The sequence below is a fragment of the Cervus canadensis genome, chromosome 33 (genome assembly GCF_019320065.1).
Source record: "Cervus canadensis isolate Bull #8, Minnesota chromosome 33, ASM1932006v1, whole genome shotgun sequence".
In the NCBI taxonomy this organism is placed as follows: Eukaryota; Metazoa; Chordata; class Mammalia; order Artiodactyla; family Cervidae; genus Cervus; species Cervus canadensis.
The window spans coordinates 30,560,714-30,669,069 of NC_057418.1; the positions used below are offsets into that span (position 1 = coordinate 30,560,714).

The following is a 108,356-nucleotide window of genomic DNA, read 5'->3' on the forward strand; positions in this document are numbered from 1 at the left end:
AAGTCACGCAAGCACACGCCTTGCCGTCTTATCATCATCTGCCGTGAGCCCTGAGCTTCACGCTCTTGCTTCTCACAGGCGGTGAAACTGAAGCCGGGGAGGCCCCTGGACAAGTGTTGGCTGAGTCCGTAGAAGACCCCAGGATGCTCAGAAACACGGTCAAGAACGTGTGCTTGGAGCCAGTTCCTACAACTCTTATTCCACAACCAGAAAGTGCTGTGTGGTTTTTTCCTTGGAAAACAAAATCAGCATCTCTCACTTTTTGCTCCCTTTTGCCAAACATGCAGGTTTCTTTGGAGCATGTTTCATCTGACCCAACCTCGGTTAATCCTGTTCAAAGTTTTAGATCAAGCTGAGCAGAGATTCGCTGTTCACCAAGAAGAAGCAATAGCAGGCAAGTGAGAGGAGGGTGGAAAGGAGGCATGAATGCATAAGAGCCCAGGATGGACTGAAGGACAGAGGTCCAGAGGCTGCCCACTGCCAGGGGTCCACGGCTGGAAAGCAGAGACCATGATAAGCAAATGGAAACCCCCAGTGGACGCCTTTCCCAAACCTCAGCTAATCACCAGTTTCAACTCGTGCTTTAGGTTGTTCGTGTTCTCATTATTATAAAAGATGAGTGAAGAAAGCTTCCATCCTTGACTCCTGTTAATTCTACCCTCTGCGGTCACAGTTTTTCCATCCAAGAATAGACGCAAACAGCCCAGTGCCTGCCTCTGAGAGTGCATAGAGATGTCTGTGTTTAACTAGGAAGAGTCGTATAGTGTGATTTTTCTCATGTCGTTACATAGAATTATGAAAACTTTGGCACTAAGGAAACTCAGTTTTTGGTGAAAGTCCAAGAGAAAAAAAGATAGCAAAATGTAAAAGTTCCATTTTCCCTTCACTCTCCCATTTTATGAGGTCGCTTGTTTTTCCTTCTATTCATCATTCTTCAGTGATTGTTTATTTAATCACCATGTCTCCCAGTGGTGAAGCCAGGAGACCTCAGGCTCCATAATGACGGTGGGAATTGACATATAATTTCCAGATACCCATACTGGACCAAAAGAGCCACTGGGATGCCTAATATCCCCATAAGTCACATAACTGAAGGCCCAAATCCTTATTTCCTGGATCGGTAAAGTGAATTCGCTCAAGAAATTCTTTCCAACACCAAAGTGAAGTCCCTTCTCCAGTTCAGCCAAACAGTAGGTTCACAAGGCAAAAGACTGAACCTCAGGGCCTGGAGGGAATGGAAGGGAAGAAGTTGAAAATTGGCAGAAATCGAACATTCTTATTGGCCCTGGGCTCTCAGGCCCACAGACATTAAGTCACAAGTTCATGGTCAAAGGGCAGAGCAGAGGAAATGAAAGTCAAGAAGCCAAAGTGTTATCACTTTATTCTGTTCCATCAAGCTTAAAGCGATATGCTTTATTTCCTGATTTCGCTAAACAAATTGCTTTTAGAGCTCAAGTTGTATTTGCTTTCTTCATTTCCAATTTCCCGTGGACATTTCAATTCTCCCGATTAACTTGATGGTGCCAGACCAACACTATGAAACCAAATAGGCGTGTATAGTGATTGGCTCCCAGAAAAGTGAAACAGTAGCTCCCATCCTCATCAATATTAGCATCCTAATATTAAAATAGGAGAGGTAGAGAAGGAGAAAGTTTGCCTGAGAGCGGGAGCTCCAGGGAGAAATTCAGGGATGAGAGATAGCTGGGTGGGGGATGAAGCGCTAGGACCTTTTGTTTGCCCTGAATCCCCCCCCTTCCTGAGTGGCTCTGTGGTAAAGAATCTGCCTGCAAAGCAGGAGACGCAAGAGACACAGGTTTGATCCCTGGGTCGGGAAGATCCTCTGGAGGAGGAAATGGCAACCCCCACTCCAATATTCTTGCCTGGAACATCCCATGGACAGAGGAGGCTGATGGGCTACACTCCATGGGATTGCAAAAAGTCAGGCGTGACTGAGGACACACACACACACACACACACACACACACGCAGGCTTGTTCCAGGGCAAGCAGCCAACTACTCATGCAATGGGGTTGGCATTTTATCTGCTCAGGCAGGGTCGGTGCATTTTGTCTCGAATAGCATCTTCTCTAAGGAACAATGTTTCAGTGCAAAAAAAAAAAAAAAAAACAAAACAAATGAACAAGGACTGTTTATCCTTTCAAAATATGGACAAAGAGAAATAGAGTGTGGAGTTGAAGGCTTTGTAAGTGAAAGCCAGGTTTCTGCATTTTTTGTTAAGAGTTTTTAAAAGATACTACAATCTCAATATTATGTATTATCTAGCAGGTGACAATCAGTATTATTTCCATTCTCATAGTATACGGACACCCCCAGATCTGTGAGCTTCTGATCCCAGTGGAGTTGTGGAGTTGTTACCCTCAGGCAGGAAAGCATCATGTCTATGGACTAAATGATGAATAAATAAAGTCATATATATATATATATATATATATATATATATATATATATACACCCCTTTTTTCATGTTTGTCCATGCTTTATAAATAATAAAATGTAAGTTTGTAGAAACATTACTGAATTCATATCAACTTTTATAGTTATATTTGTTTCCATGATTTGAGATAAAAAATTACAACTGCCATAAAACTGATTAACTGGAAATGTCAGATTTCTTTCTTTTCTTTTAATCAACTTGATTGCAATTCTGAGTTCCCATCCCTCTGGATCGGCAGGAAATTCAAGCCGTTCTTCTCTAGGTTCTCCTCACCCACAAGCAGTGCTAATGTTATATCTTCAGTTCTTATCCATTCTCCCCAGTGATTTTGTTAAGTGTGGAAATCTTCAGTGAGTTTAGGTCCATCAGGTGCTGGGGACCAAGTCCCACTGGGAGCAAGTTTCTGAGGGCTGACACCTGTCAGGACCAAGACCCTAGAACTCCTTCTATGCTAGGCCTCAAACAAGAAGGAAGTAAGATATACAGAGGAACAAACTTAATATTTCTATCAATTATTCTACAATCATCTTGTATCAGGGTCTAACTAGAAAACAGAAACCACACAATAACTTTAACAGAAAATCTTTAACATGAAGAATTATTGACTATAACAGGAGATTAAAGGGATAAATAGAACTCTAAACTATAAAGAGATAAAGAGAACTTCATCCATGGGATGAAGAATGTCTAATGAAAAAACAAACTTGAATAGAAGACCACCCCATTCCTGAAAGCTGGAGTTCAGATGTCATTGGAAGAAGTGTACTTGCAGCCCACAGGATGGTGGAGAGGTTCTCTGGGCTCACCTGAGTCAGAGCTGACCACAGTGGTGGGACAAAGGTTACAAGACAGGGTAACATGGCCTGGGATTGGCAAGCTGAGGGCGTCCCACAGGGGTGCTGGGGGACCACACTACGGGCCAGGAACTGCAGCTGGACTGGCAAGCAGGGAACCCTCCACCGGATGCAGGAACCTCAAGGCTGAGAAGCCAGCCACTGGGGTGTCTGTTAGACCCACCAGCAGGGATGTCTCTGAAATGCAATGTCTAGCAAGGTGAGCATCACTAGACTTTCCTACCCTTGTGTCATCTTGCTGCCACAGTATGATTCAAAAAAAAAAAAAAAGAATCACACCAAAAAAAAAAAAAATTCATACAAGTACAAGGAAGTGATATTCATCCTGCTTTACTATCAGCCTATCATTCTACTGACAGAGCATTAGCCATGTGCCAGCTGCTAAGCGGAGATGCTCACAAAGCCCAACTCCACGATCCCAGAGCAAGCAATGAAGGGTAGGTCTAGGGCCAGGCAGAAATAAAGAGACAATGGGCACATATATAAAGAATCCTGAAAAGGTCTGTGTTCAACAACACCTCCTGTTCACAGCGTTTGGGAACTCATGATCAACACTAAACGATAGTAAGCTGCCTTCCCTTCTGTTATCTGCTGGTCAGGCCAGGATTCCATCTTGGGTGGGTGTCATCTCTATGGACCACAGTTCCCCCATCTTCCAGAAGGACCTAGTGCACAGACTCCTCTTTACTTTCCCAGGACCCAGTCCATCCTGCCCTCAGAGTCTAGCCTTGTCACCTAATGCCCAAGAGCCCGACACATTTAACAAATTCTCAATGGGACGATTAAACTTTCTACAAAGTCTATTTGAGGCTTAAAAGGCAAAGACTATAAAAGTTCATATGCATATACCACTTAATCAAATTTTCAGTGAAACTTTTATTAAGCCTCTTTTTTGGTAAAGTTGTGTATATAAACATAGCTTCCAAAAGTATTTCACATGCTGGAATATATGCTTCTCTGACAAGAAATAAAATTTAATTTTGTTGAACCACTGCAGCCGTCCACAAAGAACACATTTCATGATTACATACTATTACCTACCTACACATATATATCAGATTAGTTCTGATGGAAGTAAAGTAAATGTTGGCACATTTAATCATTTGGGGAAAAAAGTCTTCAGTGAGTTACAAAATGCTTATGAATTTTATTGAGAGAAATAAATATTATAAATAACAAGGACAAATCATTGTTTGCAAACAACACAATCCTGTACTATGAGAAGTAAAATTTCAGATTAAAAAATTAGGATTAATGAAGGTTTCCAATGAAGTGATCAGAAGTGAGAAAATGTTTAAATAATTTTCCCATGCATCAGCAAAAATGTATATAATGCAAGGGGAAAAGACATTCCACTAGGAAAATATAAACAATGGCATTTTAGAATAAAGAATTTCTATACCTTTCTGAAGAATAACTAGTGTCTAAGAACATAATCAAAGATCTTTTTGTAAGCTGACAGCATTTAAGTCAGTGTCTGACCCATAGCTGACTCTCAGATATACTTACTGATTTGACCGGAGTTGAAACCCTAACACATTTTGGTAAACTGATTGGTTTACCCAATCTTATTTGGAGATACACACAGTTACATGTCAAGTCTGCTGAGCTTTGTCCAAAGAGCTCTATGCTTGTTGATTTTGGTATCTAATGGCTCTGCTTGGTTCAAGAAAACCACCCAGGGCGTGGATTGGAACAGCACATTTGTGTGACAGCAGTTGTGCCCCCAAGGCCCAGCCAGGCTGGGGTAATTGCCTGGCAGAGTGGTATGAGTTGGTGAGGAGGAGGAGGGAAGGCCAAGTAGCAAAGAGAACCAAGCTTGGTGAGTATTATGGGAAGCTGATTGAAAGCCCATCTAATCAATGCCTACACACACTCACGTGCAGCAGAGTGAGGTGCAGGGGCTGACCACTGTCTGGACCGAAAATGCATCTAGGACTTCCCTGGCGGTCCAGTGGTTAAGACTCTGCCTGCCAATGGACATGAGTTCAATCCCTGATCTGGGAAGATCCCACATGCCAAGGGGCGATTACGTCCATGAGTCACAACTACCGAGTCTGCGCCCTGGAGCCCGTGACCCACAACGACTAAAGCCCTGCACCCCTGGAGCTGGTGCCCTGCAGCAAGGGAGGCCGCCACAATGAGACGCCCGAGCACTGCAACAAAGAGCAGCCCCCGGTCGCTGCAACTAGAGAAAGCCCGCGCAGCAACCAAGACCCGGCACAGCCAAAAATAAAAATAAATATTTCTTTAAAATGCATCTAGACATAGAGTGTGAGAGTGTTAGTCACTCAGTCGTGTCCGACTCTTCATGACCCCATGGACTGTAGCCCTCCAGGCGCCTCTGTCCCTGGGATTCTCCAGGCAAGAAGCCTGGAGTGGGTTGCCATTCCCTTCTCCAGGGGATCTTCCCGACCCAGGGATCGAACCCGCGCCTCCTGTGTCTCCTGCATTGGCAAGCAGATTCTTTGCCGTCTGAGCCAGCAGAGAAGTCCGGACATGAGTGTATAGTGGGCAATAGTTAGAATATGGTTGAAACTCTGGATTCCTCAGAGCTTCCCCATCTATGGGGACAGATCGAGGTCACATCAGTTGTAATAAATGCTGCCCTGCTTGTGGCCTGCCTTTGTCAATCTGAGACTCCTGGTCCTCCAGCCCTGCTCCATGCCTGCTGCATGCTTACTCCCCCTCACTCCCAGCCCTGATATTTCCACCACCCCCTCCATCTCTGCCATGGGCTGTGGGACCCTGCCCAGAGTATTGGGGCTCTCCTGGTGTCCCAGGAAAGGAAACAGCATGCCTCACCACCCACTTGAGCTGCATATGGGTGAAACTACTAGACAGATTTCAGGGTTCTCCACGCCTTACAGAGATTGTTAACAACACAGCTTCCAGGACCAGATCAGCTAACCAAGGAGACGAATCCCAGCATCCATGGTGAAACCCGGAAGCATCTCTCCCCTCCAGTGACGATGTTCCCACCCTGCCTGGCCCCTCTGTAGACTTGGGCAAACACCTCAGACTCTTGTCAATGTGCCAACAAGCCCAAACTCCAGCATGGTCTCCACCCAAATTCTATCTCAGGAGGCTCCTCATGGGTGGGGGTTCCAAGAAGAAGCTGAAAGGATTGGCCTTCGTTCCCCATCCCAACCCACAGTCAGCAGCAGCAGCCCTTTCTTATATTCTTTGATAAGCAAAACAAATAACATCTCGATCTTGTATACAGTACTATGCAGCTGGAAGGCAGGTCCCAGCCTTACACCCTTTTATTAGCTTATGGCTATCTTCATCCTACATGAAATCCCGGCATCTCTGCCTCCAAGGATTTCCTCCACCAGACAAGGTCCAGTGGGTCTTGTCCAATTCTAGTGATAGATTTAGGGGAATACCTCAAAGCTACGGTTTTTCCAGTTCAATTCAGAGTTCAGTCATGTCTGACTCTCTGCGACCCCATGGACTGCAGCACACCACGCTTCCCTGTCCATCACCAACTCCCAGAGCTTGCTCAAACTCTTGTCCATCGAGTCAGTGATGCCATCCAACCATCTCATCCTCTGTCATCCCCTTCTCCTCCCACCTTCAACCTTTCCCAGCATCAGGATCTTTTCCAATGAGTTAGTTCTTCGCATCAGGTAGCCAAAGTACTGGAGCTTCAGCTTTAGCATCAGTTGAGTTGGACCATAAAGAAAGCTGAGTGACAATTGATTCTTTTGAACTGTGGTGTTGGAGAAGACTCTTGAGAGCCCCTTGGACAGCCAGGAGATCAAACCAGTCCATCCTAAAGGAAATCAATCCTGAATATTCATTGGAAGGACAGATGCTGAAGCTGAAGCTCCAATACTTTGGCCACCCGATGTGAAGAGCCAACTCATTGGAAAAGACCCTGATGCTGGGAAAGATTGAAGGTGGGAGGAGAAAGGGACAAAAGAGGATGAGATGGTTGGATGGCATCACCGACTCAATGGACATGAGTTTGAGCAAACTCCGGGAGCTGGTGACAGGGAAGCCTGGCGTGCTGCAGTCCATGGGGTCACAAAGAGTCGGACATGACTGAGTGACTAAACAGCAACAATGCAATTCCTCAGAGTCACACCAGCACCCCCAGTTCCTCCAGCCTGGTCCCCACCATCCACACCACATCCTTCCTGAGCAGCAGGGAGGCGGGAAGGCAGTGGCCTCCCAAGCACTCTTCTTCACGCTGCTTCCAAGGTGAACTTTCTAATAAGAAGAATTTGATGTAATAAAAAGCTGGAGAACAATGGATATTTACAGAAAAAGAATTTTGAAAGAGTTGCTTGTATCTGAATTTCCATCTGGCATTTAGAGCCAGACCAATTAGGAAAATGGGTTGTCTGACTTTTATCCAAAAGGAGGACATGAATTATTTGGAGAGGTTTTTGGTTAGATTTGCGGGGGTTGGGTGTTGTTCATTTGAAGGGGAGTGAGTTAGCTGGCTCAGGGGTTGATTGGCATTTTAAATGATGGAGACTAATTCAGCTTTGACAGAGCAAATTCACCCATATGTGCTGATTTGAAGGAAAAAAAAACAACAAGCAAACAAATGCAATGATTCAGGACTTAAGAGTCTAGAAGAGAATATAAAAATATCCAGGTATATCTCTGTCTCCTTGCACAGACATTAAGGGATTATTTTCCCTTGAAGTATTCTAAAACACAAAAAAGGAAAGGAAGGGAGGGAGGGAGGGAGTAAAAAGGAAGGGAAGGAGGAGAAAAGAAGGAAATAAGGAAAAAAATGACTTGCGAGATTTCTTTTTGGACAAGGGTGTGGGGACGTCTTCAAAAAACATTACTGAAATATATGTAGGTTCCAAAAACATAGGTAGATGTTGGAGGAGGATAAAGAATTTTTAGTTATTTGCTGTTTTGAAACTTGATCTGTGTTTAGAAATAAACATAGACAGAAAGAAGGAAGGAATTGGATCTAAATTTGGAATAGATAACTGCGTGATATGGCCGGAGCATAAAGGTGAAGGTAAAATTTTTTTTCTAAACATAGAGAAAAGCCTAAGAATTATAGAATTACACTCAACAAAAATAAATAAATAACAGCAAAGTTACTAACATTCAGATTTGAAACACTGCTTAAGGATTTACTTTTTTGTTCAGTTCAGTTTAGTAGCTCAGTCATGTCTGACTCTTTTCGACCCCATGGACTGCAGCACGCCAGGCCTCCCTGTCCATCACCAACTCCCGAAGCTTGCTCAAACTCATGTCCATTGAGTTGGTGATGCCATCCCACCATCTCATCCTCTGTCGTCCCCTTCTCCTCCTGCCTTCAATCTTTCCCAGCATCAGAATCTTTTCCCTGATGTTCTTCACATCAGATGGCCAAAGGATTGGAGTTTCAGCTTCAGCATCAGTCCTTCCAATGAGTATTCAGGACTGATTTCCTTTAGGATGGACTGGTTGGATCTCCTTGCAGTCCAAGGGACTCTCAAGAGTCTTCTCCAACACCACAGTTCAAAAGCATCAATTCTTTGGCACTCCGTTTTCTTTATAGTCCAACTCTCACATCCATACATGACTACTGGAAAAAACCATAGCTTTGACTAGACGGACCTTTGTTGGCAAAGTAATGTCTCTGCTTTTTAATATGCTGTCTGGGTTGGTCATAACCTAGACATCTGGGTCTTACCTGCATTCAGTGAGGGAGGCTGATGATGACTGAGGAATCGAGCATTCCATGTGGACAACCAACAAGATCTCCAGGAGTCTGCTTCAGTAAGAGCACGGGAAAGACAGCTCTGAGAAAGGGGCATTTGATCGGACATTTGATCTGACCCCACGGCGACAGGCACCAGGCAATGTGACAAGCCCTTTTCACAGGTCAAGTTAATTTTGTTTCCAGCTCTACACCAGCTTTTCCTATTTCCTCCTAGTGTGCGTGGATCACAGGTATTAATGGCAGTGGCAGTGCCCCCAAGATGGTTTTGTCAGGAAACAGAATGAATACAGATGAAGAGGAAAACGTTCCCATTGCACATTTGGGAATACCAAGGTGGGGTGGAATTATCACCTCCAAGGAGAGGCTTCTGAGTGTGACTTTCGTCACCGACAAGGTCATTATGATCCTTTACAGTCCTTGGTTTGGAGACAGTAAATGAAGTCTGCACCCGGAGGACAGACAGGCGCTTGTGGGACTTAGCAACCACAGTCCTTTCCCTGAGCAGCTTTTGAGCTCATGTCTATGCTGGAACTGGCCTGAGGGGCGGTTGTCAGAACCCATAATATCCCCAGCATCATAGTCTCCATTGGCCACCAACCCCTGACCCATTCATTCTTGTGGTTGGGTTATTCCTGGTGTCCAATATCTATCCGCCGTGCTGCCAGTGTCTTATTCCACTTTTCTGGACTAATTAGAATAATCGAATCCTCTCTCTTCCAAACACGAGCCACAGATCATTAAATCAGCATCAAGCTGGTCTGGGTGCTTATCATCAGCTTTCCTCATTCCTCTTTTTTCCAAACTTCAGGTCGATATTGCTGCGCTCCTTTCAGCAACATGTGATTTTTGGAAATGTGACAAAAAAGGAAGTCTAAATAGGCTTCCTTAGCTGCAGCCCAGGAGAGCCCAGAAGGAAATGGAATAATGAACCATGTGCTGTTAAGTCAGCCTGGGTTTGTTACCAAGTCCAAATATAGCTTTTGCCTTTTATGGTATTTAAATCATATCAGCCACTCAAGTTCAACAGCCTAGTCCAGCCCCACTTTCTTTCTTTCTGGGAATCTTCTACCCAAAGGCAGTTTTCTATTAATACAATGGGGCATGTTATTGCACCATTGTTCACAGATAATGTACCCAATTGTTCCTTATTAACTCTCCTTAGATTGCTTTCTAATGTCTTCTATTTGCCAACATAGGTAATATATATTTCATTCCTCTTCTACATATTAAAATATTATTATTTGCCATATAATTTGGATCCTATGTAGTTTTTTTCCCAAGTATTATTATCACTTAACACTCAAAGAATACCCCATAATAATAGCAAATCTTAAAACAGCAGTTGTTATATGTTCTGGTCACTGTTCTAAGAACTTCCCATTTATTAACTCATCAAATCCCCTGACACCTCTCTAAGTTAGGTATTATTATAGTATTTTACAGATGGAGAAACTGAAGCACAGAGGAGTTAAGGAATTTGCCCAGGGTCACACAGCTCACAGGGCTGGGCCCATAATGGGTCTAATGCACTTGTTCCTTGGCACTTAGACTTAATCACAAGATTTCCCATTCTTTTTGTCCACGTTTAATGATAATCATATTCGCTACTTCTCTCTTCTCTGAAACAGGAGAAATAGGTCATCCCCTCAAAATCATAAACATAGTCAAAATGTCATCCCCTTCAGATTCACTGCTTAAATGGGGATTGGTTGTACCTCAACTCTTCCAAGAGAACGGGTAGTTCCCTTACACAGAAATGACTCAGATGCATTAGCTTTTCCAGGCCACTGGGCTACTATTTAACTCATTAACATTCAGGCGATTTTTTATCTGAATTTTCTAGCTTAGTACACCAAATCTTTAAGGCTGCCTGTAGCTTCCCTTTCTTTTCTCATCCTTATTCTTCCCCACCGTGTCACCAACCTCCTGCAGCCTCCTTCCCACGCTTGTGTTCATGCCTTTAGCCCAGAATACCCTCCCCCACCCAACTTTTCTTTCTTTTTTATTTAATTTTTACTTTTCTCCAAGTTAGACATGTATATAACTTTAAAAGAAAAAATTTAAAAAAAGAAAAAGAAAAAATAGTTCTAAAAGCTTACAATAAAGGAAACCAGCTGCTCCCTACCCCATCTTTCCCCATCCCCGAGTCTTAGGGACTTTCAACTCTTTTAACTGTGTCTTCTCCATATTTCTAAGTAGCATGTGTGTTAAAGGGATTAGGATTATATTCCTTTTCACTTAAATAGAAAACTTTTCTGCTTTGACTTAAGTAAGGCATTTAATTCACACAAAAAGAAGCTCAAGGACTTCCTTGGTGGTCCAGTGGCTAAGACTCCACACTCCCAATTTGGGGGGCTCAAGTTTGATCCCCGGTCAAGGAACTAGATCCCACATGCCACAACTAAAGATCCCACATGCTGCAAGGAAAATCAAAGATCCTAGGTACTGTAACTAAGACCAGAGCAGCCAAGTAAATTAATTAAATAAATATATTTTTAAAAAGAAGCTCAGACATAGACATTCCAAGGCAAGAATAATTTCAATAGGTTCTTCAGAAACCAGGCTCCTTCCACCTTTCTGTTTCAGCATCCTTGCTGGTGACATTCATCTGCATGGTCCAAAGATGGCCGCTATACCTCCAACCATTATGTCTACATTCCAGGAAAAAAGAATGGGGAAGGACAAAGATCTCTCTCCTAGTAAGCTTTCACCTTTTTTTATTTTATTTGAAAAATAATATACTCTGCAAGAACTTCTGCCTATGTCTTCAGTGTTTTCAAAGTTATTATTTAAAAAGGTGTGGGCAAGGGGGGAGTTTTCTGCCCTTCTTATAGTATCTCTATTCCCCCAAGTTCTTTTTTCTGTTCATGTCTTTGTCATTTGTTTGTTACCGATCTGTCTTTAACATTGGGAACTTTCCCCTGCATCTTGTAATCTTTGCCTGCTCTTCCTAGTTAAGAGCAAATCTCAAATGAAGCGGTTGAAATAGCTATATGTGAGCAGGACCCGTGGGACAGGGGACTCCAACGCAGGCAAGCTGGTGTGTAGTTCTCATCTGACACACGTGATTGTCAGTATCTGAAGGTCTTTTCTTTTGAGCTGCTCAGTTTCCCCAGAGAGAACTCCTTCAATATGCTGTTTAGGGCGCATAAGCTTGGTTGCCAGCATTCGAAACATGGGTAGAGAAGGTTCTAGGGCATCTCACTATGCAGCATATAGCCCCCAGCCTTAACTGTGCCTGGCGTCCCTGAGTCCAGAGCACGTGTGATGAAACATCTGGGGGACTGTGGCCATCATACTGCTCAGCTGTCAGACGCCCAGCAGTCTGAGCACAAGACGGTAAGCGGCCTGGGCGTCACGGCTGATCAGGTGAAACGAGGGGAGAGAGTTTCCATGCTCACCAGCAGAACTAAACGGCCTTCCCGCAAGAAAATAAACAATCCAACTTTTTCCATTTGTAGAAAAGAGCAAAGACGGCTTTGTCAGTCTGCGGTATCGAGCATGCCGGTCTCCTGTGAAAATTACCTCACTGACCCACCCTCGGTACAGCTGAAGGTTGGAGACGTGCCCTGATGGGGAGCAGGCCAGCGCCGGCGAACCCACACCCGTACCCCCACCCCAGCCCCTGGTGTGGTTTGATGTGGGTGTGGGGGGAACAGAGCCCTCGATCCTGGCCTCACCCATGCCCACCACAGCCCCTGGAGCCCACCAGTTCAGGCAGAGCACGGTTTCAAGGAGAGAGAGATCAACACATGGTCACCCTGTGACTACAAGACCAGGATCCAAATGCAAATCCCTGGGCACCCACCACTGTCAAACAGATTGTCTCTAAGTGCTGGTTTGACACATTTATTGAGGCCAACATTGAGTGATTTTCTAGTATCGTAAGTGTATATGTAAACTGGCTCATGGCTAGTTCATTTCCATAGACCAACACAGCGTCAGTGTTTTGCAGGGAGGAACTTGGCAAGTTTCTAACTTTTCTGCAGTTCTTTTTTTTCTTTAATTTTTTTGGGGTGACTTTCAGAATTACATGATTGCAGAGGCAAATAAAAGGGGCTTTGATTTAGGATAACATAACCAATTCTCAGGGCTTCCCAGGTGGCACTAGTGGTAAAGAATCCGTCTGCCAGTGCAGGAGATGCAGAAGACTCGGGTTTGGTCCCTGGGTCAGGAAGATCCCTGGAGTAAATGGCAACCCACTCTAGTATCCTTGCCTGGAAAATTCCATGGACAGAGAAGCCTGGTGGGCTACAGTCCAGGGGGCTGCAGTATCGGACACGACTGAACACAGTGCTCAACCAATTCTCAGTACGTAGAACAATGTGTGTGGCAGTTTCTGCTGGCCTTGTCTTCCAGCTGATAACCTCGAGGGCACCCCCAGATCACAAAAACATGGGGACGGTCGCTGTCATGGTGGTGTTGCTGCCATCCCACCTCACCCCCTCATCCCAGGGCACCCCCACCTGGGGAAGCAGGGCCAACGTGAGTCCAGTGATGGAAGGACTCACAGGTCCTCACGATGACGTCCATTGCTGATTTCACCCAGCGATGGTGCAGGGCCCTCTGTGAATCAGATTCTTGTCTGGCTGACTTACTCATAAATCAACTTATTTTATATTTTTCCAGGGTTTTTTTGGCCACGCCATGTGGCCTGCAGAATCCTAGTTCCCCAACCGGAGATTGAACCTGCACCCCCAGAATTGGAAGCATGGAATCCTAACCACCGGACTGCCAGGGAAATCCCTCAACTCTTATTTCAGTCTGCACCTTCCAACCTCACCAACTCAGTGTCAACCTCACCCAGCAGGATGGCTGGAACGAGGACTTCGGGGAGCACAGAAGTCACCGTGTGCCAAGTTAAAAGGTGGGTGTGCAAGGCTTAGGATCAGACCCTCTGAGAGGCTGACCTCAGTCTGGCTTCCCCCCTGAACTGGACACCTTTGGTCCATGCAGAAAAGGTCACCATTTTCCAGGGTGTCTCTGGCCAGAATCCCCCTTCCTTGGCTTCAAGATCATCTATTAATTAGCCCAGTTTTTCTTAACCTTCTTATCATTACCATCCTTCTCCCAAGAAGCCTTTTTAGACTTTTCCCCCCTTAATCACCCCCTCCTATAACATTTTCATACTGCAGATATACTGTCCATCTATGTCCTTCCTTTATGGAAGGCCATAAACCATTGTAACAATCTAAGGTGCTTTGCTTCCTGAGAACAAATTTCTGTGATTTCTCTGCATTGAGAATACATGTACTAACTGTTACTGCCATAAATTTTGTCTTCTATCATCAGAGGAATCCACCTGCCCACAGGGAGGGCAGAACCAACTCACCAATATCACCAAGATGATGGGCTCCTCACACTAGTCCCAAGGACACTCCCTGCCAGGCTGTGCTGGACAGGGCCTTGGCCCCCAGACCCATGCCCACTTCCCAAGTCCCTTCTGCCCTCACTAACTTCCTCTCTTCCCCTGGTTTCTTCTTCCTCCCCAGACTGTTTCCTGGTATGCAAGAGAGATTCAGCTTACAAGGAAATCTCATAAACTTTGAACACTTCATGAAACAAAACCTCATAAGTCTCTACATTAGCAAGTTGATTAAGTCGTATATTTATTCATTTATTTATTAACTGGTTCGGTTAATCAACCAACAAACATAAGAAGATGATTCTGGGACTTCCCTGATGGTCCAGTGGCTAAGACTCTGCACTCCCAGCACAGGGACCCAGGTTCAATTCCTGGTCAGGGAACTAGATCCCACATGCCACAAATAAAAGATCTCACAAGCCACAACAAAGACCCAGCACGGCCAAATAAATCAATAAATATGTTTAAAAAGAAGATCAGTCTGTGAGCAGGAGGAGCGAGATGTAGCCTTTAAGCACAGGACATGGGGTTTGAAGGGTGTAGAGTGACCTCCACCCAGAGCTGGTGTTTGACCAGGTCTCAAGGAGCAAACAAGACCTGCTTTAGAAAGTTGAAGAGACATCTGTGGGAAGACCAGGGAGATAGATGGACAGTGACCACTGGTTTTGGGAAACTGCACCAGAGTCCAGCATGCTGAGTGCAGGGTGAGTGCAAGACAGTTGGGGCCCCTCTTTGTCTTTTATTAGAGACTTTGTTTTAGAGTCTACTTTGCATGATATGAGTATTGCTACCCCAGCTTTCTCATTTGTATTTGCATAGAATATCTTTTTCCATTCTCTCGCTTTCAGTCAATGTGTGTCTTTAGCTCTGAAGTGACTCACTTGTAGACAGCAAATAGGTGAGTCTTGTCTTTTTACCCAATCAGCCACCCTAATTTTTTGATTGGAGCACAGAGTCCATTCACTTTCAAAGTAGTTATTGATAGATATATACCTATTGCCATTTTATTACTTATTTTCCAGTTGTTTTTGTAGTTCTTCCCTGTTATTTTCTTCTTCTTTTAGTCTTCTTCCTTGTGATTTATTTCCTTTAGTACTATGTTTGGGTCCTTTCTCCTTAATTTCTGTGAATCTAAAGTAGATTTTTTCTTTACGGTTACTGTGAAATTTATATATGTTGACCCACACTATATCTAGTTGTTTTAAACTGATAGTCATTTAAGTTCTAACACATTCTAAAAGATCTACATTTTTACTTTCCTCTCTCCCATGTTTTGTGGTTATGATGTCATATTTTACATCTTCATGTCTATCCTTAAATGCTTACTGTAGTTATTGATTTTGCAATGTTTGTGTTTTACTCTTAATACTTATTTGAGTGGTTGATCCACTGCCTTTACTATATATTTGCTTTTACCATTGAGATTTTTTTCCCTTTGTATATTTTCTTATTTTTTGTTATGTTGCTGTTCAGTCGCTCAGTCATGACTGACTCTTTGCAACCCCATGGACTGCAGCACGCCAGGCTTTCCTGTCCTTCACCATCTCCCAGAGTTTGCTCAAACTCATGTCCATTGAGTTGATGCTGTCATCCAACTATCTCATCTTCTGTCCTCCCCTTCTCACCTTGCCTTCAATCTTACCCAGGATCAGGGTCTTTTCCAATGAGTCAGGTCCTCACATCAGATGGTCCAAGTATTGAAGCTTTAGCTTCAGCATCAGTCCTTCCAGTGAATATCAGGGTTGATTTCCCTTGGGAATGACTGGTTTGATCTCCTTGCTGTCCAAGGGACTCTCAAGAGTCTTCTCCAGCACTATGGTTCAAAGGCATCATTTCTTCAGCACTCAGCCTTCTTTATGGCCCAACTCTCACATCCATACTTGACTACAGGGAAAACCATAGCTTTGACTATATGGACTTTTGTTGGCAAAATAATGTTTCTGCTTTTTAAAACACTGTCTAGGCTTGTCATAGTCATAAGGGATTTGATTTATGTCATATCTGAATGGTCTAGTGGTTTTCCCTACTTTCTTCAGTTTAACTCTGAATTTGGCAATAAGGAGTTCATGATCTGAGCCACAGTCAGCTCCCGATCTTGTTTTTGCTGACTGTATAGAGCTTCTCCATCTTTGGCTGCAAAAAATATAATCAATCTGATTTTGGTGTTGACCATCCGGTGATGTCCATGTGTAGAGTCTTCTCTTGTGTTGTTGGAAGAGGGTGTTTGCTATGACCAATGCGTTCTCTTGACAAAACTCTATTAGCCTTTGCCCTGCTTCATTAGCCTTTGCCCTGCTGGATCATCAAAAAAGCAAGAGAGTTCCAGAAAAACATCTATTTCTGCTTTATTGACTATGCCAAAGCCTTAGACTGTGTGGATTACAATAAACTGTGGAAAATTCTGAAAGAGATGGGAATACCAGACCACCTGACCTGCCTCTTGAGAAACCTATATGCAGGTCAGGAAGCAACAGTTAGAACTGGACATGGAACAACAGACTGGTTCCAAATAGGAAAAGGAGTACATCAAGGCTGTATATTGTCACCCTGATTATTTAACTTATATGCAGAGTACATCATGAGAAATTCTGGACTGGAAGAAGCACAAGCTGGAATCAGGATTGCCGGGAGAAATATCAATAACCTCAGATATGCAGATGACACCACCCTTATGGCAGAAAGTGAAGAGGAACTAAAAAACCTCTTGATGAAACTGAAAGAGGAGAGTGAAAAAGTTGGCTTAAAGCTTAACATTCAGAAAACTAAGATCATGGCATCTGGTCCCATCACTTCATGGGAAATAGATGGGGAGACACTGGAAACAGTGGCTGACTTTATTTTGGGGGGCTCCAAAATCACTGCAGATGGTGATTGCAGCCATGAAATTAAAAGACGCTTACTCCTTAGAAGGAAAGTTATGACCAACGTAGACAGCATATTAAAAAGCAGAGACATTACTTTGCCAACAGAGGTCTGTCTGGTCAAGGCTATGGTTTTTCCAGTGGTCATGTATGGATGTGAGAGTTGGATTGTGAAGAAAGCTGAGCACCAAAAAAATTGATGCTTTTGAACTGTGGTGTTGGAGAAGACTCTTGAGAGTCCCTTGGACTGCAAGGAGATCCAACCAGTCCATCCTAAAGGAGATCAGTCCTGGGTGTTCATTGGAAGGACTGATGCTGAAGCTGAAACTCCAATGCTTTGGCCACCTCATGCAAGCAGTTGACTCATTGGAAAAGACCCTGATGCTGAGAGGGATTGGGGGCAGGAGGAGAAGGGGACGACAGAGGATGAAATGGTTGGATGGCATCACCGACTCGATGGACATGGGTTTGAGTGGACTCAGGGAGTCGATGATGAACAGGGAGGCCTGGCGTGCTGCGATTCATGGCGTCACAAAGAGTCGGACACGACTGAGCAACTGAACTGAACTGAGGCTTGTCATAGGTTTTCTTCCAAGGAGCAAGCGTCTTTCAATTTCACGGCTGCAGTCACCATCTGCAGTGATTTTGGAGCCCAAGAAAATAAAGTCTGTCACTGTTTCCATTGTTTCCCCATCTATTTGCCATGAAGTGATGGGACCAGATGCCATGATCTTTGTTTTTGAATGTTGAGTGTCGAGCTAGCTTTTTCACTCTCCTCTTTCAGTTTCATCAAGAGGTTCTTTAATTCCTCTTTATTTTCTGCCTTTAGGGTGGTATCATCTGCATATCTGAAGTTATTGATATTTCTCCCCTCGATCTTGATTCCATCTTGTTCTTCATCCAGCTGGGCATTTCGCATGATGTACTCTGCATATAATTTAAAAAAGCAGAGTGACAATATGTAGCCTTGATGTACTTCTTTCCCAATTTGGAACCAGTCTGTTGTTCCATGTCTGGTTCTAACTGTTGCTTCTTAACCTGCATACATGTTTCACAGGAGGCAGGTAAGGTGGCCTGGTATTCCCATCTCTTTCAGAATTTTCCACTGTTTGTTGTGATCCACATAGTCAAAGGCTTTAACGTAGTCAAAGAAGCAGGTGCTTTTCTGGAATTCCCTTGCTTTTTCTATGATCCAACAGATGTTGGCAATTTCACCTCTGGTTCCTCTGCCTTCTCTAAATCCAGCTTGTATTTCTAGAAGTTCATGTACTGTTGAAGTCTAGCTTGAAGGATTTTGAGCATTACCTTGCTAGCATGTGAAATGAGCACAATTATGCAGTAGTTTGAACATTCTTTGGCATTGCCCTTCTTTGGGATTGAAATGAAAACTGACCTTTTCCAGTCCTGTTTTCCAAATTTGCTTGCATATCGAGTGCAACACTTTCACAGCATCATCTTTTAAGATTTGAAATAGTTCTTTTTCACTTAAAGCAGACTTTCTAACATTTTCTGTAAGGTTGGTTTAATGGTGATGAACTCTCAGTTTTTGCTTGTCTGGGAAACTCTTTATCTCTCCTTCAATTCTGCATGATAATCTTGCTGGGCAGAGTATCCTAGGTTATAGGTTTTCCCTTCCAGCACTTTAAATATATCATGCCACTCCCTTCTGGCCTGCAAAGCTTCTGCCGAGAAATCTGTTGATAACCTGATAGGAGTTTCTTGGTATGTGACTCTTTGTCTCTCGCTACCTTCAAATTTTTCTTTTTATCTTTAACTTTCGCCATTTTAATTATGATTAAAATGTCTTGGTGTGGGTCACTTTGAGTTCTTCTTGTTTGATGTGCTTTCTGGACCTAGACATCTGCTTCCTTCTTCAGATTAGGGATGTTGTCAGCCATAGTGTGTTAGTCACTCAGTTGTGTCTGACTCTTTGACACCATGGTCTGCAGCCCACCAGAGTCCTCTGTCCATGGGATTCTCCAGGCAAGAATACTAGAGTGATTGCCATTCCCTTCTCCAGGGGATCGTCCCGACCCAGGGACGAAACCCGGGTCTCCTGCATTGCAGGCAGATTCTTTACCATCTGAGCCACCAAATACACTTTCTGTGTCTCTCCCTCTTTTTTATCCTTTTGGGATCCCCAAAAATGCAGTTAGTACACTTGATATTGTCCTAGACTCTAGGACCTCTAATAGAGGTTCCTTAAACTATTCTCATTTTTTAAAATTTGCTTTTCTGTTTACTGTTCTGATTGTGTGATTTCCACTAATCTATCTTACAAGTCATTGTGCATTTTTCTGAACCACCTAATCCGGTCTTAATTCCTTCTAGTGTCGTTTTCATTCCAGTTACTGTATTCTTCAGCCTTTGTTGGAAACATAGTCTTTTGCTTGAAACATAGTCCTCTGTCTTCTCATTTCGTTTAAGTTTCTGCATCCCTCTCTGTGAAATCAGACTAAACAGTGGCATATCTTGGTCTTGAAGATGTGTCCTTGTGTGAGAGCATCCCTATGCAGTCTATGTGTGTCCAGTGGCTTTGATGGGAGGGCTGGAGCTGGAATGAGCACAGGCGCTGTCTTCTGCCTGGGTGCGCGGGCAGCTTCCACCCTGAAGCAGGGCACGGGCTGGAGTTGCAGGGGCTTAAAACTGGAGCCAGGGGTAAGCGGGGGCCTTCCCTATTGGGGGGTGGTCCAGGGCCCCAGGAGCTCGAGCAGGAGCCCTGAGGGAGCTGGGCTTCTCCCTGGTGGGCTGCAGGCTCCGCCCTGGTGCGGGGCCTGGCTGGGGCGCACGCCTGTTGGCAACGGCGGTGTCTGCCTCAGCGGAGGGCAGAGGGGCTGGGAGACATGCTGGGACAGACTGGGCAAGCTGGCCAGAGCACCGGGCAGCTTCCAAGCCGCTGCCTCCATGCCGGGACTGGGAGCCAAGACGTCTGTGCACACTCTTTTTTGTTTTTTTAGTTTATTTATTTTAATTGGAGGCTAATTACTTTACAATATTGTAGTGGTTTGTGCCATACACTGACATGAATCAGCCATGGGTGTACAAGTGTAACCCATCCTGAACCCACCTCCCACCTCCCTCCCCATCCCACCCCTCAGGGTCATCCCAGTGCACCAGCCCTGAGCACTTGTCTCATGCACCGAACCTGGACTGGCGATCTGCTTCATATATGATAATATGCATGTTTCAGTGCTATTCTCTCAGATCATCCCACCCTCGCCTTCTCTTTAAGAGAAGGCTTTTCATTTCTCACAGCCCTCTGGGGACTCCCACTGGTTTGCAAACCAAATAAGGGGGCTCAGCTTCCTGGTGTCAGACCCTAGGGCTGGGGCGCCTAACACGGAGTGAGACCCTCACCCCTTAGGGAGGACCCCCCCGAGCCTGTCGTGTCCCCCTCCTCTTCTGGGTCTCCCACTAGGGGTGAGGGTCCTGACTAGACTACCTCTCCTCCCCTCGACCAGACTCCACCTGGTTCCCCCTGTCCAGCCTCGGTTGTAGGAGACCCACCTGCTGGTCCTCAGGGGGTTCTCAGGAAGAGCTGCTCTATATGTAGCTGTGGTTTTGAGGTGTTCGTGGGGGTCGTGAGCTCAGGGTCTTCCTAGTCCTCCATTTTGATCTTTCTCAAATAACATAATATTGTGAGTTTGTATTTTTGTACTCTACAGTATGTCAATCAATTAAATAGTGATATTCACAATAAACATTGTATAACTGCAAATACACACACACAAGCACACAGAGACCACCTACTTACCATAATTTTAACCACCAGGGAAAAAGATCAGTGTTTGGGGAACGATGCATGTGTGTTCAGTTGCTAAGTTGTGTCTGACTCTTCTGGGACCCCCCATGGACTGTAGCCCACCAGGCTCCTCTGTCCATGAAATTCTCCAGGCAAGAATACTAGAGTGGGTAGCCGTTTCCTTCTCCAGGGGATCTTCCCAACCCAGGGATCAAACCCAAGTCTCCTATATTGGCAGGCAGATTCTTTATCACTGAGCCACCAGGGAAGGTTGTGAAATGATGACACGTTACCAAAATTACTTTAACAGCATCTCCCTGTAGCAGTGAAATTTAAATGCTTTGGGGTTAAATTTTAGGATGAGATTTTAGACCATTGTAATAGCTGTTAGGCCCTAATAAAAATAATGAGCAAAACTTGTGATAAACACAGACATTACACTGAGGATATCACATGGCAAACACTCCATATGAATAAATATGTCTATTAGCTATGCTGCTCTACAGCTAGGCATACATAATACCAAACATCTGGTTGAAAACTAAAAGTAATCAAATAATAATGGGTGTCTCCAAATAGTCATGAAGGATTTCATATGTTAAGGTTTTTACTCCATGGCTTTTCTGTAATACAGTTTTTCTCTTTATCAAAGTCAGAATTAAATTAAAAGCTAAAATTTAACATCCATGTATTTAGCTAATTAAAAGCTAACATATTTTATTTGTAAACCACTAGAATTGCTCTATAAGTAGAACTAGAAAATAAAACACAAAATTGAATTTGAAGTCCCTACGCTTTTGTTAATATGGGCATCGAAATATTGAGGCTGTCATACATTTTCAAGATGTAGATTCCATGTTAGTTTCAAAATTTGATTTTGAAACATAAATGCATTTCAAATGTTCACAGATGTGAGAGTTCAAAAACTCAAATTTAAGACATACATATTCTCTGGCAGTAGTAAAGTATATACTGTATTTTTGAAGAATTCACAGAACCCTTCAGAAAATGTATGTGTAAAGTCAAGAAAAAAAGTTAATTTGACACTGTAACTGAAGTCTGCCTCATGATAATCACAAAAGACTAAAACCAGATAATGATCCTGTTTATTATAATGTAAATAAACACCAGTAAGTCTTAGATATACTGTCTGATGAATAGTCCAGAATATAACAAAATGATAAACACCATCTCTAAACAAAATTTCAAAATATTTGACATTAATGGAAAATAAAAGACAATAGTCCTGGTGTTTGCCCAGGACATGCATTCTGAAATTCTTGTATTTGTTTACTAGCACTATAGAGTAACTTTCATCTCAAGAATTCCAATGTATATGTTAAAAATCTTGAAAATAACCAGAGGTAAACATTCTGCCTGATTCTCTTCAAATATCTCTGTAAGAGGTTATGTACCCATCAATATTTAAAAACCAGCTTAAACAATTATACTTAAAAAATAAATCTCCTCAAACTTCGCAGGTAGTCCACTGGTTAAGACTCTGAGCTTCCACTAAAGGCGGTGCAGTTTCGATCGCTGGTCAGGGAAGTTCTGCATACTGGGAAGTATGGGCCCCCCCCAAAAAAAACTTCTATCTCTTTTTTCACACACACACACACACACACAACACACACACCTCCCCACCCAACACACACAAATAAAGAAAAAACACCAAATCAATTTTGGGGTCTAAATAAATAGGCAGTATGCAACTAATTAGCCTAAAGTTCTTAAGCTCTAGTCCTGTGATACAGTTTTAGATGTGCTCAAAGTTTTTTTCATTTCAGTAGTAATGTAAAATTTTTAATGTAAGCATGCTTTCTGGGCCGTTTGGACATCTGCTTTATGTCTGAGGATGCAAGGATGGCATTGTGTCTATCGATCACATGGTCACCAGGGACCAGCACCAGTTTGGTGAGCTTAGCAGAAATGGACTTAAGAGATAAAAGAGACATTTTTAAGCCAGTAAAGGTAAAAGGCAAATTGCATGGCAGATGGCAGAAGGAATATATATTTTTGCAGTACTGTGAGTAAAGGAGAGTGTTGGTAGAATTGCATTACCTCAGGGAATGGTGTGGAAGTTGTGAAAGGAAACAAAGGAGTGGGAAGCAGGCAATGAGATGTTCACACAAGGAGCTGTGACCCAGAATCACTGATGCTGTCCACTGGAATCGCGTTAGCCTCATAATTGTGTTCGGAGAAGGAAATGGCAACCACTCCAGTACTCTTGCCTGAAAATTCCCATGGACAGAGGAGCCTGGTAGGCTACTGTCCATGGGGTCTCAAAGAGTTGGACACGACTGAGCGACTTCACTTTCTTTCTTTCCTTCATAATTGTGTTGATACTAAATGATATATTTATTTGATTTTAAAGCTGTATACGATCTGTAAAAAAATGGGCTGTTTATAAAGATTTATATTTTTATATAAACATATTAAATATAAAAATTTTTGATGCAAAAACTTAACTGAGTTTCCTGAATTCTTTCATTAACACACAGAAAAATGGGTTTTCTTATCAAACCTTACCATTCCTCTGAAATGTCCTCATCTCACTTCTACGGCCCTACCACCCTGAACGCGCCCGATCTCGTCTGAAATGTTCTCATCTGATTTTCCAATAAATTGTCAGAGTGGGAACATTTCTGACAAGTGCTAAATTATGGGCAGAGCTGGGCCCCAAGGTTCACATCGTGCTGGCAGAAAATGCAGTCTTGCAATGTGTTCTTAAATAGATGGATTTTTATCCGACAACATAACAGCCTATGGCTCTCTGAGCAGAGGTTTCACAACGTTTGGCTCCGGCATCATAGCAGTAGAGAAAATAAAATTATCATACTGATTTCATGTATTCATTCATTCAACTATTTATTAAGTCTATCTACAGGGCAGTGTCGTGGGTTCTAGGGACTCCATGCTGAATTTTAAAGCAGCACCATGGCCTCTGTCTTCGTGGAGCTTATGGTCTATTGGAGAAAATCATTGGTAACTTAACAATTCTGCAGCCTAGGAAGTAATAACCAACGATGGTATGTGTTCTCAAGTCACCCACCACCGTGAGGATGTTATACAGATGACCAAGTCGGGTCTCAACCCAATACTCTATTGTCAAAAGGGGGCTTTGATCGGAAAATTGATGTGCTTTCTGGCTGTCAACACAAACAGCACAACCTAAAAAGTCACACTTTCCCTAATCATTCTGAAAACCCACCAGCTGCTCAGGGACAGAGTTGACCTGCTACTGCAAGTGGAACAGAAGTTTTCTGTTGATCCATCAGAAGGAAGAGGAAGAAGAGGAAAGAGAAGAAGGGAAAAAAGAGGAAGAGGGGATGGGAGAGAGGGAGGGAGGGATGAAGAAAGAGAGCAGAAAACCGTGAGATACGGCTGAACAGCACCTTCCACGCCCACACCCTCCATTTGCTCCCATCTCATTCAAAGCAAAAGCCAGTGTCCCCCCAGAGGCCACAGGCCTCAGTGAGTACCCCCTCCCAGCTCCCAACCCCCGCCTTCCAGCCACACAGGTCCCCTTGACCACTGAGCCTCCAGGGAAGCCCACTAGGAGTCAGGCACTGTGCTAAATGCAGCACCTGCATTATTTAATTGGTGCCACACCTTGTCAAGGGTATTCTCACCCTTTGTTACAGATGGGGAAATGGATTCTTAGAAAGATCAAATAAAGATCAGCAGTCACACAGGTGGCAAGGGGAATGGCCAGGATTAGGACAGGATTCAAATCAAGAACGTCTGTTTCCGAAGGTCAGGCTCTCAGCCACCGTCTTATACCTGTTCAGGAAAGAGAGGTCTGCAAAACGCCAAGTGAATGCGGTGTGGGTGGATGGCACTCCAGTGGCCCACCTAGTCCAAGAATGATTGCCAGAGGATCTAGCAAAATCTAGAGAAGAAGTGGATTGCATCAGCTCTACCATAATAACAAGGAGGAGGAAGCAGATGAGAAGGACGGCAAGAAAGCAAAACCTATCACTTATGCACGATTTCCATGAGATGTGCCGAGCAGGTATGGTCAAACAAATGTCTATCAGTATTATTTATTGGTTTTTATAAATATTGATCAGCAGAGAGTTTGGGGGTTTATTCTGACAACTATCTGAACTACAGATTATATATCACAAATTACAGGCAGGCCCATACACTTCATGGGCTTCCCGGGTGGTTCAGTGGTAAAGAATCCACCTGCCAAGCAGGTGATGTGGGTTTGATCCCTTGGTTGGGAAGATATCCCCTGGAGGAGGAAATGGCAACCCACTCCAGTATTCTTGCCTGGAGAATCCCATGGACAGAGGAGCCTGGCGGGCTACAGTCGATTGGGTAGGAAAGAGTCAGACGTGACTTAGCGACTAAGCAACAACCTTCACCCTGTCAGTTGAGTTGAGGGGAAAGGGCTGCAGAATAAACTATAATGTGCATGAACAGAAGGCGGTTTGCTCCACAGGGAGGCAGCCCAGGAGGCACGGTCTCCCCAGAGGACGGCTCTGAGCTGGCTTCAGCACACAGACAAATGGACTCTTGAAGGCAGGTGTAGGCAAGGGACACCCTCGATTACTCTCGCTGGGCAAGTGTTTAATGAAACTTACCAAACGTTATTTATAGCTATTTTGTTTAACCTCAGTAAAAAGCCAGAAATGTCTTGAAACACTTTAACTCTAGAAAAGTTTAAAGCAATTGAGCTACCTGGAGTGGTTAGCAACAAGCCTTTAAAATGAGGTTTAGATTTTCAGAGACTAACAATATTCTTTGACAATAATTTTACATCAGTTCAGACAGCTCCTAGATATTGATAATAAAACTATGTTATCTGTCTGCAGGATAATGCTTTCTATTCCACTTTCTAGAACTAAGAACATATGCCATCTGGGGCTTCCCTGGTGGTCCAGCGGCTAAGACTCCAAACTACCAATGCAGGGGGCCCAGGTTCAATCTTGGTCAGGGAGCTAGATCCCAAATGTCACAACGAAGACCCAAGACAGCCAAGTAAATAAATACATTAAATTATATGTGTGTGTGTGTGTGTGTGTGTGTGTGTATGTACATATATATATATGTCATCTAAATTGAGAAAAATGTTGGACTAAAGTCTGAGAAGAAATGTCTAAAGGAAGGAGCCGGGGACTTCTCTGGTAGTCTAGTGGCTAAGACTCTGCACTCCCAATGCAGGGGGCCGGAGTTCAATCCCTGCTCAAGGAACTAGATCCCACATGTTGCAACTAAAGATCCACATGCCACTAGGAAAATTGAAGATCCCATGTACCACAGTTAAGACCAAATAAATGGATAAAAACATTTTTTTAAGTGTTGAAAAGTAAAAGTAAAGAGCAGTTGAAGTTGATGGCCGCCCCGTGTGAAGCCCTGTTGTAAGTGTTAGGGATACAAAATGAATAGAGACCCATCCCCACCAGGGATAAACCCCAAGCTCATAGAGAGCAGAAATCCACAAACAAATTGTTACAACGTGAACCAGTGAGTCCCAGCACAGGGAGAGGTGCAGCGGGCGGGGAAGGGACCCGTCTGGCCTAAGGTGCCCAAAGTAGGCAAATCTCAGAGAGCAGTGGATTTTCCCTAAGAAGAGAAATAGATAGAGGGAAGGAGTGAAATATTTCAGGAAATGAGAATCTAGACACAGAACCTACACAAATCGGATGACACGAATCGATTACACGAATGAGAATTACCTTCTCATGGAAAGAAACTCCGTGGCAGGAAGTGGAGGCCATCAGATCTGAAAAGCCACAGCGTGATTGACAGCCCTATTCGGTGGCCCTCGACTGGGGTTGGTAAAAATGCCTGAAAACGGAATATGGCATCTCAGTAACCGAAGTAAATCTGAACACAGAACTTGGGCAGGGGGAGAAGGAAGATAAGGAACATGAAACCTGAGCTCTTGCCTAAAGGGAACAATTTTTTAGGTGAATAAGAAAGAGAACTGCTAATAGTGATCGAAATTGGCAAACCGCAGAAATTCGCCTCTGGCAAATTTAGAAGCTTCCTGTTTGGAGCCCTTACAAGACTCTGCGTGTAGCTAAATACTCTATCCAGATGGATCAGATGCACAAAACAAAGAGAGGAGTGTTTTCCCCCAGTCACATTTCCGCAGGGTCCTCAATGCAGGGAACTTCTAGCTACACCCGTGGCAGCTTCTAAGGCAGGAAACAGGATTACTAACTACAGTGGTGACTCTGGACTGGATCCTTTTGCTACAAAGGGCATTACTGGGACACCAAGTGAAACTCAAATGGTATCTGAGGATGACGGGGTAGGAAAGGACAACTGTTAATGTTCTGACTTTGAAGGCTGTCTAGTGGCTTTGGAAGAGAATGCCCTGTTTGCAGGAAATGCAGACGAAGAACTTGGTGGTGATAGAGCCTCCCATCAGCAACGGCCTCTCAGAATATTCTGAAAAACCCAAGGTTCTTATGCTGTAATTGCAACTTTTATGTAAATTTGAGATGGCTTAAAAATAAAAAGAATTTAAAGGTTTAAAATTTTGCAAAGTAAAAGATGATCTGTTATCAAATGACCAAAACTGACAAGCTTATGTACTCCTTTGGCAGGGTTAGGGGACCTTCTTTAATACTGTTCCAAACCACTCTTCTTTCAGTAAAGCACTTTTTAAGCAGAAAATGCAGGGGAGAAAAGTGTAGCAATACTGCCACCTACTGGTATAGGACAAAAGTATTTAGGGGAAAATTAAGTGAAAGTCTCAATCCCTACGACCTTCTGCAAGCCAAACTCTCCAGTTCCAAGGACTGAAGTCCATGGAACTCTCCAGGCCAGAATACTGGAGTGGGTAGCCGTTCCCTTCTCCAGGGGACCTTCCCAACCCAGGGATGGAACCCAGGTCTCCTGCATTGCAGGCGGATTCTTTACCAACTGAGCCGCAAGGGAAGCCCCGGACGTTCCCTCCAGTCAATGAAAGAATAAAGCTTTTTATGAGGATTGACTTTTATAGGCTGTTGGAGAGCGAGGCAAACAGGCCCTTTAACCTTCAGACCAGTGTTAGATTTAAATCGAGACTCAGAGCAGATGGCACATGGCTTTTTGGGTTTCAGATGAGTCCAGGTCAAATGGGGAGCTGAGAGATACATTTAAGGGGTCCAATAGAGACACTAGCCTTCCCCGGTGGCTTAGATGGTAAAGAATCTGCCTGCAGTGCAGGAGACCTGGGTTCAATCCCTGGGTTGGGAAGATCACCTGGAGAAGGAAATGTCAACCCACTCCAGTATTCTTGCCTGGAGAATCCCATGGACAGAGGAGACTGGCAGGCTACAGTCCATGGGGTTGCAAAGAGCCGGACACGACTAAAGCGACTGAACACGCATGCATAGAGACACAAAATTTTCTTTCCTCATCCCACCCCCACCAACTTTGGAGAAGATGCATCCTCTAAGAGGAAAGAGAAGGAATTCCTGGCTCTAGGAATAGGATATCAGGCCAGTCCCCAAGGAGGGAAAAAAAAGAAAAGAAAAACCACTAACAAGATCATAACCAGCTCACGGGGCAGCTTTGTGAGAACTGAACAGATACAGCTTCTCCAAGAGCAGAAGGAAGGCTGGATTTCATCCCAGTTTGCACCTCCTGGTCTGATACCCTAGTAGACACACCTTCTGGTGGGTGAACATTTAACTATCCAAAAGCTATTTGTTAATTTTTCTTTTTAGTTTTAATTTTTTAGTTGAAGGATAATTGCTTTACAGAATTTTGTTGTTTTCTGTCAAACATCAACATGAATCAATGTGAATTTAACCCCATTCCTACAAAACTAAAATATACTCTGACGGTATGATCCAGCCATCACTCCCCTTGTTATTTACCTAATGAGTTAAAAATCCACAAAGAAAACTGCACGAAGTTGTTCATAGCAGCTCTATTCGCAATAGCCGAAACTCAGAAGCATTCAGTTGGTGAAGAAATGAGTAAACTGTGGTACATCCAGGCAGGAATATTATTCAGTGCTATAAAGATATGAGCTATGAAAAGACATGGAGGAAGCTTAAACGCATTTTACTAAGTGAAAGAAGCTAATCTGAAAAGTCTAAACACTCATGATTCCAGCTCTATGACATTCTGGAAAAGGCAAAACCATGGAGACAATTGAAAAAAAAAATCAGTGGTTGCCAGCAATTTGGAGGAAGGGGATAAATAAGTAGAGCAAAGAGGATGTTTAGGGTAGTGATTCTATTTTGAATGATTCTGTAACGGTAAGTTCATGGCATATGTTTGTCCAAACACATAGATCATATAAAACCGAGTGAACCCTAATGTAAGCTATGGACTTCCAGTGATGATTTGTCAATGTAGGTTCATCAATTGCAGTAAGTTCAGTTCAGTTCAGTCACTCAGTCATGTCCGACTCTTTGCGACCCCATGAACCACCTTTCTAATCAGGAAATACACAAATCTTATATTCAGTATTTTTAAAAAAATAGAAAAACAAGTAATGTTTGTGCTTAGTTTAAAACCTCAAAAAGTTGGAAATTTTCCTTAAAATTTTCTCTAAGTGCAAATGTTCCTTAAACAGAGACCAGGTGTTTGAGTACATGAGAAGGTTTTGTACAGTTGTCTTACTGATGTAAATTTATTTCTCTTGTCAGATTTCTTGAATCATTAGGACTTGACCTGTTTAAAGTAATTCTATGATTTACACAAAGATCCATTACTCATGTGTAATACTTAGGTACTGAAAAAAAAATGAGTGAGAGAAGTGCTTAAGGAGATTATGGACTGCTATGAACTGAACTGGGTTCCCTCGGGAGTAATAGTGGCCTTTGAGCCAAGTCTTGTCATTGCTCAGTTGCCAAGTGGTGTCCGACTCTTTTCGACTCTTTTTGACCCCTTTGCAACCCCACAGACTGCAGCACTCCAGGCTTCCCTGTCCTTCACCATCTCCGAGACTTTGCTCAAACTCATGTCCATTGAGTTGGTGATGCCATCCAATCATCTCATCCTCTGTTACCCCCTTCTCCTCCTGCCTTCAATCTTTCCCAGCATCAGGGTCTTTTCCAACAAGTTGGCTTTTTGCATCATGCGGCCAAAGTATTGAAGCTTCAGTTTTAGCATCAGGCCTTCCAGTGAGTAGTCAGGGCTGATTTCCTTTAGGATTGATGGTTTGATCTCCTTGCAGTCCAAGAGCCAAGTCTAGGGTATTTTGTTAAGTCAGCCAAACAGAGTGTTAACTTCCTAGGGGAAAATTTATTCCATGAAGACAGCTACAACACTAAATTACCTGGCTCTGTGTCCCTATGTCACTCCAACCTAATAAACATTCATCAAGGTATTATATTTGAGGAACTTCCCTGGTGGGCCAGCGGTTAAGACTCTGCACTTCCACTGCAAGGGGCTCAGGTTCCATCCCTGGTCAGGGAACTAAGATACTAAGATCCCACATGTCTTGAAGTGTGGCAAAAAAAAAAAAAAAAAAAAAAAAAAAAAAAAAAACAAAAAAAACAAGAGAAATCCCTTGAAAGAACAAAAAATGAACAGAGCTCATCAATCTACTAGAACCGGAGTTCCAAAAAAATTGACAAACTTCTAGCCAAAAGAAGAACTTTCTAAACAAATAAAAACTAAAAGTTAAAAATAAAGTGAGAAAAAGATCAACATAATATCTCCAAATTAAACAAAAGCTGTTAAATAACAGCAACAACAAAAACAAAAAGGATACTGGCATCCCAGTTAGCACTGGTGGTAAAGAACCCACCCGCCATTGCAGGAGATGTAAGGGACTTGGGTTCGATCCCTGGGTGGGAAGACCCCCTGGAGAAGGGAATGGCACCCCACCCCAGTATTCTTGCCTGGAGGATCCCATGGACAGAGGAGCCTGGCCGGGCTGCAGTCCATGAGGTCTCAAAGATTCAGATACACTGAAGCAGTTTGGCATGCACACACACACGGAAGGACCACAAACTCTGGAACCAATAGGAACCCCTGGGAATTTCTACTCTGAGGGGGGGTTTCAAATTGCATATTGAAGACCCCCTTAGGGCCTGCTGCAGGAACAGGAGAGTTGTTCATTGATCACCAACTGTACGCTAGACTCAGGCCCCGAGATTCATCTATGAAGGGCCTTGAGGATGCTTACATGCTAATGGGAAAGCGCAAGTCATAAACAAGCGAAGGAATAAATCGTCAAAGAGAATAATCGTAGACTGTCCTAGGAAGGAAATACTGAGGTTTACTGCGGATGGCCTGGGAGGGCCCAGTGAGGAAGGGTACCCTTAGGAAGAAGAGAAGAGTGGCTTCCCAGGGGGTGGGAACAGCAGGGGCAAAGGTATAAAGGAACTAAGAGGGGCCTTGGAAATGCAGAGTCCGGGCCCCTGGGGTCTGAGGAGTGAGGAGGACGTGATGGGAGATGAGATAAAAGCAGGGAAGAAACAGACCATGCGAGACCTTGAAGGTCTTGGGAAAGAATTCTAGGGACTTTGCTGCTGGTCCAGTGGCTAAGACTCTGAGCTCCCAATGCAGGGGGCTGGGTTTGATCCCTGGTCAGGGAACTAGATCTCACACGCCACAGCTAAAGATCCCTAGGGCCGCAACTAAGACCCAGGGCAGCCAAATAAGTATAAAAAAAAAAATAACAATAAATATACATTTTTTTTTTTTAAGGAATTCCAGACTTTTTTCTAAGAGTAAAGAAAGGTCGCTGGTGAGTTTTCAGCAGAAGCAGACACTTCTTGGATTATTCCAGTTGCTACAGAAAGATATTCTAGGGAGGCAAGATGGAAGCTGCAAACCCATTTAGGGGGCTTTTGGGATGAAATACAGGTAAGAGATTACAGGGGTGAGAAAGTTATATTTTGAAAGTAGAAGTGGCAAAAGAGTTGCTGCTAAATTGGATATAAAAGTGAGAGAAAGAGAAGACAAGAGTAACTTGGGCTCTGGGTTCAAGCTATTAGGTGCTACCATTTACTGAGACGGAAAAGAAATGAGCAGACTCGGGAGTAGGCATAATCCAGAGTTCCGTTTGGAGCAAGTTGGTTGAGTTTTTTTTATCAAAGTACAGCTGATTTACAACATTGTGTTCGTTTCAGGCAGACAGCAAAGTGATTCAGTTACATATACATACATACATATTTATATATACACACGTATGTTTATATGTGTTCTTTTTTATTCTCTCCCATTATAGTTTATTATAAGATGTTGAATATAGTTCCCAGAGCTATCCATAAATCTATGTTGTTTATCTATTTTATTTACAATAGTGTGCATCTGCAAATCTCAGTTCAGTTCAGTTCAGTCACTCAGTCGTGTCCGACTCTTTGCAACCCCAGGGACTGCAGCACGCCAGGCCTCCTTGTCCATCACCAACTCCCGGAGTTTACTCAAACTCATGTCCATTGAGTTGGTGATGCCATCCAACCATGTCATCCTCTGTCGTCCCCTTCTCCTCCCATCTTCAATCTTTCCCAGCCTCAGAGTCTTCTCAAATGAATCAGTTTACCGGCCCCCTCAGCTACCCCTTTGTTTACCATAAGTTTGTTTTCTATGCCTGTGAGTCTCTTTCTGTTTTGCAAATAAATTCATTTGTACTGTTTTTTCAATTACACACATAAAGGGACACGACTGAGCGACTAAGCACCCAAGGACACACAAATGACATTACAGAATATTTATCTTTCTCTGTCTGGCTGACTTTACTTAGTATGATAATCTCTAGGTCCATCCATATTGCTACAAACAGCATTACTTCATTCAAAAAAAGAATGGCCGAGTCATATTCCATTGTGTGTGTGTGTGTGTATATATATATACACACACTTCTTCATCCATTCATCTGTCGATGAACATCTAGGCTGCTTCCATGTCCTGGCTGTTACAAATAGTGCTGCAATGGGACACGGGTTCAACTTCTGGTCCAGGAAAATCCCACACGCCTTGGAACAACTAATCCTAAGAGCTACAACTATTGAGTCTGTGCTCTAGAGCCTGGAAGCCACAACTACCAAAACCTGTGTGCCTAGAGCCCATGCTCTGCAACCGCAGAGCAAGAGAAGCCACCGCAGTGAGGAACCTACGCACCCCAACGAGAGAGTAGCCCCCACTCACCACAACTAGAGAAAAGCTCGGGCAGCAATGAAGACCCAGCACAGCCAATAAATAAATAAATATATATATAAAATGTTTAATTATTAAAAATAAAACTCCTCCCAGGGAGCAGAATCGAGGTCTCATCACGGGACTTCTCTCGTCATTCCCCAGGCCAGCGAGTGCTGAGCATCTCTTCTCTGATAACAGGACTGTTTATCTCAGCAGACACCTTGACTTTTTGGCTCACAGGTCACCCAACCACACAGGGCCACAAATAAATCTGATGGAAAGGACTGTGCCTTATTTGGGGTGGGGACTTTGGGCTGTCTCTCTTGGAGAACGGGAAGTGTTCCCAGGATGAGAATGAAACAGATGCTGTGTCCAGGAAGGCACGCCGTACTGAGCCTAGAGACCTGCTTAGTAACTCCGGGTTCTCTGTCCTGAGCATACACGCTTCTCTTTCCAGCAGCACCCCTGGCTTGGGGTTGCTGCATGGCTAACTTCTAGCCAGCGACGTGGGAGCAGAGTGATGTGTGCCAGGCCATAAAGCTTCCCGTGAGCAACTCTCCCTGCCTTCTCCCCAGATGCCAGCTTGCTCCTCACGTGCCCAGGAACCGTGGAAGCCATGCGGTGAAATTGGCGGGCCCTCAGTCGAAGCCTGGTATGTGAATTACTGGTAAGAGAGCAGACCGTCAACCAGATCAAATGCTTGGAGCTTAATATAGGAGAGAGAAACAACGTCTAGAATTTCTTCATTCAGAGGCTCTCAGTATAGCAACTAGCATCTGCCTCAAAAATACAGTGATGGCACAAAGACACACCCAGGCAGCCTGGCTCCACACCTGTGCTATGCCGCTCCCTACAAACATGAGGTGTGATCATGAACCACGGCTTTTGACATGCTGATGAGGGCTGGGAGCTAAAGACTCGGTTTTCTTTCTCCTGGTTTTCTCCTTGAGCCCCAGTGAAAGTTGGAAGACAGTACTACCAGCAAATATGCGATTGGTTGGAGAATCTTTGTTTAAAGGATATAAACTGAATAGCTTTTTAAATGACATGACCATTCGGCATCATCAGTATGCACTTGGCTACAATGATTTTAGTTAATCCACAAATAAATCCATAAAATGCTGGAGTCGGCACCTAAGATCATCTTTCCAAATCCACCATTTTACATGAAAGGGAAAGGACCAGAATCAGGCATGCTGACCCATATCACACAAGTACTGAAAGCATCAGGACCGGGGCCCAGGCCTCCCAGTACCACCCATTGCTCTTCTGAGTCATGTGCAAAGGCCCTGTGGTCACAGACACTCTGTGGGGCTGCTTTGTGGGCTTTAGTAACTTCTGAGCCTGGAGGATACATGTATTTACAATATAATGTTGCTGTTGTCAGTCACTGTCATATCCGACTCTGTGACCCCATGGCCTGCAGCACACCAGGCCTCCCTGTCCCTATCTCCCAAAGTTTGTCCAAGTTCCTGTCCACTGAGTTGGTGATGCCACCCAACCATCTCATCCTCTGCCACCCTCTTCTCCTGCCCTCAATCTTTCCCAGCATCAGTGCATTAGTCGCTTAGTTGTATCCGACTCTTTGTGACCCCATGGACTGTAGCCCACCAGGCTGTCCACGGAATTCTCCAGGCAAGAATACTGGACTGGGCTGCCATTCCCTTCTCCAGGGGATCTTTCTGACACAGGGTCTTTTCCCCTGAGTCAGTTCTTCCTATCAGGTGGCCAAAGTATTGGAGCTTCAGCTTCAGCATCCGTCCTTCCAATGAGTATTTGGGGTTGATTTCCATGATGTTCTATCAAATCACATCATTTAATAAAAAATGTTAATGTGGGCCCAGAATTGTGTGCTCCATACCAGAGACACACGAATGATAAGGGACGTTCTGCCCTGGGCCTTCCTGGAGCTCATGTTTTCATGGGAGCCGAGGAAACATGACATGCCAGCCACACTCTGCGTGGAGGTGCGGGGTGCAGCCACGGGACACTCGGGGGACAACCGTGAGCAGACCGAAGAGACGAGGCCTTTGTTCTTTCCCTTTCAGACTAAAGTTGAGATGCCTTATTTTTTCCAAGTGTCTTCCAGAAGCTGCTCAAGAGAAGCGTACATTACTAATATAAGCACGCTATATTAGTGTGCTGACACGTGGCTTCCCCAAACATGGGCAAACCTCACGTTGCTTCCCAAGAGTATATAGCTGACCCATGTTTGAACTGCACAGGTCCGCTGACACGCAGATCTTTTTCAATAAACACACAAAGTACACGATCCGAAGTTGGTCAGAGGCCAACTCTATATTATAGGCGGATTTTTGACTGTGAAGTGTCTGCGCTCCTAAGGACCTGAGTTGCTCAAGAGTCAGGTGGACTAACAGCCCGGGGAGAGCTTCACTAATCTCATACTTTCCAACACCCAAGTGAATAAAATATAATCACTCAAGATGTGATATGATGTTAGTCGCTCAGTCATGTCCGACTCTTTGCGACCCCATGGCCTGCAGCCTGCCAGGCTCCTCTGTCCTTGTGGTAAAAATCTTTTTTCCTAGAGTTAAGACAAGATTCTGTGTTTGGGTAATGTTCTAAGATGTTATGATTGGGACTTCCCTGGTGTCCAGGGGTTAAGACCACACTCCCAATGCAGGGGGCATAGGTTCAATCTCTGGTCAGGAAACAGATCCCACATGCCACACAACATGACCAAACAAAAGATGTTTTAACATTATAATTTATCATATAAAACGCTCTAATACTGGAGATAGAATTCATATGTCTTCAGGGTTTTTAGAGTAAAATTTCAACTACCTATCATTTATTATTCCTTTCCTACAGTAAAAATGATAAAGCACTGTAGGATTATAAATATTCTGGCGCATGTATTTAATAAAGACCTCTTTTGATGGCGAACAGATTCTTTTATTGGCAATCAAAACACTTCACACTTACATTATGAAAATAAATGCTTCTCTAATGAATAGCTAAATGAAAACTTTACAGGACCTTACAGGATTTTTAGCAGGTACCACATCTACCTTAGAACACAGAACGTTAGCTTGATGGGATTGTGAGAGCGTGACTGAAAATGAGATGTCATTTATAAAACAGCTACCTCACAGCTTTCCCAAAGAGTAGTTACTCTGCAATTAAAACAAGAAACAAAATGCATACTTCTACCTTGTTTTAAGATGTGACTGATAGCATATGTCAGTCTTAAATTTTATGATTTCAATGTTACTTTTTCAAGGCACTCAACAGAAACTCAAATCTCATTTTAGAATCATGAATCGGAGATTTGCAGTGAAGCTGTAATTTCTCAGTATCAAAAGTTTCATTATTACACAACAGTTCTGTTTCACAAACACCCTTTGTCCTTCGTCCTGTTCACCTGCAGCCCTGATCACGCTAAGGAAGGTTCCTGCAGCTCATCTGAGACTACAGCGGGCTCTGCTGCTTCGGTCACAAAACCCTTCCTCGCTGTTTCCAGAAGAAATGCTGTTTTACCTTTTCTGTTTCTTTTCTACCATGAAAAACAGGGCTAATCAGAATCTTAGAATCTTATTTTCTGCTGGATGATTAAAATCTGTATTGCGTATGTCATCTGAAGTCTCTTAAAATCCAAAACTTTAGTGGAGGACAGTATGCTTTCCCTTGTTGTCACTTAATACAAGCAAAGCAAAAATAGAGCCCCATAGAAATTTCAACATTGAATTTTTTGTTAGTCGTAAAGCTTAGTAAGAGTCCAACAGCTTGATATGTCAGTAGTCTCTGCATTATCTTTGATAGTTCATGATCTAGAAGACTACTTGTAGTCAAAAGCCCATCTTTCAAAAAGGTCCTATTTCCTCCATAGTCTGTTTACAGAGTTCACTGCCTTGTTTATATATATAGGCATGTATATCTGTATACAAGATACACATAACCAGTGGTCACACAACTGCCTTTAGATACACAGGCACATATGTGTGTATGTAAGATATATGTTAGCTGCGGTCACTCAGCTCTTAGCTGTGCTCCATGAAAGCCACTCTACTTGATATATAAAGGATGGCAATCATAGTCTCCGAGTCATTTTCAATCCACAAGCACACACACACACACACAGTTAACACTAGTCTCATAAATGCGGTTGACAATTCAGAAAGACTGCTTTTCTAATTGAACTCTGAAAGAAAAGTGCCTTGAATTTAAATTTTTTAAAATACTTCAGTCTTCAATATTGAAACTGCTAAGTCACTCCATTTTTCCATGAAAAAAAAAAAAAACCCCACAGATAATAGAGTTGGGGGGAAACTTTTTAAATGAAAAAATAAATTTGAGAAAACACCGTTACTAAATAGTTTAAGAAAGGAAACCTACAGAGAGAAAATATTCCAACAGAAAGGTAAAAGCTATGTGGACTGCCACAAATAATAGCATTATTTGTAACAAAATAAATGAAATCTTCAGTAACAGGACTGTAAAATATATTAGGAAGTGTCCAATTGATAAAGTATTATACACCCGTTAACGATGAGGAGGGATATGATGAAGAACATGGAACAGCTGACAAGGTGAAGCCAAATACAAAAAAGACCCTGCTGCACGGAACAGCTCCAGTGGAAAAAACTAAGCAGGAATGTAATTTGCTGTGTCCCTGAATTAGGGGTAATCTTCCTTTTATTGCAAAAACCAATAAAGCAATATAAAGCTTCTATATTGATTGTATCTTTTCTAAAAGAAAAGCAAAAAAAAAAACTCAAAATGGATGAAATTACTGAAAAACATATCTTTGCAAATAAATGTTCCAGAGGGGGGCATGAATCTGACTCCATCCAGAAACCAACGTGTCTTTCATCACTTGGGAGGCAGGACCTGACCCAGCCTGGTTCTCTCGAGAGGGAGGCGTCGTGAACAGACCCGGAAGAGGGGTGAGTGCCCAGCCAGAAGTTCTGTGGCCACAGCCCTGTCATTGTTAACTAGGCCATAATTTGTCCCTTTTGAGCGCTTAGACAACACACACTTTTGTGTTTCAAGACAAAATTTCACAAAAGTCTTTATTTTTCTTGCTACAGAAAAATTCAGAGGCGCTACTATTTCCTTCTCATAATAAAGCAATTCTCAGCAATCAAGTCATATATATTCTTAATGACAAAATGGTTAGTGTTAACCCTATGTAACATGTGATCAGAAAATAATTAAAGACCACGGGGTGGCAACTATCAGAAAAAATACTGGACAGAGGATTACTAATAGAGCAATTTTCAATAGAAAACTAAGCATTTCCCTTGGGAAATAAATTTAATATTTTATTATTAAGCAACTGGGGCAAAAAAGATTAGATTTTCTGTAACTGCGATTGAACGGGATTAGAAAGGCTTCATGGGGATGAAGTTTTTTTGATGGTTTTATGATGACAATTACCACCTCCTAGCTAGTTTAGCTCTCCAAAGAAAATGTTCAATCAAAAGGCTAAATCATACAAAGCACTTAACATTTTCAAACAGTTGCCTAATAACAAACTTTTAAAAGAGATTATCCATAGCAGTAGATTATGTTTATCAAATATTTGAACAAGCCACACTCAGAAACACTACAATGGAGCAGCTTACTGGTTTATGTGGTTCTCTGAAAAAATAGTCAGAAAGAGCTTGGCATACTCAGTGTAAGGCTGACGGTTTACTTGCTGCAAGCCGTGTACCTTGCAGTTACATTCTCCCAGTTGATCACATTCCAAATGGCCTTCAGATAATCAGGCCTGACATTTTTATACTGAAGGTAATAAGCATGCTCCCACACGTCAATCCCCAGCAGGGGGATAAGACCTGTTGGAAAGAAGGAGAAAGAAACGAAAACCATGAGATTCACTCTGAAATGCCGCATCTCGCTTTAACCGTCCTACACACACAGAATTACCCTTGGCCACATTCTCGACCTCTTCTCAGTTTCTTATATATGATATATATAGGAAATCTGCATAAGAATAAATATCCTAAAAGATTTTAAGCTTTACTCTTTGGAAGAAGAAAATGTGATAAATAGGAAAAATAACTGAAACAGACTTGGGAAAAATCAACTAACCACAGTATTTAACAGGTATTCTTAAAATCAACAAATTTATCCAAGAGCCAGTTCTCAGTGGTCCTTACTAGGAGTCTCAAAAAGGGTGTGATTCGTTTGCAGTCGTGGCCATGTGTACGCTAAGTCACTCAGTTGTGTCTGACTCTCTGCGACCCCATGGACTGCAGCCTGCCAGGCTCCTCTGTCCATGGGGATTCTCCCAGCAAGATTACTAGAGTGGGTTGCCATGCCCTCCTCCAGAGGATCTTCCCAACCCAGGGATCAAACTCAGGTCTCCAGCGTGCCTGAGTACCTTCTAAAGCTGCTGTGCATTCGTGGGGGGCTATGAAAAACCTGCTCTGCTCCCCTGGGCTAATGCTAGTCACAGAGAGCACAAAGCATTTATGATGTGTATGTGTGATAATTAATAAAAGTGAGTCACTTTCCTGTACAACAGAAATTAACACAACACTGTAAACCAACTATAGTTCAATAAAATAAATAAATGAAGCAAAGTGTTTATATGCGATATTAATATAAGTTAACAAGGAAAACTGAATAAGACTTAAGGAAAAGATGCACATTTCAGAAATTAAGTAATTTAAATGAAGTGAAATGAAATGAAGTGAAGTCGCTCAGTCGTGTCTGGCTCTTTGTGACCCCATGGACTGTAGCCTGCCAGGCTCCTCTGTCCATGGGATTTTCCAGGCAAGAATACTGGAATGGGTTGCCATTTCCTTCTCCAGTATTCTTGCCTGGAATTAGCTAAATCTACAAAACATTCATTTAAGAAACCTCTCTAGGGACTTCCCTGGAGGTCCAATGGTTAAGAATCCACACTTCCACTGCAGAGGGCATGGGTTTGATTTCTGGTCAGCAAACTAAAATCCCACACCACACAGTACAGCCAAAAAAAAAAAGAAACCTCTCCAATGGTTAAGTCCTCCTCTAAGAAAACAGTCATCAAACAATGTGTCTAAATCCGTCTTGAGGTGTGCCACTAATCATTTATAATTAAGGCAACAAAATTCATACAAGACTTTTCCCATAAATAAACTGCCATGACTTTCATTTATCTTTATTCCTATTGGCTTTCTTCAAGCGGGGAGAAGGCAGTGTTGCTAAGATTCACCAATCACAGCTTTCTGGGTCAGGTACCTGACTCTAGAACACTCAGGGCTCACAAATCTTTGTTCTTCCCAATTCTGTGGCTCCAAAGAGATCGGCTTAGATTCTGGCTAAATCTGGACAGACCTGGGGCAGTGAGTCACGTAAGGAAGTCTCCTGACACGTGCAGAGGAGGAAAATGAGGACGAGACCAACTGCTGACTGATGCGATCACCTTTCATCAGAGTTCCAGCTGACTGCTGGATCCTTAGGCCTACTCCCTAAAGAGCTGCTACTTCCATCTGGCTCAACATGAAAAAGGATTTCGTGAGCCCAGCCTGTAGCTTCGAAGCCCAGTCTCTTCCTGCGCCAAAGCCCTAGGCAAGGCAGACTCTGGAAACCCGAGCTCTGGTCCCAGTTTAGCCACAGGTGCTCAGCAGAGGGGAGGAGAGTCCAAGGTTTGAAGTCAGACCCAGCCTGTGTCTCTTTTCCTCCTTCATGTTGTTTATCTAACCTTAGATTTTTATTCCAGTGCATGTAATTATTCTGTACAAATTATCTATCAAATGAAGCAGAGCTTATGTTTAAAATCTTTTTTGTTAATGTATCTCTAAAATTACATGTGCTAATTTTATAAAATATCAAGGACCTGGAAAGCATTTTTGCTCACACAAGACTCTGGGTATCGGCTCCAAAGATCTGCTCAAAACGTATTCAGGAAGGTTTAAACACTGCTAGTCTTCAATTCACAGTTAATGCTTTATAACAAACCATCTCTCCAGAATAAAGAATTCTAACCTGTTGTTCCTTGCAGGGGATCCTGGTTAGAACAAGCAGCAATCTGCAAGCGTCCCTGCTCCTTATTGAAGCCGAGCCAACCCCAACCGGAGCCTTGGACACCAACAGATACAGCAGTCAACTTTTCCTTAAATTTGGCAAAGGAACCAAAGTCACGTTTGATGGCTTCCAGCAATTCCCCTATTAAAAACAGAAACAAAAAAAAAAGGTTACAAAAACCACCCATGAATGAAGAGATTACAACAACTACAATAAAATATTTTAGTACATATATCAAATATTATTGTCTTATGGCCCAAGACACAACTAGACAACACAGAAAACCCTACGTAACCCAGCGAGCCTACAAAACACAGCGTCACTCCTCCTGACACGACAGTCAGCAGGTCTCAGAATTGTAATTCACGTGTGTGTTACTGAAACATGTTAGAGGGACTTTTTTCACTCACAGTGCTAGTTCCACAAGGAAAGAAAACAGTATTTTCCATTAGCTTTCTTTTTTCCCTTCAACAGAAGATTTTACTTTGAATCCTACCCTACCTACTCTGTCTCAATTTGGGAATTAAATGTTATGGCTGAGATTTGCTTCTCCAAGGCAGCCAAGATCTTTCCTATCTTAATTACTACATCATTTTAAAAAGAGTGATGTTGCCTCTTAAGTGAACGAAGGGTACACTTTAAGGGTTATCACCCTTTTTATTCTGTAGTAATACAGAATACAATTCTAGACTGAGCACATCAACTAAATCAACTAGGCCAAAAATATTACTTATTTTAATGGTCTAAAAGTAATCATCGAGGGACTTCCCTGGTGGTCCAGTGGCTAAGACTCTGTGCTCACAATGCCCCAAGGCCAAGGTTTGCTGCCTGGCAGGGAACTAGATCCCACATGCCACAACTAAGACCCGGCACGGCCGAAAAAATAAATATTCAATTTCTTTTTAATTTTTAAAGTAATCATCTATTATAAGCACAAGTGATGAGATAAAGGGGCATGGATAACACAAAAATGGCAGAGTGCCAAAACCTGCTGGATGAACATAGGTGTACGTTCACATACGAACACAGATATTCTGGTAACTCTCAACACCTCAGAAGTATTAAGTCACGGTCTGAAGATCTACCTCAGAAAAAAATTCTCCAGCTCCCTATACTTACTCCTCCAGTCATCTTTACTTTCAAATGAAATTTCTTATTTCAAATGCATAAGGTGCCTTCTAGAATATGATTAAAAATGCCTCAGAAACTAAAGGTAGATGCCAGAAGACCAGAGACAAAGGTGGAGAGCTCTGTTTATGCCCCATACCTTCCCTGGGATGGGAAGGATAAAGTTACAGGACTCCACGCACCATACAGGAAGTCAAGTGAACAAGCAGAGCAAACAAGCCCAGCAGCTCTGGACTCCTTGGTTACCTGCAACTGTCCTGGCAAACCTATTCTTCTGGGACAATTTACTTTTTTATCAGTTAGAAAGAGTAGTAAAATAATAGCAAAAGGCACTATTCTATAATGACATAATTTTTAAAACAACTCTATAATTATCCCCATATCATACAGATGAAGAAAAGTAAGATATGGAATGGTTAACATCTTATCCCAGGGCCTAGAGCCAGTAAATGAAAATTCATCTTTCCTAAAAACTCAGTCTTCCCCTGATGCACAGTGCATTCTGACCAGGAGACACCACTACATGTGGTATTATGTGTGTGCGTGTGTGCATAATTCCCTGGATGTATTCTGCACTCTCGCACGTGCCCCTCTGAAAGTTACAACTCTGCCGTACTCTCTGCTGTGAGATGCCATCATGATACCTCAGGGAGAATGAAGGTAACTTAAGAAAATCAAGTCATTCCTACTGTGCACAAAATGAAGCCAAGATTGCCCCAGTTTAAACCAACCTTTGGGTTCTCCACCACCGTTAGGGCTCAGATTTGTCCAGAAGATGCTGTGATTGATGTGGCCCCCACCGTTGAACTTTAACGCAGGCTGCAGAGCTACCTGAGCTGTAACATCACCTGAAAGGTTAAAATACGAACATATTTTCTTTAAATTCTTGCTCTTTATGGCAACCCACTCCAGTATTCCTGCCTGGAGAATCCCATGGACAAAGGAGCCTGGTGGGCTACAATCCATGGGGTCGCAAAGTCGGACATGACTGAGTGACAGAACAACTGGTCCCAAAACTTCACCATTTCAGTATTTTACCAAAAAAAACCCAAAAAGCCTTCCCCAAATTATGTGTCCCAGTGAATTTTCAGTTCAATCAATAACGTGGCAAACAGCTAGTGGCCAAGAGTGGCAAAGCTAGTAGAAAATTCACTCCTGGGCTTCAAAGAACTCGGTTTTCTCAAACAGAAAAGATTTCAGTAAATGACCTAACAAAGAAAATAGTGGAGTGCTATAAAATAGATGGTTCCATATACAGGCTATATGGAAAATGTTCAACTCTCATGCTCTAGATAGACAACCACCTACTAGCGTGGTTATACTACCAAAAAACTCAACTTACTCAAAACTGAACCGCTGACCTTCAACCTCAAACTCTTTTGTCCAAAGGCCTCCCCCATCTCAGTGAGTGCCAGGTGTTTGCTCAGGGCATTTCTGATGACACGGTGATTTGTAACTCCTTTCCTCTCACAGCCCTCATCCAACCCAGCAGCAAAGCCAGAGAACATCCAGAACCTCATCCCTTCCTCCAACCTCCGTGTCCCCATCTCCCACTGTCTCCTGCTTCCACACCCGCCCTATGGTCTATTCTCAACACAGCGGTCAGAGGGCTTCTCTAAACCTCAAACTGGTCATGGCACAGCTGGGGTCAAACCCCTCTGCAGGCTGCTCTTCTCAGAGTGAACCCCAAGTCCTTACAATTGCTACAGGGGTGCGTGTCACAGAGCCCTCTGCATCTCCCTGCTGGCCCAGCTCAGGCCACAGCGGCCTCTCCCGGCACTTAGATAGCCGGCCTGGCATGCGGCCAGCTTAGGGCTTCCACTGACCGCTGCAGCCTTTGCTGGAACACTCTTCCTGACAACCTCCGGGTTCACCCCCCATTCCCTCTCAAGTCTCCACTGAAGCATCAACCACATCAGAAGGCTTCTCTAACCACAATATTAAATGGGAATGCCCACCCGCCTCCAGACCACTTCCCCTACTCTGCTTTCCTCGATAGGACTTCAGCCCAACACACTGCACATTTTCTTATTCACGTCTCTCCATGGAAGGAGCGCCCCAGCGAAGAAATGGACTTCCGTGCACTGCTGTGTCTCTGAGGCTCAACATATCGCCTTACAACATAGCAGGCACTCACGATACTACATGGAGTTTCTACAGAAAAAGAACTCTGACCTCTGTACTTTAAAAATAATGGCATACTTGCAGCTGTTTTTTCTACCTTGCCAAACATGGAGGCAGAATAAGATATTTTTTTCTACGCCTTGAAGAAGGTACAGACTAACAAAACTATTAGGAAAGATGGGAATTTCCTTATTCAGTACTAAGTTCCTATGACTCACAAGATCCCAAAGTGAAGAACACACAACCAAGCAGAACTCTGCCCTTGGGGAGCTTACGTAACAAAAGAAGTTTTCTATTTCTGTTGTTAGGGTGCATGCTAAGAACATACATAAGAAATGGTGCTAAAAAAAAAAAAAGAAAAAGAAATGGTGCTGTCTGAAACAATAAAGCCTCCAGTTTTTAGCAGTTCAGAAAGAAGGCCAATGATATCTAAACACACAGATAATCTTTTGAGAGTTCTCTTGAAGATACCAACTTTTGTTGCTATGCTTACAAAATAATTTCCTGACAGATCAGTGTTTCCCTTACTAATTTTTCTTGGAGGATCACTCTAAAAATAAATACAGAATTTATATTGTTTTTTTAACGCCAACAGTAACTATTTCTAATGGAAAAGAAACTTACTTACTGAGAATTAGTTTCATTACAATCTCCTAAAGTTTACATAAACATTTTTTAAATTTTAATAGAAATTTGGGGGGATTAATGTCTGCTTTTAAGAACATTTTCCTGAAGCTCAACGTTTTCTTTGGCTTCACAGTAGTTCTTTTTCCCTCTGTTGAATACAATAAAAGTCAAGTATATACATTTGTTTGAAAAATATTTATGATACTCACCTCTGATAAAATTGACGATGTTCTTTTCCTTACACCTTTTTTCCCAAATTTTCAAACATGAAAATGTAACTCCTTAATGGTTTTTAAAATATAATTGTTTAAATAAACAAAAGTGCCACTGATACTTATAGGCAACACAGTAGAATATATTGTGATAAAGTAAAGCTTTTTTCCCAGGGCCTTTCATTAAATAAGCAAAGCTTCTATTGCACAAGGACTGACATTTAAGATGTTTTTAAAATATCGAAGAGGCATTCATAGGTGTCATGTGTTGTCTTGCAGTTAATAAGTTTCACAACTGGGATTTACCCCAGCCTCTCCCCATTACCACATTCTTCCCGAAGTTGTTTTTTCCCTAAATCATAGAACCTCTTCCCGTACTCAGAACCTTTTTCTTTCCTCAGACCATCCCTTTGATGGTCACAAGTGAATCTTCCAGAATGTGGTAACTTCCTCTTCTTTTTGTTTACCTAATAACCTCACACACGACCAGACTGAAATGCTGCCTTTTTCCACTAGATGTCCCCAGTCAACAAGCAGTCACTGCCTAAAATGCAATCAACCAGTTCCTCAGGACTGAAATTCAATTCGCAGATATATGAAATCTAGAAAACTGGTACTGATGAACCATGGGCAGGGCAAGAATAGAGACGCAGATGGAGAGAAGGAAGGGACTCCTGGACAGGGCGGGTGGGAAGGAGATGGGGGTAGGAATTGAGAGAGTAGCACTGAGGTACATTACCACAGGTGAAATAGCTAGCTAGTGGGAAGCTCCCTATATAGCACAAGGAGCTCAGCTGGGTGCTCCGTGATGACCTACAGGGGTGGGTTGGGGGCAGGCTCAAGAGGGAGGGAATATAGGTATACCTATAGCCGATTCATGGAGAAGGAAATGGCAACCCACTCCAGTATTCTTGCCTGGGGAATCCCATGGACAGAGGAGCCTGGCGGGTTCATGGGGTCGCAAAGACTAGGACACGACGGCGCGACTAACGACAACATAGCTGATTCATGTCCTTGTACAGCAGAAATTAACACAACATTGTAAAGCAATTATACTCCAAATTAAAATAAATGGGGAAAAATTTTAGGAAAAAAAAATACACTTTTAACTGTGTTGCTTCAGCCACACGTACAGCCTGGAAACAACGGTTTCCCTCATGCAAAAATGTAATAACTATTCTGTATAGAAACGTTAAGACATCTTTTTCCCATAGACGGCCCCAGACGCAAAACACAAAGTTCACACACTACGGGTTGTCAACTGAGCTCCTCTAAAAAAGAAAAACACCAACTCCGTATTATATTTTCACTCAATTCAAAAGAGTGGCATATAAAAGAAAATAAAGAGTGGCATACAAATGCAAGCCTGGGTTCCCCCATGAAACGGCTGTTCTCCCTGTGAATTCCGCCCCCAGGTCCACGCGCGAGCGCGCGCATTGGTTCTGCCCGGCGCCGGGGGGCACTGGTCTTTACCAGGCACGCCTCGCCGCGTAGCGCCCCGCCACCCGCTTCCCAGAGCCCGGCCGCCCGGCACCCACCCTTCTCCAGCGCCTCCCGGTACTTCTCCTCGGCGACGTTGAGGTTGTTCACGTAGGCCGCGTGGTGCTTGCTGTGGTGCAGCTGCATGATCTGCGCGTTGATGTGAGGCTCCAGGGCGCCGTAGTCATACGGCAGGTCGGGGAGGCTGTGCTTCTGCCGGGAGCCCAGCGCGCCCAGGGCCGGCACCAGTCTCCTGCTCGTGCTGCAGAGAAAGAACACCCGGCGCGATCGGGCCCCGCGCGCAGCCACCTTTCCCCCGCGAGCGCGCCTCCGCAGCCCCGCGAGTGGACCCGCGCGCCAGGAAGGAGGAGGTCGGGGTTGGGGGGCGGGGGGCGCCTTCGGACAGTCGGCCCGCCGCCCGTCCAGTCTCCAGCCTGAAACTCAAGCTGTGGTCCAGCGGACCCGGCTGCACCTGGACGCGCTCGGCCCACCACCTGCCCGCAGGCCGGTGCCCCGGACCCCGAAGGTGCTCCGGAACCCGCGGGGCCGGCGCGAGCGGGCCGGTGGGGGGCAGCGGCGCCAACCCACCGAGGCCCCCGCCGGGATCGCGACCGACCGCCGCGCCCGTCGTCCGGAGCCTCACCTGCACGCCGCCCGAGACAACATGGTGGACGCCGCCCGTGGGCCTCTCGGAGATCGAGTCGCCTCGCCGCGCTGACCTGCGACGATGCGTTGGTGTCCCGGGCTGCGCCGCAAGGACACCGCCGCCGCGGCCCCGCCCCCTGCGCCCGCCGCGGCCCCGCCCCCTGCGCCCGCCGCGGCCCCGCCCCCCGAGCTCGCCGCGGCTCCGCCCCCCGTGCCCGCCGCGGCCCCGGCCCCCGCCGCGCCCCGCGGCCCCGCCCTCCTGCGCGCGCCGCTCCCAACTCGCTGGAAGTGGGGTGCGGGGCCCTGGGGTCGGCCCCGCCTGCGCTCCCGGCCCAGCGCACGCGAGAAAGAGAGGCCATGCAGTCTCTCCGGCGGATGCGCGAGCCGCGGGGCCCCCCACTGCGACTGCGCGTCGCCAAAGGGAGGGCCGCTGTTTTCCACCCCCCAACCCCGGCTCCCCGACAGAGATGGTACGGCTCTGGGCTCCGCCCCGTGAAGGCACCGCCCGGCGCGGCCCGCGGGTGGGGGACCCAGCCCCCACTGGCTTGCCGGGGAATTGCCGGCGGCTGCGTTCCCGCTTCTTCCCGGACGCGGCCGGGGTGGGGTGGGGTCCGGATGGGGTTAGCCTCGGGGTCCCGGTCCCCCCCCGCCCCCAGCCCAGAGGAAAGACTCGTGTTTCTGGGAGCCGCATCGGAGCGCAGCAGGGAGCCGAAGCGGTCTCGCAGGAAAGAGCCCTGGTCCTGGGACGGTGTAGGGCCGGTGCCTCTCCAACCACTGTGAGCGTCTTTCCGAGTGAACCGACCTTGGGACCTCCGCCAGACCTGATAATAGAGTTACCGTGCACCCGCCACGTGCCAGGGACTGCGCTGCAGAGTTTACATACATTTACCTTTGTTTCACCCCGAGGATAGGCATCATTGATTCCCGCTTAATGAACCAGTTGCCCCGGTCACACCGTTAATAAGTGAAAGGTCAGGATTAGAACCCAAAGTTCATGCTTTGATTACCAGGCCTTAGCAGTAAAGTCTTGAGTGCTTGCTGGGAGAATATAAAAGAAGTAATATAAAAAAAGTACAACAGAGGAGTCTTTCCTGCAGTGTCCTATTTCTAATGAGCTGTTAAGTATCAGGTACTTTGTCAACAACTGGGGGAAAAAAAAATCCTGAATTCTGTAAAGAAATTAGAAAGTTTTACACTGTTATTGGCCTGAGTTGGGCCTTTCCTGAATAGAATAATATAGTAATAAACAGACAGATAATACGTGCTGAATAGTGTTTTAGTTACTTTCCTCCACCCCCTTCACAATTCCCACCCCACCTCTGTGCCAAGGATGACTAGGGAAACCAAAAGGGGAACCACTGAGCCCGGCTTCACAGAAAGGGTAGGGCTTGCTGGCAGTCAAGGTGAATGTAAGGGCATGCTACCAGATGGAGGAAATACAAGTTGGAACCAGGTAATGGATGTCCTTAAAATTCAAACATGTAATTGGTAACAGGAAACTGAAATGCATTTCAGCTGACATGAGGCATATTTAAAGTAGTTTTCCAGGCAAGGGAGTCTGCCATTGATTTAAGGGGCAGGCTAGTTAAAAAGCTGTTGTATAAATTCTAGCATGGGATACTAAGAGCTGGTTTTAGGGTACTGGCTATGGGAACTGGAATAAAAGCATTTGGAAGAATGAAATAACAGAATTCAGTGACAGTTCAGTCGCTAATAAAAAGGCTTGTTCTAGTGAGAACAAAATATCACTATAAGGAGGTTGACCCCAGTCAGGCCAAATCGATGTACTTCTTTTTTGTATAAGTGATACTTTGATATTTAAATTGAATTCCCACCCCACCCCCTCAGCAGGACATGCCCTTTTGAGCAAGCAACAAAGGCTGGGGTGTGGGGAAGTGAGATTAGTGTCTCTAACATCATATCTGCCATCAGCTACATCCTTCCAGAAGACATCCCAACTACGAGAGAGACCAGAATTGAGACCAGGGCTTGGGGGCTGCAGGAGGTAATGAAAATGTCTTACATCCAGTAAATGGGCCTCTTTTTCTTTTATAGTTGACCATTGTCAGTTCAGTTCAGTTCAGTGGCTCAGCCCTGTCCAACTCCTTGCGACCCCATGGACTGCAGCACACCAGGCCTCCCTGTCCATCACCAACTCCCAGAGCTTGCTCAAACTCATATCTATCCAGTCGGTGATGCCATCCAACCATCTCATCCTCTGTCATCCCCTTCTCCTCCTTCCTTCAATCTTTCCCAGCATCAGGGTCTTTTCCAATGAGTCAGTTCTTCGCATCAGGTGGCCAAAGTATTGGAGTTTCAGCTTCAGCATCAGTCCTTCCAATGAATATTCAGGACAGGTCTCCTTTAGGATTGACTGGTTGGATCTCCTTGTGATCCAAGGGACTCTCAAGAGTCTTCTCCAACACCACAGTTCAAAAGCATCAATTCTTCGGCGCTCAGTTTTCTTTATAGTCCAATTCTCACATCCACACATGACTACTGGAAAAACCATAGCCTTGACTAGATGGACCTTTGTTGGCAAAGTAATGTCTCTGCTTTTTAATATGCCATCTAGGTTGGTCATAGCTTTTCTTCCAAGGAGCAAGTGTCTTTTAATTTCACGGCTGCAATCACCACTATAAGACGTACTCATTCAGCTGACCCAAGGAGTTAGATTACAGTTGACTGGAGTCTGTCCCAAATTCCTCCAGTCAGCTCAGGATGTCATCTGCCACATCAGGGCACCATAACTGTGGATTTCCCATCAACAAACTTCCCGAGACTACTTCACAGACATCTCAGACCCACCAGAATCTAGATCAACATATTGGCTGTAGAAGGAAAAATGTAGGTTGAGATGAAATCCTTTGGAGTCAGTTATTAAACAGATCCAGCCACAGTGTCTCAAACCCAGAAGTGTGCATTCCCTCCTGTAAAAGAGATCTGGAGTGGGTAGTCCAGGGCTGGGATGACATTGCCATGAAGTCCTCAAGGAACAAGGTTCCTCTCTCCTCAGAGTTGCCTCATGATCCATGATAGCTTCTAGAGCACCAGCCATCTCACCCCCTCTCCATGAAGAGGGAAGGACAAAAGGTTGACCCCAGCTGTCTCCTTTCGAGGATTCTCCATGGTAGATTCACCCGACAAATTCCAGCCGGACAAATTCCAATCAGAATTTCGGTAGAAGGCTGCACCTAACTATAGAGGAGGCTGGGAAACATTCATTTAGCGATGGCCATTCCCAGTGTTAAAAAATGTAGAATTCCTTAACAACAGGGAAAATGAATAACGGATTGGAATTAACAGTCTGCCACATATCCTTCTACAAGATATATTTTCACATGCTTAGTAATGAACTCAGACCATTTATGGAATGACTCTAGCTACATTCTCTCCTTTTTCTCTCTCACTCTTCCTCTTCACCCCTCATATCACAAACCTTACCCAGGCAGGAATCTCAGTGAGAATTGCTCCACCAACTTTCCCTTTTGCATAACTGAGATTGCTAACAGGATCAAGTTGTTGTTTTATTGTTGTTTAGTCGCTCAGTCGTGTCCGACTCTTTGTGCCCCATGGCCTGTAGCCCACCAAGCTCCTCTGTCCCTGGGATTCTCCAGGCAAGAATACTGGAGTGGGTTGCCATTTCCTTCTCCAGGAATAGGACCAAGAGTAGTACTTAAATTGCTGAAATGAAATCAGTGATCTAGGCAAAGAGAGAAAATGATGGGAAAGATAGAATAGCATTAACAAAGGCTTCAAAGTGAGCTCCCCACCCCACAACATCAGGCTAATTATAACTAAATTGCATCCTCCAAGAATGCATTAACTCCTAGAAAGGAAAGGGGAAGGTTGGCTCAGAACAGAAGTGTTTTATTGAACAAGACAGGTAGTCAGAGACCCCAGTTCAATTCCTGGGTCAGGAAGATCCCCTGGAGAAGGGATAGGCTACCCACTCCAGTATTCTTGGGCTTCCCTTGTGGCTCAGCTGGTAAAGAATCTGCCTGCAATGCAGGAGACCTGGGTTCAATCCCTAGGTTGGGAATGTCTCCTGAAGAAGGGAGAGGCTACCCACTCCAGTGTGCTGGCCTGGAGAATTCTGTGAACTGTATAGTCCATGGGGTCCCAAAGAGTCAGACACAACTGAGCAACTTACACTTTTGGGCTTCCCTGGTGGCTCAGATGATAAAGCATCCACCTGCAATGCAGGAGACCTGGATTTGATCCCTGCGTCAAGAAGATCCCCTGGAGAAGGGAATGGCAACCCACTCCAGTATTCTTGCCTGGGAAATCCCATGTAGAGAGGAGCCTGGTGGGCCACAGTCCATAGGGTCATAAAGAGTCGGACACGACTGAGCAACCAACATAAAGGGAGAAAGGAAATGACGTAATTGAGCAGATCCTCAGTTCTGGTACCGTCAGACCCTGTTCTGGTGCTGGGTCTGATGCTCCACATCCTCTCTTAATTCACAGCATCTCTGTAAAGTGGCTTATTATTTCTCTTTTGCACAAAGGTAGTAAGTAACTTCAGCTTCCCTGGTGGCTCAGTGGTAAAGACTCTGCCTGCAATACAGGAGACCCAGGTTCAATCCCTGGGTTGGGAAGATCCCCTGGAGGAGGGCATGGCAACCCAGTCTAGTAGTCGTGCCTGGAGAATCGCCATGGACAGAGGAGCCTGGTGGGCTACACAGTCCATAGCGTCACACAGGGTCAGACACGAGTGAAGCCACTTAGCACACACACACAGTAAGTGACTTGACCAAGGTCACACAGAGCCAGCAGATAGCAGAGCCCGGCTTTGAATGTACTGCTCTCCCTGTTAACCCTCACATCACTGTGCCTTAAAACAGCCGCCACGCCCCCTGCCCGCCACATTCCTTGCACCCAGTAAAACTGAACTCAACCCTCTTTTGTTTGTAGTTCACGGTTTGAAACTTGCCCCTCCTAAGCTGTGTCCCAGCTTATTCCTGTCTTCTCAACTCCCGATTGACCTCTAACCTCTTCTCTTGCATATGATTCAGGTCCTAGCTCTTGAACCCGAAGCTTGAACTGGTCCTCTGTTCTCCCTTGGCTCATTTGCCCCTTCGATCACATTTGCTCCTTAGCCTCAGTGAAGACCCAGCTTCCTGGAGCTTCCCTTGACCCTGGACCACCTGGCTGACTTTCTTACCCTTGTCTATGGAGAGAATTAGACTCACTGGCCATGAACCTGGGAAACCAGAACAGAATGGGGGAAGGGTGAAGAGAAAAGTGGTCCCATATTTAGAATCCAGGTGATGCCTCCGTAAGATCCCTCTGTAAAAACTAGGCAACATCTGCCCCTTTAGGGGAATCAACAATCCACCATCATCACCACTCCCGGTGTGTACTCCAGAGAAACAGGACTACTGAGATGTGTATATGCAGAGAGAAAGAGATGTATTATAAGGAATTGGGTCAAGTGATTATGGAGGCTGGATATCCAAAGTCTATAGTGTGAACTGGCAAGCTTGAGACCCAAGCAAGCCAGTGGTGCAGTTCCAGTGTGAAAGCAACCTGAGAGAGGATTCCCTCTCACTTAAGGGAAGTCAGTTTTTGTTTTATTTAGGCCTTCAACTGACTGGATGAGGCCCACCCACATTATAGAGGACAATTTGCTTTACCCAGAAATTCACCAACTTAATGTTAATCTCATCCAAAACATCCTCTAGGTTAACACCTAAAACTAACCACCACACAGGTAAAACACAGGGGAGGTTTGTTAGTCATTACACCACAGAATTCCAGTTAACAGCCCAGGATTTATCATGGAGTGAGGCTGAATTCATGGCATAGTTCTAAGAATAACTCTTAAGAGCTACTCACAATGAACTGACCCTGACCACAGAGGGCAATGACCAAGAAGAAGGAGCTCAGGCTGGCTACGTCTCCTGGCCAGCATCTGTTAGGAGCCGCCCTCCCAACAAAGGTCCACTCTGGAGAACCAGAGCGGGTACGCAGGAGGCGTGGCCTTATATACCATGGAGGTTCGTGCCAGAACTTGGTCCACGAGAAGAGGATGGACCGTGGGTCCCGTCTCAGGCGTGTCCCAAAATACTCTCCATCCTGGTCTGCATCACCCTACCCTAGAGCCTGCTTACATCTGCACTGGCCCTTTGTTGGGAAACTGGATAAAATCCTGTCAAATAAGCCTAGAGGGATCATTAACCTTTGATTTAGTATTAGGAACTAGTCAGCTCTGTGTTGACGTAAGATGCTCTGTTTATGAAAGACAGCTGATCAGTTACTCTTGTAAGGAGTCTGAAGAATAGCCTCTCAGTGATGGAAAAACCAGCAGCTCTCTTATGCTCCACATTCACCCTGAACATTCCAGTCCCCCCTGAGCAGACATCTTAGTCCTGTCCCAGACCAGTTTAATACTTAATCCAATTGTCAAGGACTGTATTGTGTCCCCCAGACTCACATGCTGAAGTCCTGACCCCCAGTACCTTAGAATGTGACTGTATCCTGAGACAGAGCTCTTTTTTTTGGTATCACTTTTACTTTTTATTTAAATTAACTTATTTTCCTTTTTATTTTCTTTTGGAGTATGGTTGATTGAGATGGCATCACCGACTCAGTGGACACGAGTTTGAGCAAACTCCAGGAGAGGGTGAAGGACAGGGAAGCCTGGCGTGCTGCAGTCCATGTGGTCGCAAAGATTCGGACGCGACTTGGCAAGTAAACAATAGCAACGATAGTCGATTTACAGTATAGTATTAGTTTCAGGGGTACAGTGAAGTGATTCAGTGATACATATACATTTATCCATTCTTTTTCAGAGTCTTTTCCCATTTGGCGTATTACCGAATCTTAAGTAGAGTTCCCTGTGCTATCCAGTACGCCCTTGTTGTTTAGTTTACATACAGTAGTGTGTATATATTAACCCCAAACTCCTAATTTATCCTTCCCCCCACCATACTAAGTCAGACGAGGAAAGGCAAATATCATATGATCCCACTTATATGTGGAATTTTAAAAAATGATACAAATGAACTTACTGACAAAAATAGAAGCAGAATCGCAGACTCTAAGAATAAACAAACTTATGGAGACAGAGCCTTTTAAAAGGTAATTAAGGTACAATGAGAGCACTAATCCCCCCTTATAAAAAGGGGGTAAGGACAGGGACACAGGCCAAGGGGTGACCTGTGTGAGGACATGGGGCATCGAAGAGCCCAGGAGACAGACCTAAGAAGAAGCCAACCTCACCCACACCTTGTTCTCAGACTCCTAGGGCTGAAGGGGGAGCAGAATGGAGAAGAATCGATCCCAACACTCTGTTAAAGCCCGAGACAGCTCTTATTTCTCCCCAGTGCCACCCCACACACCCCATCCCCGACCCCCAACCATTTCCTGATGGGAAAAGCTGCCAAACCTGTGCAACCTGCCCGGAACAGGAGCCTCCCCACTTCTGGTCCAGGCTTGGAGATTCTATAACGTTGCTTTCAGTAGCAGCTGACTCCATTAGCTGGGGTTGGAGGGTGGATGAGAAAGGATTTCAGTGGGTGCTTTAACATTCTACTCTTACTCATTCAACAACCCCGCACAGACCGCCCTCTGGTGCTAAGCCCGCTATGAGCTGGGGTGTAGAACCAGCCATGTCCCCACGCTCAGGTGCTCTGTCATCGACCTGCAGAGCCTGTTACCCTGGAAGATGAGCGGTTCTGGAAGTGCTGACAGCCAAGGCCTGAGGCTACCCAGAGACTAGAGTCTGGGGTCAAAGGCCGGAACCCAGAAAGCTGGGGCTTCAATCTCAACCTCCACACTGCTGACAATTTAGGCCAGGTAACTCTCCCGCTGGGGGGCTGTCCTGTGTATGTAGGATGTTTACCTACCTCCCCGGCCACTACCCTCTAGATACTGGTAGTCCTCACCCACCTCCAGCTGAGACAACCAAAGATGTCTCCGTTTGCTTGTTGCAGGTGACGCTACCCCGGCCCTTCCGTGTTCAAGTCTTCTCAGCCTCAGTGCCGTCCTGGCCTGAAGCTTGGTTGGATGAGCTTACAATTAGCAGCAAGACAAATAACCTCTAAGAGAGATGAAAGAAGTTCTTGGTAACTGTTAATAAGAAACAGACAAACAAAAATAGCTGGAGAAAACCTATACATTGGAACAAAGTTATGCTGAATGATGACAACTATCTGGGAAAAACTGTGCCTGCCAAAAAGAAAAAGATGCTAACATCATCATCCACAAGTTTCTCAATTTAAAGGGTAAACACAGTTGTGAAAGATTACTAATGTCCTTTGGGAGGTATGATTTGAGCAGCTGTGAGCAAAACACTGAGGCATTGGGCAAGCTGGGAAACAGGGCAGTGACCTAGTTTCTTTTCCTTTCTTGAGACATCAGTGGTCTGATGAAAGAGGGAGCTTGCACACACCCCCACCACCCCTTTGATGAGAACCATCACTAGCTGGCGCCTGGGGCAGGTACAGAGGAAAGTCAGTCGTGTGAGTCGGTGTGTGTGAAACAGGCCCTGGTCCCACCGGGGATGGACAGAGAGCCAGAGAACAGTCATATTGAGTGGCCCGGCCATACACTCCACCCTTACATACCCCGCACGACCCTACACTCTTGACCCACCCCTCTTCCGGGACCTTCCTGGAGTCAGGTATGTAGGGGGCGCTGCAGCCAGATACAACAAATACAGCACAGACAGCGGCAGCCAAAGAGAACCAGGAGTGAGTGACCTAGTCTGCTCAGAACCCACGTGTGCCAGGATGTGGGCAAATTTTGGAGCCAAGTGCTTACTGGGTCAATGGAAAGGGAGTCAATAGCAGCGGTGTCCTGTTCAGTTATAAGGAAGGTAAGGGCCACCCGTGCTTTTCACCAACCCAGAGCCACCCCCACGTGGAGCGGCAGGCCGGCTTTAAAAGAAACATTCTGGGACTGCCTTGGTGGTCCAGTGGCTAAGACCCTTCGCTCCCAAACACAGGGGGCCCAGGTTCAATCCCTGATCAGGGAACTAAGTCTCACATGCCACACTAAAGATTTCACATGCCACAGTGAAGATCCCGTGTGACGCTACTAAGAGCTGGTACGGCCAAGGAAATATTTTTCAAAGGACAAATAAATAAAAGAAACCTTCTGCTGCAAGGCACAGCCAAGACAAATAAAGAAAGGAAACTTCTGGTGGTCTAGCAGGAGTCAGCACAGTACCTTTTCTATCACCCTAGCTATGTGGAGTGCCACTAGAGGTGGACCCCCATTAGGTGTTTCCAAATAAAAAGCAGTTAATCCCACCAGTTGGACACGCGTGTCCAGAAGCCAGCCTACTGCACTCCACATAGCTCAGCCTGGGGGGCTCACGGGCATCAGTTATACAGTAAGGCTTACCGATGGGATTCCTTCCGATATATTGGCGTGAAGGACAGAAAGACGGGGAGAGTCTTTCCCCCCAGTGGACAGTAGTCCCCACGTAGTCAGAGTAGCCGGGTCAGTTTTTCATGGGAGCCCAGAGGAGGCCAACAGTGGCATCTCGCTCTAGACCCAGCAATGAGATTCATTGCAGAGCCAGGCCAGTGTTGAAGCTCAGCCCTGGAACAGAGTCCCTCCCTCAGGCTGAGGATGAAACAGAAGACCTCGAACAGTCACAGCACAACCGGGTTTTCTATTAGGGGAAGACCGACAGGAAAAGAGGAGAAGGCAACAGGAGAAAAGGGCGGCAGAGGATGAAATGGTTGGATAGCACCACCGATTCAACTGACATGAACTTGGGTAAACTCCAGGAGACAGCGAGGGACAGGGAGGCCTGGGGTGCTACAGTCCATTGGGTCACAAAGCGTGGGACACTTAGCAACTGGACAACAACAACAGGAAAACAACCACATATAATAACAACAGCAGCAGCAACAATTATTTACTGAGCACCTATGTACCAGAATCTTCACTGATTGATTTTGGGTTTTTTTTTGTTTTTTTTCTGGCCATGCCAGGGTCTTAGCTCCCCGACCAGGGATCCAACCTGTGCCTCCAGAAGTGGAAGTATGAAGTCCTAACCCCTGGACCACCAGGAAATCCCCCTAATTGGTTTTGTTTAACTCTCATGAATACTTTACCAATTTTTGCAGATAAAGAAATTGAGATTCAGAAAGATTAAGTAATCGCCCCAAAGTCACTGAACTAGAAACAATACAAGATTTAAACCCAGGTCTGTTTGACCACAAGAGCCATGCTTTTTCCACTACACCATGCTGGTTCAGGGAGAATAAATATAATAGACAGTCCAGGTCAATAACTTTCCAGACTAACACACATTACCCCCATCCTTCTATAGAGCTCTAGACAGATGCCCACAGCCCACAAATGGTCAGGGCAAGATCACTAACCATTGCCCCCAACAGCTGAGTCACCTTACCCTGAGTCAGGTGTATTTGCTCCCAAAACAGATTTATGCCAAGATTCACTTATTTATTAGTCACTGAAATTATGTAATTTAATTAAGTAGTATGTAAACTGATAAAATATGAGTGTGAAAAGAAAGGTAGTTATTTTCATGAAAACTAAATTGAATGCTTTGTGAAGACAATAAAGATGACCCACTAAAAATAACTACTGATCGGTTAGGTGCGGACAAAATAAATATACAACATTGGGAAACTCATGAATCAGTTAAAGGATCAGAATGCTGTTTTGTGTCTGAGTTCCCACTCCACTTCAGAGAACTGAACATGGAAAACACAGGCAAAGCATCAGTTCTGCTGACTGTTCATCTGAAACCTTTCAAATGAATACGTATTTGTGTGTTTAAAAACCATTGTTTAAGGTAAGTATGTGACATTGTATTCTGACTCCAACTTCCTTTTTATTGAAGTATTTACAATACTTCAATTGTTGATTTACAATATTATGTAATTTTACAATATTATGTTAATTTCAGGTGTACAACAATGTAATTCAGTCCCATATACATATGGACACAAATATATATATAACTTCTTATATATATAATTATATATAATATAACATAATAGATAATATTAATATATCATATATAATAATATTATATATAATATATAAATTATATATAGTAGATAATGTTATTATATAATATATAACATAATAGTATATAATAATATATGTATATGATATATAATATGATATAATATATATTTATATACAGTATATATTATATAATATATATTTATATCATATATTATAATATATATTAATTATAATATATAATAAATTGTAATATATAAATTATATATAAATTTATATAACTTTATATATAAATATAAATAAATTTCATATTTTATTTTGAAATAAATTTCACACTCATATTTTATAAATATATTCATATTTATATATTATAATATATATAAATTATAAATTATATTTATATTTTATTTATAAATTATAAATTTTATTTATATATAATTATATATAAATTTATAAATAGTATATAAATTACAATATATAATAAATAAATTATAATATATAATAAATATTTCATATATTTACATGAATATATGAATATAAATATATGAATTCATATAAACATATGAATATATAAAACATATACAATATATATATGTATATATATATATTTCTTTCCTATTATAGGTTGGCACAAGTTATTCAATATATAGTTCCCTGTGCTATACAGTAGGTCCTTGTTGTTTATCTATTTCATTTATAGTAATGTTTATCTGTTAATTCCAAACTCGTAATTTATCCCCCCTCCCAACTTTGTCCTTTGGCAACCATAAGGTTTCTTCTATGTCTGTGTGACTCCAACTTTTCAATTTTTTCAGTTCAGTTCAGTTCAGTCGCTCAGTCGTGTCCGACTCTTTGCGACCCCATGGACTGCAGCACGCCAGGCCTCCCTGTCCATCACCAACTCCTGGAGCTTGCTCAAACTCATGTCCATTGAGCTGGTGATGCCATCCAACTATCTCATCCTCTGTCGTCCCCTTCTCCTGCCTTCAATCTTTCCCAGCATCAGGGTCTTTTCCGGTGAGTCAGTTCTTCGAATCAGGTGGCCAAAGTACTGGAGTTTCAGCCTCATTTTTTTTTTAACATATTTATATATTTGGCTACATCAGGTTTTAGTTGTAGCAAGGGGAATCTCTGCTGTATCATGCAGGATCTCTAGTTTGAATGCACAGACTCTGTAATTGCAGCAGGCAGGCTTAGTTGTTCCAAGGCATGTGGGATCTTGGTTCCCCAGCCAGAGACAGAACCCAGGTCCCCCTGCACTGCAAGGCACATTCTTAATCACTGGACCACCAGGGAAGTCCCATGACTCCAATTTTTTTTTTTTTCGACTCCAACTTTTTAGATCACATGCAGTAAGAAGACATTGACCTCTTAGTGCTAAATGAAGAACACATTATCTCTGTGATCACACTTTGGAAGTTGTGTTTAAAGATTCTGGTCTTTGAAACATAATATCCATGTTGTTAAAAATTGGACTTTCCATTGGCCTGCTTTCCTTGCAGGTTCAAGACTAAACTTTTCAAGTTCAAGGCAGAGATTTGTGTTTCTTTTCTTGTTTTCCTGGAACAGGATGCTATCCCTCAGTTTTCAGACTGAATTCCAGGGGAGAAATCCTCAGCGACAGGATGGTCTCCAAAACCAGGAGAGAAAAGAGTCTGCTTTAAACAACTGCCAGGCAAGACAGTGGTGGTCAGGTAGCAGCCTCGCCTCCACCAGCACGAATCTCCCACCCCACCACCACGAACAGTACCAGAAACTCCACACTCCTGCAGCTCAATCCCTGGAGAAGTCAGAAGCCACAAAGAGCTTAGTGGAAGAGGAGGAACACAAGAGCAGGGCTGAAAACCTCCATCAGCTTCCCACCTCTTTCTCCCACTGCAGGCTTGCTAGCTTCCCACAGGTTTGTGCTGAAAGAATAGAGTTCCAATCTTAAACCAGGGTTTTGTAACATAGGCCTGGACACTCAAAGATTGTGCCTGTGTAAGGGAACTCTCCTGCACTGTTGGTGGGAATATAAATTGACACAACCTCTCTGGAGTACAAAATGGAGGGTCTTTAAAAAACTAAAAATAGAACTACCATATGACCCAGCAGTCCCACTACTGGGCATATACCCCGAGAAAGCCATAATTCAAAAAAACACATGTACCCCAATGTTCACTGTAGCACTATTTACAATAGCCAGGACATGGAAGCAACCTAGATGCCCATTGACAGATGCATGGATAAAGATGTGGTACAATGAAATACAATGGAATTTTACTCAGCTATAAAGAGGAATGAAATTGGATTGCTTGCAGTGATGTGGATGCACCTAGAGTCTGTGATACAGAGGGAAGTAAGTCAGAAAGAGAAAAACAAATATAGTACGGTAATGTATATGTATGGAATCTAGAAAGATGGTACGGATAAGCTTATTTGCAGATCAGGAGTAGAGACCCAGATGTAGAGAATGGATATGTGGACACAGAGAGGGAAGAAAAGGGTGAGACAGATCGGGAGAGTAAGACTGACAATATATTCACTACCGTGTGTAAAATAGATAACTAATGGGAAGCTGCTGTATGCCACAGGGGGCTTAGCTCAGGCTCTGTGATGACCTAGGGGTGACATAAGGGGGTGGAAGGGAGGCTCAAGAGGGAGGGGATGTATATATACATACAATGATTCACTTCATTGTAAAGCAGAAACTAATACAACATTATAAAACAATTATACTCCAATAAAGAAGGCGGAGAAAGAGTGTGCCTGTGTTCTGACTTAAAGTGATTATCTAACTTTTTATTATCTAAGAATTTTTTTTAAAAAATGGCAATGGGGACAGCATTTTGGTTCAGGGGTAAAGAAAAAAACAAACCTCCCAGGCCAATGTAATGACACAGCTGGGGACAAAAAGAAAGTCACTTTATTAGGACATGCTATGAGTCATTGTTACTCAATGTTTTGGTAATACATCACTGCTACCTTGACCAGAAATCCTCCCATGTGTCTGGAGGATCTTCGAGTGACCTGCAGATTTCCAGCACCAATTTGGATATTTTCCCCTGTGAGTCATTTTGGTGGGGATTTTAGAGAAGAAACTTTGCTCATGCCAGCATTTTGCCTGAGAGTATCCATCCCCGGGATTTCCCCAGCAGTCTAGTGGTTAAGACTCCACCTTGCATGCAGGAAGCATGGGTTTGATTCCCTGGTCAGGGAAGTAAGATTCCACATGGTGCACAGTAAAAAGGAAAAAAATGACTATCCATCTCCAATCAGCCCAAATGTGATCTTAGAATTTAGAAAGGTGGCTCAGATGGTAAAGAATCTTCCTGCAATGCAGGAGACCTGGGTTCTGATCGCTAGGTCTGGAAGATCCCCTGGAGAAGGGAATGGAAAACCACTCCAGTATTCTTGCCTAGATTATTCCATGGACAGAAGAGCTGGGCATGGGATTGCATAGGATTGCAAAGAGTAGGACATGACTGAGTGACTTTCACTTTATGCAAAGTTACAACTTAGATTCTTCTAGACATGTAATGGCTTCCTGAGTTGTTTTCAAACTTTACACCAATTCCTTTAGAAAAGTATTAGTAAGAGTAGCTGCTCTGACAGACAAGCGCCCACTCCCCCAGGGTTTACATTATATATTCCAGGGTTCGTGTATATATTCCAGGGTTTGTGTCCCCGGCCTCCTCTCCAACGGTGGGCAGGTGGGAAAGAGAATGAGAAAGGCTGTAACCGGCCCAGCCTGGAAATGTCAGACATCCCCTGCCCACAAACTGTTATGTGGAGTTCACTCTTGCAACTGCATCTGACTGTAAGAGAAGCCAAACCAAGTAGGTGACTTCCAGGATGAGGAAGAGGAGGAAATGGGCTTGATGAGTATCTAACAGGTGACTGTCACACACACAAATATATATATTAAGGATTCTGGTAATTGTAATAAATGTGAAGATGTCAGTTAAAGAACTTCCCTGATGGTCCCGTGGTTAAGACTTTGCCTTCCCATGTAGGGACACGGGTTCGATCCCTGGTTCAAGATCCTGCATGCCTCGAAACCAAAAAACCAAATCATAAAAGAGAAGCAATAATGTAACAAACCCAATAAAGACTTAAAAAACATATATTCGATAGATAAAAAGGATGTCAAGTAATATTCACAGGATACCAAGAAATATGATATTTCTACTAGTCACATTCTAAAGATTTGAGAAGTGCAACCAATGCACACTTCAGTTGAATGCCTACATTAGCCAATTGTTATGATCAAGGTTTGATCAAAGACAAACGGCACCATCACAGAATGAACCTTTGAAATTCAAGAATACGAAGTTTTATTAAAAATGAATAAAATTATCCTGTTACTAAGACAATCAGGACTTCCCTGGTGGTACAGTGGATAAGGATCCGCCTGCCAACACAGGGGACGCCGGTTCGATCCCTGGTCCGGGAAGATTCCACATGCCTCGGAGCAACTAAGCCTGTGAGCCACAGCTGCTAAGTCTCTGCTCTAGAGCTCGAGCTGGGAAGCAAGAGGAGACATCACAAGAAAGAGCAGCCCCGCTCACCGAAACTAGAGAAAAGCCCACACGGCGACGAAGACCCAGTGCAGCCAAAAATAAATGAATAAATCTTTAAAAAAAAAAAAAAAGGAATATTAAGTATTAAGTAGGTAACTTCAGGAAGACAATTATGTCCTCTTGAGTCACTAAATGTTTATATGCATTTAAGCAATGATAGTAAATAAGGGAGATGTATTTAGCTCCTTTAACATTCTTATACGATGAATATACATTTATACAACTGCCTGATAAAATTTCAGTAAACACAGAACCTAGGAAGACTGCCACCCCACGCCACAGTTAGGCACTCGCTAGAGTTTGAAATTAATCTGAAAAACACGCCTTAGTAACATGACAGACGTCGTTACCGCGGTTGGATGTGGTGGTAACCTAAGCTCTTACACAATCACTCCTCCAGCACGAGGTCAGGGATGGCCCAGATGACCCTGAAGACAGCTCTTGACTCCAGTTTTCCACAGGCCAAGGCTGAAGCCAAGTACATAGGGGAGTGTAGATAAATACCTAGGTCAAAGTCATACCATGGTTTATCCTTTAAAAACTTATTATATTCTTGCCTCTTTCTAATGCCTTCTAGTAAGATTCCTATACGGAACAAGCACATGGATCTGCTGGCTTTGATCCTGTATGTATTGCTCATTCACTGTTTCCAGTGTCTCAGAGGCCTGCAAACACTTCTTACCCTCACCTGTCCCTTCATCTAGAGGCGTGGTCCCCTTTTCAGCATCGGGACTTCTGCCTGGGCCCTACTTGGATGTAACCAGCGGGTACCACCACGTGTCTCCCCCTCAACCCTGCATCACTACTGAGCCCCGCTCCTAGAATGGGCCTCTGACAACACTTGTTCCTCTAAACACATCTCAGTTCCCTGTGCTTTCTGGACATGGCCTTGGACAGCCTAGTGTTCCTCATTAAGAAAGACTCTGGGGGACTCCCCTGGCGGTCCAGTGGCTAAGAATCTGGCTGCTAATGCAGCGGACATGGGTTCGATCCCTGGTCTGGGAAGATCCCACAGGCCACGGAGCAACTAAGCCTGTGCCCCACAGCCACTGAGCCTGCGCTCCGTCCTCCACAACAAGAGAAGCCACTGCAATGAGAAGCCCACGCACTGCAGCTAGAGAAAGCCTGCGTGCAGCAGCCAGCACCCAGTGCAGCCAAAAATCAAATAAATAAGTAAATAGTTAAAAAAAAAAAAAAAAGGCCTGGGGCCACTGCAGCCCCTCTTACCTTGCCTCGTAACCAAACCTGCTGTCACTGCCATGTGTCTGTTCCTCCAGTGGGACAGAACCACGACTCAACCTTACTGGATTGTTTGGCTATATTCAGCGTTTATTTCTTACAGAACAAAAAGAAAAACTTCCTCTGTATCTAAGGTTTCTCCTACTGAGAGGGAGGCTTCTTATTCAGCTCAAGGGTTTACAGGCAGAAAATAAGGAATTTCCAAGTTGGGGACACTTCATCATAATATCCGCCTGATGAAGTGAAACATCCAACAAAGGTCCGTCTAGCCAAGGCTATGGTTTTTCCAGTGGTCATGTATGGATGTGAGAGTTGGACTATAAAGAAGGCTGAGCACCGAAGAATTGATGCTTTTGAACTGTGGTGTTGGAGAAGACTCTTGAGACTCCCTTGGATTGCAAGGAGATCCAACCAGTCCATCCTAAAGGAAACCAGTCCTGAATGTTCATTGGAAGAACTGATGCTGAAGCTGAAATACCAATACTTTGGCCACCTGATGCGAAGAACTGCCTCATTTGAAAAGTCCCTGATGCTGGGAAAGATTGAAGGTGGGAGGAGAAGGGGATGACAGAGGATGAGATGGTGGGATGGCATCACCGATTCAATGGACATAAGTTTGAGTAAACTCCAGGAGTTGGTGATGGACAGGGAGGCCTGGCATGCTGCGGTTCATGGGGTCGCAAAGAGTCGGACACGACTGAGCAACTGAACTGAACTGAGTCACGTGCTTTGCAGTAGCTGGGCCATTACTTTGCTGATGGTTTCTATTTTTGCATATGTCCCTAAGGGAAGCCTGTTGCATAGGTTTGGGTGGACTCTGAAATCAACTTAAATTCATCCAAGCTGATAACCCTTTGATATTGGTGCTAATTATTGAAACTCTGTGCCTCAGCTGTCCCACCTGTCAAATGGGAGAAACACAAGCCCTTACCTCGCTAGATGTCTGGTTGTGAGGAATAAAACAACATGTGGAAACATCCAGCAAAGCATTATAAACAGTTTCCCACCTCTCTTTCTGCCTATACCCTTCCCTCACCCCCATATTCTTCTTCTCTCCAGAAACCCAGCCAGACCTTGAGCTTCTCTGAGTCCCCCACTGGGTGATGAGTCCCATACAGACTTTCCCCATCCCAAGAGGAATTAGCCTGGCTTTGCACTGGAACACTCTAGCACATTCCATCTGGGCTTCACCAGTCCCTTCTTCTGACTGCACACCCCCACCTGCCCCGCCCTAGTTGGGCCTGGGTAATGATTTGACCTTGACTTGGTTTTGACCAAAGGGCTTGGAGGCACAGTATTTCCATTTTTGCTTTTGGTTCCTCACTAGGTGGTGCTCTTTCCCAGAAAACTCTGAAGCATTTCCTGTTCTGCAATCTGTTGAAAAGTTGTACCAGATGACTGATTCCAGTGCCCAGGTGGTGGGGTAATCCAGCCCTGGTGTGGCTCCAATTAACCACATCCAGGCTCATCGGGGTTCAGATCAGAAGCCCGTGCAGGAGTGAATGGAGGAGAGAGTGGTTGCCATCCGAAGGGTCTCTGTCTTGCTGGGCTGCCCCTTCCCAGGTGCTGGTTATAGGGAACAGGCTTTTGTTGGGGCCTGGGGAGGCATGTTTTGTCTATACTTTCCAGAGTGCCTGCTTCTGGGGTTTATGTGTGTTTGTGTGTACTCAGTCAAGTCTACTCTTTGCGACCCCATGGGCTGTAGCCCGCCAGACTCCTCTGCCCAAAGGGATTCTCCAGGCAAGAATATTGGTGTGGGTTGCCATTTCCTTCTCCAGGGGAATCTTCCTGACCCAGGGATCAAACCTGCATCTCTTGCATCTCCTGCATTGGCAGGTGGATTCTTTACCACTAGTGCCACCTGGAAAGCCCCTGGGGTTTATGCTGCTGCTGCTAAGTCACTTCAGTCGTGTCTGACTCTGTGAGACCCCTGGGGTTTATGAAGCCAAAGCAAAGCCAAGGGTCCTAAGATGCCCAGCCAATGTGCTTGGCTGTGGTTTTGCATGCAACGTCTGGGATTTTTAGTTGTGCTTAGCAAGAGTAGCATGGAAATGTATGTCTACTCCATTTCCCCAGGGGTGGAGCTCTCCTGGAATTGCACTAGTGAGACCAAGTCTCCTGAAAACTGACTTGTCTTGCTGAGTTCATGATTAACCTCTACCCAGACCCTGATTGCCTTGCTTGTCTCCTCTGCCCTCAATTCCTTTCTTGTCTCCTCTAATCTCAAGCCTGTGCTGACCAAACGCTAACCAACCAGAGTCAGATGGCTGAGATGGTCGTGTCGATGATGGCGTTAAAGTGGTAACGTATCTGCTGTTGTAGATCTCGTCGCTGATGGACACACTCGGGTGGTCTCTCTGGGGCAAGGTGAGTTCACAGACCCTGGAGCCAGGGACCACCTGGCCAGAGAATGGAGACATTCTGATCTCCAAAACCACGATTTAGAAATGTCACAAGAGGGACTTCCCTGGTGTTCCAGTGGTTAGGATTCCACCCTTCCAGCACAAGGGGTGCAGGGTCCATCCCAGGTCAGGGGGCTAAGATCCCACATGCCTCGCAGTGTGACCAAAAAAAAAAAAGAGAGAGAAAGAAATGTCACAAGATGATGATTAACCCCGGTTTCCTTGTTTTTTCCATTTAAAACACCCCTAACTCAAAGACCAAGATGGAGTGGATCTGAGGCTTGTCTCCGACTCCCTTGCCTGATTTCCTCCAAATTAACCCTTATGTTGCTGTAAACACCCTCTGTTAGAGTTTGGCTTTCTGCACTGTGGCCACACGAACCCTTGCTCAATTATATTAGAAAAGCAAAATGGTTTTGATGGGTGGCTGGGAATCAACTAGGAGAAAAGATGAACGTCTGGACTTGACTGGCAGACACAGATGAGTGGGATGCAGGAAAATAGTTCGGAGGTTAATAAAGGCAGGAAAGAGCAATGAAAATAAATCTGACATTGGTCCTAACAGACCTCAGTAGCAGGTGGTCAGCACGGTCAGTATTAGAACAACTGCCCAGAATCCAGCACATTTCTCTTGACAGAAGAACAGACTGGCAATTTGTCTTGGGGAATCAGGCATATGGTTTCCATGTGGACTGTCTCCTGAGCTAGTAGGTCTTTAATAGAAAAAGGAAATAAAGCTTTTCTTTTTAAAAATTGGGGTTCTGTGGTAGCTCAGTTGGTAAAGAATCTTAGAAGAGGTTTCACTGAGTGTTTGACCCAACAGAATCTATCTATTGCTCCCATAGGTTAAACCCAGTTGGTGAGGCTAAACAGAATAGTATTTTGAAAAGTTCTGGAAATAAGGTTCTCCAAGCCTCTTACATTTTTAATGTACTGAGGTCTGTGTAAGTTAGATTTTTTGAAAGTGAATAATGGGATTTAAATGTCTGTTTTACCACACTGCTAAACAATGAGGACTTGTAGTCATAACGTGCTGTCAAAACAATAATAATAAAGCAAAATGCCACAGGAAGGTCAATTATTTTGATGTGTGGGTAAAGGAAACACAGTTCATATCTTACGACTTTGAATGGTCAACTCTCTGCAGGTGAATTCCTTTATCATATTATATATATTATACATACATATAAAGGAATTACTATGTACATATATGTACATAGTACATATACACACATACATATGTGTGTATGAGAAAAACCTACTTTGTTGGTAACTTTCCATTTTCTTTAACTTGTTTATCATGCAAATACCCTTTTTCTCTGTGTAAGTCAGCATGTGTTTTGCAATGGGTAACAGGAATCCTGACGGACGGTGGTTTAAAACATTAAGGACATTTTTATTTTACTTCATGAAAAGCCCGTCAGCTGGCAGTCCTTGGTTTAGTTTGGAAGCTTACCAAACTAAGATCCAGGGACTTTCCAATCTCTGTTTTCCCACTTGGCCCTCAGGGTCAGGGTCATAAGAGTTTCTACAGAGGCGAGCATCGCGGCCCGTCCCAGCCGGTCACAAGAAGGAAGCTGGTGTGGGGCGGGAGTTGGGGGGGGCGGGGACGGACACTTTTTCTCCTGACACGTCTCTCTCGTCAGAGGGCAAAGTCTTTCTCAGAAGCCCCAGAAGACATCCTCTGGTCCTGGCCAGAACTGGTCAACTGCCATGTCTGCCTGCAAGAAGACCGGGTGTCCTGTTTTATAAAGACCATGATGCCCACAACTGACCGGGGTTCTTAGCAGGGGCGCCCTGCTCCTCTGGAGGTACTGGAAATACAGAAGGGGCACTGTTGGTTGTCATAGGAAAAAAAAAAAAAAGAGGTGCTACTGGCATGTCGTGGATTAGTTTAAGGATGCTAAATGTTCTAAAACACACAGAACCCTTCTACACACAGAACAAGATTTGTCTTAATGCAAAATACCAATAGCAGTGCTATTAAGAAACACTGGGCTCATACCAACGATCATTCACCCCGTGGGCTGAAGGTATCACGACTCGAACACAATCTGGGGGCCGAGAGCAAGAAGGAGAACATGGCTCCCGGCAGAGGTGCCCTGGTACCCTGGTGGGGGTCAGCAGGAGGGTGCTTAATCGTGCTGGCAAGTTGAATCCTTTTCAGAAAGTACGGTTACTTACAACGAATGGAGAGCAAGACAGGGAAATCAACTCCAAGGGTCGCCTTTATTTTTCCTAATGAAGAGATTTCCCCGTGATTGGACAAGCCTGTTTCCAAGAACAAGTGAGTCTGAGTTCCCCCCACCTCTAATATCTCTGCTCCTTGCTCCCACCAAGGATTCAGAATGACTAAAACCCAACTGTATAGCCACTATTTGGAAGATAAAATCTGCTTTGAAGACTGTGTACCTAGTACAATAGCAGTGGGTATCTAATAAATATTTCTTGGGTCTATGACAAAATAAAGTGAAAGTGTTAGTCACTCAGTTGTGTCCAATTCTTTGCGACCCTGTGGACTGTAGTCCACCAGGCTCCTCTGTCCAGTGAAATTCTCCAAGCAAGGATACTGGAGTGGGTTGCCGTTTCTTTCTGCAGGGGATCTTCCCAATCCAGGGATCAGAACCTGGACCTCTTGCATTGCAGGCAGATTCTTTACCATCTAAGCCCCTAGGGAAGCCCTATATGACAAATATGTTGATTCAAATCAATACAAGGAAGCAAAGCCAGGAAAAGCATTCAGCATTACATTCAGGGAGATAGATACAGTGAAACAGAATTTGAAAAATTGTACTAGTAAAAAATATGATAGAAACCTAATTATAATATATATACATGTATTAGAATACCATGGAGTTCTTTGTGGTCTGCAAAGACAATGAAGACTTAATATCATTAGCTTTAATGGTGGTTACAAAATGTGTTAACTAAGACTGAAGGATTAGATTGGGTTGGCATATTCTCAATGCGGCTCACAGAAAAATTGTAAGAAAGTCAATGTAGAACCCACTAGCTTAGAAAATTCATCTACAAAGCTTGGTTTAGCTCCTCTATGTGTAAAACCACAAACCTCTATATTTGAGCACACAATTAGTTAAAGTAAATAATGTGTTTAAAGCTAATTGCTAGTGAGGAATGGCAGATAACCTGGTAAGGAGCAGAAAGACCACTGAAGACAGAAAGGATGGACGAAGCTAAGGAACTGACTCATGGAAGAGCAGACGAATGATATGCTCATGGTGAAGGTCACATGAGCTCTGAGTTCAGGAGCGCTTCTGTGGATTGCTGCTGCTACTTCTCCAAGGACTAATTTTGCCCATCTCCAGGCTCCCTAAACTTCTTGGGTGCCAAAGATAAAAAGACAAACTTACTGCAAATATCTTTTTCCATATATATATTTTAAAATATTGATTGATTTACTTGGCTGCACCGGGTCTCAGCTGCAGTGGGAGCGATCTTTTATTTGAAGCAAGTGGCACGTGGGATCCAGTTCCCTGACCAGGGATGGAACCCTGGCCACGTGCATTGGGACTGCAGAGTCTTAGCTACTGGACCACCAGGGAAGTCCCACAAATACCTTTTCCTTTTCTTCTTCTGGTTTCCCTATTAATACTTTATTTGGTGGCTCCTAAATCAAAGTAGGAGGGTTCTAGGTTATGGGCTGAGTAGCAGGCTGATGGGAAAGAAGTGACCACTTTACTTAAACCAATCCGAATCAATCACATGTGCCATTTAAAACAATATTATGTAAGTAACTTTCTTCATGGGCTTCCCTTGTGGCTCAGTTGGTAAAGAATCCAGCTGCAACCCGGGAGACCTGGGTTTGTTCCCTGGGTTGGGAAGATCTGCTGGAGAAGGGAAAGGCTATCCATGCCAATATTCTGACCTGGAGAATGCCATGGACTGGATAGTCCATAGGGTCGCAAAGACTCAGACACGACTGAGTGACTTTCACTCACTCACTCAACTTTCCTCATTCTTTTGACATCTCATTTGAAATTGCAGCTTGAAGCTGGCTGCATATTGACACTGCACTAGGTTTAACTCGGGTGCTCAATAAAAATTTATTGTTTATAGTTTCACAAAGTTTTTGGGGGGGATAATTAATTTGGTAGCACCGTTAAACCTGCACTACTACTGTTTCTCCAGTCCTTACTGTAGATTGGAGGTTGTCCAACCATTCCAGATTCAGAATTTGACCAGTTCAGATGGTGACCACCAGGTGGCACCACGATACAAGCATGTTCCCTTTGCAACTGGATCACCTGTGGGGTGATCCTTCCGTGCCTCATGAATACTCCCATTTCCCAGCAATCTGTCGGCTAAAGGCTTTATTTTCGCTTAATATCTTACAGTTTTATCTGTCAATTATATCTCATTAAGGTTAAGGGTGGGAGGAAACTTTTCAACTGGTTTTAAAGACACAAGATTCAAATTCTTATTCCATGAATGCAAGTACTTTACCTTCAGAAAAATTTAAAATTTATTTTTTCCTGGGACCTCCTTAGTGGTCCAGTGGTTAAGACTCTGCACTTCCACTGCGGGGGGCACGGGCTCAATCCCTGGTCAGGGAATTAAGATCCTGCATGCTACTTGGCATGACAAAAAAAACTTTCTTAATTTGGACCTTTCTTTTCCTTTTTTTGGTTCACTGGGTCTTCATTGCTTTGTGTGGGCTCTTCACTGTGGTTCCCAGACCTCCAGTTGTGGCACACAGGCTTAGTTGCTTTGCAACCAAGGGATCTTAGTCTCCTGACCAGGGATCATACCTGCATCCTCTGCATTGGCAGGTAGATTCTTAACCACTGGACCAGCAGGGAAGTCTCAGATCCTGCTGTTCTTGGTCTAGACTTTAACAGATACCACCGAAGTAACACAAGAAAAGATTGTTTTAATGACGTGCAGTTTCATTCATTCAACAAAAGTACACCTGAACATCGACAATGCAGCAGGCCCTGACCTGGGCACTTGCGCCCTAACTTCACAGCAGAAATGGTCCCCTGTTTAGAGTGGGAAGGCACCTGCCTCATCTGACTGAAATATGGCCAGGAATTAGCCATGATTTGCAGAGGGAAGTCCTGTCAACACATAAAGGTTTTAGTCCATTGATAATCCTTCCTGAATCAATTGTTTCTTTAACACTTATTTTTATTTATTTGGCTGTGCCAGGTCTTAGTTGTGGCATGTGGGATCCAGTTTCCCGACCAGGGGTAGAACCTGAGCCCCCTGCATCAGGAGTGCAAAATCTTAGCCACTGGACCACCAGGGAAGTCCCCAATGATTTCTTTATTGCATTAACAGTTATCTTCTAATTACCTCCTTTATTCTGTATTTACTTGCTAGTACCCTATTGTAAGGAAGAGTTTTTTTCTCATCCACCCAGAGTGAACCACATTATTCCTTTTTTTTAAAAAAAGGCAGGGCAAATACTATTTTTACTTTTAACAACTAATATTCATAAGAAGCTGGTGTAAGTCATTTCCAATGATGGAAAACCAGCCCCGACCCCCTGTGTCTCTTATCAAGTGTAACTGCAGAGTCATAGATTTTTATCTGTTCAGTACTTACAATCAATTCTAGTCATTTTATTTTAATGTTCATTCGTTCATCTGGCTACATAGGGTCTTGGGTGCAGCAGGCAGGATCTTTGTCCGACCTTCATCACGGTATAAGGGATCTTCAGTTGTGGCATATGGGCTCTAGTTCCCTGACCCGGGATCTAAACTGGGTCCCCCAGCACTGGGAGTGCAGAGTCAGCCCCTGGACCACCAGAGAAGTCCCCATAGTCTTCTTCTGATGCTAAAATTTGCCTTAAATTTGGCCTGTGGGAGATTCTTCAAGTTAGTTCCGATGTCTTTTAAAAATTTACTTCTGAAGACTGAACATACCAAAGCACAGGGCCAGACCAAATATGAAAAAAGAAATTCTGACCCACAACCTGCAGCAGCCTGCCCAGGAAACCAATCCCCTTATCTCTGATAACCAGCCCCAGAACCAGCCTGCTGTAAGTCACAGTTGGAAGAAGTCAGGCTGCTATCACAGTAACAATCCAGGAGGGTAAAGAATAATGTATGACAATCAGCTCAAAATGGCCCTGACCTAATTAAAAACTGACAGCTTCTCTAATTTTTGTCCCCACTTCCAACTTAGAACCAATCAGAGAAAGCCAAATAAGCACCCCTAAACAATCATACAGGTAACCCTGCTTCCGGATACCTGCTTCCAGCCTCTCTGTGCCAACAGCCTCCAGCAGGGCATGCTGCTGCTGCTGCTGATGCTGCTGCTAAGTCGCTTCAGTCGTGTCTGACTCTGTGGGACCCCATAGACGGCAGCCCACCAGACTCTCCCGTCCCTGGGATTCTCCACGCAAGAACACTGGAGTGGGTTGCCATTTCCTTCTCCAAAGCATGAAAGTGAAAAGTGAAAGTGAAGTCGCTCAGTCGTGTCTGACTCTTAGCGACCCCATGGACTGCAGCCTACCAGGCTCCTCCGTCCATGGGATTTTCCAGGCAAGAGTACTGGAGTGGGGTGCCATTGCCTTCTCCCCAGCAGGGCATACCTGAAGCCATTCTTTCTTTCCACTATGAAGACCTCCCACTCCTCTGCCTGCCTCTGCCAAAATGCAAGAGGCAATGACTTGACTCTGACTCTGAAGAAATAAGACTTTACTTTTCTCATTTGGCTGGTCTTCATTTATTTCCACACATTGCTGAAGTACAATTTACATACACATGAGGATAAAATTTATATATAAAATATAAATATAAAATTTATATTATATTACATTAAGTGCACCCATTTTAGTTGTACTGTTGGATGCATATTGACAAACCTATATATTAGCTGTGCGTGCACGCTCAGTCACTCAGTCGGATCGGACTCTTTTCTACCCCATGGACTGTAGCCTGCTAGGCTTTCCTGTGCCTGGAATTTTTCCAGGCAAGAATACTGGAATGGGTTGCCATTTCCTTCTCTAGGGGATCTTCCCAACCCAGGGATCAAACTTGCATCTCCTTTGTCACCTGTATCACAGGCAGATTCTTTACCACTGTGCCACCGGGGAAGCCCGATATATTGAATTATCACCACTGTAATCATGATTTAGAATATGTTCATCACCCCCAGAACTCCCCCATGTTCCTTTCCAACCAATTCCTGCTCTGTTCCACTCTGAGCCAAGCATGGACTTGACTTCTATCCCTATCAATTAGTTTTGCCTGTTCTCCTAAGTCCTGTCGACATATCTTTATTAGCCTAAGCAACACCTTTACTAAGCAACACCTTTTCATTCATTCATTAACGTAATGTCTCATTCATCTTGCACTTCCCCTGTTCCACAACAGGCATCAGCCAATTCTCCAAGGAGCTCCGGTTCTATTTAGTGGGAATGGAATTTGGAAACCATGAGGGATGTTCCCTCAGCGTTACTCTAAGGTGGCCAGTCACTGTGCTCACCTGGGACACTTCCGATTTTAACACAAAGTGCAACATCTTGGCAAATCCTCTCAGTCTCTGGGAAGCTGGGACAATTGGTCACGGCCCAGTGCTCCTATGCCCTTTTGGGGCACAAAACTAGTAAATCTGTTTTTTAAATCATGTGCTCAAATGGATATATCCAATTTAAATATATGTGTTGTGTGTGTTTACTGTGTTCAGTCACTAAATCGTGTCCAATTCTTTGTGACCCCATGGACTGTAGTCTGTCAGGCTCCTCTGTCCATGGGATTCTCCAGGCCAGAATACTGGAGTGGGCTGACAATTCCCTCCTCCAGGGGATCTTCCCAACCCAGGAATCAAACCCGAGTCTCCTGTATTGTAGGTAGATTCACTACCATTGAGCCACCAGGGAAGACCCTTACAGGTTTTTTCTGAGCTTCTTTGATCTTATATTTGTATCTTATTTTCTCTTACAAAGTCTTACACACGAAAACATTAAAATATTTATATTACCCAATATACATAGCTTCAAAACCACAGAAACAATATTACCATTAATTATAAACATCTGATTGAAATTGAAGATTCTTTTGTAGTTTTTTTTCTCATCCTAAGCCATCCCACCAAGATAATTCTCTTAAAAGTACTGTGTCCAAAACGCCTGTGGAATTCTTTTCTCCATGTAACACAGTTACATGTTACATTAACATAGTTACACTACCAATGTGACTTAGAGTTAAGCTTAATGTGCTATAAACTTTGAGTTTACTTTTTAATGTTTATGGGACAACTTCCAATTTTTCAAATAGCCTGGGACATATTTCAAGGTAACAGATATCATCCTCATTCTGTTTTTCTGGCAGCATTGTATTCCATGGTATGGATATATCGTGTCTAACCAGTTCCCTATTAATGGACATTTATTTCCAAACTTTTGTGATGACACTGTCACAAGTAACCTTGTCCACATGTTCTTTCTGTATGTGAAGGTGTATTTTCAGAATAAAGTTAGGGTTAGACTTTGAACTGCAAGACCTAAGAATGAGTGCATACATAATTATGGCTGTCCATAGGGCTTGAATCATTTCCCTATTCCCACCAGAAAACTTACAAGGACTGTTTCTCCATAGCCTTGTCACTTCAGTGTGCATTTCCATTATAAGTGAGCATGAACAGTCTTTTCTGTTTACCAGTCATTGCTGTTTTTCTGAGTGGAATGTCTACTCAGGTCCTTGCCCGTTTTTCTTTTCAAATTTTGGTCTTTGACCATCTAGAGTATACTTTGTTGTCATTCAGTTGCTAAGTCGTGTCCTGTGCTTTCCAACCCCACGGACGGCAGCACGCCAGGCTTCCCTGTCCTTCACCATCTCCTGAAGTTTGCTCAAACTCATGTCCTTTGAGTCAGTGATGCCATCCAACTGTCTCATTCTCTGTTGTCCCCTTCTCCTCCTGCCCTCAATTGTTCCCAGCCACAGGGTCTTTTCCAAAGTGGTGGCCAAAATACTGGAGCTTCAATTATCAGTCCTTCCAATGAATATTCAGTTGATTCCTTGTAGGATTGACTGGTTTGATCTCCTTACTGTCTAAGGGGCTCTTAAGAGACTTCCCCAGCACCACAATTCGAAAGCATCTAAGCGTATACTGTACTCTTATCCTTATAGATCACCTCATTCTAGAACACCTCCTTTGGGGATAAACGGTTTTGGTAAAGCTGGATAAGGGGAGCCCAGTGGAGAGACTATCTGACCTCTCTAGTGAGTGCAAGAGTCTAACATCCGCCAGGCAACACCATGGTTCTGTGATAGTCCAGATGGTCGCGTAAGGGAGGGTATCTGAATTAAAACTTGTATTATAGGGCTCCTTAGGGGCTATTTATTGGCTCTCATCCCTTATTCAACTATCCTGTACGACGACAGGGGAGGCCGGTGACTTAAATGCAGCGTCTCTGGATCAAAAGGACCCCCACCGTGCCCTGATATAGATAATACCTTAACGTTTCAGACAGTGAGCCTGTTGCTAGGCCTAGAATGAAGTGGACTTTGTAGTCTCTTGCAGTGAGGGAGAGTGTATTTTATCCAAGGAGGGACAGAAAAACGTGTGACTAGAGGGTAGAGTCGGACAAGGCAATGGCACCCCACTCCAGTACTCTTGCCTGGAAAATCCCATGGACGGAGGAGCCTGGTAGGCTGCAGTCCATGGTGTCGCTAAGAATCGGACACGACTGAGCGACTTCACTTTCACTTTTCACTTGCACGCATTGGAGAAGGCAATGGCAACCCACTCCAGTGTTCTTGCCTGGAGAATCCCAGGGACGGGGGAGGCTGGTGGGCTGCCGTCTATGGGGTCGCACAGAATCGGACACGACTGAAGCGACTTAGCAGCAGCAACAGAGGGTAGAGTAAGCCATGGAAAATTACATTGTTACTATTGCTCGCCACTCATGGCAAGATACTTTTTGAAACAAATCAAACGAGACAAAAAGAACTCAGAAGGTTCGCCCTCCCCTGGCTTTTGAGTTAGCAAGGTGCCCCTAGAGCAGCTGACAGAGGTACAACCTCCATCTGCCAGACAATAGTTCCCGGGTTTCGCCTCGAAATTTCAAGGAGCGTTCGAACCAAGCGTCCACTTCCCGACGGAAGAGAGGGCATCGGTTTGTAAATTATCAAAACCTAGAACAACGGCGCTTCGCGACGTCTCGACTGACCGCACTCGCCGCCTAAGGCCGTCCTCAGGAGACGTGCACCTGGCCCGCCAGCGCGCGGAAGCATCACCGCTGGGCGCTGCACCAAAGGGCAGCCAATCACGCACCGCTTTCGCCCAGATTCCTCCGCCGGAGGCCGCGCCGCAGCCGCAGGTGGCCCGGCGAGCGCGTCCACCACCAGCGCCGCCAATCGCGACCCCCGCCGCCCTTCCCGTGATGCCCCGCGGCTGACCTGCGACCTCGCGGCTGGCCCTTCCCTGAGGCCGGCTTTTCTCCCCGCCCCCCTCCTCCCCTTCTCCCCACCCCCAGGCGAGCTTGCAAGGGCTCTAGCGGCCGCGGGGCGTGCCGCCGGCCGCAGCTCCTCCCTGAGCGACTGCAGACCCCCCCGGCGGGCGCCTTCCCTTAGCCTCTCCTCCCCGCGGCGGGGCCCGGCGAGCGGGTAGCCGCGACCGCGTCCGGGAGACACTACCCAACGGTGAGTGGGCCGGGCGCAAACACCGCTGGGCGGGGAAGCGGGCGGGCGCCGGCGGCGGCGCGGGGCGGGGCGGCGGGAGGAGCGGGAAGGGGGTGGGGCGTCGGGGCCTTGCTTCCTCCCTCAGCGCCATTTTGTGGCAGCGAGACCCGCAAATAAAGGGGAGCGCCGGGGCTGCGGCGCGGAGGAGGAGCGCGGGGGCCGGCGGCGGCGGCGCGGTCGGGCGGCCTCTGCGGCGAGAGGACAGCGCGGGGTCGGCCTATGTGACTGAGCGGGCGCCGGCGCGGCCTCCATCTGGAGAGGTAGGTGCGGGCCGCCGCCGGCCGCAGCGGAGGCGAGGACCTCCGGGTCCCCAGGCGGCTGAGGTGCGGCCGCCCGACCTCGGAAGGGGCCAACTGAGCGCAGGAGGCGGACTCGGGGTTCCCGGGCCCCCCGGCCTCCCGTTAGCCCCGCCGTCTGCCCGCTGGCAGGGACGACACTTCCGCCGTCTCGAGGCCATTTTACCTCGGTTCTTAGGGAGCCGGGGGCGAGTTGGGCGCTCCCGCGGGGCCGGCAACACCGGGAGGCCGTCCCCTCGGAGCGCGCTTCCCGTCCCGTCCCCGCCTCGGCGTCGCGGGCTCCCCCCCACCTCCCTCGGCAGGACCGTGAGGACTGGCGGCACCGACGAGCTGAGGGGAGGAAAGCCGCGTTCGTGGAGCACATTTCACATCGCGCAGTAGATTTCTACTGCAGCTGCGTTGTCTTGTAGACTTCCATTTTTAAATGAGTGCATGCTTTCTGACTAAAAAAAAAATACTGAATTCGAGGTTTTCGTGAAATTTTAAAATCTCACTTTGGATCCCTGTAAACCGTATTTTTCAATTCAGTGGGGAACACGTAGTGGAAAAATGTCCACGTTTGTTTTGATGAAGTCAGGTTGGATATTTGATCCTAAAGGACTAGGTTAAAATCCGTGATAACCGTGTTCATAAGGGAAGAAATGATCCTTTTGCCAAGATTAGAGAAAGGTAGAAAAATATTTCCATGAGCATGTTATGGTCCTGAGTTCATCTAGTTTTCTATTTCAGAATTTAGTTCCATCACTGAGGAGGATAAGTGGAAGTCACAGGTGTGTCACCACAAATTCTACCGGGTTTTTTTTTTTTTTTAATTGAAATATAGTTGATATACACTATTGTGTTAGTTTCAGGTGTATAGCAGAGTGATTATCTGTTTTACTTAAAGATTATGACCATTAAGTTTTGTATAACAGATAAACGTGTAGCCATTTAAAACCCCGTTTAAAAAAAACTATTGTGAAAATCTTTTTCAAGATGTCTAAGTGTTACACATTTACATATATCATTTAGTATCATCTGATTAGGCAAGTTGGGGAAAGAAATTGTGGCTTGTGATAAAGATGAGGTTAAATTTCAAAGGTTTGTTTCACTGTATTCCTACAGTTCTTTCAGATCTTACATTATCTTAAGCAGTTAGCTATAGCTAAGTGATCAGTATTTTCACTTCCCAGTAGCAGAACTTAGGCAAACTACCTAAATTTCTAAGTCCCAACCGACAAAAGTAATGATAATCAAGTGTATCCCAGGCACAGCTTTTTTTTTTTTTTTTAACTCAACTCATCTAATTTATAGAACTTCTCCTGTTTGAATTTTGAGTATTTTTCAGAAATGAGTTGGTATAATACAGAAAATTCATAGCCTTATGGCATGGAGAGGAGAGTTGTAATAATTATATTTGTCCGGTCCCTTACAGCACTCCGAGTCCTTTATGTTCATCTAAGTATGTATATATGTAATACACAGTTCCCCTGAAAATATTGTGTATTTTAGAGGTCTTGATCATTTTCATACAATAGAACATTATCTTGCTCTTGAAAAAAGTTTTTCTTAAAAATTTTCTGTTGGATCCTTTAGCAAAACAAGAGCTAGACAGTATTTGGTTTTATTTTTGTTTTTATTAATTATCTCCCACTACTCTTCCTCTAAAAGCCCTGTCTGATTCTTCTGCTACCCGGTGGGCTGTAACCCACCAGGCTTCTCTGTCCATGGAGTTTCCCAAGCAAGAATACTGTAGTGGCTTGCCATTTCCTTCAGGGGATCTTCTGTGACCCAGGGGTTGAACCCATGTCTCCAGTGTTGCAGGCAGATGAGCCACCGGGGGCTTAAATACATTCTAGTACTAAGCTTACTAGAACAAAACCTCTCAATGTTCCTCTAAATATATTCTAGTACTCAGCTTACTAGAACAAAACCTCTTAATATTCCTCTAAATATATTCTAGTACTCAGCTTACTAGAACAAAACCTCTCAATATTCCTCTAAATATATTCTAGTACTAAGCTTACTAGAACAAAACCTCTCAATATTCCTCTAGCAGTATATCCCATTAGATATAAAGGTGGTGCATCAGGCTAGAACTCAGTGCTATAAAGAAACGGTCTTAACTCTTGCAAATATAGTTGGTGGAATTTAATTTTTCCTAAGTGCATGTTAAAATTCTCTTAGGCTAATATCAGTATTTTATTTGAAATATATTTGTAAAGCATCTTTATGGTACTTAAAGCATTGAGATTTGTAGCACTTTGTGAGACAGGCAAAATTGGCATCCTCTTTGCTGATTTACAGACTGCAATCTAAAGAAAATGACTTGCTCAGTATCACATGCCTGATTATTACAAAGTTAAGAAAAGCTGGTCTTCCAGTTCCTAGCTAATACGGTTTCTGCTATTGTGCCTAGGTTAGTACAGTGTCAGATTTATTAGTTTCTTGCATTTAGTTATGATTAGCTTCAGCAAGGTAGTGGTTTGTTACTGAAATTGTGTCATCTGGTACGTGCTAAGTCGCTTCAGTCTTGTCTGACTTTTTGGAACCCTATGAACTACAGCCTGCCAGGCTCCTCTGTCCATGGGATTCTCCAGGCAAGAATACTGTAGTGGGTTGCCATGCCCTCCTCCAGGGGGTCTTCCCGACCCAGGGATGGAATTGTGTCTCTTGTGTCTACCTACATTGTCAGGCGGGTTCTTCACCACTAGCACCACTTTGGAAGCCCATGCCATCTGGTACTGTTTTATTGTGACGTGAAAGTCGCTCAGTTGTGTCCGACTCTTCACAACCTCGTGGACTATATAGTCCATGGAATTCTCCAGGCCAGAATACTGGAGTGGGTAGCCTTTCCCTTCTCCAGGGGATCTTCCCAACCCACAGATTGAACTCGGGTATCCTGCATTGCAGGTGGATTCTTTACCAGCTGAGCTACAAGGGAAGCCCAAGAATACTGGAGTGGGCAGTCCCTCTCTTCTCCAGTGGATTTTCCCGACACAGGATTTCGTGACTTAGGATCTTAATGCTAAGAGCCTGGGAAGCCCTGGGATATGGGATGCTAGGCACCTAGCCAACCAGAACTGAACTTAGCATCATAATGTCGTTTCTCAGGAGTAGAAGGTACTTTTGACATTCTAAACTTGAGCTATGTTATCTGTGTTATCCACATGGATAACAAACCTTTACATAAAAGTTGAAACCATGTTTTAGCCAGTCTTTTTCAACTTGCTAAGGGCAGCTAAACTGGTCAGGTTTTAACTTTTTTCTGTTTTGCTTTTCTGCATTCTCCAGTTTGCAAAGCTTGATCATTATTGAGGATGGAGGAATGGAAGAATTACCTGTCCTCGTTGGTACCAACTTTTGAGAAGCATTAAATTTGGAATCCTAACCGCCAAGTTTTTAAATTAATAGCTGTTTTAATCTGAGCCGATTACCTAGTGATTCATAGCTTTAGGTATATATTCATTTTTTTTTCTCTTCAAGATTCATGATTCAACCCCAAATAATATTTCCAGTCATTCTGTTTTTCTGATAGATTGTTCTGAGAACCTGGTATATCCATTGTCTTTATAAATCTAAAATTAACTTTAGGTGGTAATTGTGCTTGTCACTTGTGCTAAAAAAATTGCCTTGGGGAGTAATAAGTTTTATAGCACGTGTGAGGTGAAAGTTGGAATTGAGAATCATGTTCTGTTTTGATTAAATAGTTGAATGCTGATTCTTTTAAATTTTAAGCCTATTTCTAATTTGCCTTTTGTCACACTGTCCATTTAACTGTTGTGGTATATCATGGAATCTCAAGCCAAGATTGACTTTTCATCAGCTGAAGATAAGGTAGCAATTTCGTACTAAATGCTAATGCTTTGATTTCCCAAGTCATATATTCCATAGCATGTGAAATGATGTGTTACTGAGAGTCAACATACAAAACACAAACATATGTACAAAACCTGTATTTATCCCTGACTTATATTACAAATTTAGGCATTTATTTTTATAAAGAAAATCTAGATATCCCCCCTTTTTTTTTTTTTAAAGAAAATCTAGATTTCCTTTAAACAATGTGTAATTAAATTCTACCAAGTGTCAAATTTTTTAAAAAGAACATAAGCTAGTGTTAGAAGTGTAAATTACTGTTTAGAATTCTAAAAATTGGAGGTCACCAAGTAGGGGCTGCATTGGGGCTTAGAAACAGGAGCATGTTATGATCTTATCCTTGTCAGTTTTCTCCTCAGAATCTTTAAGGAGTGCTTGAGTCTTTTTTGTGGTGGCTTTTTTTCTCTCCAGTGGGAAGAAGGAAACTAACAAAATGCTTACTTTGTGACAGTTACTATGCTAAAGACTAATGTATGTCTTCAAAAATAGCACAGTAATTCTGAGCTTTGGCAGTGGTAATCCTTTTTGAGATGGGGAAAGTGAGGCTCAGAGGTTCTGCTCTTTTTTGTTTTCAAAGTCTGCACTCTCTTCAAGAAAAGTGGAGTTACTAGAACTCTCTTAATGTATTTACCAGCCCTTTAAATATCCTTTAAAAAGCAGATTAGCTTATTTGTTGTTAATTAAGCTCATGGTTTTAGGAAAAGAATGAACAAATAAACCTGGGGGAAGTGTCAGATTGTACAAGCATATACTAGTTTGTTTTTTTGTTTTTATTTTTTTATACTAGTTTTTTAAGCTGTAATTTATATTGAATATCATCCATGGAACTTTGTTTTATAACCAAAATTCTGAGTAGCTAGGGTGCCTAGTAACCAGATAGGCAAACTACCCGTCTGTAGTAGTAAATTTAGCTGTTTTCAAGCTGTCAGTCGTAGAACTCACAGTACATTCTCAGAATTTTACAGTATGGTCATCTTGGGTCATTTGGGGGGAAAAATTAGATTGTCTTATTTAGTTCAGTCTTATAATTTAAATAGTAAATGAAGCTGATTCATTTGTTCATATTTTCATTTACCATATATGTGAGTGTGTACTATGTATTGAGACATCAGCAGTGAATGAAACAGTTCTTTGATGGAGCTTATTCTATCCCTGGGGTAGACAGATAAGTATACAAAATGTCAGCTTGTGATAGGAGTTGAGAAGAAAAGTAAAGCCTGATGTGAGGGGATAGCAAGGGATTGGTTCGCGCAATGTTTGGTTTTTGTCTGTTATTGGAGTTTAGTTGATTTACAGTGCTGTTAGTTTCTGCTGTACAGCAAAGAGGGTCAGTTATACATACACATACACCACTTTTTAAAACGCTTTTCCCATGTGGGTTATTACAGAGTACTGAGTTGAGTTCCCTGTCCTATATGGTAGGTTCTTACCTGTTACCTGTTTTATATATAGTAATGTGTATATTACTGTATATACAGAGTAGGGACATAGAAGTACACATTTATATACTGTTATTGTTGTTCAGTCCCTAAGCCGTGTCCAACTCTTTGCGACTCCATGAACTGCAGCATGCCAGGCTTCTCTGTCCTTCACTATCTCCCTGAGTTTGTTCAAACTCATGTCCATTGAGTCTGTGATGCCATCCAACCGTTTCATCCTCTTTCCCTCCCTTCTTTTGCCCTCAGTCTTTCCCAGCATCAGGGTCATTTCCAGTGAGGCAGCTTTTCGCATCAGGTGGCCAAAGTATTGGAGCTTTAGCATCAGTCCTTCCTATGAATATTCAGGGTTAATTTCTTTTAGAATGGACTGGTTTGATCTCCTTGCTGTCCAAGGGACTCTCAAGAGTCTTCTCCGGCGCCACAGTTCAAAAGCATCAATTCATCAGTGCTCAACCTTCAGTTCAGTCCACTCAATCAGTCATGTCTGACTCTTTGCAACTCTATGGACTACAGTACGCCAGGCTTCCCTGTCCATCACCAACTCCCGGAGCTTACTCAAACTCATGTCCATCGAGTTGGTGATGCCATCCAACCGTCTCATCCTCTGTCATCCCCTTCTCCTCCCGCCTTCAATCTTTCCCAGCATCAGGGTCTTTTCAAATGAGTCAGTTTTCGCATCAGGTAGCCAAAGTATTGGAGTTTTAGCTTCAGCGTCACTCCTTCCAATGAATATTCAGGACTGATGTCCTTTAGGATGGACTGGTTTGATCTCCTTGCAGTCCAAGGGACTCTCAGGAGTCTTCTCCAATACCACAGTTTAGAAGAATTCTTCGGTGCTCAGCTTTCTTTATGGTCCAACTCTCAGACCCGTACATGACTACTGGAAAAACCATAGCTTTGATTATGTACTAGTGAAGTTCAAATGGCACAGTTTTTCTTGAATTTTTAAATTAAATGTGTTATTGATATTTGCCTAGTGTTTAGCTCTGGACAAATGGGGAGTTCCAAGGAAATGTTAAACTTGACATGTGGATTCTAAGAGGTTGCAGTCTAATGGAGTGAATGCATGTTAAAACCGTGCTAAAATAGAGGTAGTCAGGCCTGTGGAGTTAAACACAGTGAGGCTTTATTTCCGAGATGATTGGATTTACTAGAATCATGTTAGGATAGTCACTAAGCAGCTATCTATAACTTGCAACAGAGACCATAAACTGGGTGATAAGGGGCCTAAAGTAGGCAGGGGCCAGTTTAAAGAGAAAGAATACTGATTTTTAAAAAGTAGAAATACAGCCATCTCTTCATAGATCTTAGTTGGTTAGAGAGACTTGATCAGTTACATCCGCTCAGAAGCAAATGATACATACTCAGGTTTTTTTCATTACATGCAATGACAAGATCGTCAAAGAGGGAAGAATTAAACCAGTTAATTGATGTCATAATCAATATATAGTTTTTTTTCTCTAAAATGTACTGATGTCTTCAATTCAGTGTACTTAATCTGAAAAATCAGGGTTTAATGACAGTATAATTAAAATATTTGACGTTTGAGTTGGGATTGTATGTAATATAAAAAATGGTATTAAAGATCATCTCCTTTTGAAGAATCTCAAATAGTCACTATAAGTCAAGTAGCTTTTAAAACTCAGTTTTATACTCTGTCTCCTTTGGTTATTTTTTATTGAGGTACTGACATGACATATTGTTGACATACATTATTTTCAGGTGTACAACATAATGACTTGATATTTATATACACTGCAAGAGAAACACTCATAAATCTAGTTACCATCCATCACTGCATAGTTAAAAAATTTTTTTCTTGTGATGAAGCCTTTCAGGTTGACTCTTTTAGCAGCTTTCAAATATATAGTACCATGTTACTAACTAGTCACTGTGCTGTACATCACGTCTCCATAACGTGCTTACATCTCTTTGGTTAACTTTTTAATAGTTACAGAGTTTGTAGTAAGTAAAGGAAAAAGAAAGTTTTTAAGGGGACATTTGTGACTTTGCTACTAGAAGGGATATCTAGGAATAACAAAGAAGCTAATTTTGAGATACAAATTATTCTGTGACGTGAAGTTAAATAATGTCGGTAATGTAGGAATATTTTTATTAAGGTGGAAATACCTTCATTCCTACATTGTATAGTGGTGAATTATCATGACAGTGATAAACTTGACCTTACTATAACTATTAATTCTGTAAAAGGCAAGACTTAGCAACTGGTGTTACCCCTCTGTATCCTTTTAACAAGATGCCTGGGATACTGCCTGAGGCCAGTATCTGACTTCAGCACAGATCTGCCCTTTCTGCTGCAGGATTTGTCTTTCACAGGGCAGTTGTAAGAGTGCACTGAAAAATTGCATTTCTTTCAGTCCTTTGTGGCAACATTACAAAGAATGATCAACTTTTTTATGAGAGAATTCTTTAAAAAAAAAAAAAACCTAATGACAATAATAATGTAAGATATTAACAAAGGAGAACCTAGGTCCACAGTATACTGGAACCCTGTAATACCTTTGTAACTTTTCTGTAAATCTAAAACTCATCTAAAAGATGTGTTTTAATTAAAATAACCTAATGATTTGGTCATAACTGAGTTCAGCAATAAATTCTTTTGCAAAAGCCAGTATGTTTTGTTTCTACCTTAACTAGAAGAAAATCAGTTGACGTTTTTGTCTTTACTCCTTTTTCTAGGATTCAAGATGACCAACGAAGAACCTCTTCCCAAAAAGGTTTGCTTTCTTAGCAGTTTTTAAGCACTTTATTTGAATAATAGAGTTGAAGGGGCTGTCCGTATTGTTTGCTTGTTTTCCTCCTTGCTTTCTATCAGTTATATAGCATTGTGGGTCTGTAATGTGTGAGACATTTTATCTATATGTAATGTAGACTAAAAACATTTTCAGCCTTTGGAAAACTTGTGGCATCCCCATGATCTACTTGTAATCTTTATCATGTGACTGTTTCCAGCTTGTAGCTACAAATAATGTCAAAATAGAAAAGTATTTTACAAGATCCTCTAAGTTACTTACTTTGTTTTTCTTTCTAACTTAAATCCCTTTGGTTTTAATGCAAAGCCACTTTTATATTTAAAAAAAAAAAATAACAGCTAGATTCTACCTTTTCCGCTGAAGTTTTATTTTCTAGTCTCACTTTCCTTGTTTTATTTTCTTGTGGTAATTCAGTTTGAGCACTGTGACACACACACAAAAGAGGTTACAAAGGAATAACACTTTCTAAGAGGAATTTATAATGCAGTTGGGAAAGCAGGAATATGTGCTTACTAACCAGTGAGTATTTAAGTGAACCATTTATTGGATAGTAAACGTTATGGAAATTTTATCCTAGAAAGTCAAGTGCTTTAATAATCTGAGAATTACTGGGTGCTTTCAGTTAGGCTTAATACATTCTGCTGCAACAGTGACTTTTCCCTCTTTTGTTTCTGATAGTAACATTGACATTGTGGCAAATGCTACAATTTGAACTTTTTATGAAGAAAAGTGTTTTAATAAGGGAAATTAATAAGATTTTTATATTAATTAGGATAGGTTCTTCAGCTTTATAGTCTTCTTTTGCTTAGAGAAAACAATATTTCTCAATTTACAAAGCAGTTTCATCTTATTAGCATATTCTCATTTTTAAAATCTTTGTTTTGAAATAATTATTAATTCATCGTAAGCGGCAAAGACCTGTACAGGGAGGTTTTGTGTAGTCTTCACCTAGCCTCCTTCAGTGTTAACGTCCTGTGTGACAGGATCAAAACCAGCAGCCTGACCACTGACTGGTACAGTCCACATGCTCAGATTTCACCAGTTACATGTACATTCTGTGTGTGTGTAGTTCTGTGCAAGTTTATCACTTGTAACTTAATGTAAATACCACTGCAACCAAAATAGTTACCTGAACCATTACCACAAGCCTCTCTTATGCCACTCCTTTCTTTATAGCCACGTCCATCCTCTCCCAGTATTCTTAACTCCTGTCAACCACTAATCATTTCTTCATTTATGTAATTATACTGCTTCACAAATGGTGTACACGTGAAATGATGCTGTATTAAGTATCCTTTTAGTTTTTTCACACAGCATAATTTCCTTCAGCTTTCTCCAAGTTGTATATGCCAGCAGTCTGTTTCTTTTTATTGCTGAATCGTACTTCATGGTATCATAGTTTACCATTCACCTGTTGAAGGACATTTGGGTGGTTTCCAGTTTTTGGCCATTACAAATAAAGCTGCTCTTAACATTTTTATACAATGTTTCTGTGTGAAAATAAATTTTCATTTCTTTGGAATATGTGCTTAATAGTGCAAATTTTGGGTTGTGTGGAACATCCATTTTTAGTTTTAAAGAAACCACCAAATTACCTCCAGAGCAGCAGTATTATTATACATTCTCAGCAGCAACGTATGAACACTGTTTCTCTGCATCTTCACTCCATATTTGGTATTGCCACTATTTTTTTTTATTGTTTTAAAACTTTTAGAAAGAGCATTTGGTTTATATCTTAATTTTCTTCATAGGTTCGACTGAGTGAAACAGACTTCAAAGTTATGGCACGAGATGAATTAATTCTAAGGTAAAATATTCTTTTATCAAAAATATAAAAATCTTTCTATAGAACATTATGTTGTGATTTTATACTATAGTGTTTATACCAGATACTCTTTTGTTTTTAATGTTAACACATCTTCACATCATTTAATACACTTTTTTTCTATGGCCTGTTTCTTCACTGTATAAACATTGGGGAAAGCATAACACTTTAAAGAACTAAAGCACTAGCTTGGGTAACTTCTAGACGGACAGGTAACCTGAATTTTTTTTATTGTAGAGGGCACATATTCAGAACTCTAACTGGAGAAGCATTTGTACTTCATGTATATAACTTGGTATGGGGAAAGACACTACTCAGGAAGCTTTCAGTTTAACAAATGAATAGACTTGTTTTGATGTTGTTGGGTTTTTTTTTTTCCCTTTTCCATGTAACATGTGGAAAAGTTGTAGCCTTCAAGGGTATTCTCATGAAAGACATGCATTATTTACTGACGAAGCGAAGTTAATCGGTCTTGTGACTGTGACTTTAGTCACCATTATGGCCTTCATTTTCTTATCTGCAAGTTTAAGGAGTTGGATTAAATTACTTTTAAAGATGACAGCCAGCTCCGAATTTCTATGGTTGTCTTATAAATGTCTTACTAAAGCAGACTGTCAAGTACAGCATTGTATTAGTCATTTTTTAAATGTAAGAAATCAGAAAATGGGATCACGCATGTTTTGTGTTTTATAACTTAAATGTATTTCTTTCTGCATTTTATTACTGTCATAAGCTTTTTATGAAATAACTTTTAGATAAAAATGAAATTAATGCTTTTTAGGGCAGCCTGCAAGTTTATTAAACTTTTTCCTCTAGAAATTTCAGGGAATTTTTACTTGCTGAACTGAGTAAATTTAACAGGTTGGAAGTTGGGGGAGAGTGAAGGTGGTTTGGGCTCAGTGGTAAAAAATCTGCCTGCCAGTGTGGGAGGTACGGGTTCGATCCCCAGGTCGGGAACATCCCCTGGAGGAGGAAATGGCACCCTACTCTAGTATTTTTTCCTAGGAAATCCCATGGACAGAGGAGCCTGGCAGCCTGCAGTCTGTGGGGTTGCAAAGAGTCAGACACAACTTAGTGACTAAGCACACATGCATGCAAAATGGGGAGACACAGATGACATGCTCCATTGTTTAAGAGTCTGCTACCCTTGTTCTACTTAGCTCCTCTATTGTGCACATGCTCTTTATCTTTCTTTGCCATCGTCTCATGCATAGGATAGTTTTCCTATTGCATACCTTTATATTCCTGCACATAAAATTTAAATACTTAGTATTTTAAGTTACTCTTGCCGTTTTTTGCTGATGTAGATGCTCGTGATACACTACTCATGTGTTGATGTTCTTTTTCTGTCTCTGGTATGGTTATGACTTTTAAGTAGGTTTTTTCCCTATCTTCTTGATAAGGATGTTTGCGGTTGAGCTTTTATATTTGTCTTTTCTTCTAAAATCTTACTTTAACCTCCATAAAACATCTTTATTCATCCTGAAATATTGAATGAACTCCTCTTTGTGACCTTTGTTGTAGAGGCCATAAAAATAAGCATGCCCTTGGCCTTGTCTTTATATAGAGTGGATTAGCTTGATATTACGGAATATTTTTGTTCATTATGTTATAATGTTTATAAATCTCATAACTTGTCAAAGATTTTAAAGATTATAAAAGTATATTCTAAAATCTAAATTTTGATTAGGTGTAACTGTAGAGCAGCTTGAAACATATTTCTTCAGTAAGCAAGGTAGCAGACAGCTTACTGTCCGGAGCAGTTGCTTAAACGTAAGACTGGGGAAAGTTTGTTATCTGCAATAGTTGCCTAGAGCAACTAGTGTGTGTATATGTGTGTGTGCGCGTGCGCACGAGCATGCTCAGTCGTATCCGACCCCATAGACTGTAGCCCGCCAGGCTCCTCTGTCCATGGGATTATCCTAGCAAGAATATTGGATGGGTTGCCATTTCCTTCTCCAGAAGATCTTCAGATCTTCCTGACCCAGGAATTGAACTTGCAATTCCTGCATTTGCAGGTGGATTCTTTGCCACTGAGCCACCTGGGAAGCCCTGAGAGGGTTTTTTTTTTTTCCTTTTTTTAGTGGCTGCACTGGGTCTTTGTTGCTTCTTGCAGGCTTTCTCTAGTTGAGGAGAGCTGGGCCTACTCCAGTTTTGGTACACAGGCCTCTCATTGCGGTGTCTTCTCTCATTGTGGAGCACAGGTTCTAGGCGAGTGCAGCACGCGGGTTCTAGCGCTTGAGCTCAGTAGTTGTGGCCCATGGGCTTAGTTGCTCCGAGGTGGTGGGATCTTCATGGATCAGGGATCAAACTCGTGTCCCCTGCATTGGTAGGCAGATTCTTACCCACTGTGCCACCAAGGAAGTCCTAAAGCCTATATATTGAGGGGAGAGGAATGTAATGAAGAAAGATCCAGATAGCATGTGGCATTTATTTGCAAGTTGTTTCTGCTAATTAGATATGCTTTTGAAAAACAGTATGTTCTGGTTTTTATACTGTACAAAAAAGGACAGACCTCCTTTTTTATTACTTTGAGAGAAATCACCTTCAGTCCCTTATAATTAGGCACATTTTAAAATGCCTTTTGTTTGAGATGGACAGCATATCTGAAAAGTGGTGGTAAGTTTTTCAGTCACCTTTTATAGTCCAGGCATCATGCTGAACATCACTGATAACACTGTCCTGTATGGTGTGTGATCTGACTCATGGGAACACCTCTTGTTATATTCTCAGCAGAGAACACTTTTCTCTATTTCCATTTATCTAATGCCTATAAGTTGAAGAAGGAATAATTTTAAAGTGACTAATTTATTATGGTTTATTATGGGTTAAACTAGATTTATAATTATCTTAAAATAGGAGTGTCTGCATGTGCACTCATTCATGTCTACTCTTTGCAGCCCCATGGACTATAGTCTGCCAGGCTCCTCTGTCCATGAGATTTTCCGGGCAAAAATACTGAAGTGGGTTGCCAGTTCCCACAGCTGGGGGCCTTCCTGACCCAGGGATTGAACTGGAGTCTCTTGTGTCTCCTACATTGACAGGCGGATTCTTTACACTGGTGCCACCTGGGAAGCCCCTGTTAAAACGGGAGAGACATTAAAATCCACACAGTGGAATTCTTAGTATTTAAAGTTAATGGATGTGATTTTCTGGTATATTTAGTAAAAGCAGTTTAAACATAGCTAATGTGGATTTATTTTTGTATTAGGTGGAAACAGTATGAAGCATATGTGCAAGCTTTGGAGGGCAAGTACACAGATCTCAACTGTAAGTTTGGGTTTTAGTTTCCTGAGGACTATGTGAATATTTCCTTTTAGATTGTTGTTATAAGCACAGGATAGTTGGTTTTACTAAGTAATTTTTATTCAAGAATTTTATTAAGGACCTGTGTCCAGGCACTGTGTTTGGTGCTAGGAAGTAGAAAGATGAAGGAGACAAGATCTGTCTTCTTGAAGAGTTTATAGTCATTGGAGAAGACTGACATACCGTAATCTTAACAGTAGCATGACTTCAAACTGAACTACAATGTTCTGAGAGTGCACAGATAGGGAAATTCACAACTATTTGAAACTTTCCTTGATGTAGTCCTTCCACAGAAAAATTTGAAGCAAAGCATGAGTATTACTCTAGCAGGGGAAATGTAGAAGCAGCTGGTATTAAATGTATGATAGCTTAAATTCTAACAGTAGGATATATCTGTGTATTTATGGATTTTTCAAAAATTACTGAAAATAATAAAGTTTATAATTTTAGACCATTTTAGTCTTTGTCACTTTTCACTGAGTTTTAGAGTAACATTATTTGCGAGTGTAAAAGTTTTCCAAGTTCAGAAAGATTAATATTTTAAGATCTCAGTTATTGTATAATTATGGTATAATCCATAGAAGTTGTGAGTAGTGTTGTTTAATGGCTGAGTCATGTCTGATTCTTTTGGGACCCCATGACCTGTAGCCCTCCTAGCTGCTCCTGTCAGTGGGATTTCCCAGGCAAGAATACTGGAGTGGGTTGCCATTTCTTACTCCAGGAGGTCTTCTAACCCAGGGATCTAACCCACATCTCCTGCCTTGGCAGGTGGATTCTTTACCAGTGAGCCACCAGGGAAACCCCTATGAAAGCTTAAAGTAATAATTAGCTGTGCATTTATGGTCATGTTTATATTGATTAGGTTTAACAATACTAATCAGGACTCTGTGAATACTTTGTAGTATAAACAAATGCAAATAGTGGAATTTCCTGTCTTTTTTGGGAACAGATTAGACTATAACAGCATAATTCATCTAGTATTAAGTGGTTGTGGACCAGTTTAAAACCACTAACTCTTGAAAAAGCACTCATGATCAGGAATGAAATTTGTTGTCATAAAAGTTTAGTTTAGGATAGAAACTAAAGACTTAAATTTTTTTACCATGGTTTTTATTATCCTTGACAAAGGGAGTCAGAACTTTCATTTGGTTAATTCAGTTTGATCTTTAAATTATGTTTCATGATGTTTTGGGATTTTTTTCCTTTTAATCATCAGCTAATGATGTAACTGGCTTAAGGGAATCTGAAGAAAAACTAAAGCAACAGCAGCAAGAATCTGCACGCAGGGAAAACATTCTTGTAATGCGACTAGCAACCAAGGAGCAAGAGATGCAAGAGTGTACTGTAAGTATTTCATATGTTTTAAGCATTTATGAGGGTTTGGGTTTTGGTTCACATTATTTTGTGTGTTAACTCACATCAAGTTAATTATAATTAATACTAATTATACATGCACATTTTGTTAAGGTAGATGTAAAATTCTGATAGATAACTTCTCATCATTGGATTTAAAGTAATTTTTTGTGGCCAAGAAGTCAGAAGTTGAAGTTATTCTCTGAAATCTCCATAATTTATGAGAATTAGTATATTGGTTCAGATATTTTTAAGTAATATAATACCTGAGGGTATAAGCACTGTTTACTCATTTTAGTTGGCAAGTTTTCTCGTTCATTTCTCCTTCATTGTCTTATCTCTTTCTACAGAAAACTAAGTATCAGTTTTTACTGTGTCTCCTTTTAATTGTTAACACCTTTCATTTGTACTGTTTGCCATGTCTACATATATCTGAAATCTAGTGACTTATTTGCTCCTTTAACCCTGGTTGATTTAGACTCAGTGTTGTCTTCATCAACAGCCTTAGCCTTTGTTTCAGTGTTTGTATATGTAAGTTACATAAGATAGAGGCAGCTCTGTCCCTGTTGTTTTTTATTACTTTTGTTTTTTTCATTTTCTGGCCATGCCACACAGCTTGTGGAATCAGACTTCCCTGATAGCTCAGTTGCTAAAGAATCCGCCTGCAGTGCAGGAGTCCCCAGTTTGATTCCTGGGTCAGGAAGATCCGTTGGAGAAGGGATAGGCTACCCACTCCAGTATTCTTGGGTTTCTCTTGTGTCTCAACTGGTAAAGAATCCGCTTGCAATGTGGGAGACCTGGGTTCGATCCCTGGGTTGGGGAGATCCCCTGGAGAAGGGAAAGGCTACCCACTCCAGTATTCTGGCCTGGAGAATTCCATGGACTGTATAGTCCATGGGGTCACAAAGAGTCGGATACAACTGAGCGACTTTCACTTTCAACCAGGGACTGAACCCAGGCCCCTGCCGTGAAAACGTTGAGTCCTAACCTTCTGTGCCACAAAGGAATTCCCTATTGTTTCTAATCCTAAAAGCTGCAGTTTTCTTGAATTTTTGTGTAATCTCCATTTGATAGATAGTTATTAAAATCTAATGCATAAGGCAGTATTCTGGTCATCGGAAGTTAATAGTCTGTGGGGCACACTTCTATTTCTTTTCCTCCTCGTCGCCAATAAAATGTTCTTTAGGACTTAATCACAGTCTTTATTCTTCCTGTGTAGACATTGTCCACATTTGTACAAGTCTTCAGTCCCTCTTTCTTCACTTTTTCAAAATGACTTCTTTACCTGTTAACTTTGCTAAAGAAAAGAGTAGCCTGTTTTATTGTCTCTTATCTTTTCAGCGCTCCTTTTGTTTCTATCAGTTACTTTCCATCTTCACTGCCACTACATTTTTTCTGTAAGGTCATTGTATTAAGAAAATTACCTTTCTCATCACTCTTACGTCTTCACTTTCCCCAACTTTGGTTTTTGGCATTCCCTCTTTTGACTTTTTTTAACTTAGGTACTTCGTTCAAAGAAATCTTAACAACATTCTCAGTATAAGGGGTTTTGTTTCGTTTTTTGTAACACCCCTCCAATTTTTTTCCTCTTGGGATTTTCATATCTAATGGCATGAGTAGTACTACTCAAGTGCTGAGTCCCAAAACCGGTTAATTCTTTCTTTTTGTGATATTTAGGGTTCTAGGTTCACCCTTTATCACTAATAGTTTTAGGTTTCCCTGTTGACGTGGCACTGTGCTAGGTGCTAGCACATGCAGAGGATGGGTCTCACCTTCCAGTGCGGGCACCTGGCGGGAGTGTGAGCAGGCGGTGCTGATGGCAGCGTCTCACAGAACCAGTGCGTCTCCATTTCTGTCTCTTGAGTCCTCCCTACTCTTGACATCCTGGTCCAGGCACTTCTTAACCACTTACCTGGACGGTATGTGCTATTGACTCACCTCAGCGATTCTACAGCCATCCCATATACACTGGCAGTTTCGATCAGTTTATTCCTAATCTAAGCCTTTGGTGCTGCCTCTTCACCCTTCTGTCATCTCAACCTAGATGTAAGATTTTTTTTCCAAGTAGAACCTAACTTTTTCCAGCCACATTTTTTTTTTCATTACAGCTGTTCTCTGCATATTCCAGCTGAAGCACTTACTGATCTTTCAGTTAGAACACAGTGAGGTTTTGCAGAAGGGGCAGCAGGAGCAAAAATCACAAGGAAATTGCAAGCTTATAGTAGCAGATGAGGGCAGTTCATTTTGTAAACTTTTAAAATTCCTTAAGCTAAAAGAAAGAAAATTAGTTCTGTTTGCTTGGTGAAGTAGTAATTAAGTATAGCCTAATTCTCTTAGTATATTTTTATCTTTTACTAAATTTATGTTAGACATTAATAGCTGTTTAGGAAATGTTTTTTTTAATCCTATTTAAGGTTGAGAATGGAGTGGGAGTGTGAAGAAAGTGATGCATTTAATGCTTTATTAGCATTAAATAGTTTATTACTGTATTTCATGTTTTAAAACTGTGCTGACAGTACAACCAGAGTTGAAATTGAAGGTTTTATATATAAGTAGAGGTATTTGGTATGGTGGGAAAAGCCTTAGACTGGGAGTTAGGAAGCTTGAGAATAAGAATTCTAGATCCAGTACTGGCATTGAACTAATTGTGTCCTTGAACAATTGGCTTCTTTAATCTCTCAAAACTAAGCAGTTTGGACCAGGTCAGTCACCTTCCAGCTTTACAATGCTGTGATTCAAATCTGCTTGGAGGGAAAAAAGTGAATATATGCTTAATTTTGGGTTAAGGTGCTATTTATAAAGCTGTAATGCCAGCTCATGTAAATATGTAAGTACTATGTATTTTTAATTTTAGAAATGCAAATATGTTTTAAATTGTAATCTTGTACCTGGTGTAATGTTAGGGAACAGTTTCCCAAAAGCACAGATTTGTATGAGTAAATCACTATACTCTTAAATAATTAATATTTTAAACTTTGCCTTTTTTTTCCCCCCAATGGGCATCAGCACATTTAATAAATACTACAGTGGGGTTTTTTTTGTTTTTTGGTACTGTTTTGATTGCCAACCTGTAGTCTCCTTATATTTAAAATTTCCAAATATGGAATGCAGTCAAATGGCCCTTTTTCCTGCGTGGATAACCTTAAATGGTTTTGTAAGTGTTCTCTTTTGTGGGTTTTTTTGTTTTGTTTTGGAGTTTTTCTGCTGCAAGGCTTGTGGTATCTTACTTCTCTGACCAGATATTGAAATCAAGCCCTGGCAGTGAAAGCAACTGAGTCCTAACCACTAGATTGCCAGGGAATTCCTAAATAGCTATTTTTAATTTGTACTTTTTTTTAGAGGATCTTAAGATAGAAGGGAGAGGGGCTTAGTAAGCAAGTTGGTAAACCAGTGAACAGAAAGGGATTTTATCTCATCTTCTTAGGTATGTTTCCTTTGATTTGGTAGTAATGGGGTTGTTTTGCTTTGCACAGACTCAGATCCAGTACCTCAAGCAAGTCCAGCAGCCTAGCGTTGCCCAACTGAGATCAACAATGGTGGACCCAGCGATCAACTTGTTATTCCTAAAAATGAAAAGTGAACTGGAACAGACTAAAGACAAACTGGAACAAGCCCAAAATGAACTGAGTGCCTGGAAGTTTACGCCTGATAGGTAAACAAATCATACTCCCCAGTCAAGACTTCCCTGACAGTCCCACTGCGAGAAAGCTGTGGTGGGACAGCCACGTACTCGTTTCCACACCAAGACTCAGACTTTTTGAGCCAAAAAGCCACATTCTTATACTATCCAGCTTGTAAAGGTTAATGTAAAACTTACCAGATGAACCTTGTGTTTCAGCTTTTTTCTCTTACCCCTCCCCTTGCTTCAGAGGCCTGATGGCGTCGGACTATTCCGAAGAAGTGGCCACCTCCGAAAAATTCCCCTTCTAGAACATGTAGACACTTGAGAAATGTTTCTGTTTGAAGAAAATAGAGGGAGAAACAGAAGTCTTAAGTCTGTGGCACACTGTGTCTTCAGACAGTTTGGAGGAATGAAAACCTAGAGATTTAAAACCATGAATTGAACATGTAAAATTCCAGTAAATGTAAAGATGGAATATGCATCGCTCTTAACCTTGAGCATAGTGACTTAGAGACACTGTATATCAGTTTTGCCAATAAGACTGTGGACTTCGTGATTGTTGTTGAACTTCTGGGTCACACTCAAACGAGGTGAATTTTGCCTTTAAAGGGTTTATTTGCCAAGAACCAACTTAATAGTCATGAGTGAATCAAATAGATGTCAGTACAAGTAGTTCATCTATTTAACCATTTCGTTTGGGGCTCTATATTACTTGATTGAGCCTTAAATCAATGTGGTTTTACTCAATGATTTGTTCTTTGAATGGTTGCTAATACTGTAGATAATCTTACTGAGGACTGTACAAACATGAAGGTGTGGTGTCAAACTTCAGGTTTTAAACTGTTTGAAGCGTTATAAACATTCATTTCACAACTAGATTGTATAAGGATATTGGCTGTGATGAGACTCACTGCGTTATTTTTTTCAGTAGTGAAATTTATTAAATCCCCATTCCATTCAACAGGCACATGTTGAAAGAGCATTGTCGTTGGTGTTAATGGGGGAATGTGTTCCTTCATTGTATTTGGGCCTTTTGTATTGCACTCTTGATATTAAATTAAATGTGCCTTGAAATAGTTGTTTTTTTTTTTTTAAGTTCAAGGATTACTATGATGTTTTTGTTGTACTTTTAACATTTTGATTGGGGGGCGCTGTGGAGAGCAGATTGATTCGAAAAAATTGTTGCTGTGCTCTTCAAAGTGAAGGAAAAGGCTCTGTGTCTCATTTTTTAAAGACCTACTTTTTTCCAGCTGGTATCATAAAAAAACAAAGAGACTTGACACTTGTTGCTTTTTGACACCTTGTCCCAGGATATTGCAGTAGAAATTAATGTGGGACAGCTTTGCAGGGTGCCTGCCAGAAGATTGGGGACAGAATATATTGGAACTGTGGGCTGGCCTAAGTGAGACATTTTGTGAATTGAAAAAAAGTATAGTGATCATTTCTAGCAAATTCATTTGCTCATTTAGATAAATGAGGCATTTTCTTCATGCTTCCATCCAATCCTGGAGGTGAATTTTTTCGTCAGATCATTCTATAAGTCACCAATTCGAATTTTCACTTGGTGATAATGGAGTCTAAGATGAGTGGAAGATAAAATGTTCCAGATTGTCCCAACGTTTAAGTGCAGTTTTAACAAGGGTGACTTAAGTTCTCTCTTAATCATTCCAATCAATTGTAAGTATCTCGTATGTCTGTACTTGAGGGAACTGATTGTGGGGCAGAGGGCGGGTTGAAGAAGTGGTTTGTGTGACTTCACAGCAAGAAATCCGCTTCTAGGAGTCTCACTGTTTGTGGGGGTTGGAGGGTAAGTAATTATGTCTGTTTGAAATTAGCTTATGGTACCCGAATTAAGGCTTTTGTATATATTTTATACCATTAAAGATCACAGTAGAAGTGGCCTACATATTCTCAGTAGGTCAAGAGATAATTAATTCATAAAAGGTATTATGTACTCAAATGTAGCCAAGCATTTTTCTTTGCCACTTAAGTAACAGTCATGTTGAGGTGGGTTTTTTCTTTCTTATTGTTAAAACCATTTAAATAATAAGATAACACATGCTCATGTATAAGATTGAAACAGTGTAAAGAAAAGTAGAGGTGTAAAATAAGTTTTACTCCTGGGTGACCTTCCCCTCCCCCTTTTTATTCCCCAGGAATAGTGACCATTTTTAAATTTCTTGGGTATCAAGATAATTTGTATGCATATACAGTAATTATATGTGTATTGGTTTTAAAGAAATGCAGGCATGCATATGTACATATAGATGATTTGTAGCATGACTTTCCCCAGGCCCACTTTATCCTTGGGCTTTTTTTCCATTTTTTAGTATATTTAGGTTACTTACCATTTTTAATGGTTGTATATTTTCATTGTATTAATTTATTTTAACCACCTATAATTGGAATTTTGTAAAAAGTAAACTATAAGCTAGAGTTCATTGGGTGGTATAACTGCATCATTAATTTGAAACAAATAGTGCTCAATCAATACTCTGTCTGGAATAATTCAAATAGAATGGGTTGTGTGGGTTTTGTTTTTCAGTTTTTCATTGTTTAAATTTTGAGAGAGAATGATGCCCTGAATTATGTTGTCCACATTAGTTAAAATATTTCATGCATGTGACAGTGTGTATATTTTAGAATAGTTACAGGGAGATGTTGCAGAATTTTGACAGTTTTCAGTTTGCATTTATAAAGTTAGTTGTATGTACCCCTTCAGAATACCCTCATCCCTTCCCCTTGATAACAAAGCAGTGTACAGTGTCCATTCCTTCTCTTAAGTTATTTTCTACTTTTTTCTTTGTGAGTTATTTGATTTTTAGCAATAGGTTAGAATATTTTTTAATTAAAAAAAAATTACTCCAGAGCCAAGTTTCTTGAAATTAGATTCTTACCGTTTTTTGTGACACAATGAACACAACACAGATTTTACACAACATAGTAAAGTGGCATAAAATTACAAAATGTTTAAAGAAAAGATTCAGTGAAGATTTGTTTTAATCATTTTAGAAGTGATAGGATTATTTTAGAACAGACATTTATTAAAAGGCTCGACTTCATAAATGAAATATTTTTGCATTAGAATTTGGTACTTTTTATGAGGTTAAGTCGGGTCACAAATTACTCTGCTGCTTTTACAATTGTGTTTAAAAAATTGATAAAAAAGATTTCTCAGGTTAGTTGGTAGACACTGATGTTTTCACAAGAAAACAGAGTTGGGGGAGCATAGGCAGTGAAGTGGAAGGAAGGCCGCTGTCTCTGATGATGGTGCCTATTTCTTAATTCCTCGTTTGGTTTCTGAACTCTAATTCAGTAGAGGCTAAAGTCTGAGGATGCTAATAGGAAATAGGGGAAATCTGGAGCTGTGATAGCAACAAACAGCTATCAGCTAATACAGGTGCCATGTAGTGAGGGAACCCTTCCCACATTCTAACTCGTTTTCAGGTGAGGCTGCTTTGTGCAATAGTAACCCAGGATTTGGGCCTCCTGGTGGCTCAGTGGTAAGGAATCCCCTGCCAGTGCAAGAGATGCGCATTCGATCCCTGGGTGGGGAAGATGCCCTGAAGAAGGAAATGGTAACCCACTCCAGCTCTCTTGCCTGGAAAATCCCATGGACAGAGGGGCCTGGTGGGCTACAGTCCAAGGGGTCACAAAAGAGTCAGATACGGCTTAGTGACTAAACACTACCACCAACCACCAGGTTTTACTTCAGATATGTGTAAGGAAAATACATCACAAACTTTTACTTGAATCACATTGGGTTAAAACATGTGCTATTGATAAAAGAAATCTTGCATCACAAACCCCAATAACTGTCTCAGTAAAACTTGACTGCTTTCCTTTAGTGTCAGCATTAACAATAGAAATGATCACTTTTTTAAAGAGTTCTGATTTAAGCATACAATTGTGATGTTACTTAAGAGATTTGAAAAGGGAGTTTGATATTCTTATGATAAAGTTCAGAATGATCTTACTGATTAAAAATTTTTTTTGCTGACACTGTTCTTTTAATGGGCTTTGATTTGCCCGATACATTACTTCACAATGCATCTCCTTATTAGTAATATGTAGAGGATGAACCTTGATTGATTTTTGCAACTTCTGTTATGTATGCATGTAGAAAGTATGACAGTCCTAATTTGGCAGATATTCACATATTTGCATTATTTATGCTAAGTAACCCCAATCTTATTTTTGTGTCCTAAGGATAATCTTTTCAACATGAATAGAATCTTCACCATATATCAGTATTAAAATTTCAAAAACTTATATCCCAGTTTAAGACAGCTCAAAAAAAAAATATATATATATCATATAAAGTTAAATGAGGGATTGATAAATAGAAATAGTCTTGAGGCTTTTTAAAAACAATTACTGAACAGGCCTCACTTAATGCAATAAACGTTCTTGTGGGAACTGCCTATTAAGAGGCATCCTTATAAACACTGGTCTAGCAAGAATTTACTCTCATTTGTGTATTTATAGGTACTGATTTTATATATTAGGTAGAAGTTTACATTGTGGTTGTTGTTGCATTTACCCTTTCAAGAACTTTTCTGTTCCATAAACCTAAGTACCTTAGAGTTTTATTAATACTGATATATTTGAAATGTGTGTCAAATAACTGGCATATTTCTATTTAAAATTATAATTTGGGATAAAAGTAGATTTCAGAATCAATTATAATGTAATAGAAACAAAGTAGCCACTTAGGTACTTTTTCTTCAGGTTTTATCTTTGCTGCTGTATTGGCAAAATACTGAAATGTACAAGATTGATGTGTCCGGAAAAGCCGATGGTAACTGTAGGCAGTGTCCTGCTGTGACATAGAGTTATGTTCTGTATGTGTTATATCTGTTGCTGTAATAATTTCAGACAAAGAAGGTTGTTGAGAATTTGTCTTCATTTTGTGATGAATGGCTCTTTCCTTTGCAGCCAAACAGGCAAAAAGTTAATGGCGAAGTGTCGAATGCTTATCCAGGAGAATCAAGAGCTTGGAAGGCAGCTGTCCCAGGGACGTATTGCACAACTTGAAGCAGAGTTGGCTTTACAGAAGAAATATAGTGAGGAGCTTAAAAGCAGTCAGGATGGTAAGGGGACTTCTGAAAAGTTTGGTTACCTTTGCACTGGCTTTAAAATACTGCCAGGCATGAGTATTATAGATTAGAGTCTGTTTATGCTAATCTCTACCAATGGTTCTATGAAATTATAAGTGAAATATTTCCAGTTGAGTCAACAAACAAAGCCATTTAATTTAGTGGTGGCTCCCCCCTACCCCCCAGTTGGTTGTTGTGCAAATTTCATAAGTTTTTGTTCTTTTTTAGGGGTGGGGTTTGGAAAGACAGAAGGGCTTTTGTATTAATAAAGCATTATGTAGCTATATAAGTTTACATTCAGTATTTAAAAGGATATATTCAGTGCTTAATATCTTCACTTAACTGATTTCTGTAAGTGTAGATCTTGAAAGTATTTGGCCATGTCCAGGGATCTAAAAATATATAATTGATTGTGGACGAATTCCCTAGTGGTCCAGTGGTGTGGACTCAAGTACTTCAGCACCTGGGCCAGGTTCCATCCCTGGTCAAGTAACTCAAGTTCCTGCAAGCTGCGAGGCATGGCCAAAAATAAGAAATAAATACAGAGATTCTGTTCAGTGAGTAAGATGTAATATATATTTGCCCAAAGAAATGGAGCTTGTCAGCCACCATGCTGGTCTAGGACAGCTGCATGCATGCTCCTTCTCCTTTGTGAAGAAAATTAGTAAGAAAAACACCCAATCCCTCTAAAGATTAACGTAATTGCAACTTTGCAGTTAATTGCAAAGAAGGTCAGTAGTCAGTATCTTTAAAACGGCCTCTTCAAAGTGATGGTTTTTAGCTCTTGCTATTTGTAAATACAGTAAATAGGAGTCTTTTGTATAGTAGTGAAGGAACTCCCCCACCCCAAGACCTTTTTAGAACTTTATAGACAACTGTATTTTTATCAGTTTTAAGAGTTATTTTTTCTGAATTTTGTTCTTGAATGTGGAATAATCCTTGCCGACAGCATAGGCTTCTTTGGAGTGTTGGAATCAAGGGCTTCCCCAGGGACTACACCTGCTGTGGAGCTGAACATTGGCTAGGAGGGTGAGGAGTAAGGAAGGGGCCAGGCTTGTGGGCCGATAGTCAAACAGACATGGAACAGATTTTGTGGGCTGTAACCAGTTTTATGTAGCCAGATAGTTTGGATCATTGTAAACTTGGTTGCTTTTATATATTCAGGCTTTTGCTTTCTCTCACAAATAAATTTGTTCTTGAATGGCTGTTTTAAAATTCCAAGCAAAATTTTAAAATATTCTTTTGTGATTTTAGAATTGTATTTGTTTACTTAAACATTTATTGACTGCCTAGCTTTGTGCAGACACTAAGAAGTATTTTTAAATATATTGTACGAGATATTAAAGTAGGTTTGACTCTCCTTTGCACAGAACTGAATGACTTCATCATTCAACTTGACGAAGAAGTAGAGGGTATGCAGAGTACCATTCTAGTTCTTCAGCAACAACTGAAGGAGACGCGCCAGCAGTTGGCCCAGTACCAACAGCAGCAGTCTCAAGCCCCAGGCCCGAGCACCGGCAGGACTACGTCTTCTGAGCCTGTAGGACAGGCAGAGGCCACAGGTAAAGACTGCAGTCGTCTGGCCAACGGACCAAGTAATGGCAGTTCCTCCCGGCAGAGGACGTCTGGGTCTGGATTTCACAGGGAGGGGGACACAGCCGAAGATGACTTTCCTTCTTCGCCAGGGAATGGGAATAAGGCCTCCAGCAGCTCGGAGGAGAGAACTGGCAGAGGTAGTAGTTACGTAAACCAACTCAGTGCGGGGTATGAAAGTGTAGACTCTCCCACGGGCAGTGAAAACTCTCTCACACACCACTCAAATGACACAGACTCCAATCATGACCCGCAAGAGGAGAAAACCGTGAGTGGGAAAGGTAACCGAACTGCGGGTTCCCGCCACGTTCAGAATGGTTTGGACTCAAGTGTAAATGTACAGAGTTCAGTTTTGTAAAAAAAAAAATTTCCAGCGAATTTTTATACAGTGTCATTTAATTTGGAAGAGGATACTGTCCAGTTAATTAACGCATACTTTTGTCACAATTTGCCTTTTTTGTGGGTGGTTTTTTTTTTTGTTTTTTTTTTTCTTTTTTTTTTCCCTTTCTTCTTTGCTTCAATACCTCTGCCACTTTGGAAATTGTAACAGTTAATTACTTTGAATGTTGCTAAAAGGACATTTTGTGTAGGGTCAGGTTATTTTTATATGAGTTAATGTGAAGTTGTAAATGGAACTCTTTCCTTAAAGTATAACACAGTGATGTCTGTGTGAATCTGTGTCTACCCTAGAACCTGTGCTGTGTGAGGGCATTCTTACTCATGCTGTTACTATGCTTATGCACCATTCAGACTTGTCAGAGTAGATGTGGGTTTATGACTGCCAAGTTTGCCCAGTACAGTAGTTTTATCACTAAAAGTTGGACTTGTTGAAGGAGTCCTATAGTAGTTTCAGTGTTAGATACAGTTTTTCCCACCATACATCTGTGCATTTTCTCTTTAGGTGATTGAATGTTTAAGAAATTTGTGTGCATAGTTACTCAGTTTTTATGAATTGTTGTATCCTGTTAATGCATATTGCTCTGTGACTCCAGTATATCTTACCTGTACTGACCAAACTTAAATAAAGATTTTTATTGTAACTCCTTACATTAGTTGGTTTTTTGTGTTTGTGTGTGTGTGTTTAGCATTTGTCATTTCTTTTCATTGAATAGCTCAATGTTTGCTCATTTTTCCACATACCACAAAGGTGGAACTTAAGTCCATTCATAAATTTAATTGTGAACTTAATTAAAAAAAAATTTTATCCCTTGTTTCGGGAAATGAACTTGTAAGTGGAAGACTACACTTTGTTTTTTTCCTGACTTGTACAAATAATTGTTAAAATATTTGAAAATTCAGAAAAGTGTAAAGAAGGAAATAGTCACCTACGTATTTGTTAGGTTTTAATTGAAAAAGTAGGCTTTGTGAAATGATTTCAGGTAATTAGGTATCATGTAGTCAGTGATGTTTTAAAATATTGTTCACTTATACGGATTTGTACTAATAACATCTGCTAATATTATGTAATAACAGTGTGGAGTGTTAGAATGAAGGCGAAATGTTTTAAAGAGGTAAGACAGTTTGCTTCATTTCCTGTCATGTTTTAAACATTAAGTATCAAGGTCCAGTTGGGGTCGGGAGGGAGTCTCGAGAGGGAGGGGATATATGTAGACTTGGGATATATGTATCAGTTCAGTTCAGTCACTCAGTCATGTCCGACTCTGCAACCCCATGAATCGCAGCATACCAGGCCTCCCTGTCCATCACCGATTCCTGGAGTTTATTCAAACTCATGTCCATCAAGTCAGTGATGCCATCCAGCCATCTCAGCACAAACCAATACAAATTATAAAGCAATTATTGTCCAATTAAAGTATCAAGGTCTGTGGAATGGAATGGCTCTAAAATAGCTTTTCATATGTGTGGTTGAGATGAAGTATGGTTTTTGCTTAAAGCAAGGTATTTTGTTTTATATATGTAATATAATCAGGGAACCTCAGAAGGAGAGTTAACAGCATTTGAAACTGAGGTACAGCTTGAGAATAACTCCTTTGTTTTTGCTTAACTGGGATACAAATATATCTGGTCTTCATGGTGTATTAAAATACTGCACTTGTCTTTTGATAAACCTTTTGTGCAGTCTTCAAGTGTTGAAAAAGATCCTGCACAATTTTAAATGAATTTGCTTATAAACATTTTGGTATGTACTGAAATACTATTTCCTTGGTGTACTAAGTACTGTGGACTTTGGCTTTAATTTTTATTATGTATATACTTTTAACTTGCTGGATTTAAACACATGGAATTTCTCTTCCTTTTTGTGGTATGTAATCATTGGTGTGTGCAGGAAGAAATTTTTCAACTAGTGATAGAATTGTACAACTAAATTTAATAGGCCTTATGTATCATTACCAATTTTAAGATTTCTGTTGAATCTGTGTTAATGGATGAATGACGGGCAGAGAGAACTTTAGGTTGTTCAGTTGGTATTTTTCATTTCTGGAGTTGGATGTTTTATTTGCCTGGTGTGCCTGATAAAAGAGATGATAAATCATAATCGAAGTTGAGAGTGACCTAGATTTTAATGGGTCTGAATCCTGGCTTTACCATTTACCTACTTCATGACTTGCGTGAACTACTTTATCTCTGTGGCTCCAGTGTTTCCCTGTAAAGAGCAATAAATGAGTTAATACATGTAAAGTGCTCTCAGCAGCACCAAGCATCGAGTGATTGCTCAGTAAATTTTCACATGACTGTTACCTTGAAGTTCTAGTCCTAATAACAGACCATCTCCTTTGGTCATACTCCAAATAGAAATTTTTATTGTTTGGGTAGTTTCCACTGGTGGAACAGGACAGTAACTTTAATGTATTGTTGTATCTTGGAGGGAAAAGTCAAAAGCCGCCTGTGTTTATTATTTCATTCCTGAGTTTGAAGTGTCTTACTTCTTAATGCTGGACAAGTGCAGGTGCCTAAGCATTCTTGAAGATGGAGAACCCTGCTTTTGGCAAAAAGCTTGCTGAGTACTGCCAAAGAAGGGTAATTTTATGGGCAGACAACTTAGTTAAAGCCCAAGATTATAAGAAAGTTTCTGTGTCTCTACTTGAACATTATTTTCAGTGTTTTATGAAGGTAGCAAGAAAAAAATGCCTTAACGGTTTTTGACATGTTTTTAGGTACTTATATGCCAGAAACTGACAGGTATTTTATATGCTTTATAATTTTTATCATCGCTCCATGAGACAGGCACTTGTTATCCCCACTTACACAGTAGCAAATGTGCTTAAAAGGGTCCTGTAAAAAGCAAAGGGTTGGCAAACGTTCGAGCTGCCCTTCAGGTGCTGTCATTAAAGCTCTCCTGGACATGTTGACCTCAAAACTGGCTACTGACCCAGGTCTGATGCCAAGAGCTGATTCTTGACTCTGTGCCATTCTGCCTCCCTTCATCCTCTAGAGTAAGAGGAAAACAATGTACCTGAGCTTCTAAGGAGGATACTTCACCAGCCGCCTGTATGGTCACTGTGGTAAACGGGTCGGAAACAGTCCCCAAACGGCAATGCAGTATGGAAAAAATGCAAACCATGAAGATTCGAAGTATATAGTTCCAAGATGCTAGCTAAGGTAAGAGGGTTTAGTTAATCTCTCAGAAGTGTTCATTTTAGCCCTTGAAGGAAATGATACCAGTTTGTGGACAAAAGGATTGAGACGACTTCACAACATCTGAAATTACTAGGGGATATACCAGTTGCCATCTCTTCACAGAAGATTTAGTGGGTACCACTGCTGGGAATATTTTAACAACAAAAAAATGTAAAAGTGCTTGTCACATAGGGCTCACTAGACCAGTTCTCTTGACCTCTCAGCTATGTTTGACGCAACAGAGCACTCAGGTTTCTAGAACACTTTTGCAAACAATTAAAGTCATTCTGGCAGTTTTCTCTCATGTTTCTTACTTCTCACTAACTGGTTTGTTCCCCGTGCCCAACCATTGCCTACTGCCCTTCTCTGCTGGCACTTCCCTATCTGGCCCATATGTCTACCCCAGCTGTGGGGTAGACAAAACTGAGGACTCCCTGAGGATAGGTGTTGAGTGGCCACTCAACAAAAGCAAGCAAGCAATTGTCTTCTCAACTTTTGCTGTTAGGTTGGTTGGTTCTGAATAGAGCCTCCAGGTGGGAAACAAGTGAATACATTTCTTGCATTCAGAAGAATATAGTCATTCATATATATAAGGCCCTGGGCTTAAAGAATGTATTAGTATTCATTTATATTTAATTGTAATGTGCCAGGGGCTGTGCATAAGGCAGTACAGCAAGATCTTGAGAAGACAGAAGTAGGAAGTTTAATATGGTAAGTAGAGAAAGGTGTAGGACATGCTCAGAGGTACTAAATAGGAAGTCTTCCTGGAGGAAGAGATGTCTAAGTAGAGTGCTACATGGTAGGCTGGTAAACAGAAGCTCAGATTTGAATAGAGATAGTATAAAGACTTGAAGAGGTGGGTACAATGGGTTTGGTTTAGGGATGTTAAATTTGATGTGCTTATGGCAAATTTTTATAGGGTCTGTCAGCTCAGAAGACAAACTAGGGAGAGATTTCCAAGCAGTCAGTAAAGGGGCAAAGTAAGCCTGGCTGAGAGTGGCCAGAGATGTAAGGGGACACTGGTATAGAACAGAGCGTGAAATCGAAGGACAGGTTCCTTTAAATTCCTTGGAAACTCATGTTTCAGGACAGAACACATTCCAGTCAGAAGACTGCTGATTCCATCAGGATTCCAGACGCTGAGGATTCTCCTGACCACCATTATCCAAGCATCTTCTTCCCCATAGGGCCTGTGCTTTAGTCATCTGGCCCCATGTGCATATCTCTGCAATGTCTTAATGTGTGTTCCCAGGACTGAATGAATTTTCAATCTACTTGAAAGCTCTTCAGGAGGATCCCCCCTGTCTTGTCAACAGTTTTCCCTCAACCTGTAACTAAATTCTCTTCCTCCAGTGTTCCCAACAAGTTGCACTGCCTGCCTAGAAACTCTTTGCTTCCTAGCATATTAGGCATTTCTGATTTACCCAACAGAGTAACTTCCTACTAGGGAGTCAGCCTGGATGAATGAGGATGCTCTCAGTTACACTTAACAGAACAGCTTATCTAACTAAGACGGGCTTAAACAATAGTATGTGTTAGTCATTCAGTTGTGTCTGACTCTTTTCGACCAAATGGACTGTAGCCCGCCAGGCTCCTCTGTCCGTGGGATTTCCCAGGCAAGAATACTGGAGTAAGGTTGTCATCCCCTTCTCCAGGGGATCTTCCCAACCCAGGGACTGAACCCAGGTCTCCTGCATTGCAGGCAGATTCTTTACCGGCTGAGCCAACAGGGAAGCCAGGACTTAAACAATTTAAGGAAAGCTTGTCTCACATGGTTGGAAGATCAGAGGTTGAGTGAAGTCTGGAATTGCTCTCAAAGATGTCTTCCAAAGGCCATAGTTCTGTCCATCCCTGCTCAGATGTCTTCAGACTTGGCCTTGCAATCATGCTGGCTCTTACCATGATCAAAATGTAGGTGCAGCAGTTCCAGGCTTCACACCCAGACACCACAATGTCTATAGGGAAAAAGGATCCATCTCTCTCTCTCAGAAGTGAGAATACCTTTCCGAGAGCGACCCAGCCAGTTTCCCTTTACATTTTTGTGGCCGAGATTAGGTCAGTGTACATTCCAAAACCACTGGCCAGGGCTAAGACTATTTAGAGTAAAATGAATGTTTAGGATCCAATCACTATATAACTGGGCTCATGGAAAAAAGGTGAAAAAATCAAGTCTATTCTTTTTTTTTTTTTAAACAGGATAAGTCTATTCAGCTTCGAAATTCCAGCCATCACTGATTACCCCATCCAAGTATCCTTTACTCAAACACCTTGTCAATACAGAAAATTAATGGTGGTTTAGTGTTAATTATTACACAAATACTTGTAAAACTCCGTGTCTATTGCCAACTCTAACCTCTTTGTATGCAACCCTTGCGCATGGTTAAAGCTCTCGGATAATACCATGAAAAATGCATTAATATCTATTTGATAAGCATTAAGTAAGCCCCTATTGCTTGATCAACACTGTCCTATTGCTAGAGAGAATAAGACAAAGCAAGACTTCTCTCTGGGAGACTAGATTTTTGGAGTGAGTCCAGGGCAAAATCGCCAGAGCTGAGGCTGGAAAGCGGGGCCAGGTACTGAGAGGTT

The 108,356-nt window shown here is 42.6% G+C and overlaps 3 protein-coding genes and 1 long non-coding RNA gene across 9 annotated transcripts; 2 read left to right on the forward strand and 2 right to left on the reverse strand.

Moving 5' to 3' along the window:
- Positions 1-38,020: 38,020 nt before the first annotated feature.
- SOD2 (superoxide dismutase 2) lies at positions 38,021-47,368 on the reverse strand. The gene is made up of 5 exons (XM_043457080.1): positions 47,208-47,368; positions 46,624-46,826; positions 42,854-42,970; positions 40,956-41,135; positions 38,021-38,815 (listed from the first exon to the last, which is right to left on the reverse strand). Exons 1-5 carry the CDS (start codon positions 47,228-47,230, stop codon positions 38,670-38,672), a joined length of 669 nt encoding a protein of 222 aa, XP_043313015.1. The 5' UTR covers positions 47,231-47,368; the 3' UTR covers positions 38,021-38,669.
- Positions 47,369-53,772: 6,404 nt separating this feature from the next.
- Positions 53,773-76,645, reverse strand: LOC122433931. 3 transcript variants are annotated; one of them, XR_006267210.1, is made up of 4 exons: positions 76,513-76,645; positions 55,106-55,256; positions 54,603-54,695; positions 53,843-53,897 (listed from the first exon to the last, which is right to left on the reverse strand). It is a non-coding gene; the product is annotated as an uncharacterized LOC122433931 (long non-coding RNA). The 3 variants fall into 3 exon arrangements; XR_006267209.1 differs by having other exon boundaries at positions 53,773-54,695; XR_006267211.1 differs by lacking the exon at positions 76,513-76,645 and adding an exon at positions 63,115-63,212 and having other exon boundaries at positions 53,773-54,695.
- LOC122433930 (CASP-like protein 4A1) lies at positions 63,103-76,740 on the forward strand. The gene is made up of 2 exons (XM_043457014.1): positions 63,103-63,212; positions 76,513-76,740. The coding sequence occupies exons 1-2, from the start codon at positions 63,144-63,146 to the stop codon at positions 76,738-76,740; spliced, it is 297 nt and encodes a 98-aa protein (XP_043312949.1). The 5' UTR covers positions 63,103-63,143.
- A 107-nt stretch (positions 76,741-76,847) lies between these two features.
- On the forward strand, positions 76,848-103,235 carry LOC122433928 (WT1 associated protein). Of its 4 annotated transcripts, XM_043457011.1 has the most exons (9): positions 77,087-77,283; positions 80,593-80,755; positions 85,317-85,354; positions 87,142-87,197; positions 90,427-90,485; positions 91,738-91,865; positions 95,348-95,526; positions 100,435-100,589; positions 101,966-103,235. In XM_043457011.1, the coding sequence occupies exons 3-9, from the start codon at positions 85,325-85,327 to the stop codon at positions 102,544-102,546; spliced, it is 1,188 nt and encodes a 395-aa protein (XP_043312946.1). In that variant the 5' UTR covers positions 77,087-77,283; positions 80,593-80,755; positions 85,317-85,324; the 3' UTR covers positions 102,547-103,235. The 4 variants fall into 4 exon arrangements, with proteins under 4 accessions (XP_043312947.1, XP_043312946.1, XP_043312945.1 ...); XM_043457012.1 differs by lacking the exons at positions 77,087-77,283; positions 80,593-80,755 and adding an exon at positions 76,848-76,984; XM_043457010.1 differs by lacking the exon at positions 80,593-80,755.
- Positions 103,236-108,356: the final 5,121 nt, after the last annotated feature.

Bases quoted from the DNA above. Each gene is read 5' to 3' on its own strand.
- SOD2 (XM_043457080.1), bottom strand. From the start codon at position 47,230: ATGTTGTCTCGGGCGGCGTGCAG. The intron at 46,827-47,207 runs GTGAGGCTCCGG...CTTTCTCTGCAG, and splicing joins TTGTCTCGGGCGGCGTGCAG to CACGAGCAGGAGACTGGTGC. The intron at 38,816-40,955 runs GTTAGAATTCTT...TCTTTCCAACAG, and splicing joins TCCCCTGCAAGGAACAACAG to GTCTTATCCCCCTGCTGGGG.
- LOC122433930 (XM_043457014.1), top strand. From the start codon at position 63,144: ATGGCCCAGATGACCCTGAAGACAGCTCTTGACTCCAGTTTTCCACAG. The intron at 63,213-76,512 runs ATAGGGGAGTGT...GTCTCGACTGAC, and splicing joins CCAAGGCTGAAGCCAAGTAC to CGCACTCGCCGCCTAAGGCC.
- LOC122433928 (XM_043457012.1), top strand. From the start codon at position 85,325: ATGACCAACGAAGAACCTCTTCCCAAAAAG. The intron at 87,198-90,426 runs GTAAAATATTCT...TTTTTGTATTAG, and splicing joins CGAGATGAATTAATTCTAAG to GTGGAAACAGTATGAAGCAT. The intron at 100,590-101,965 runs GTAAGGGGACTT...TCCTTTGCACAG, and splicing joins GCTTAAAAGCAGTCAGGATG to AACTGAATGACTTCATCATT.